At 51.6% G+C, this 105,022-nt stretch overlaps 10 protein-coding genes across 12 annotated transcripts; 6 read left to right on the forward strand and 4 right to left on the reverse strand.

The window, feature by feature from the left end:
• Positions 1-1,642: 1,642 nt before the first annotated feature.
• Positions 1,643-11,542, forward strand: CAMK1G (calcium/calmodulin dependent protein kinase IG; the record flags this gene model as incomplete). Its single annotated transcript, XM_082778591.1, has 12 exons — positions 1,643-1,734; positions 4,469-4,597; positions 5,101-5,175; positions 5,462-5,600; positions 5,728-5,851; positions 6,409-6,484; positions 7,049-7,161; positions 7,528-7,606; positions 8,016-8,103; positions 8,900-9,321; positions 9,854-9,984; positions 11,054-11,542. The coding sequence occupies 11 exons, from the start codon at positions 1,643-1,645 to the stop codon at positions 9,945-9,947; spliced, it is 1,431 nt and encodes a 476-aa protein (XP_082634717.1). The 3' UTR covers positions 9,948-9,984; positions 11,054-11,542.
• Positions 11,543-12,153: 611 nt separating this feature from the next.
• LAMB3 (laminin subunit beta 3) lies at positions 12,154-35,208 on the reverse strand. The gene is made up of 23 exons (XM_082778322.1): positions 35,117-35,208; positions 34,775-34,845; positions 33,904-34,058; positions 25,871-25,985; positions 25,642-25,715; positions 25,181-25,372; positions 24,700-24,763; positions 24,212-24,387; positions 23,466-23,589; positions 22,981-23,169; positions 22,732-22,887; positions 21,972-22,168; positions 20,918-21,032; positions 20,160-20,538; positions 19,713-19,873; positions 18,475-18,683; positions 17,317-17,520; positions 16,852-16,996; positions 15,216-15,423; positions 14,076-14,217; positions 13,588-13,764; positions 12,747-12,900; positions 12,154-12,557 (listed from the first exon to the last, which is right to left on the reverse strand). The coding sequence occupies exons 2-23, from the start codon at positions 34,821-34,823 to the stop codon at positions 12,421-12,423; spliced, it is 3,522 nt and encodes a 1,173-aa protein (XP_082634448.1). The 5' UTR covers positions 34,824-34,845; positions 35,117-35,208; the 3' UTR covers positions 12,154-12,420.
• Positions 35,209-42,848: 7,640 nt separating this feature from the next.
• G0S2 (G0/G1 switch 2) lies at positions 42,849-43,869 on the forward strand. The gene is made up of 2 exons (XM_082778567.1): positions 42,849-42,974; positions 43,233-43,869. The coding sequence occupies exon 2, from the start codon at positions 43,276-43,278 to the stop codon at positions 43,576-43,578; it is 303 nt and encodes a 100-aa protein (XP_082634693.1). The 5' UTR covers positions 42,849-42,974; positions 43,233-43,275; the 3' UTR covers positions 43,579-43,869.
• Positions 43,870-49,392: 5,523 nt separating this feature from the next.
• LOC309886942 (11-beta-hydroxysteroid dehydrogenase 1-like) lies at positions 49,393-54,092 on the forward strand. The gene is made up of 7 exons (XM_082778279.1): positions 49,393-49,580; positions 49,686-49,775; positions 50,396-50,526; positions 51,098-51,209; positions 51,936-52,121; positions 52,915-53,058; positions 53,652-54,092. Exons 2-7 carry the CDS (start codon positions 49,688-49,690, stop codon positions 53,870-53,872), a joined length of 882 nt encoding a protein of 293 aa, XP_082634405.1. The 5' UTR covers positions 49,393-49,580; positions 49,686-49,687; the 3' UTR covers positions 53,873-54,092.
• A 1,346-nt stretch (positions 54,093-55,438) lies between these two features.
• Positions 55,439-58,774, forward strand: LOC309886941 (11-beta-hydroxysteroid dehydrogenase 1-like). The gene is made up of 6 exons (XM_082778278.1): positions 55,439-55,602; positions 56,096-56,226; positions 56,463-56,574; positions 56,693-56,878; positions 57,160-57,303; positions 57,691-58,774. Exons 1-6 carry the CDS (start codon positions 55,515-55,517, stop codon positions 57,963-57,965), a joined length of 936 nt encoding a protein of 311 aa, XP_082634404.1. The 5' UTR covers positions 55,439-55,514; the 3' UTR covers positions 57,966-58,774.
• A 2,958-nt stretch (positions 58,775-61,732) lies between these two features.
• On the forward strand, positions 61,733-73,158 carry TRAF3IP3 (TRAF3 interacting protein 3; the record flags this gene model as incomplete). The annotated part of the gene is made up of 15 exons (XM_082778377.1): positions 61,733-61,999; positions 62,727-62,928; positions 63,336-63,387; positions 63,588-63,612; positions 63,867-63,896; positions 64,105-64,200; positions 67,797-67,868; positions 68,136-68,276; positions 68,874-69,011; positions 69,181-69,316; positions 69,919-70,002; positions 70,082-70,141; positions 70,670-70,818; positions 71,909-72,184; positions 72,376-73,158. 15 exons carry the CDS (start codon positions 61,733-61,735, stop codon positions 72,457-72,459), a joined length of 1,812 nt encoding a protein of 603 aa, XP_082634503.1. The 3' UTR covers positions 72,460-73,158.
• Positions 73,159-73,221: 63 nt separating this feature from the next.
• LOC309886943 (UPF0739 protein C1orf74 homolog) lies at positions 73,222-74,333 on the reverse strand. The gene has a single exon (XM_082778280.1). The coding sequence runs from the start codon at positions 74,300-74,302 to the stop codon at positions 73,484-73,486; it is 819 nt and encodes a 272-aa protein (XP_082634406.1). The 5' UTR covers positions 74,303-74,333; the 3' UTR covers positions 73,222-73,483.
• A 280-nt stretch (positions 74,334-74,613) lies between these two features.
• On the reverse strand, positions 74,614-81,827 carry IRF6 (interferon regulatory factor 6). Of its 3 annotated transcripts, XM_082778611.1 has the most exons (9): positions 81,705-81,827; positions 80,894-80,994; positions 78,385-78,561; positions 77,508-77,712; positions 76,934-77,056; positions 76,682-76,828; positions 75,984-76,376; positions 75,475-75,593; positions 74,614-75,194 (listed from the first exon to the last, which is right to left on the reverse strand). In XM_082778611.1, exons 2-9 carry the CDS (start codon positions 80,894-80,896, stop codon positions 74,973-74,975), a joined length of 1,389 nt encoding a protein of 462 aa, XP_082634737.1. In that variant the 5' UTR covers positions 80,897-80,994; positions 81,705-81,827; the 3' UTR covers positions 74,614-74,972. The 3 variants fall into 3 exon arrangements, with proteins under 3 accessions (XP_082634737.1, XP_082634739.1, XP_082634738.1); XM_082778613.1 differs by lacking the exon at positions 80,894-80,994 and having other exon boundaries at positions 81,705-81,819; XM_082778612.1 differs by lacking the exon at positions 81,705-81,827 and having other exon boundaries at positions 80,894-81,012.
• A 4,481-nt stretch (positions 81,828-86,308) lies between these two features.
• Positions 86,309-90,320, forward strand: GUCA1B (guanylate cyclase activator 1B; the record flags this gene model as incomplete). The annotated part of the gene is made up of 4 exons (XM_082778213.1): positions 86,309-86,512; positions 87,359-87,508; positions 88,835-88,949; positions 89,575-90,320. The coding sequence occupies 4 exons, from the start codon at positions 86,309-86,311 to the stop codon at positions 89,700-89,702; spliced, it is 597 nt and encodes a 198-aa protein (XP_082634339.1). The 3' UTR covers positions 89,703-90,320.
• Positions 90,321-95,315: 4,995 nt separating this feature from the next.
• On the reverse strand, positions 95,316-98,510 carry LOC309886952 (guanylyl cyclase-activating protein 1; the record flags this gene model as incomplete). Its single annotated transcript, XM_082778296.1, has 4 exons — positions 95,316-95,476; positions 95,785-95,875; positions 96,450-96,599; positions 98,313-98,510. The coding sequence occupies 4 exons, from the start codon at positions 98,508-98,510 to the stop codon at positions 95,316-95,318; spliced, it is 600 nt and encodes a 199-aa protein (XP_082634422.1).
• Positions 98,511-105,022: the final 6,512 nt, after the last annotated feature.

Consider the following 105,022-nt stretch of genomic DNA (forward strand, 5'->3'; position numbering starts at 1 on the left):
GCCAGTTTTGTTTTCCATACTGTTAAATTAACCTTTAAAAATTGTGTCAAGGATCTCAAAATCCTGAACATGCTAATTAAGGAGATAAACTAGGTTCAGGAGGAAATCAGTGCCTGAGCTGTCTGTCACAAAACAAGATCTTTCAGCTATTTCTCTGCTTTCATACTTCCCCCTTTTCCAACCAGTTGTACACGAGAGGTTTGGTTTGACTTTGGTTCAGCTGCGCCCTGCAGGGCAGCTGTTCTTGTTGCTGGGAAGGGAGATGCTCCACGTGCCAGAGCTGCTGCTGTTGGCACCCAGTCAGTTCCCTTTTGTCCAGGGATATTTTCAGTCCATTTCTTTTGTATCCCGATAGTGCGACAAGCCATGTTTGTTGACTTGTTTTCCTAATCTCAGGGCTTCTTTTTCACCTTGCAATGTACTCCCGGATCTGTAACGTTAGACCTGATCTTATTAGGAGCGTTTAGTTGTTTGTATAACATTTCACACCTCCCAGACCTTGTGTAAGCTGTAACTAATTCTCCCACCACGCCGGCGAGCTCCCGCACCGCGGAGTCTTACCTTGTGCATTACCACAGTGCTGCTCAGCCCCGGCTCTAAAGCGCTTACAGGTGGGAGGGGAGGTGGGAGGCGGGCTGGGACCCGGCCAAGGGCAAGCTGCCCGGAGATGCTGCCAGACACATCGCAGCCGGGTGCTGACCCACAGGCAGCATTACGTGCACCCTCATACTCCAACGCTGATGATGTGCTCGGCCACCACCCAGCAGAGCAGGGGTTTTACCGCACAAGGCTGCGTTTTCCTCTTTCTCTGCTCTGACCGTTGTGCCACTGTGAGCCAAGGATTAGTCAGCCTGGTAAAATCCCAGCTGTGTTTCCCTTTTGCCTTCATCCTTCCCTGAGCAGGGGGGGCTCAGAGAGGCAGCACCAGGCTCCCGGCCCCATGCAGGGACACAGGCACCCCCTGCCACACCAGCAGCGGGCACTGGGGTGTGGGAGCCCTGTGAGGAAAAGGCAACGGGAAGGTCATGACTGAGAACGAAGCGAGCAGTCATTAACAGCAATTAAGGAAGACAGCATTGCAAACTGTCCAAGGCAGATCAACAAAGTGTTTTATATCAATTCCCTTCCCTGCAGTCACGAGCTCTTTAAACTATTTATTATTCAAGCAATAAAGCAGCTCAACTATAATCCGTCTGCATTGCTAGTTGTACCTAACTTTTTAATCCAGTAAGTCATGGATGCTTTAGCTAAAATTAGCAACCATTCAGCAGGGCTTTTTAGCACTCAATATGAAGCACAATATAAACATTTGTAATTGCCACCATGCACTAAAGGAGTGTACTGACAGGACAGGATTGCCATATGGCCACAGGTTCCTACCCAGCTGATCTGGTGTTGCTCTGCACGGGCAGCTGGAGCTGGACGTAATGGCAGGGACACACTCAGCTCTAATGTCTAAGTAGCAAAAGTAGTACAAAAAGTACAAAACCTCACATCCTTTAAAGCTGTTGTAAAGTCTGAATGCAAGCAAGCACCATGCGTGGCAGCCTGGCTTCTCCTGTTCTCCCTTCGAGCCCCCTCCACCTCCCTCAGCTCTCTCCTCCTCTTCCTCACAGCATTCCCTGCTTCCACTCTGGAGGAGATGGGCCGCAAGGAAGAGGACGACAGCAGCTCCTGGAAGAAACAGACGAGCAATATCCGAAAAACTTTCATTTTCATGGAGGCCCTGGGATCGTAAGTACCGCAGCTGCTCCCGAGGCAGAGCCACACCAGAGATCTCCTCCCCAACAAGTCCCCCCTAGGGCAGTGACTCCCCCCATGGTGTAGGCCAGTGGCACAAGCACTCATCTCCTGGCGAGCCAGCAGTGCTCTCCTGCCGAGCCTGGGGTGCTGCAGCCCAGCACAGGTTTCCTGCTGGTGCTGATGCTCACCGAGTGGCACCAGAGCCGCCCTGCATCCCCCTCACACGGCACCCCATGAGCTCTGTGCTTCCCTCCTTGCCCTCCAAGCCTGCAATGCAGCGTGTTTGTGATTCTGTGTGATTCTGGGCTTATGTTTTTGCTCTTTCCCTTCTGAACGCACTGGTCTTCGCTGCTGCAAGGTCGAGTAAGGTCAAGGGATGGCTCTGAGAGCTATAATAACGTCGTGTATTTAGCTCATAAACCCTGAATCACTTGAGGGATGAAACAAGAACAAGGATGTTCAAGTTGTACGATATTTCTCTGTGAGTTAACAGCTTAATTTGCCTATTTGTGTGAATGAGACGAGAAAGCGTTTCCAAGGTGGCGGAGGAGGAATTGAATTACCTCCAATAGGAGATTCTGCCACGTCCAGATTTTCCCTGACTTTAGAACCCACAGCAAAGCTTCCAAAAAACAGCTACTCCAGAGCTCAGCTATGTTTTAAATTATCGTGTTCCTGGTCAGCCTCCGAAATTACTTAAATTACCCAGCAGTTTCCTGTAAAGGAATGAGGCTAGAAAAAAGGTTTTGCCTCTCCTAGCCAACTTGTTGATTCATCATTTTTTAATAAGGGGCATAATTATTATAAACTGTTTGGGACAGATATATAGAACAGATGCCCCAGCATCTGATTTGTAGGTTGTTCATTTCCTACTATTACATTAGTAGGAAAATTTAGTATAAGAAATTGGGATTTTTTCCACATGCACCACTTCAGCTAGCTGACAAAAATAAATGAAGATCGGGGACTTAAAAGTACCTGGAAATTTCCCATCATCTTCCCAGAACATCCATAACTGTTGGATTAGGGACCTTAGAAAGGACACCCCTGCCCATTCCTTGTTTTCAGGAACATGAAAGTATTTCCATGAACCAGCCTTCAGAGCTCAAATGGATAAACAGAGGAAATGTGTGAAACAAGGAAAAAGTCCCCATGCCAGCTGATTTTTGAGCCAGAGGACAGAAGGCCATTACAAATAATTCACTGAGTGAAACCAAGATTCAAATTCATCTGTTGGGGTGCTTTCCTGAAAGTAAACATTTTTTATTTTGTTGTTGCTTTTAAAGGAATTCCTTAACCTTGCTGGGAAGCTGTCCTGGCACAATCCTAATTCCTCAAGCCCCCATGGTGTTTCAGGTGTTTTCACAGCACCGAAGCAGGAGGGAAGCAGGGCCCAGCGAGGAGCTGCCCCAGGCTCCTGCTCTCCCTCTGCATCGTTGCTGGCTGCCAGTAGCTAACACAGACACGCGAGCAAAGCAAAGCGCCAGATGGGCACAGCTCCGTGCTCACCAAACCCATTTGCACAGTGCCCTGGGTCCTTTGTTAGTGGATTACAGGAGGTATGGGTTTCCTGCCCTTGTTTACTGGGTTTGCTGCAATAGCATCCCAGCTGACAGCACGATTCCACGCGCTCACCTTCCTCACTCTACCTGCTAGCACCCTGCAGGGCTTGCAGACTCAGTGGCTTGTCCCATTTAACTGCCATCAATTAATCTGTTGTTCATTTGATGAGGATTGTTGGGGAGTGACCTGGCAAAGTATGCACTGTCACTGTCCTGAGACACGTGTTCTGCTGCCTGAGAAAAACCTTTAACAGGATTGCAAGCTTAAGACATGTTATAAATACCCGCTTGTCAGTGCACTGAGCTGAACTCCCTCAGGAAAGTACTAGGCACTCACTTGTCACGTTGTGACTAAGGTTACGCAGGTATAAACAGAGAGAAAAACCCATTAAATGCTGAATGGAAATACTAAGAAACAAGCTATGGTTATCCAGTCATTTTCCTCTCTATATACACAAAACTTTGACTGATACACCCCAACTGCAACACAACTGGGCTCTCCTCACTGCAATTTGTCTGCCTCAGTCCTCAGGGCAATGCTGAGCAGGGAAAGTGAAGCACTGCTTCGGCTAAAACAAAGGCCCTTTGAGGAGACACAGTCTGTAGTAAGCAGGAATTTGGCCTGGCTGGAACAGAGGTCTCCGATCATTCCCCGGGGCCATTAGCTGCAGCGAGCACTCAAGCTGCAGGCAGCCCCATTAGAGGGGTGGTTGTCTCTGCAGGACTCACACCTAGCCTGGGAAAATCCCCCGTGGTCCCAATGGATTGGAGAAGCCTGCTGCTGGCCGCCTGCCTCTCCAGCAGCCTGCTCCAAGCCTGGACAGCTGAAGTTCATCAAAGCCTGGCACACGCAGACAGTCCTGAAAAAAAGTGACTTAATTCCATCACAGGGAGCAAATTCATCCACTCCCTCAACATAGCTTCATGAGAAACTATGCAAATTTAACCTTTTCTCTACAGAGAAATTTTTTATTATATATATACATATTGCAAAATCTTTTATTGCATATCCTAATTTTGGGGCTGCTGGAAATGTAGTCCCAGCTTTACCATCAGCATCCACTTAGAGTTTGGTTTTCCTGCTTTTTTCTCTTTCTCTCTGTAACTATCCTCCCAGTTCACAGGAGCAGCATCTATTGAAATACAACTTCTCCTCTTTGCAGAGGTGCCTTTTCAGAAGTTTTCCTAGTGAAACAAAGAAGCACTGGCAAGCTCTTTGCTCTGAAATGCATCAAGAAGTCTCCTCTCACAAGGGACAGCAGCTTGGAGAATGAAATAGCAGTGTTGAAAAAGTGAGTATGTATACATGGTGTAAAGTGAAGCGGAACAAATGTCCTTTCCCAGGATGTGGCTCCAGAGCGAGACTAATACAAAGAAATAAGTATGTCTTTTTAAAGCATATACAAATACTGGTGCCAACTAGTGGAGTAGGAGCATTCCTTCTCTCGTTCCCCTGCTGGGTTTGTAACCCCACCACAGCCACACTGTCCCAGCCTGGGAAATGCAACAGATTGGGCAGAAGAACAGGCAGGGAAGGGAGAGCCAGAGTTAATGCTTTTACAGTCCAAGTAATACCCCTGATGCCGAGAAGGCAGCTGCTCAAAAACTGAGGGTTTGCCGCTGGGACAGAAGGTGCTCTGAAGGAAGCTTGCTGGGGCATCAACGATCCTGTGCTGCATGGATCAGCCACAAAACAACTCAGTGAACTTGCATTCACGATAAAAACAAGACAACTGTTGGGTCTTCAAACTTTTTCCTTGTCAGCTTTGTTTCTGACCCGTGACTATCTTTGCAGAATAAAGCATGAGAACATCGTGACTTTGGAAGATATTTACGAGAGCACAACCCACTTCTACCTGGTCATGCAGCTGTAAGTACGAGCAGGGCTGTTTTGTGTAGGCCTCAGAGGAAGCAGGAGGCAGGAGCAGGGCAAGGCACCGCATCTCAGCACAGCCCTGTGTGAATTTGTGGGTTTTACCAGGGGTGCTTGCTGGTTGCTGGTGCTCCCAGGGGAGTCTGCTGGCTCTGAGCCCTGCAGGGTGCTGCTGCTCAAGGAACTGCTCTGCTAGGAGGAAGTCAGCTCGCCTCAGAGGTGAGAACACAACTGCCTTTGTTTAATTTTCTGGCTTTTTCTTTCTGAACTACCACTGTAACAGGGTGTCTGGTGGAGAGTTGTTTGACCGGATTTTGGAGCGAGGGGTTTACACCGAGAAAGATGCGAGCGTGGTGATCCACCAGGTGCTGACAGCAGTGAAGTACCTCCACGAAAACGGAATAGTTCACCGCGACTTAAAGGTGAAGCCTGTCCCTCAGCCACAGCACTGCCTCTGCAGCCACCTAGCTTTCCCTTCTCTGTCCCATGACTTTCTGCTGTTTCAGTTTTCTACCACAAATTTCAGCCCCTGACTCTCTGTATTCACAGCCTGAAAACCTTCTTTACCTTACTCCTGAAGAGAACTCCAAAATCATGATCACAGACTTCGGCTTGTCTAAAATGGAGCAGAATGGCATCATGTCCACTGCCTGCGGGACTCCGGGATACGTTGGTAAGCCAAGGACCAGGAACGGGGTTGTACAGGTGGACTGTCAGGGAAAAAGGCTGTGCATTTACAGCACACTGTCTAGCAGAAAGGAAAAAATACATAATCACATATTAACAACAACACATCAGTCACAGATGCACTGCAGAGACACATAAAGAAATGGATTGCAGATGAGTTTAGAGACTGCAGAATCCCAGAGTGTTTAAAAGCACAAGAAAAAGATAATTCTAAAAGCAATAGATTTCTCTGTTACTCATGTATTTATTGAAAATTTACAAAAATAATTTTAACACAATGGGATGTTGTTTAATGTCAAACTGCATCGGCTTGATCAGCAGCTTGCTGGTCAAACCCTCAGGGTGCAGGCAGAAATCCTCAGTGTTTCTTTCTGTTCAATGCTATAAAGTAGGTACAGAAAGCAGAGACTAACTGGTACAGAGGGCTGTTAATGGCTTCTGCACTGATACCTCAGAGCCAAGTGTACAAGAAACTCCTCCTTCTCCCAGTATTGAGTCATTTACTATTGCTTGTAATTTTCATTTCTTTCTGCTTTTCTGCAGCCCCTGAAGTCCTCGCCCAGAAACCATACAGCAAAGCCGTGGACTGCTGGTCCATTGGAGTCATCACCTACATCCTGTGAGTAGAAGCAAAGAGCATCCCATTTTTTTCATGAGTTTCTCAACTTGTGTACTGCTTCGTACACCTCTGCAGTGTGGAAGTGAGAGTGGAGGCGATGCCGAATCTCCTCCTTCCCTGCGGTAACAGCACATCATTCTTCCTTCGCACAGATTCACCACACCATAGAAACAAAAGGGATGTTGGGAATCAAGAAACAGAGCGGAGATGAAAGGAATCGCATTTTTCTCTATTATGTGCCTCATCCTATCCTTTGTTTTTTGTTTTTTTTTCAATTGCCTACAAGTATCATTCGATCTTCCTCTGTACATTTTGTTTCGTTTCCTCCCACACCATGCAGTTATGTTCCAGCTGTGGCTTTGTCCTTTTGCTGCTGCAGTTAAGTTTTTAACTCTTTTCTGCAGCTTTCCCAATGCACTCAGATGCAAGAAACAGATAGATTCCTAGAGCAGCCTCCTCTGTCACTCACTTTCTCGTGCTGCATGCGTGTGCCCAGCCCACCCGGGCTCAGGGGGATTGTGCTGACAGGCACTGAAGGCCGTCTGTCCGGCTGCTCTCTTCCAGGCTCTGTGGGTACCCTCCTTTCTACGAAGAGACCGAATCCAAACTGTTTGAAAAGATTAAGGAAGGCTACTACGAGTTTGAGTCTCCATTCTGGGACGACATCTCCGAGTCAGGTAGGGCTCAGACACCGGCAGCGCGTTGCTTCCCCTGCCCTGCACAGCCGCCGTGCTCCCGGCCCCTGCTCTGGAGCTGCTCCGTAGAAGCAACTTCTAAAGCTGCTCAGTTCAAAAATTCAGTCCAAATTCACCTAATCTAAGCATGAGGTTAGGTACATCTCCAGTACACAATTTTTCATCAGGAGCACCTCACTACAAACACCTCCCTTTACCAGCGTAACAGGGCGGTACGAACGCCTCCTTCTTGGGGCTGACCTTTGCAGTGTTTGTCTGCCAGCGTTTGCCATGTCCCATTAGGATCGCATCCTGGAACAGGGAGGAAATAACCTTTTCTCTCTCTGCTTCTCCTCTCCTCCCAAACAGCCAAAGATTTCATCAGGCACCTGCTGGAGAAGGACCCGAACAAGAGGTTTACCTGCGAAGAAGCCCTGCGGCACCCATGGTGAGCAGAGCGGGTGCTGGCAGCGACTGCTGCCCCTGGGGGTTTGTCAGTCGCTGTGCTGGGTGGTAGCTGAGAATGGAGGTGTCCCCCCAGCCCCTTGTTAACGTCACTGGCTGCCTCCGCATGGCCCTGGGTCTTTCTTTCTTCTGTGCGAAGAAAGAAAATGATGAATAATTAAAGATGCAATTTGTGTAATATTTGTCTCCATAAACAGAGGCAAGGAAGAAATCCCATTCTGAGCTTTTCCAAGCTTTGAAGTGTGTGTTTGTGTTACATTTTGTTGCTGTTTTTCCTTTGGGTTTAATTATTGCTGATTGAATGTACAAAGCAGTTAGTTGCCTCCAGAATGTGGAATGCCTTACAAATGCCATCTGCCTACGAGCCCATTTTCTTCTCTCCCCATCTGCAGGATTAATGGAAATACAGCCCTTCACCGTGACATATACCCATCTGTCAGCGCTCAGATTCAGAAAAACTTTGCAAAGAGCAAATGGAGGGTAAGTTGTTTGCTGTTGGGAGCCTAGAGCCATTTCAATAACAAATGCCAGTTGCTGCCATCTAGCAATGAGCAAGGCTTCGGCTGTGTGGGTAAGCACCCAAAAGCTGAGATCCTCCAAAGGCTGCCTGAAAATCATGTGCAGCTACTGCTTATAGTGTGTTTGGACCAATATTCATTGCTGCATTGCACACTGGTACATTTACCAAATACATTGTCCTGTAGTGCCCTTGCCAACAAAATAAAGGCTAGGGGAAAAGGACTCTTGTCTCTGTCCTAGGGAAATGAAATAGATGCTCCATCAGCAGGTTTGTGAGCTTAATCCAGCTTTTCCTTCTTTCAGCCTTGGACATAAATTGGTTCTTCATCTATATCAAGAGTTTTTGTAAGAATTTAGGTAGAGAGAGGAATGCCATAGGAACCACTTCTATGATAGTATTCTAAATACTTACATTCAAAATTCAGCTCAAGCCTCCGTTTCACACTGTGGGGTAATTTACAGCTGTTCCCCCTGATTTCCTTATCTAGAAATAGTTGTAATCTTCAAAAGCATCAGCAGTTTGCAGTCAGGGGAAACCGCAGTGTTTGTGCCAGGAACGAGCACGTCCCACTTTCTACAAGTTGTGCAAACACTCAGGCAGCGCTAACCAGTACAGCACCATCATCCCCCCGTGCTGCTGCTGCTGCAGGGAGACGTCCCTTCATCCCGCAGCAGGGAGACATCCCTTCATCCTGCTGCACCCACACAGCACCACACCGCTGGGCACTCACCATGGGCTTTTTATCTTCCTCCCCAGCAAGCCTTCAACGCTGCAGTCGTGGTGCACCACATGAAGAAGCTCCACATGAACGGCCACGCCGCGGCTGGAAGCACCCTCCCTGTTATACAAGTTTCAGAAACATCCAGACCCAGCACGCCCAGCACCACCCGGCCACCAACGCCGAACAATGACAAGGACACATCGCTCCCTCCGGTCCCTGCACGAGCCTGTCCCAACCCTCCTGCTCTGCTGGAGCAAGACACAGGAACGAGAGAGGGAAAGCTGCAAAACCCTCCGGTGAACGGATCGCTGCCTGCGGGCAGCAGCTCAGTCTCACCAGACAACCAGAGCCCACCAGCCAGAACTTGTGGCTGCAGCCCAGCCTGCATGGGGCACGAGAAAGCCAAGGCGTCCTTCTGCTCTGAGACGGTGCTCCTTAAAAGACCTGGAAAATCCCAGTAGGTATCCAAATCATTAGGTGTAACTTCTGACAAAGTGTATGGGACGAACCTTCCCTGGAAGTAGTTGCCTGGCACATAAGTTGCCAGCTCCAGGTGGAGTAGAAAGGAGGGAGAAAAAAGGCCAGAAGCAAACTTTGGACTGGATAGGTGGCAGTGCCCAGCCAAGCATCTTCTGTGCTCGTATGAGCATGAGGTGAGGCACGGTGCCCAGGCTGCACAGCAAAGCTTGCAGTGAGCTGAGCGGGCAGGGGTTTGGTTGCCACACTCCATTTACATCAGTGCATTTGCTTTCCAGAAATTGAAATTGCCTATGGTTAAAGCTGCTGATGCCAGTTATTCAGCTGCTTCTGAGTGAGCGCACCCTGCCTTTGCTGCAGTGTTGACTTGCACCCCTACTCTGCTTTCAGCAGATGATATTCTTTATATTAAAAATACAACTTTGGTTCACCTGCAGAATGATCAATGATATTGCTATTTATATATATATTCTTTTCAATTTTCCTCTTCCGATTCTTCCATTTTTATCCAGTCATTTCAAATCAGAAGTTCTTGTTCCAATGAAAAACAGTAAGCACTCCTCTCACTGTGGGACTGGGCAGACTGGAGTTTGTTTGATTATGTGATGAGGACGGCAGCCACCAGGCTCCCCCATCGCCAGCGGTAAGTGCACCACAACCCAACGACCAAGCTGCTTTCAATTAATCCCATTACAGCGTGAAAAAGGGAATGGCAAGAATAGCAAAGTGCTCGTGCATTAAATAAATTGTCTTTGCAGTTTTTCTGCAATAGAAAAACACCTTAACTAAATCATCTTTCAAGAAAGAAATCATCTTTCAGCTTCCATTTAGGCCAGTCCACTGACTCTAAAACCAATTGGTTTTAAAGGCAATTATTGCCAGCCTTTCATACCACAACAGGCTCGAACAAGAAGTGTGTGAAAGGAAGCAAAGCATGAACCTGGTATATCAAACACTTCAATTACTAACAGCTACTCTTTGAGAATCACACTGGAACCAAACAGCTTCACCAGCTGGGACCGAGGGCTTCAGCTGGGTGTCAGCGGTGGCCAAGAGCAAAGGGCTGACAACGAGCTGCTGGCTGGTGGCTGAGCACAGACGGGAGATATCCTGCAGCCTGAATAGCCCAGCCCTTGCCCAGATTCAGTCCAGGCAAGACAGTTCAGGTTGCTCTGTTACCAGAGAGCATTGCATGGAGATGTTCGTTTTGTAGGTGAGCAAGAAATAACAACGTACAGAACGGAAAGTTTCCTCTGGTCTGACTGTAGCTCAGATAACTTCTTAGCTAGTCCAGAATTAAATATTTGCCCCACGTTTTATACAAGCAGTAAGGCCTATTGCTATTAGATTCTGGGAGAAAAAAATGGTCCTCAAAAGGTGAGTGTATCCTAGCATAATTCTCCATGAAAACTACATCAAGAGAGCTATGTCCTATCATCTTTTATGACCCTCTCTACTGATGAGATTATACGGACAGAACTGTAATGTACAAAGGATCAATAGATGAGACAAATGCAAGTAAGATCCACTACAGACTCCAAACAGGTCAATTCCGATGATCAGTCATGGAATAGCCCTTTATAAATGCAGCATACAAAAGGATCTAAGCTGTTCCTAACCCCTGTGCTGCTGCTTATTAACAGAGCACATTGTGAAGGCAGCAGTCTAATGAAATAAAGTTCAATCCCCAATTGAAATTCTCTCTCTTGCAGAAACAGAAGGGCTGTTTTACTCTTTTCTGCACTTCAAAGCCAGACATCAGCAGTGCAAGCAAGAAGAAAGGAGGCTGCGTCCCGCCAGCAGCGGATGGGCAGCAGCATCTCGGAGAGCAACGACCAACGGGTGACGAGCAGCACATTAGTCCTGGGAATCCATCAGTGCAGCGACCTCAGCGTGTTTCTGGATCGTTAATGCTGGGACAAGGCACTTTAGCAAGGGAAAGTCTGAGGCTGCTGCTAGCATATTCAGTGTATATTATCCATACTACATTGCTCGATGCTGTAAAGCTTTTGTTTTCTGTATACTGTTTAGTTGTCCAATGCATAAGTGCACTGCACAGCACAGCATAAATCCTATAAACCAAAGCCATGCAGAGTTTTATTCAGTGGCAGCTCAGTTATTTTTACAACATGCACCCTACCCCTTTGTCGGATTTCAGTTCTTCCCAGGCTTCAGCTCTCTGCAGCTTGGTGACAAGCAGCTGCCCAGGCTGTGCAGTTCTCACTTCAGCTACAAAAGGAGACAACCTGCTAGCAACTTCCATATGTCTGATAATAATCACAGCGAGGTCTAAATTCCCTGCTTCCAAGTCCATAATTGCACAATAAATACTTGCTTAATAAAGCTGACTTTTGTTTTGTAAAGTGCCTGTTGGTTATTCATAGAAATTTGATGTGGTAACGGTCTATTAAGTCCCTTCTAAAGCGTTCCCCATGCAGCTGCAGACCTGCTCCCTCTGGTACTTTCTGGCAAAATGTTACACGGTAAATAAGCAGATTGTGGCAGAAAGTCAAACGAGATATTTGACTTCACATCTGAATATGAGATCGCGTTTCTCTTCATAGTAGAAATATAGGTATGTTGTACAGAAACAGTGGAGATAAAATTCTCCATTTCTGTGACCTGGTTCTTTGAAGAAAGAGCTAGGAGGGAAGTACTGAAGCCATGGCAAGTTGTGAAGATTAACTGCAGTGTGAAAAGCCCCAAACAAGGGTTTTAATTGGAACAGCGAAATCCAGCTACAAGAGCTTGAATTGGCTAAAACATGAAAAAGAATTGGGGGGGAGGGGGGGGAGGGGTTGGAGGAGGTGGTTATAAACCCTTCTGGAAATAACAATGTTGGAGACATGTTCATTATTTGCCGTTAATGATCAATGTCTCTGCCCCTTTCCTCTGAGCCCAAGCAGTTCAGCCAGTCAGTCCAACGTGAACCTCTCCATGGTTTCACTGCAGCTCCTCTCCAAAGGGACAGAAATTCCATTTGCTAAATACGCAGACGTTAGGAACATGAGAACTGCAGCCGGAAAATGGGAGTAAATACTCCAGTCAGTGTGTGCAGCGGAGGAAGGCACCGCCTCGCTCAGGAGCAGCTGTCGTAGTAGGCGACTCGCTTGCTGATGGCATCCCGAATCCTGCCCACCTGCTCCTGCAGGCCTGACAGCCTGGCTGACTTGGACAGCAAGGCTCTGTTGCTTTCCTGAATTTCTGTCTCTAAAGCTGAGGAGAGAGTGCAGGAAAGGGTAATGTGAAATCACAACTGGAGGAAGGTGTCATGTCCAGTTTTCCTCCCCACCCTGAGCCTCCCCCTCCCTCCTGCACCAAAAAAAAAAACAATGTGACTTTCCTCTGGCAATCAAAAGCCCTCCCCTGGTGCATGAGACCATTATACTGAGCTCACAGGCTTACCTGCCATCCTAAGCATCATTGCTGAAGTTTCCTCAAAGAGATCTTTTGCCTCCTGGCCTATGCTCTGTACCCGGCTGCCTTGCCCTCCCAGCGCTGGGCTCTGCTCCATCCTACTCTTCAGCTCAGCGTACATTTGTTTCACCTGTTGCAAAGACTGTGGAAAAGCAAATAAATAATAAATAATAATAATAATAAGCAAATAAATGGGATTTTCCAATATTGAATTGACTCTAAAAAGACAGAACCCATTTTAAATATTAAACAGATACTGTGCTCGAGCGCTGTGGTTACATTACTAAGCAGATGCATGACAGTTTGCAGTGCACTCGCATCGAAGCTGACCAGCAGCTGTATGAGCTCCTCTACCTCAGGTGGGGCAGAGAGCAGAATCAGGGAATGGCTCGGGCCCAGCCCTGGGTGCAGGACTCCAGGTGAAGCCTCCCAAGGGCGGCGCAGAGGGGCACAATCTCCTCCCTCCCTCTGTTGGTGCAGCCCAGGACTCAGTTGGCCTTCTGGGCTGTAAGCACACACAGCGGGCTCACATCAAGCTAATAAGTCTTCAGCAAAAGGCAGAAAATGTAAAAAGGTCCTGGAAAACTTGAGTAGTTGGATCCTGCACCAGGTGAACAAAGCCACAGGGTTGTGCCTGGATGGTGGCCTCCTCGCCCCATCCAGACCTGTACCAGGACACAGCTGGCTCGGCTGTGCCATGATGTAGAGCTTAGTGACATGGTTTAGTAGGTCAGAGGTTGGACTAAGCGATCTTGGAGGTCTCCTCCAACCTAGATGGTTCTCTGTGTGTGTGTGTGTGATGATGGGAGCATGGCCGTGGCTGTGGTACCTGCTGTGCCCTGCCGGCCTTCTCGCCCGCTGCCGCCGCTGCCTGCTGCGCATCGCTGGCCCGCAGGCGGTTCTGCCCCGCCGCCTGCTGCAGCTGCCGCAGCCCTTCCCTCAGCGCCACCAGCTCCTCCGCCACGGCCTGCGTGTTCCTCTCGGCTGGGCCAAGAACGGCCTCAATCTGAAAGCAGAGAGCCACACGTCAAGAAGGAAAGCGCAGCCAAGATCCATCTGCAACGTGTCTTGCACCACGCAGGGAGCAGCTATGCGGCCTGGTGGACACGTCCCAGACTTGTCCCTGGGATTTCCATCAGGGACCATGACTGGAACTCAGGGAAGCAGGCAAATGAGACAGGCAGGAGGACGGGGTTTTGCACAAAAAGCCCCCTTTCTCCAGTTTGCCAGTCCAGGCCTCTACCAAGCTTGGGATTTTCGGAGCAGCAGTGAGCAGGGCCCAGCGCCGTTCCTCAGAAGTCACCAGCCCCCATTCACCTCCTCAACGCGCTCTTGGATGAACCGGAGCAAGGAACTGGAGCCCCTGATAGCCCCCTGCGCCTCCAGCAGCACCGTGTTTGCTCGTCTCAGATACCCAACCACCTCTTCCACATCGCCCTCCACGGCATTTGCCCGGTTCCTGGGGAAACACAGAAAGCAGAGAGTGGGCATGGATAATTGCATGGACTGGTGGTCAAGGAGGCAGAGGCAAAATAAGCTGGAGAAGAAAAACAGGACTGTAACAGAGAAGGCTGCAGTCCACACACACCATACAAATCTGCCACAGAGCAGGTTTCTGTTCAAGAGAAGTGTGACTTCCATTTCACATCCCCCAGCAGAGAAAATGAACGGAGGAGAGAGAAAAGCCTTCTTTTAAATGATCTAGAAACACCTATTTTGCAAGTGGTGCAAGACAAAGTATTAGAAGGGAAGCAACAGCTACTGAACCAGTTTCAGTGAACACTTTTCTGCTTGCAGTTGGGGCTGTTCCGACCAGGTGACAGAGCTTCCCACAGAAAGGCAGACTGCCTTGTCTCATCGTTTCCAGCAGGCTAAGCAGGTGTCAGACGCTATCAAGGAGTTTACATACTTATCCCGCTAACCTTCTCGCTGGGATATTGCTGCAAGTCAACACGTGACAGAGCAGATGCTCCAAATTTGCAAGGGCACTCTGTAATTGCTTTTTAAGGGGCCATGGGATAATCCTTCCAACTTTCACCCAGAAAACAAATAGCCCATTTAATCCCCTCATGCTCTCTTGTGCAACTAGGATGTAGGTCACCAATATCAAGTAATAGCAGAGCAAGCCTGTCATCTCCTGTCCTAAGGGCTCAAGGAACAGAGAAAAGCCTCTGTTACTTTTGGTAAAGACCTGCTTGTTTTAGTATCCATAACAAGTTCTGTCGTTGGCAGCCAGACTCTTATTTGTATTGGGGTAGCAGAGAAGTGTATGTAGAGATTGCAAAGTCACTCTTAGCCACTCTACATACATAGAAGATTCTGGGCTAAAAGTAAGTCAGTCCAGCTCCAGCCAAGTTAGATTTCATCCTAAGAATCACCACATTCACTCCAGCTGAGTGACCAAAAAAAGCCCTTCAAAGCTGCCAAAGCTGCCAAAAGCCCTTCAACCAAACCAACCTGGCTTGTTCTGCCTCCTGCTGAAGCCGTTTGGCCTTCGCGATGTCCTCAGCTGTCTGGGCCAGGATGCTCTCTGGGCACTGCAGTTTAGTAGCCAAATTTTGGATCTCGGTCATTTTTCTCAGGACTGCAGCAGCATCCGTGGGGAGACGCAGTGAGAGAACAAACTCACTGATTTCCTGGATTGTAGCAGGGTCCGTGTCTTTGTCTGCAGAGCAGGCAAACAGACAGACAATGTCAGAAGCAGGAGAGGGGAGGGTAGGAGTGCAAACACAAGGCAGGGTGGAGGCAGATGCCCAGCTGTGGATGCTCTCACACACACTGCCTCTTCCTTTCAGACAGCTGTCACGGTCCACCCCAAATTCAGTCCCCCCCACTCAGCTTCCATCACAGGGCAAGCTGGTGAGCAGAGCAGCAGAAACAACCCTTTACCCAGCTCTGCCCTTTTTCATTCCTTTCCTCTATGTTTTGGTGCGTAAGGACGGGATTCATTCCTGCTGCCTATTCCAGTTTTGTGCCGTATCTTCAGGGGGTTTAAGCAGCCTGTTGATGCTCTGTGATTCTTTCTGTTATTCTGAATAACATTTCTGACATCTTTTCCCAGCCTGACTCCGTGTTACCCCTCAGCATGGCTTGCCCTCAACATGCTGGTCAGCATTCTCTGGCACTTTTGATGCTTCAGACTTCCTGAGGCTCTTATGTGTTGTTACCTAACCCTGGAGATTTGCTCAGGGTCTTAAACTTCAGACTGAACTAAATCTCCCATTGATTACTGTTACAGATTTCCAGGACTCTGTTGTATTTAAAGGACAAATAAAATAAACTCAAAAACAGTGAGACAAAAAATTGTCTCACTATTGAGAAGCTTCCCTACTGCACAGAATGAAATAAGAACTGTTTTATATTCTATGTGAACTTCTCATTCATACCAGCAAAACTTCCAGGAAAGTACCGAAACCCTGCCTTTAATTTGGCAAGGATTAAAATATGGCTAAGCCCAGAGCAGAGTCAGGTAGACCTCGCTGAGTACATGAGGTTGTGTTTCAACACAAGGCTGTTTTATTGCACAAATAAAAGTTAATAAATTTGAGGAATCAGAAGCAGGCAAAGCCCAAGGGACATTAGCCCAGTGATTAGCTCAGAAATATCTTCACTCATCATTAACACCAGGCAGCACCAAATGACCTGAATTTCTTATTCAGCTAATGCTCATGAGGCCTATTATGTTATTACAATCTGTCTGTGAACAATAAGTCATCCCACTGGTTTATAGGACAATGAGGAATTCTCGTGTGATTAACAGTCTGCTCCAGAGACCTGTCCATTTATCTCCCTGCGGTCAGTGAGGGTTGCTGGTAAACTTCTCTGCACCGTGGTCAGTGCTGACTACAAACCCTTGGAGAGCACCAGCCATGGGCACGGGTTTGTCCCCAGGCCCTGGGGATGGTGAGAGGCACAGTGGCAGAGCAAGGCACCAAAGCAATCTGGATAAATTGGACAGCTGAGAGCCTAACTGGGGTGAGCTGTTCAGACGACTCCCTCGTACCCTATTCTCATCCATAACATCACTGTAAGGATTAAATTTTCCATGTGCAAGCCAACCTGCACAGGCACAGGGTGAGCTTGGCAGCGCTACCTGACAAGAAGTTTCGCACTTGCTGGATGAACTGCTGGATGCGCCGCACATCTCCCTCAATCTGGGTTCTTGTTACGCTCATCTGCTCCACCAGCCGCCGGACATTGCTCTGAATCTGATTAGCAGATGTCTCCGTTGTTTTAATCTGCAAGCAACAAAATCCTGATGGAGTCGCTTCTACTTGACCTGGAATCCCAGCAGCTCTACCCAGGCCCTGAGTGAATTGGACAGGACACTTTGCAGTTCCACCGTTTCCCATTTTTAGCGTGCCACTGCTTTAAAGGATTGCAAATGTTAAAGACCGAGGGCTGGATTTGCAAAGGAAACCCTCAAAGAGGGGCAGTACTGCTTAGCTTCATAAAACACATTTGAAATGGATTTTGAATGACTATAAAAACTCATTTCATCTTTGCAAGCCCTCCAAGGCTGTAGAAAAAGTGTGCAACAGCACAAATAGGCACTCACCAGCTGCGCCGTGTCCCGCAGCCGCGCGCTCAGGCTGCCCAGCTCCCTGGAGGCCTTGGTGGCCATGCCGAGGGCCCCGGCGGACCGCGGGAAGGCGCCGCGGCAGGAGAGGCCGGCCCCGCAGGCTGTGCCGTTGTCTCGCGGGCAGAGCAGCCCCTGGCACTGGGCAGGAGTGCACTTCTCCACGCGGAAGCCGCCACAGATCTGGAGAGGGACGAGAGCAGCAGGGTGTTGAGGGCACCCAGCCAGCTGGGTGAGACCTCGCGGAGAGAAACTGGTGATCCATGGGGATGGTGTTTCCACAGACTCTCACTGAGCTGGGGAACGTGGCAGGCTTGTGCAGCCGGAGCTCACCCGGGGACACGGACAGAGCCAGCCCACCCGACAGCGCTGGCTGAAGCACATTGGCTGCCAGCACCAGCCCCGAGCACACCGCACAGCCCAAATGCACAAGGGGCACCAGGGCTAGGTGTGTGGATGGCTCTCGAAGTGTAAGAGCAAACATCTCAGGACAGCTACTCTTCCCCTCGTGGCATGGGAACCCCATCCAACTGCTGCAGTTTGCTTTTAGGGAGAGAATGGGATGAGAAGACCTGACACCAACAGCTTTCATTGCCTGGCATCTTGTAAATGTTTCACCCACTGGAGGGGGCACTGCAGCAGGGGCATGTGCAAGCCCAGAGCCAGCACAAGAACCAGAACCAAGGCTGATGGCTTGGGAATGTTTTGGTGCCCTGAAAAGCAGAGAGGGGAGGCTGGTGGTCTCCACAGCAACCGTGCATTAGGAGGCACTGAAATGGATCTCCATGGCAATAACAAAGCAGTGAAGGAGAAAGAAAAGAAACCTCATCCAGAAATTAAGTGGGTCTTTGAGATACGAGAACTGACACGTGAGAGTCTTTGGAGGAAAAAGGCGCGTGCCTGGGAGGGGGGCAGGGGAACACTGGGTATCTGTTCTCCTTTGGCAGGGGATGCTCAGACAATTCTCCCCTGACGTCCCAAAGCAGCAGTCTGCCAGGATGCCGCTGGGCTGCGTCCCTCTGAGCAAAGACGTCACTCTGCCACGCTGAGTGGGTTGACCACAGCATGAGGCTTCAGCCTCCCGAGCACAACAAGGCTCACTCAGTGACCAGCCAGAAACCCACGTTGTTCTTTCACCTTGTTTGCTGCAGGGGTGAGGTTGGGGGACGAGGCCACCTCGGCCCTGAGGGCCAGCAGCTTGGTGCTGTGCGCGCCGGCCGCCCCCTCCAGCGCCGCGGCGTTCCTGCGGTTCTCCCTGGAGCGGGCCAGCAGCGCGGCAGCGCCGGCGACGAGGCCACTGGCATTGGCAGATGTCTGGTAAGCAGACCTGATCGTCTGGAAGGCTCCTGCAGGAATGAGAGCACTACATGACACGGATGCCTCCGTGACTCATAAATGCAGCAGAGCTACCTAAAGGAAGGCGTTGACTACACCCCGCGAGTGGATGTGTGCACGAAGAGGAGGGGGACACTGAGTGATTAGTCACTAAGGCGCAAACAAAAAGCTCCCTTTATTTCCAAATGCCTTTCAGCCATTCCTTCACACTGAGCTGCAGAGCTGTCCTGAAGGACTGACCTCTGGTTCGGGGCTGAAGGACTGAAACAAAACTAAAGCCAAAGCCATGCCCACGCTGAGGCTGGGCTTTGCTCTGCGCGGCGCACAAGGGCTTGGTAGGGGCAGGACAGGGGGCCCCATGAACCCTTTCCACTGCCCCCGGGCAGCCCCCATCCCGTGGTGAGGGCGCAGACCTCTGTGCCTGCTCGGGCTGCAAACCCCCACGGACAGCAGCCACGCTCTGCAGCTTAGCACGGGGGAGGCAGCAGACAACAAGGCACTCGGAGAGAATTAGCTGCTGCAGGGATTTAATGGCCACCTACCACCAGCAGCATCACAGGGCTTAATTAGCTCTTCTAAGCGCCTGACAGCTCGCTGCCTGGCTCCCCTCCCCACCTCTCCATCCCTTCCATCTGTGCACAGCCCTCACTGCTGCAGCCACCCCCTGGCTCCGTGACACCCCCTCTGCTGTCCCCCACCGGGCCGTGGCAGTGGCAGTGCTGCGGCACATGGAGCTGAGCTGGCCGGGAGGGACATGGCCCCAGCAGGACATGGGGACACTGCATGCCCAGCTCCCAGCCCCAGCCACCACAGCAAATAACCCGAAATCATCGGTCAGTGGCGAGAGGCTGGGTTGAAAGCATCTCCCGTGTGGGAGGGAGGGATGGAGGGAGGGAGGATCTGTTTGCTGTGCCTGTGCTGACAGAGGGTTGAAAACTTCATCTCCTCCACCTGGCCGGTGGGAAACCACCAGGCATGCAGTCACAGTGAGGTAAATTAACAGCTGCTAATTAAGAGATTTTAGAGCCGCAGCGCTGTACCTGACAGATCTGTGCTGCGGCTGGTTTCAAACTGGGTCTTCTTGCTCTGGTACTGGTTGTTAATAATAACCAGGCTGCTGTTGAGGGCTTTGAGCTCGCTCGATAGAGAGGCAGTCACATCCAGCAATTGAAAGTTGGGGTTGATGCCTTGCATCTGCTCTCTGGGGAAGAAAAAGCAGAAAATGTGAACCTGAGTAGAGAGAAAACCACCCTCAGGCACAGACCAGGGCCCTCTCGTGCAGGGATGCTGCGAGCACACGGTGAGCAGCCACTTGCCAGCCCCAGCAGAGAGGGGCACAGGGCTACAGCTCCCCATGCTGGGTGCCTCACAGGGCCCGGGCACGCTGCCGCCAGCCGAAGCTGCCCAGCAGTTTGGTGCAAGGACAGAGAAGCCAGCACCTCCTCCCAGTGCAGGAGGGACCCCCCAGCACATCCCTCATCCCTCACCTGATGGCAGCAAGCGCGCTGCTTGCCTGGGCCAGGCCCTGCTCGGTGCCAGGGGAGCGGCCGAGGATGCCCTGCGCCTGCTGCGCTGTGCCCTCTGCCTGCGCGAGGCGGGGGCCCAGGCGGGAGCCCCCAGTGCCCCCGGGCAGCAGCACGCTGGAATTGCTCAGGGCAGACTGGTGCAGGCGCAGGCGCAGGCGCTGGATGTCACCGTCGTAGGCGTGGAAGCAGGGGTGGCAGGGCTCGCAGCTGGGGTAGGTGCTGCAGTGGTCGCGCTGGCACTGGTCGCAGCGGGGGCCGGTGACGCCCGGGCGGCAGAGGCAGCGGCCCGTGGATTTGTCACACCCCACGTCCTCCGTGCCCTGGAAGTCGCAGTTGCACTCTGGGGGATGGAAAGTGGAGAGGAAAGGGGGGTGAAGGCCATAGAAAGGGGAAAATGGAAATAAGTCAGGCCCTGCTAACTGGACACCAACGCGATGCAGTCCATCCCATCCCGCAGTGACTGGGATGGAGGTGGTGGGGCAGAGGTGACGGAGCAGCCCCTAACCCCGCTGCTCTCCCAGCCCCTGACTGAGGGTCCTGCCCCGGCTGCCAGGAGGGGACACGTGGAGGGCAACAGGGATGAGCTGGGGGGTCTGCTCTTGCAAAACAGTGTGGGAAATGCTGCTGTCAGGACATGGGCTGGGTGCTGCTCTTCCAGAACAGCCATGATTTCACAGCACTAAGAAGCACCAGGCAAAGATAAAACCGATGCTCCCTACCTGTGCACCCTACCCTGGCGTTTCCATAGTGCCTGTCAGGGCAGGCCTGCTCCTGCTGCGCAGCAGAGCACGTCCGCCCCGCGAAGCCTTCTCTGCACGAGCACTGTCCTGTGAACTGGGGAAGGAGAAAGCCGTCAGGGAGACCCAGCCCCGAGCACTTTCCTGGGAGAGAAAGTGCTCGGCTCCCTGGCCGCCTAGCCTGGAGTTTCCAGCCAGGGAGAGGTGCCCAGGGAGAGGGATGAAGCAGAGCAGAAGAAAAGCAGCACCTGAAGCAAAAGCAGCAGCTTGTTCCCCACGCAGCTTCTCTGTGGGGGCAAAGCAGTGAGCACTGCTCCCCGGTACAGAGGGGGCGAGATGGAAGGAAGTGTTTTTGTCACCTCCTGTCACTCCTCTCCTCAGCCCCTGCCCTCAGGTGTGGCTGCAGGCTCAGCAAAGAACAGAGCCGTGGGGCCAGATCTGCAGAAAGCCTCTGCTCACGGGCACTGCAAAGCCAAGCAATGGTTTTGTTCCCAAAACAAAGGAATCACCCATAAGCAAACAGTTCGTGGGCTCAGGTCTCCTCCCTGCACTGTTTGGGCCTATCTTTGTCTCTTAGGTTTTGTCAATGCTTTTTTACATTTAGCTTTAATTTTCTCAGCTGTCTATTAAGACTGAAGTGACACACATGCTTTGCATTGACAAATGAGGATAATTAACTTGCCTTTACTGTGTGAAGATCTCTTATTAGGATTTCCTTACTAAATAAATATCAGGCCTTTTAAAATGGCTTAATCTTGCTTTCATAATTACCACCTCCATTCACTTTCCTGAACACCCTATCATAGGCTTCTAGGAAATGGGAAGAGGAAAACAAGAGCAGAACGTGTTAGGAATCACACTGCCCCTCTGTGGAGGCTCCCAAAGGTGGGACGGGGCAGACGGAGCCACAGCACGGGCGCTTTTGATGCTCTGAGCGATCAATAATAAATAGTGCTGATTTTTTCGCCAAAGGAAAATCAGTGCAGAGACCACTGGTGACCACCCAAGGGTGCTCGGGGCACAGTGGCAGTGGTACCTGGTTGCAGTGGGTGCTGAGGGAGCCTCCAGGGTGGCAGTCGCAGGGCCGGCAGCCCCGGCCGCTCGCCATGTCCCAGTGCCCGGCCGCGCACTGGTCGCATTCGGCGCCCACCACGTTGGGCAGGCAGGAGCACTGCCCCGTCTCGTCGTCACAGGGCATGTCCTGCCGCGTTCCCAGCACGTTGCAGGAGCATCCTGAAACGAGGAGGGTTTCCTTGGATCAAAATCGAGTGCTGAGCAGCAGCCTGGCTTCCCACGAAGCTGGGAGGCTGCTGCCCAAGACGTGCTCTCCTTCCCCTCCCTTCGCAGCACAGCACAAAGAACACATCCCTGCTCCAGCACCGTGATGCCTGCCCGAGCCTCGCAGACAGACTCAGCAGCCTGAGCATCCTCCGTGTCCCCAGCGCAGCTCGGCGTGTTGGAGCTGAGCCGTGGCTGCCCTCTGCTGCGCACAGCCCAGCTCGCCCACACGGCATTGCCTGCAGCATCCCCGCAGCTTCCCACACCCAGGGAGGTGCTCGGAAAGGGGACACAGCCCCCCACGGGCCTTGAGCTCTGCTTTCCCTCTGCTTGTGGCCAAATGTGTACCTGAGACAGGCTGCAGCCCGAGCCAGGAGCTTTATAAGCTTTTGCAAATAGGGCTCGGTCTTGGAAACCCCAAACCAGAGCTGGCTGGGAAGCACGGCCCTTTCAGAGCCGCCAAGGATGCCAAGGGAGGAGGCGGGTGGGAAGCAGGGGCTGCCTCGGGGTGTACTCACTGCGGCAGCCCATGGGGTTGGCATGGGCCAGCTGGGCGAAGCCCGGCTTGCAGAGGTGGCAGCGCTCGCCCTGCACGTTCTCCTTGCAGACGCAGCGCCCCGAGAATGGGTCGCAGATGGAGCCCGGCACTGTGCCATCAGGGTCGCACTCGCAGGCTGGAAACACGAGAGAAGTGGCATGGCAGAGGAGCCTGGGGAGCAAGAGGGGGGCTCAGGGAGGGCATGACGAGGGGTCAGCCAGGCACTCACGCAGACAGGCTTCAGGATGGGCGAGATCTTGCCGCTGGTTGCGGAAATAGTTCGTTTGGCAGCGCTCGCAGTTGTTCCCCGCCGTGTTGTGCTGGCAGTTGTCACAGACGCCCCCGCTCACCCCACCACTGCTGCGGAAAACCTCCGGGTCGAAGTGGCACGAGGTTGAGTGGCCGTTGCAGTTGCACCCTGAAACAACCCCAAAACAGCTCATCTGGTGCTGAAAGTGTGCAAGACCCTCCAGCAGCCGGAGGGCACGCTGTCACTAGAGGGTGCCCGAGTCCCCTGCACGGTGCACTGGCACCCAGTAAGCACCCCAGTATGGAGCTGGAGCCCACTGGGCAGAGTGGGAGAGCACGACTGCACCCTTGGCATCACCTGGCCGCAGCCCCAGCAAAGCAAAGCCAATGCCAACACTCCAGGAAGGCGTTCTGCAGAGATGCTTTGTGCTCAGGGGGAGGAAAGGGGAAAGGCTGTCACCGTACGCTGGCACTCGTGGGGGTCGTTGTCCTCCGCGGGGGCCCACGGGCGGGCGTTGTAGAGGGCAGCGCAGCGCTCGCAGTGGGGGCCGGCGGTGTTGTGCTGGCACTCGCAGTGTCTGTGGACCTGCTGCAGAGACCAGGCTTTACCCCACCTCGCCGGCAGCATCTGCTCGGGTCTGAGCTTCGCTCCCTCACTGCCCTCCCAGCAGAGCCACCCCTGGCCTGATCCTGCCCAGCTCCCAGCTGGAGACGAGGCTCCAGCACCCAGGCAGCCTCACCACGGCACCAGGGATGAGCTGCTGCTCATCCTCTGAGACAGTGCAATTCCCATCCCACCACCTGCCCACGGACAAACGCCTTCCAGAAGAGGACAAGCAGAGGCTGGGGATGAGACAATCCCACAACAGCGAACAACCTGTGCTGGCAGGAGCCTGCTGAAGCCTTCTGCGTGCACCCTGCCAGGCCAGGAGACCCAATGTGGGTGCAGCAGTTACCCCCAGAGCATGAACTCCCACAGCCACTGAGCTCCTTAACTGAAACCCCTCTACCTCCATCCCATACAAGACGTGGGTTTGTGCTGGGGTAACAGAGGCTGCTGTGTCACAGCCACCACCCCATTTCTGCAGGCAAACTGGGCACCGTTACAAACAGCCTGCTGGGGAGCACCCATGGGGGGGGGGGTGACAGAGCCCGGTGTTCCCCCCAGGCTCAGGGAGGGTCTGACACCACGGCACCATCCCCAGGCTCACCATGGTGTGGGGGTCTCCCGACGGGGCGCAGCGGTCGGCGTGGCCGTTGCAGAAGCAGCTTCCCAGCACCTGCATTTCCGTCACGGCATAGAAGGTGCTGGGCGAGTGGTAGCCCTGGCGCAGGACGTGCGGGAGCTGGGTGAAGTTGATTCTGAGGTTGGTGAATTGCCCCAGCCCTGTTGGGGACAGAGACGCGATGTGAGGGGGCGGCAGGCACCGAGGTACCTCTACAGAAATGCCTCGCGATGCGCATGGAGGGCTTGGAGTGATGGAGATGCCAGCGTCGGCACAAAGAGCAGCAGCTGAATCATCAGCGAAGCCCCAAAGCTGCTCCTCAACACGTCAGAGGTGCCAGGGTAGCCTTGGGACATGCAGCAGCTCAGGGCCTGGCTGCTCCCCGGCGGGGCCGAACCCTCCATGGCACCTCAGAATAGCCAGGAGCTGCCTCCTCCCTCCCCTCCCAGACACAAAGGAGGCCGGTGGCTTACTGCTGACAGCCTGGCTGTACGAGGTAGTAATGGTCGATGCCAGATCTTGGACACTGAATTTCACCTGAGAAGGGGGAAAGAGAAAAAAAATAAAAAAATAAAAAAAAAGAGAGAGAAAAGTTAAAACCCAGGACAAGCAGGGTGCTGTTCCTTCCTGCCCTGGGCAGTGAGGCTGTGTGTGCTCCAGGCCCGCCTCCTCTGCAGAGCCATCACTTAAGGCAAGGAAAAGGCCCCGGAGGGTTTTGCGGGAACCAACAGAGCCCACAGAGCAGGGCTTTCCTCTCAGAGGAGCTCCCCCCCAGCGGTGCTGGATGCACACCAACTCCATCCCTCTCTAGGTGCAATACCTGCAGGTTTCTGGGCCACCACAAGCTTCCAGGACATCACGCTGGCCACCCTCCCCAGACCCAGGGTCACGCTGCAGGGCACAGGCACCTGCCGGGTCCCTTCCCCAGCCCCCCAAGCCCCTCCAAAATCTCACCTTGCCCCCGTGCGCAGGGTACCTGTGCTGGGCCTGCAGCGCCTGGCACCGAGCGTCCCCCCAGCTCTCGGGGGAGCCCCGGGGGACGTGGGGGAAGGCGGTGGCACAGTCGGAGGCCAGGTACTGGTACACCTCCCAGGTCTTGCCAAAATCGGTGGAGCGCTCGATGAGCATCGCGGTGGGCAGCGGCGACTGCAGCAGGGGGGAGAGAGGCACACGTGTAAGGCTGTGCCCCCAGCTGGCTTCCACGCAGGGCTGGAGGGCAGGAGTTTTCAGCAGGATGGGGACTCTGCTCCTCCCAAACACCAGGGGAATGGGGGAAAGGGGGAATGGGGCACTATCGTTGGCCTGCTTCCTATCAGGAGCCTGGGGGGAGCCATGCACTGAGACCCCCACGTGTCACTGAGAGCCAGCAGTGCCCATCCACCGCCACCCAGGACATCCCCACGCTGCATACAGACCCTGAAGTCAAGCACGATGCCGTTGAGCTGGTACTTCTCATCCAGATCCAGCTGCAAATAGACGTGCTCGATGCCTGCGGACACAGAAAGGCAGCTTCAGAGATGCAGGCTACAGACTTTGGAAAAACAAACTATTTTGCTGCCCGAGCCGAGCTGCCTTTTTTCTCTCTTTCCCCCATCCCACTGAACTCAACGCCTGCCCTGGCCGCTGCCAGGGGCCGGGACTCACCGCTCTGGGACTGCCACCAGCGCGAGCGCCCAGCGGAGGACAGCACGTTTGCGACGCGGTGCCCGTTGTGGGAGTGCGGCAGCCGGGAGTCGCACCTGCAGCATCTCATGTTCCACTGCAAGGAGAAAGGGTGGGTGGGAGCCTGGCCGGGCACGGACCCAACAAAGACCCCACAGGCACCAGGCAAGGGCCCAGTGCAGCAGGGACTGAACCGAGGAGCGCGCGGCATCGATGGAGCTGAGCTGTTGGAGGCCTGGGGAACGATGCTCAGGACCTGAGCGGTTGCCCTCACTCCCCATAAAATAAAATAAATAAATAAATGAAAAAGCGACTCATGAATTTAAGGATTAAAAACCAAAACCAAACTTGTTTTGACTAAAACATATTTTTGGCAAAACACCAAAAAAATGTCTTTTTCAACCCCCCCCCCCCCCTCTTTTCCGCAGTGACAGCTCTTGATAAAAATCTCTTTGCAGCTTTTCAGCACCAGCGTGCCTTTTGCACAGGGCTGAGCGGGCTGTTTGTTTGGGCTAACAGAAAGGCCTTTCTCTCGCATCCAAAACCCTGTGCGGGGCTCGGCCCCTCTGCACTCTCCCCTCCGAGCAAAGCGGCAGCAAACAGCTCGGCGGGTGAAAAGTCAGCGGGTGGAAGTCGAGTGGCTCAAAGTTCAGCCCTTCACTTGAGCAAGGCATTCAAGGAGCAAACAGATGTGGCCCAGGGAACACGGGGTCTGGAGAAAACAGGGTCCCCGGGGAGCAAACAAATCCCCAACCAAGCAACGCGCCGTGCCGGTGCTTCCGAACGGCTGCCGGGTGCCCGCAGCACATGAGCAGGCTCAGAAACACGCGGAAAGGGGCAGAAAGGAGATTGAGCAAGAGACGGGACAGAGCTGGAAAGGTCCAGAACCTGGCCAAGGGGAGAGCTGGGCACGGAGAAGGGAGATTTGCTGGGTGAGGGCACCACGACACGGGGGAACCCTGCAGGTGAAGCTGAGGTGGGGAGAGGAAGGTGCCGGGGGACGGTGCAGCCGTGGGTGATGACCGAGCCTGTGGCAGACCCACAGGGGATGGCCTCGGCTGCAGCACCCAGCACTGAGCTACGGTGGCCATCAGGCAGGGGAGAACAGAAGAAGGGCACTCAGCACCTCCAGCCGGGCACCACGAGGATGGAGAGCAGATGCTGCCTACTGGAAATGGTCCCAGGGCTGCACACCAAGGCGGGCGGTGAACGGCATAGGGCAGCGTTGTCCCAAAAACCAGAATGATGTGAATCATTTGGGCTGGAAGCTGAAGTCATCGGGCACCAGAGCTGTGAAGCAGCCTCCCAAATGAAGGGGTGGGGCACACGTTTCACCCTGATGCATCCCAAAGGCTGAGAAATTGGAGAAGATCAAGCGCTGCATTTGCTCACGGTGTCAGGATCAGCCGGGACACTGCGGAAAGGTCGTCCCGGAGGAACTGGGTTTGATGGGAAAGGAGGGGAGCCCCTGGCACCGGGCACAGCAGCTGTCACTGGGACGGCAACGCGACACCGCACTGCGAGGGCTGGTGGCCGTGAGATGGCACCGGAGGCGCGGGTGGATCTGGGACCCCAGTGATGGGATCGGCTTTCAGCAGCAGAGCCACGCAGCAGGCGGCAAGCAGTGCTTTGTACCCCTCTCCGTGCTAAAATCGCCCCATCTGCTACTTAAACAAAGGAGCAGGTTCCAGCTGATGATCCTACACACACTGGGTTTGGGAGAAATCTGTGCCTGGGAGAGGCAGCAGGAGGCAGTGGCCCAGAGGGTGCGGTGGGACGAAGGTTTCTGTTTTCCCTTTTAAACCACAGAAAGGTCAATTCATAGTTATAATTATTTCCTTACTCCTGAGTTAGGATCATCTAAGTCAGCCGAGTCTTATTTCTACAAAAAGGGACTCAAAACCATCAACACTCTTTTTTTCCTTTTTTTTTTAACTTAAAGACAAATCAACGGGACAACTGCCCAGGGGTCAGCTTCCAGCACCCCCCGAGTTGAGCTCCCTGCCCAGGCCCAGGAGCCTCTCGGCACTGCACTGGGCAGGGAGAAGATCCTCAGCGTAAACCGATCTGTTTCCATAATATTTTCCACTCTTTATGTTCTCTGTCTATAAATATCCCAGAACAGGAGTTGGCTAACTACAATATTTATAACAATATTGCAGAGTAAGCAAACAGAGAGGCTTCAGACTATATAATCATGCAATTTCCCTGGCTTTACCAACTCCTCCTGGCTCTGCCAATAAAATCAGAAACGTTATCTGATCCAGTCAGAAGAATTCACTGCAGATAATGACTGCTAGCAGCAGAGTGTCAGGAAAGCTACGGCAATTATCCCCAGAAATAATCTAGCCAACAATTGCCAATAATGATTAAACTTCACAATGGTTCTGACTGTGATTAGAGCAGGGGGGAGGAAGGCTTCCTGCAAGGGGAAAGGTCAATGTCAGCTAAATTATTCATTAGGAGTTACTCATGCATACTTATGAAGACCATTCATAGGGCCACAGACACAAACACGTCCTAGCCACCACGAAGCAGAGCTGGCAGCAAACCTTGGCCAATTTATGGTTTCCCTGCTTTATCTGTGGGGCCCTCCCAGCACATCCCAGACCCCTGCATGGGCTGTGCCTGCTGCCAGCCCCACAGCACCAGGGCCCAGGCTGGATTCAGCTCCATTCCCTGCCAAAGGGGGGGAAAAAATTATTAAAAAAAAAATTCCTCCCACAGCCGCAGACCTGAGTGTGAAAAGAGTGTTGTTGCCCCCCTCCCCCTGCCCCGATTTTTATTGAGGCTAAAATTAACACTGGAAACAAAACTCATTTCATGTACTCTGAGCATATTATGAAATTCCTCTATTGCACAACACAAGAATTCACTATTACTGCCTGTGACTATGTGTCTCAAAGTTCCTTGGGACAGAGGGAATTACCAAAAATGACATTCCAGCTCCGGGTTGAGGGGAGAGTTTCCAGGAGCCCATCTTTCCCCAGTTCTCCCCCTCATTTTCAGCAGCAGAGCAGCAGCCTCAGTAGATTGATCTGAGCCGGGCTTGCCAGGAATAGACCAGGGCCGTGGGAGGACGTGACGGGAAGGGAAATTCAGAGGGCACAGTCCAAGCTTGGCCACCAAGCCCCTGGCCCCGGCTCTCTGTCTCTCCTCCCCTCCCTGCCAAACAGCAGAGACCACAAACCGAGTGCTACCGGCACGAAGAAGGGGCGTGAGCTCCAGTAGCTGTCAGACCCAGGGCTGGAAAGGGATAAGGGATATAGGAAAGCAAAAGAAAATGTAGGTCTGCTTGGAAACTGCTAGCTGCCCTCCTATCAGGAGAAGGACATTTGAGAGAAAAGTGCTGAGAATAAACAGGTTTGTGTTTTAGAAAGAAATGGTGGAGGAAAAATAATTATGCAGAGGAACAGCCAGCTGGTGGGGATGTCTGTACATTACACGGAAAAGCAGCCCAAACTGCAAACCGGGATGCAAAGCATGTGCACGATGTGCTCCACGAGAGGAACGAGCCACGTCTCTGCAGGTGACCACCAGCTGTGAAGGCTCCCCCGTGGCTCTGCTTCAGGGTTTTGCTGCTCTCCTGCTCTGACCTTGTGAACCAGCCACCATCTCACCTCCCGCACCTCCCCTCCCCTTTTTTTGGGGCAGAAAACCTCAAACCATTCGAAGCTGATGGACTCTGCCCAAAGTATTTCACATAGCTGCAGCTGCCATTTCAATACGAGCAGAGAGCCCTTGAAACATAACCTGCTGGCAGAAGCGCGTAACCCAAAATAAATCCCATCAGCAAATATGGGAAGCTGCCTCTCTCCAGTGATGAAATGGAAACCTTTAATCGCTGTGGAGACCTTGGAGGCCCTGTTCTTGTCCCAGCCCGTGTCAGTCGGAGGCAGTGTGTCAGTCGGGCTCCTGGCACGCTGCCTCCCACAGGGGACCTCGTGGGGTCTTGCACACTTAGTACCGCCCGGGACGGTAATTACTGTGCCAGGTTTATTTGGGGACAGCATGGAAGGTGTTAGGAATTCATATGTATATGTGTGCATACAGAGAGGCAGAGCATTATTTGAAAATAGGGTTGGCAGCAAGACGTTATGTTAGGAACAAGGACACCTGTTAAAGCTGAGTTATGCAATTCCCTTTTCCAGCCCGTTTGACTTCCCTGATAGCACCAGCTGCACAACATTTCCGCACCGGGCCAGCGGAGCAGTAAGAGCTCCATATGCTTCCCACGGGAAGATGCTGTAGAGGTTACCCATGGACGTCATCGTGGTTAAACTTCTCAGCGAGCAATTTGGAGCTGCAAAGCTGGACCGTGCTTCAGCTCGAAGCACAGGTGGATGTGTTAGCCACAACATCCCACGCCACCTCCTTGCTTGGCTGGTCAGAAGTGAGACCGTGCGCTCTGAGGTCATGCTCAAAACATGAACAGAACTCTGTCTCCCCGTCTGGTTTTACTGGCACCCCCCAAATTCAGAGGTGATCGCAGGAGCAGGACAAGCATCCCATGCCTGAGGCTTAAGGAAACGAAGTTCATTCCTCTTGCTTAAAAGCAAGCATGTGGGTGCCTGTTTTCCTCACCCAGTCTGTTCTCGCATCATCTCCCCTCAGAAAAGCTTTATTTAAAACCTGCCAGGATGACAGTCTGCAAATCCATACTGCACGAGCTGGGCCCAGCTCTCCACACGCTGCTGGGGCCCGGCTGCCTCTGCAGCTTGTCTGCGAGGGGATGACGTGATGTCTCAGAGCATATGTGGCAATTTGCACTTGTGTAGCAAAAAAAAGATACAGAGAACGGAGGAGGAGGGGGAAAGAAGTGGGAAATTGCCTTTTTTTTTTTTCTTCTGTATTCACTGCAGGTAGAGACACATCCCTGCAGCCAAGAACGAGGTGTGTCTGGATGCCAGAGCAGGATGTGATAAGCACAGGGCAGCAACCCATGGCTGCTCTGCTACCTCTGATGGGTCAGGAATACAAATTATTCGGCGTGAACCTTGACATTATGAAGCAACAGCCTACACCAGGAGCCCTGCGCTGAGCAGGGGGATCCCCTGCGGTCCCATCAAACCACAGTCATTTCCCAGTTCTGAGGATGATTTTTTTCTCTGCAAAAGACTTGGGTTTGATTCACAACTGGGGTCTAAAAAGCAAACGAGCTTGGGGGGCACAGGGGTGCCTAAACACAATGGGGAGAGATGCTACCGACCAGCCCTGCCACCAGCACCAGGAGAAACCCTCTGCCACTGCCCAGTGGTCTTGCACTCCTGCACTGAGTTGTGCACGGATTAGGCTCCTGGGGTGCCTGTCACCTCGCATCCTCACCCAGCTAACCCCACATCACAGCATGAGGAGGGTGATTCTCACCCTTCATTGCTCACATCCTCCACACGCCCATGAAAAGCAGGTGAGAAAAGGCAGAAAACCTCAGTAATTGACCTTACACAAACAACATTTTCATATCACAAGTTTTCCAGGGTCAAGGTGTGAGGACCCACGTAACTGCCACATGGACACAAACTGCTTTGCTCTAGGAAGTGGAACAAACAGAAGGAAACCCATTTTTTCCTTATCTTGCCTCTTTGACAAAAGATTTCACAGTGATGTGGAGGGTGCTTCAGATACCTCCGAATTAAGAAAATATCCAGAATAGTCTGTAGCTATTTTCTAGTTCTGGACAAGTCCTCAAGCTGAAAACATTGCAGGAGCCCAGAGGACAGAAGCATCTCTTGATAAGTATTAATCTCATGCAGCAAGAACCAGCCAAGGCAGTAGTGTTGCAGAGCTGAATGCAGCACGAAGCCTTCACGCTGTCCACAGAAGGGGCAGCCGGGCCAGGAACCTGATAATCCGCGTGAAAACCACACCACACCTTCCCTCAGCTACAGCTGGCGGCGTCAGCTGCCCATATTGCTACCAAAGCACTATGCTTAGCATTTAAATACAGAGATAAGTTAACAGGGCCTTGAATCACACCTCGTTCGGGAGTCTTGCCACATCCACCAGTGCCTTTAGGACTCCAAATCTAGGGCCACCTATTTTTCCCTTTCATTTTCCATCTTCCCCTCACTTCCCCGCTGACTCCAACAGCCATTCCCTGAGCACTGAGTGGTTTCCATTGGTCTGCCTGGTTTCCACCCCCCATCACTTTTCTAATCATCGCCGCAGTCCCTGTGCTATAAATGGCCATTCCGAGGCTCTCCTGGCTTTCGCAGCCAAGGCATGGAGCAATCGGCGGTGCAAAGTATAAAGGTTAGAGGGATCTGGAGCCAGAATGCTGGAGCAGACAACGGAGCAGGGGCCGAGATCGGTGCCCGCAGCGAGCAGCCCAGCAGCATTGCAAAAGAGCCCCCGGAGGGCCGTGGGGCTGGCGGCAGGGCCAGACAGCTCGCAGCCGCCAGCTGGCACGGGGGCATCGGCAGCCAGAGCAACCCCTCATCCCATGCCCTCTGCTGAGATTGCAAAACTGACTCCAGATTTGTACCTATTTGGCACCAAATCACGAGCGAGACGTGTAACAAAAAAAAAAAAAAAAAAAGGCAGAAGAGTCGACAAATAAACTGTCCCACTTTTCCATGGGATGGGAAAAGGAAAAAGTGAGTTCAGGGGATTCATTTTTGCTTAAATTTGTAAATGTTTAATACATGAGGATTTCTCCTTCTGCTAAGATAGGAGCTGAAGTATCCATAACTTGCAGTAGGCATTACAGCTGCAAAGCAGAACAGAAGTGAGGGGCTCTGATTCCAGTAAAGGAACGGGTCACATATGTGAGGGCGCTGGGTGCCCAAAGGCCCTAAAGCTAGAAGTGGTGAATCCAAATTAACATACCACTGTTAATTGTTCCAAAATCCTTTTAACCCTGGTAGTTATTACACACACAATTCTGCTCCAAAATTAACATAAACCATGAAGAACAAATAAATTAACTCAGACCAGAAATAATTCCTTGCCTTTTTCCCCAGCTTTGAGAAGCAGCAGGGGTTCTGTGCTCTGCCCAGGAGGCGAGCAACCAGCCCTGCTCCTGGGAAGCCACTGGGAGCCTGAGCGGAGGCGATGCCTGGCTGCAGATCCCAGGCCTGACAAAGGCCAGCACTGCACCAGGAGAGGAGCCAGGGGACATGATGCTCACACCCGTCGGCCAGGGAGCTGCCCCAGCTTCACACCAAGCAGCAGCTCCCAGCCGCACACAGCGGGAGGTCTGCAGACCAGCGAGACCACCGCCAGCTCACTGCCACACCTGGGCCTTCAGGTTTAGGGGGAACGAAAGCAGAAGAAAGCTGACTCACTTGAGCTGGATTTCACTGTAGAGAGCCACGTGGAGGTCTGCCATTTCCTTTCCTCTTGAGCACCTCTTACAAGCACCGTCCCAAATCCCCTCTTGCCTGCCCTACGCTGAACCCGCTCCTTCCCGAGCTCCCCCCGCTGCAGCTGCATTTCCAGACCAGCACAGAAAGGCTTTAGGAAGTGTTCACGTCACAGACATCACCCTTGGCAGAGCACAGAGCTTAAAATGCTACAGAATTATCCATAATCTCTGAGTTTGACGGTGGCTTTGGAGCCTGGGAATCTGCAGCTGGCTGCAACGCTATCCCCTGAGCATGACTTCCTACCCCCACACAGCCGAGGAATTGGAAACAGCTGCTCAGCTCAGCAGCTTTTCCAGTGAAAGACCTGGAATGCTCCCACTTTGACAACTGAAATATGAGTTCAGTTTATAGCTGAAGAGGCTGGGGATCAGAAGGCTTGGGATTTTTTGGATGCAGAAGCTTCCATTTTGGCCCCTTCACAGCCCCTGCCCATGAGCCGTGCTCGGCTCCTCTGCTCTAACAAGGGGGCAGAGGAGGACGCCGGGGCTGGAGGGGACACGACAGACTGTGCAGTGACCCAACAAGACTGGGAGGGGAATAATACCTGAAGTAGATTAAAGACATCACTGTAAAGGGCAGGACGGATGGATAGAAGCATTAGCATCCCTGCAGGGGGCTCAAGAGCATGGAGGAGAGAGGAGCACGTACCTCTCCGTGGGGTGTGCAGTACGTCTCGGGCTTGGTGAGGCCGCAGGTGGAGGAGGCTCGGAGGTGCTGGACTCGTCCCAGCAGGAGGTCCCCCCTGGGGGGGTAGCAGGCACCTCGGGAGCAGTCGTGCTGCGCGCCCAGCAGCCGCAGGGAGGCTGGAACAGCAGGAGAGGACTTGGGGCTGCGGCAGGGTGGCACACGGTGATCAGCCAGCAACCCTGCCGCTTCCCACAGCAGGTCAGCTACCAGGTCGTGCGTGGGGCAAAGCCACAAATGCACATGCCAGAAAGGACAAGGGTATTTTACCCCAAATTGCCTTTGTTTTAAATAGTACAAAGCACTTAGAACACCTTCTGTTAGCTGTTACTTCTGAAGCTCTTCCTTGACGTGGCGCCTACCCAAAATCCCCAGTGTTTGGGTTTCAGGGATGCTCGGTTCCCTGCCCATTGTGCTGAACAGCCCAGGCTGGTTTTCCCCATTTACATCCAGACCCCTAGAGCAGGGTGCTTGGGTCAGACAGAAGCCTTTTGCCAAAGGACCAGCACTGTTACTGAACACCAATCTCCCAGTTGCTGCCACAATACTGCTACTAATACAACGCTTACTCTAGCAGCATTTATTAGCCTCATATACTTCCTATTATTCACTTCTCATCAATAAACTTAATTTTCCAATTCCCTTTGCAAGAAATTTAGCTGTATATAAACCCACCTCGCTTAAATCATGGCACACATGGAGGCTCTAGGCAATGTAACTCACTGCATTACTCATGTACAACCCCAATTAAAAGAGAAAGGTCATTTCCAATAGGCAGTAAGCATTTAGTCAGCTTTCCCTCATCTTTCTAGAAACACTGCATGGCAAGCCTTACCCAGCAGGACGAATAATGCCCATGGCCAAAGCTGGCAGCGAGACTCCATACTGGCAAGGACGAGGACACACCTAAGGAGGAATATGCAGCATAAGCAAAAATGAGTAGAAAATGTCAGCTTAAAGCTCTGCCTGGGTCCTTCACATTCCTTATTTTTCTATGGTGAGGTAATTTTAATTGGTCGACAACACAGCAGCATGGGTGATAATCAGGAATAACAGAGGATGATCAGCCCCTCAGACCGTGCAGCAAAACAAACCCACACAAAGGATCCCGGCTTCTCTTCGGACTCAGGAAGCACACCCAGGATCCTCCCCAGCTGTGCAAAGACAGCCCTCTCACCCAGACACTATCTTTGGATCTTCATGGTATTGCAGAGGTGAACCGCAGAGGCGAGCACAGCCCCTCACCCTCGGCAGAGCTGATTTCTGCCTGCCCGGCTCCCGGGGACCTCAAGGAGCCGCAGACCCAGCACAGCAACCGCAGCAGGCAGGGAGCGGTGCCAGCACCAGCAGGGACGATACAGAGATGAGCCCTGCCCCGTGCTTTGTCCTCCAGCCCCACCCTTGTGCTTCCAGATCAAAGTGCCCGATGGCCGGGAGCCTTGGTCTTGCAGAAACGCTGCAGTGAAGTGCGTGCCGCAGGGTTTCTGCAGAGAGCCCTGCAGGACAGCATGTGGGAGCAGCCACCAGCACGCTCCTGCATTGAGAAGTTTCCCCTGCCACCAGGAGCCCCGTTCCCAGTCCCCATGACATCCCCAGTCCCACTGGTGTCCCCACATACCTGGCTGCCAGCGAGGGCTCTCCCCCGCACTACCTGCGGCTGATCCGCAATCGCAGCAGCCTCTGAGCGCTGCCTCCGTCCTCCCTCGGTTTTTAACAGATGGCTGCCTCACCTGGGAGAGAGGTGCCTGTGGGTGTAGTAACGATAAAAGCGTGATTCAGGCGTCCGCAGGCATCCCCACCCAGTTCCCAGGGAGCTCCGGACAGCTCCCAGACAGGGCGCACCGCCGCAGACAGCTGTCACTTGGGACAGGGATGACGGCAGCGTGAACAAGCAGCTGCACAGGTAGCCAGCAGCGAGCACCTCGGGACACATCCCTGTAGCCACAGGACATGCCTGAGGTGTGCCTGGGGCTCGGGTGGGCACTGCCAGGACACCACCAAGCTGCCCAAAACCCGCTCACACCAGTGCCAGGGCTGCGAGGCGCCCACCCTCTCGGGCAGGTTTTGTGGGTTTGTGTAGTGGGCTCAGCCCCGCAGCGACAGGGCAGCGCCGCTATCAGTGCCTGAGTCCGGCAATGTAAAGCCCGATCGGGGATGTCTGTGTGAGTTACAACTGCATCGTGTATTCACATAGCAGGCTTCAGCCTGCAGCCGACCTTGAGCACAGAGACGGGGCTGTACAGGGCTCACAGACCCTCTCCTGCCTCCGGCAGCAGAGTTCCTCAAGGCACAAACCAATTCTCAAGCTCAGCTTACATTATCTACAGAATGTAATACCATAAACTAACCAGCTATGAAAAAAGTCAAAAAAGTCAAATTTTCTAAGAAACAATTTTCATCTGGGTACCTGGAAAAGTGCCAGGATTTCCACAGGCACTCTGTATTTATCAAACCAGGATGGTTTCAATATCACCTTGGGAGCCCGTGGAAAAGCCAGACCCATAGCTTCATGCCCAGCTGATGTCAGCAGCCGGTCTCCCTGCTTCAGACCTCACTCAGACCTCTCTTATGCTTTACACCTCAGTGGTCACTGCTGCTTTACATCAGAATTATTTGAAAAAGTCTCATAAGTTTATTTTTTTACTATGCCAGCAACAAGTATGAGGTAGCACAAGAGGCTTTTTCTTGCCCCGTTTTTTTCTTTTCTCTCTCTCTCTTTTTTTTTTTTTTTTTTTTTCTTTCCCCAGTTTCTATTCTAACATCTGTTTAAACTGGCAGCTGTTCCATGTGTGCACTGGGGAGCAGAGCCCGGCAGCTCGCTGAACCCCCAGTGCTCCCAGGCACCGCTCACACGCTGCGCTGCAGCTGGAGCCAGAGGTGGAGAGCTCCGCATTTACCTTGCCAAATCCCCCAAACCATGCAGACCCCCCCCAGACTCTCATTCTATCAAACTGTTTTTATGGTCTAAGCCAATACTCAGAAAAAAAAAAAAAAAAAAAAAAAAAAAAAAAAAAAAAACTCGCACTGAGTCTTTGCTATTTACTTTACTGACTCAACCCCAACATCACATCCTGCCCTGCTGCCGGGGGCTCAGCTGATCGCGCCGGACGACTCCGGGTCCGCGCGCCTGTTCCTGTGCCGTGGGTGCTACCTACCTCCCCGTCCTCACCGAGCAGCACGGGCACTGAGGCTCAGGAGCTCAGAGAAAGCTGGAAAAAAATCCTGTCCCTAAGGCTACAAAATGTGAAGCGTTGGTTCCGCATCCGCCTCTGCCTAGGTGTGCCCGCGGCCTTGGTGAGCAGGGAGCAGGGCTGGGCGTGCCGGCCCTGAGCCACCGCTCAGCAATGCGGTAACGCCGCATTCCTGCGCCTGCTGCGAAGATGCCCCCTCCTGTAAGATGCCTCCTCCTGTCTTGGCCGGCTGAGCAGGGGAAGCGGAAAGAAACACTGGAGTGATTTTCAGCGAAAGAGAGAGGAAATGCACAGCCAGCTCAGGTACCTCCCTGCGCACCGCATGGCGGGCAAGGCTGCGGGTGATGGACACAATCCTGTGAGCCTTGGTTGAATGAACGCCTGCAGCTGGGTGCCTCTTTGGTCTGGTGTAAAGTCAAACCCATGAGCACTAAGCCAAACGGGTCGTTTTGATGCTCATTCCTTCAGAAACTGCACTGCTGACGCTGGGGAGGACCAGCCGCCCTCCGACCCATCCGAGCTGTCCCATCTGCATGCAGGCTGTGGCTGAGCCATTCACTTCATCTTCTCATCAGTTCCCTCCAAACTTTCCTCCCCCAGGTAAATCAGGCTCAGCAGCAGCAGAACAGAGGCACCGCATGGTGACACCTCTTAGGAAGCCCACCAACGCCGCAGACCGACTGTGCAAGAGCCAGCAGTGCTGAGCTCCAGGCTGCTCCAAAATGTTGAAACTCCAGCCCAGGTTACTGCAAAGCACGGGCTGCTGCAATTCACCCATGCAAACAAAGGTAGGCCTGGAAAATGCTACCTTAAACACAAGTTTCTCAAATGAACTATCCAAACCATCTTCAGCCAGCCTTTGCTCCTCCAGGCTGTCCCAGAGGCTTGCCAAAACAAGGTGAGCATTCCAGGCTCTGCAAGTTCAAACAAGAACAAGAGTGGGAACAGCCTCCGTTACGGAATACCTACTACAAAGCAGTAAGTCACACACAAAAAAGAGGAGGAAAAAAAAAAAAAAGCCATTGCTGGAAGCATCTCCTCCAAATGAGATGCACCACACGGAGCCGCTGCCGCCTCAGTGCTCAGTGCTCAGTGACATTCCTGTGGACAGGATCATTTCAGCTCCTGCTCTGTGGTGGGTGTGTGTGATCAGCCTTGCAGCTTGTGTATCCTACCCCTGAGGTACTCATCAGAGGCAGAAAAGCCCCACTGGATGCGATCCTATACCCATGGCATGGGCTGGCATCAGCAGGTGCTAGTGCCAGCAATGGTCTGAAGGAGACACACGACAGAGGACCCTGTCCCTTCCACAACAGCAGCAACCAAGAGAGATGCTGCTGGGTTGGGTTTAAATTTCAGGTGGAAAGAGGCCACAACGTTTAGAACAGAAACACATCGCAGCCAGTGGTTTAAAAGCTCACCTTCCTGTTAGGGTGAGCAGAGCAGCCCGTGCACATTGCTCAGCGTCACAAGCTCTCACTGTAACAGCTAGCACACACCAAGCCCTTGCTTTTAAAATTAAGGTCCCCAGCTTGACAGGCAGCCAGTGCTCAGCACCACGTGCCCTCAGGTCACCGGGCTCTGAGCTGGGTGCCGAGGCGGGATGAGTGGGATGAGTAGGATGAGTGGGATGAGCCACGGCACGAGGGAGGCGCCCCAGGCAAATACTCCCCAGGTGCTGTGCCCGTGAACCCGGCAGCGAGTGCCCCTGGGCAGCCAGAGCTGAAAAGGATGTGAGTCGTGTGTGAGTAGCTTTGTTTTGTTTCCTCCCTCCTATGTTTGCTGTCTGTTGGAGTTACAGCACACAAGTACCTTAGTCTGTCAGGAGCTTTTTCCATCCGAATTCAGCAGCTTTCCATCCAGCTGTTGAGGCGTGACACCCGTTAGCAAGCACTGACCAGACCTGAATGGCTGTCTTCAGTCACTTTAAGTCTCTGCTGAGCTACGAGGAACACAAAAGTAACTGGAAATCAGGGGCAGAGCACTGCTTGCAAGGACACTTAATCTCTTGAAACATAAAACCTCCATTACAGGAAAAAGGACACTAACTGGGGATAACTCTGTAGCACTGGAGCTACACGAGAAGAGGAAATTTGGGGAAAGTCTGTTCAGGGGTAAGAAACACTGCCAGTGTCACAGCTTTTGGGCAGCTGTCTCCGATGACTTGAGTAACAAAATGATGTTTCCTCCACAGAATCTTTTCATTTCCCATTTTAATTAAACCTGGCCAGCAAACTACCTCCTCACTACGGCACATGCAGACGAGCTAAAACACTGCCTTTGCTAATTGTCATCTTCTAAAAGCAATTCAGGAACTTCTAACGCAATTCCAGCTCATCTCCTGAAACCCCACCGCCTGCTTTGAAAACAAATAAAACTTTGAACTGAAGGATCGTTGACCTAGTTTAGGTCTAAATTGGGTTACCCCAGGGGCTTGTTGCAGGGTGCAGTGCCCTCGGGCCCAGCCTGAGGCCTGCTGCCCCTCCACACTCCTGCTCTGCGGCCTGTGCAGCCTGCCTGCTTTCCACTGGCAGATTTGACACAATTATCATTGCAGGGGAACATCTTTTATTTCTGTCATGTCCCCATTGTCTAAAGGAGAAAACATCCTGTTAGGACAGGAGGCAGCTGCAGGCTGGATGATTTTTAGGCGGCTTTTTTGGGCCGTGGCAGGGGAGCAGGGAGGGGGTTTCTATGCTCCCATCCCTGCTGGCTGGCAGGGACCCTCGGCACAGCCCCGCACCCACGACAATCAACAGCAGGAGGGTTAAAATAATTTGATGGAGAGCCATCACGCACCCCAGCCTCCCTGCTGCTGGTATTTAGGTTAAACCTCGGGTGCTTATGCCGCTTTGTGAATTCAGGCAGAGCTCTTCTTCCAGATGACGTTAAACTCTTGTCATTTTCCCGGCTATAATGCCCGGCTTAATCAAAATTGCAATTAAGCCTGACAACCTCCTTGTGTGGACTCTCCTAAATAAGATTAGGAACAGCTAAAATTAGTCTAATTTAATGTTAATCATTAATCCTTTTATCCATTCTTAATCCAATTTAAATGTCCACACAACGAGCCTGCACAGACTGTTACTCCAGTTTAAAACAAAACTGAATTAGATATTATTTAGTTAAATCAACACAACTTGAGTGCTGCCATAGGAGGCGTTTGCCACCGAGGAGTATCAGCTGCTTGGGTAACCCTCAACATTATCCTGAGCACTGCGTGCTCCCTGCAGCTCCAGCTCTTAGTATGCTGTGCTTGCAGACATCTCCATCTATATTTTATGAATACAAAGTTCCTTTTCTAGCCCCCTGGTTGGAAAGGAGGCTTTCAAGTAAAAGGTTCAGGAGGCAAAGAAAATCTTGCTACATTTTTTATTTTATTTTTAGGGCAAAAATGTCCTGATTCAAGCACTTCACGCTGACCTTTGTTTCTGGGATTACACCCTGCACAGCTCGGCGTTTTCTGGTGTTTGTGCAGGGCCCAAGCAACTTGCAGCACTCACCGCTTGCCCAGGCTGGAAGGGGAGACCACATCTCACACTGTGGCAGCCAGCCCTGGCTGCAGAAACAGTGACCTTGAACTTTCCCTGTTTAATTGCTGTCTCCCCCAGCTATCTTTTCTGCAACATTCATTTTTCAAGGCACTGCAGAAGGGAAAAATGTGGCTTAAATATAAGAATTGGCCGCAACCTTTGCTGCCAAGTTGGCAGAAAAGATAAGGACTTTATTTTAAGAAACAAAAAAGACACTAAGGAGGAATAGACAAATCTTTAGCAACTTTTACAGCCAGTCTTGCAATACAATTTCCTAAGTGCATTCAAAACTTGCAAAAAGAAAAAAAACACCCCCAAGTTTTCCCTGCCAGAGGGTCCTTGGAGCCTTGCTTGCAGCACAAGCTCTCCCACCCCATGTGACTGTGGGGAAACTTTCAGCCTCCCCACTACGTGCGGGATGTGAGGAGCAGGAGGTGAGTCACTCGCTCTCATGTGCCCAGGGAAGAGCTCAGCAAGGAAGAAAAAAAAAAGCCAACACATTTAATGAACACTTTCCTTTGTGAGGATCTCAGGCATTTGCCTCCCACCACTGCTGATCCTCACATGGCCAGTGAGTCGTGCACCCAGGTGTGCCAGGAGAGAAGGGGAGGAAAACAACACAACTGCAAAGAGCAGCTTGGCACTGCTGTCCTGACACAAGCCAGACTTTAGGTTCATTTACGTGTGACCCAGTCCAGTGATTTTAGGGCATAATTTGGGCAATATCGCCTCTTAGAGCAGTTTTTCAGAAGGGAAGGTGTTTAGATCCTTGAAGGAAAGGAAAGAAGAGACATGGATAACCGACACGAGCTCAAGGAATTCCCAAATTCCTTCTTCTCTCTGTGCCTCTTCCCACCCAGAGAGATGAAGCCAATGCTGGCTCCCAGGCTGTGTCCCACCCACTTGGCGTACAGGGGCAGGGAGATGTCAGGCTGGCTATGCTAAAAGCCAGCTAAGGGGTGTCAAGCCCCCACTCCCTGCGCCACCATCCCTCCTTCCATGTGCTGTGGGGAGGCAGGCAGAAAGCCCCCCTCAGTTTCCCTTGCTGCTTGGAGGATGAGCCCTGCTTTGGTCCCTGTGGGGCTGAGCCTCACCAGGGCTCGTGGCCGCCTGGCCACCCCAAAGGAGATGAAGGGGAGCCAGCAGTCTCCTTCACAGCATTGTTCACCAAGGCTCCTTCTGGGCTTTACCTCTCTCCACAGACACCACCAGCCCCTGCGCATCAGCTTGCACCACATGTATTTACACAGGCTGCCCCAGCAGAGAAACCCCCAGCATCTCAGCCACACTGATCAGGTGGGCAGCCTGTCCAGACCCTGCTAATTCAGAAGCTGTCGGTCCCAGCTGCTCCTTGTGGCCTTAGCTAAGGTGAGCAGCAGCTGAGGGGTACGCAGCTCTCCTGGCCAGAGCAGCATACGTGCGCTGATGGAGCCGGCAGCAGAGGGGCAGCGGCGCAGATGATGCAACGCGCTGTGTGCTATTGATGCAACGCTCTTGGGCAGCGAGCCAGCGAAGAAGTGTGACAGCGCTGTTCTTTACTCCCCAAAAAGGAAATACGCTGTCCTTTTCGTGAATCATAAGGGAGTTAAGATTACAATGGGCTGGTACGGAGTTTCAGCATCAAACACGGGGAAGTGACAATATGATCTAACAGGCAGCCTGGAGCTTTCCCGGTGGGGGTCACTTCCAGTTACTCTGCTCCCCAGCAAACCAACGTGCTGTCCTACGCGGCATCCAGCAGCTTTCTGCCGCTTCCCTTTGCCACCAGCCGTGCAAGAAGCCTTTAACAAATCCCCTCACACCGCAACACCTCCCTTGTGCCTCACCATATTTCACCTCCCTCACCGTGCGAACGGGCAGCGTGAGGTTTTGCTCACCCCACCGGCTGAGAGAAACCCAGCCCCGAGCCCCCCACCCCAGCACCCCACTTGTGAGCTGCCCACACGCTCCCTGTCCCCTCGCACCCCCCCCGCAGCACGGCTCCCAGCGGCTGCCCGGAGCTCGGGCTCGGGCCAACCCCGCTGCCAAGCGGCCCCGGGGGGCTGCCTGGGGCTGGCCCCGGTCCTGCGGGCAGCCGGGGGGGCACCGGGGCACCCGTGCTAGCGGCGTGCTCGCAGCGTGCCCGGCCCCCCCCCGCTTCAGCCCCGCCTGCCCTAGCGGCGATATAAGGCGGGGGCAGCGGGCGGCCGGCAGCAGCTGCAGAGCCGAGCAGCGGCCGGACCAGCAGAGCCCAGACCAGCAGAGCTCAGCGGAGCCGAGCCAGCCCGCAGCGCTCACAGCCCCTGCCCCGACCCCGCAGCAGCCGCCTCTGGTAAGGGGGAAGCCCGGGGAAATGCGGGGGGGACGCTGCGGGAACCTCCCTCTCCCTCCCTTGCCGCAGCCGCGAGCATCTGCTGAGCCGCGGGGCTCCTCCGCCGGCTGCGTTCTCCTCTAGCTGAAATTAAAATTCCCTGTGTATGTGTGGCCGGGGGTGGCTGCGGGGAGCGGGGGCCGAGGGGAGCGCTCTGACGCTGCTGGAGAAAGCCGCTGGATTTAACTAACATGCCTCTCCCTCGCTCTTCCCCTGTAGAACTGACATCTTCCAAACCTGCTGCAAAAAAAATAAAATAAAAATGGAAACCATGCATGAGCTGATCCCCTTTGCCAAAGAACTGCTCAGCCAGAAGCCCAACAGGAAAATGGTCAAGCTGTACATGCTGGGCAGCGTGCTGGCCTTCTTCGGTGTGGTCATCGGTCTGGTGGAGGCAGTGTGCAGTCCTTTCACCTCTGAAGGGAGCCTAGAGGAGGAGGAGAAGAAACCTGCCCCGACACGAGGGCAAACACTTCCTCAGAAACAGGAGGATTTGATCTTGGAAAAGAGCAAGAAGCCGGTGGTGATGCAGCGGGCCCTGGTGACCAGGCAGCACGCCTCCTAAGAGCCCCACAGCCCAAGAAGTGTCTGCTGAGCAACCAAGCACAAGAGACTCTGCTGTCCTGTTGTACCTGGTGGTGGTTCCAGCAAGAAGAGCGAAGGTTTGGCTGAACGAGGAAGACCGCAAGTGCAAGACTTGAAAGAAACGAACGGTTATAATTTGCTGCTGTGCAGCAGTAGGAAAAAATACCTTTTGTTGGTATAAAAATGTGCAAGATGCACAGCATGGTTTCTTATTTTTATTACAGATGCATTTTACAACATTTTGCAAAATCAATAAATATTTTATATGGTACCAATGCTCTCTAGCTGCATTCATTTCAAACTCTCCTCTCATGGATTTGCAAACGGGTTTCACTTGCAACTCTTCAGAAGCCTCTTGCCCCCCTCGCTGAACAGCAGCGGGCAGTGACCAGACCCTCTCCATGGAGCTCCCTCCCTTGGTGTGGCTGCTCTGGGGTGGAGGGGTCAGGGTTTTGCAACTCCAGCTGCTGCTTCCTTCCAAAAATGGGTCAGCAGGGGTGGGGAGGAGGTGGCCTTGTGTGACAGGCACATTCCTGAAGTTAGAGGTGGGTGTTGCACCTTCCTGGGGTTATCTGAGTTTGATGGCACAGATTCCTGTCTCTGCCATGAGATCTCTCACTAGGCTCCTTCACAAACCTGCCACTGACACCTGATCGCAGAAAATAATATTAGCTGCCACTATGACAGGCATGTCATAGCTTGAAAAGCTGCAGCACTGGCAGACATAATGGCACAGTCAGCCTGAAGCAGGTGGAAACAGGGACCTGAGCCTTGGGGCTGTACCCAGAGCACTGCCAGGATCATTAGAGGACTTCCACCTATTTAAAATCTTTCCTGGGCTTAGTTCTGAACACAACAGATTCTCACTATGTCATGTAAATTCAACTCTCCAGACAGCTACAGCTGAAAGATCCTAACCATGCTACAAAACAGAGGGAAGAGAAACAATCCCTGGCAGTCAGAAGTGGGGGAGAAAATCCCTCTTTATTGGTTCAATGGCAAAGGCAGAGCTGGTGGAACAGGGACAGGGACACACCACACACCCTGCCCAGAATCTGGGAGACAAACCCACCAGTACCGAGCAAAAAGCAAAACAATTGTTACCAACAGCACGAGGTTATGGAAAATGAAGCAGCGCTGCCTGACACCAATGCCAAGTATAGAGCTCCTCCTAGAGCTGCACAAGTTAGGGTCAGAATCCAAAAACCTAAGAGCATAGCTGAAGTTCCCTTAATTTCATACATTTTTCATAATACATAACCATGGAAATCATTTTGCTGATAAATATTTCAGTCAAAACAATCAAACACAAACAATAGCAGCTCTTTGTGGAGGAGAAATCCCACTAAGCCCATGCAATAACTCTTTTTGGGCTTTGAACCAAGTGTAAGGTACCTTTCCCTCAAGGGGAAAAAAGAGCAGAGTAATTTAAAACGTCCTTTGATAATGATTTGATTTAGGCCTTAACCAAGCACTTTAGTCTCTGGCAAGGCCGTACAACCCAACACCTCATTGACACCGAGGGAAATGTCAAGGCAAACAGGAATGGAGAGCTGAGGCTGAGCGCCCCGGCTCGGAGCCAGGCTCAGCGGAGCTGAGGCCCTGCCCTGCGTGACAAACCAGGGACCTGAATAAATGCCTGCGGCTGTGTCAGGCATGGCAATGCTGCCAGGTCTCAGTTCTCACACATTTCTGTAACGCAGAAACGTCTTTGCTGTGGCAAGCAGAGCTAATAAAATGGATCAGACTGAGATGAGAATCGCTTCTTTGTCCCACTCAGCTGCAAGCTCTGACAATCACACACTGATCAGCACTTCCCAATGAGGTACAGGTCTCTCAGCCTGCCCTCAAGGAAAGGGAGAATTTAAGAAATGAGGTTACGGGGGCCCAGCTTGCAAGGCCAGTGGCATTGAGGACGCTCAGGGTGAGCCCACCCACTGGCCCCGGGCGGTGTGGTCACGCCATGTACACGGCCTGCTGCGTTGTGCCAGCATCCTGCTGCCCTCGCCTCCTCTCCGCCGTTATCCAGTCACAGGGTTTATGAGCTTAAAGCAAAGAGGTTTGTGGAACAATCAAAATAGCTCCTCCTAAGACAGCTAATGGGATTAGACTGCTAAACCGCCGCGCCATGCCGGCAGTTCTGGAGCCAACTTGGTAAAGCCATGCCTTGCTGAAGGCGATCTCCTGCCTCCTGACGTCCTGCGAGGGCCGAGGCCATTGCCCGGCACACGTTACCCGATGGATCAATCTGCAGGGTCAAGCCTGTGCGTTACCACTTCCACAACAGCTTGCCTCAGATTTCAGACAGGACTGCCTCTTGGCAGGGCAGCTGATTAGATGCAATGGCTGATTTTACCACAGTGACCACAAAAAGGCCCGTCTACACCACACAGTGACAAACTCCATGCACACAGGAGATTAGTAATCAATTTAACATCACTTTAACTATGATGAATGGCAGGCTTGCCAAATAGAGTTGATTAAAATGCTTCAGCAGACTTCCTGGTTTTTAAACTACAGCAAACCTCTCTAAACCAGCCTGCTGCCCAGCCCCATCTCCCAAGCCCCTGAACCCTCCCAACCCAATGCTGACAACAGACAAACAGCACAAAACCCTCCTGATAACACCTGCCAAAACCACGTGCAACTGGCAAAATCCATCCACGCATCCTGGCAGCGAAGTAGAGCAGACCTGCTCCAAAAGCTCAGCTATGAATTGCAGAGGGAAACTGCAATCATAAAAGCTGGGATAAACCAGGGAGCAACCAGGTGGGATATGTAAGCCGTACAGTCAGTGCTAGTGAGGACTTCTGAGGTGAGCCACAGCGTAGAAACATGTGGAGCATTTAAGACCGAGTTAAACCAAAGTACTGAGGGATAAGCTCTTGAGGAGAGCCACACGTTGCCTAAGGTGTGCAGCATGTTGCTGAAGACACCTGAGGTTGATTTCTGTTTTTCTGTTTCTTTTAGGAATTGTCTGAATGCAGTTTACTCCAACCTGTAAATGTGTAGATTTCCTGGTGCGCTAAATCCTAAGGAAAATTGCAGCTGGCATAAGAACTGATACATATTTGTCTCTGTCCTCCCTGCAGCACATCTTCAGAGATCTGGTGTCGGCTTTGAGTCATTGCCCAGGCCTTCAATAACTCAAGCACCAAAAACGCAGAGGCCCTCCCACCCAAGCCAATCGCTTCAAGGACACGAGCTGAATGCCTTCAGAGTCCTAGCTTGCTATTCGTAGGCAATGGATGTTTCAAAAGCTGCCAGGCTAAATTTAGGGGCCCAGATAAGCATATCAGCCTCTCCCACCCAACACCAAGGGCATTGGGAACATGGAGAGTGGCCAAGACCCGACGCAGCCACAGCCACGGTACCAACAATAACATATCAAGGCAGCAATTCCTGATTTGGTCACACAGGAAAAAATAAATGTAGTGCTTAGGAATGGCTTAAACATCACAGTATTCTCCCTAAACTGGTAGTGAGTGCAAATACCCTGTCAAACCCAGCTCTGTCCTACAATCATCGCACGCCTCCCTCGGGAGCCAAGAGCACATTTCTTGGGAGCGGCGCCGCGGCAGCGACAGCAGTTGCAGGACGGGGGCACTGCCCGCACGCCGTGCCCAGGAGGCTCCATGAGGCTGCCTGCACCGTGCCAAGACACACACCGACCTGCTGCAGCACGACAGCATCACGTCACCCTGCGCACAGCCCCAGTGTGAGCATAACCGAGGGTAACCCTCTGTAACGGCGATATCCCTGTTGTAAGGAAAGGCAGTAGACCTGCACTCATGATAACGTACTGGGAGAGCCAGGTGTGAGAAATAATGTTTTAATGTCTACATGATAAAGGGAAGCAAGGGGGGAAGAGAAGGAAAATTATCTGCAATTAACAAAGATTTGATAATGGGTTAAAACCAGTCAAATATCACTCAAAAGAGAAAAAAAAAATAATGTGGTATTCCAATCTCTGCCAAGTGTTTTTGAGTTCCTGAGCTGCATGCACGAGCCTGCCTAACCCCCAGCCCTGCCCCCGAAACTCTCCTTCCCCGCTGCGCCTCGCTGCCGTGCGTGGCAGGGACCCTCCAGCAGCTGCCCTTTGCTGCTCCGCCAGTTTTTGTCAGAACAAGCTTCTTCGTGCCTTCATTTCCTCCAAGTGAGCTCCAGGCAGCACTAAGTGGAGAACCTCCCGTGTGCAGAGCAGTTAGCACAGCGCTAAGCACTGCACTGTGGAAAACACGGCTGCAAACAGGTGAGCGATGCCAAAGCAACCTGCAGCAGGGAGAAAGTGTCCAGGATAATTCTGGTGAATTATTAATTATTATTAGAAGCAGGAGGCTGCTTCCCCCTCCACCAGTGCTCCATCTCACCGGGCACACTGCCGGCCTCTGCCTGTAAAACTTGGAAGCTTTGGCAGCAGTGAGGCCAGGACCAGCCTCGTGGGTTGAGTTCAGTCACTTGTATCAGAAAATATTTCTCTGCAGTTGCCTCTTCCTGCCCTCCTCTCCCTTTCTGCACTCCCCACCCTCAAGAAGAGGTTAAAAACAAGTTCTTAAGTTGCATAGAGCAAAACAAACCCAGAAAAAGCTTCGAGTGGGAGTGAGGAGCCGCAGTGCCTGGCCGGGTGACAGGCAGTGGGGAGGAAATCCAGGCAGGCAGCAGCAGCGAAGCACGGCCCTGGCTGGGGGCTCCGGGGCCACCACAGCCCCCCCAGTCCTCCCAAGCCACAACAGCATCCACGCACACCCCTCCACCCATGCAACAACCTAATGCCAGAAATAAAAAAGATCATCTTAAAAGAGCCTCTCTCCTTGCCCACAACACAGGGCTCAGCCGAGGAAGGGCTAACTGGCTCGTTGTTTTCAAGCCAAGGAATGAAATGGCTGCCCCATGATCATGGCTCAAGTTCAAAGCTGCAGGACTTGGGAAAAGGCAGAGTTACCGTACTGCTGTTATCTGACCACAGGTGGGATAAGTGCTTCTTACCAGGGGGTAAGAAGAGACTGAAGTAGAAAGGCATAAATAAGTCTTTAGAGACGTATTATAGCAGGATTAATACCTGAGAGCCCCTCTGCCCTGCTAAGTATGTTATTAAATTAAACCATCTTTATTTTAAAGCTCCAATAGATTAAAAAATATATATCTTTTAGTAATTCTTTCTGGTTCCTTATGGTGTAGGAGTCTGTGAGGAATAAAAACCACTTGCATACAGTGTGCCTGCGTGGATCAGACCCTGCTGCAGCTCTGGCACCGCCAACGAGGCTCTGGCCGTGGTTATCGCAGCTTCCCCGGGCCGGGGCAGCACGGGATGGAGCACAGCAGGCTTGGTCTCCATCCCCACCTAGCACCGCAGGTACCAGCACTCCACGAGGCAGATCCCAGCGCCAGACCCACGCTAGAGCATGATTTAATCCTATTACGCAAGATTGCTGACATCAAACCTGCTGCTGCCCGGACACAGCACGACAGCGGACGCTACGTGTTTTTTCCTTGGACTACATTCACTCACAAGTAAGGAGGAAGCTGTGAAGCTTCTGCAATACTCCAGGCGGGAGGGAGCTCAGCAGCAAACCCCGTCTCAGCAAAGCAAAGCCTTTTCTGAGCTGGTGGGTACGGGGACGCCCTGCAGGGTCACAGGGCAAGGGATGCCCCAGGCAGGGGGTCCCGGTGGCTGCCCCCCATGGTCAGACCCGCCCAGTCCGGCACCAGTGGGAATAAAAGAGGAGCTTCAGCCACCTGCACTGGGCTGCCTCTGATGTTCTGCGAGTGAAACTTGATGCTGTTCGGCAAAGACACACCTCTTCCAGGGTGTTGTGCGAAATTCTGCATTTTATCGTAGGGACAGGAAATATGAAAAGAGCCGGGCAGAGCTCGGAGCAGCACCGCCGGTTAGGCCGAGGCTCCCCAGCTCCAGTGGGGAGCAGATCAAAGGTTTTGCCTCGCTTAACAACCCCACTGTGATTTTCCAGTGCTTTGGAAGTTGTAATTCCTTCTCAACAGGTTTTGAAGGATTGCCACTGCTGCTTCCTTCGGGAGCAGCTCTGCAGAGGTTTTATTCCTCCTTTCTCTTTCATGCTCAATTTCCAGGGATGGGTCGGTTACAAAAGATTCTCATTCCTTTTTTGGGACTGGTTTTGGCCTTCTGCTTTTATTCTGCGAGGGAGAATTTCAAACCGGGTAAGTATTAAAAGTAAATCTGTCCTTAAGTAAAATATTAAAAGGCACATCCGAGTGCTTTGCATGGAAACTGTACAGAGCTTGGACCAAGCCAGGTTCAAGCATTTGTGGCAGGGCTGATAAAGGAGCATTGTTTTATCAGAGATTCAAATTCAAAGTGAGCATGTAACAGGCAGAAAGAGTTTCTGAGGGAGCAGGTGAGGCAGGGGCTTCTGAAACGGAGAGGACTTTGAACACTTCATGTTCAAGTCTGTAAAAATTTCATAAACATGGCTTTTAAATGTTGGATTTTAAGTTTTGAAGCATGTACGTAGTGGGTGTTTTTTATTGCAAAATAGCTGTGTTTGTTTATAAGTTGTTTTCTGATCCATGAAAAAGCTTCTGAAAGAGCCAAGAACCATCCCCGTGTTGCTGTGGTCAGTTGGAGCCGCAGCTGCTCCTCGGTGCAGCTCTTCCAGGAGAGGGAGGAGATGGCTCGGTGCGAGACGGAGCACGAGGCTCCGCGTTTGCAGGCAAGCTCGCTCAGCTTGCAATCAACTGCTGCTTGAGGGCATGAGGGGATGTTATTTGCTTTTTAAATAGGGTTTGGATAAATTAAACCCATGTGCCTTGGTCCCCAGAGATGCTGAAGGGGAAGCGTGTGATCGTCACTGGAGCAAGCACTGGAATCGGGGAGCAGATGGCGTACCACCTGGCGCGGATGGGAGCCCACGTCCTGGTCACCGCACGGACAGAGGCCAAGCTGCAGAAAGTAAATGGCAAGCTGAGCGCTCACACCTGCATGCTCATGGCAGTGCACACACAAACGTAGGCAGGCCAATCTCACATCACAGGTACGCACATAAATACATGTGCATGCAACTGCCCCGGCACAAACGACAGATGTGCACGGGTCTGTTCACGGGTATGCAAACTTACGGTCTCTGGGGCTCCTGCACGCTCAGAAATCACTTTCCTGCAGGCACGCGCTCTGCACGGCACGTACTGCACTATTTGAACTTGCTCGGTTATGTACACATCTCCCCATATGCACAGGCTCCATCGGCACACACGCCCTCATTCCACTGCAGTGAAATATCAGCTCCTGCTCGCCCTGCACACACGCGGCTCCAGCACAGACCGTGCCGATAAAGAACCGCCTTGGGTCACGCGTTCCCCAAAGGAATCATTTCTCAGGCTCCCTTTGAAGCTCAGAGGCTCCGAACACCCCCCACCCCAGAAGCCCTGCACTGCAGTTTTGGGGAAGGGGCACGTTTCGGGGAGCAAGGCAGCGCCCGGACCTTGGTGCGGGTGGTCTCTGATGCGCCGTGTTGCCGTCGCAGGTGGTGGAGCGGTGCCGGGAGCTGGGGGCCGGCTCGGCGCAGCTCGTCAGCGGCAGCATGGAGGACATGGTCTTTGCCAAGCGGGTGGTGGAGGCGGCCGAGGCCGAACTGGGTACGTCCGCAGCCTGCTCCCCGCCAGCCAGCGGCAGGTTAGAGATGCTGGAGCTCTCCAGCACGCTGCTTTTTGTCGTGTGCCCACTGAGAAAAAATGGGTACCTGCGAAGAAAAACGCAGGAGAAATGGGGGTGGGGAGAGGTTTGCCCTAATTCTGCCCCCTGCAGCCCAGTGCTGCCCCTCTGCCCAGCCTGCACCGCTCCAGCGCAGGCTGAACTGCGCTCTCAATTTCATCTCGGTGCCCTCGTAACATCCTGTCCCAGTCTCACAATCCTGGATTTCATCACTGCAGGCTATTGTGGGCTAAAACCACCCGTCAGGCCCGCAGCAGCCTTGCTACTCTGGTCATGGGTCATCACTGCGGAAATGCAATGTTTCAGCTTGGTGCAGAGCACTCCCTCTCCCAACAGGAGTCTACTGACAACTCGAGAGCAGACTCCCTTGTGCCATATTATTCGTGTTTCAACCAGGGGAAAAAAAAGCCACACCAGCTCTCTTGCTTAGGACAAGTCAGATAAGCCCAGCACATTTCTTCTGGCAGCCACCACCCAGACCGTCCCAGCTCTGGAGATGGCAAGCCACAGCTCTGACCCAAAAAAATGACCCCAAAAGACTCTGACCCCCAGGTTTTTTGCCTGCATTGATTCTGCTGCCAGGAAAGGCTCCATCCTGCCCACGGCGGCCCTCTCCCACCACACACTAATGCCTGCTCCTCTGCTTTCAGGGGGCCTTGACATGCTGATTCTGAATCACGTTGGCAAGTCGTACTTCAGTTACTTCGATGGGGATGTCAGGCACATCCAGAAGCTCCTGGACATCAACTTTCTCAGCTACGTGGCCATGACGGTCTCTGCCCTGCCCATGCTGAAGCAGAGCGGGGGCAGCATCGTAGTGGTCTCATCCATGGCAGGTGAGTGGGAGCAGGCTGGGGGACACGGGACTGCCATAAAACACTGCGGGCTGGTTTTCGTGAGTTGGAAGCACACAGAGATACCAGGTATCTCAGAGGAGCCAGGACTGCTTAACACACTCAAAGTAACCAAAAACAGCAGGTCTTTTTCACATTTTCTCAGTGGAATTTGTTCTCTGATGCAATCTGATTGCCCCCAGCTTGCTTTCGGACTGGCCCTGTAATTAAACCCCACACCCTGGTGCTGAGCTTATTAGCACAGCTGAGCTTGTATAGCTCCAGTTTTGTGAAGAAAAGTGGAAATGTAATCATTTCATGCTGCATTGGTCCTCTGACTATAGGTCAAGTGCTTGACCTACCAAATATTCTTCTCTGCAAATATTTGTAGAGTCAGTTATTGACTGACCTAATAAACTTCTAAGTCAGGGGACTAAATTAATAACAGCTGTCCCCACTCACAGCTGGCCTGTTGGTTGGTCTTCTGGTGATCAGCTTAGCTCAGTATCCAGAGACAAGAGATTAAACTTTGCTCCGTCTCTCCCCTCTGAGGGTTTCGTAGCTGCTGCCTGCTGCTCATAGCCTTAGCGGAGACGTGAGACAGGCTGTTGGACTTACAGCCATAAAAGAGCTGAACCCTGAGGGGAATGCTTTGTAGTCCTGCTGTTGGTGCCAGGATGATGTTTCCCTAACAGCAAACTCCCTTTGGGTAAAATACTTTGTCTGATGAAGTGCAAAACAGAGGCTTACGTGGCCCAGCTTTCCGTGCTTTAATGGAACTTCTCTCTGTGTCTAGGTAAAGTTGGGTTTCCCTTCACCGTCCCCTACTCTGCAACTAAGTTTGCCCTGGATGGATTTTTCAGCTCCTTGAGGCAGGAATTCAGCATCCAGAATGTAAACGTTTCCATCACGCTCTGCATCCTCAGCTTCATTGATACTGGTAAGATCCGCACTGCTTGGCCTGGCTGAGCAGGAACCAAGTGTCGCATTTTCAGCTCCTTACCCTCCCTGCACATCTGGTGCTGCTTTTCCTCTGGCCCTGCCATAGCCCAAGTGCATGCAAAATAACCTCTGGTTCCTGCAGGCTCCTACCTCTCTGCCACCAAAAAACCACTCTCAAAACTAATTTAATTCCCCGCACTATATAAAATCAGCCACTGCACAGAGGCTGGCACAGCCTAAAATTCAAATTTAAATGGATGTGCCAGCCACCTACCTCCCCTTAGTCTCATCTAGTGATGCAACAACCAGCTACAGCCATGTGAGCGCATGCTGAGAACGGCTGGAAAATCTCTGCATGTGTTGGACCACAGGGAGGAATGTTGTCTCATGAAGTTGCCTCTGTTTTCAAGTGCATACTGATATGCCCAGTTTTAGTAAATCCTTCACAAGTTCTGCTACCTCCATTCACATTAATTAAATGCAACAGCCTTCCTCAGCCCCTCGGTTTGCTCCTCACAAGGCAAACTTTGGGGAGAGGATGAGCAGAGGGCAGCCCAAGCCTGACCGAAGCTCCCCTTGTTCCCTGGCTAGAGAGCGCCGTGCGCGCTGCTGCCGACGTGCTCCAGATGTCCCCGGCCCCCAAAGAGGAGTGCGCCCTGGAAATCATCAAGGGGGGTGCTCTGCGCCAGCGGGAGGTGTACTACAAATACGCCTTGACCAAAATCCCCCTCCTGCTGCGGGACTGGGCCGCGGAGCTGCTGGACTACCTGGTCCGGCAACACTACCGGGTGGAGCGCCCACCAGCCGCCTGAGCGCCTGCACGGCCCCACGCCTGCTTGCTGGTGCCTCGCTCATCCCCGGTCAGAGATCTGAGCCTGGGCTTTAAAAGGTTCTTCAGTTATCTGTCAGGTAATCGCATCGCCCCAGAGGGCCCAGCTGGGACAACCCCGCGCTGTGGTACGGGCTGTGGCAGCGGGGAAGTGCCCGCGCCTGCAGCATCCCACCCGGTTAGACCCATTCCCTTCCCCTAGACTTGGGAAAAGTAGTAACAAACTAATTATTAAATAAAACTTAATAGCTTTACCGTGGTGTGTTCTGTGTTTGTTTTTTATCCCCTCTGTCTCTGTTACTAAATGCTGTTGTAAATAGGCATAATTCCATTGACTCGCCGTTCTCAGAAAATTGACCCTTTGCAGTAATCCATCATTGTTTCATTTCAGGAATCACAGTCTCTAGCCTATTTTTTGTTTAGCTTAACGACCCAATTAAATGCAAATCTGTTCACCGGGTTTATTCTTTGGGGTACAGTTCCTGACACAAACGTTGTACAGCAAAATGCCTTCCAAACACACAGAGCTGCCGTGAGCACGGTGCCAGGCACGAGCCTGCAGCCAGCCCGGCACAGCTTCCCTTACCCCGGAGCTTTCACACCTAACCTGGCTGCGGCCACCTGAGCAACACCCATGACACCCCCAACCAAAAACCAGTGCCTGCCTTCCAGCCGTCACCTGGTTCCAGATGAAGAAAGGAGAAACCTCCCTCGGGCCCTTCCCCAGCATCATTTTGCTCCTTTCCTTCTAACGGGAACTGGGAACCGGCATCTCTGTTCTCTTTACCCCGACACCTACTGCTCAAATCAGTGCACGCAGAGCAGGTTTTGCCCTTTGCTACTTTCTCTGCGAAAATTGTTTGCAAATCAGTTCGCCATATGCCCAGGCAGATGCTGAGCAGTGTGACACACAACGCTTGTGAAAGCTGAAGATCTTTATTATTCACCCGCTTGGCTCTTTTACTGCCTTTCACAATCTGCCTCACCGGATTCCTCAAGACTGAGTGCAGTTTTTTAGGTCTAAGAGCCACCACCCAGCAAACTATCAGCATTACACCGATAAGAATATTACACAGCATAAACCTGGAGCGCTGATAAGGATCTAGGAACACCAGCACCAGCTTTGCCAGCCCTGCTCTCTCTAGGTATTTGTGTGAACCCGCACCACAATGATCACCACCGATCGATAAATCCTTATGGCACCCAGAGAGGAAGGAAGGGAAGCTCAGACGCAGTTTCAGACACAAAGCAGCAGAGAGAGAAAGCTGACTGTCCCAGGAGGTCTGGGCTGGGGGGACACAAGTGTCCCAGCCCCAAAGGCAGTCACCAAACAAGGCACCCACTGCTCCACTGAGCTGGAAGCTCTCCAGGGCTGGTCTTCAGCACCCCCAGAAAACACTCCTGAAATTCCCAGCAGGAGAAGGGTGCAAAGGGACAGCCTAAAGTCCAAAGCAATGCTCTCTATTGGGTTAATGTTTGCTGAATTACAGGAAGCACAGAAGGGAAGTCCAATAGGCACCAGCAGCTTTGTGTAAGCAGCCCAATTCGCACCGCGCTGACACGGCCGCCGGCCTGTGCTGGGAGCCGTGCACTCCGTCCTGCTCCCACCCGGTGCTGCCAGAGGGATGGGTCTGCTCCTGAAGGTCATCATCCCCTTGATGGGGCTGGGGCTGGCCATGTATTTTTATTCGGCACCCGAGAATTTCAACGAGGGTAAGTGATTGAACGGGCACGCTGCAACCCCAGCCGACGAGGCTGCTGCCTGCGTGGCAGCGTGGAGCTGAGCAGCCCGGCCCGAGCTGTTCAAGGGCTTTCCAAAGCGCAGCTGGAAGAGCCCAGGTGTGGGGGTGCGGGCTGTGGGGGCAGCACATGGGTGCTGCAGGTGGTCGGAGCCCCCTGTACCATGCAGGAGAAGCTCACGGGATTGTGCATGGGTCTGCCAGGCTTGCCTTCTTAGATCTCAGCACATTAATTAGTTTAGGAAGCATGCAGTTATCAATTTTAAACATTTAATCCTTGCCATGAATGATTGTCAGCTCTTGGCATTTCCAAAAGTAGTTCCTGACCGGGCTGGACACAGCTCGAGCCTGTTCAAACCCAGCTGCAGCTCAGGCAGGGTCCGCACCAGCGGCCACACGGAGGAGCCGCCTGCAGGGGCCTGGGCAGCGCGGGCCGTGCACGGCTCTGAGCTCTGTGTCCTCTCCAGAGATGCTCCGGGGAAAGCGGGTGATCGTGACAGGAGCCAGCAGCGGCATTGGGGAGCAGATGGCATACCACCTGGCACGCATGGGGGCCCACGTCCTGATCACGGCGCGGACGGAGGCCAAGCTGCAGAAGGTGAGCGCAGGCAGCACGCGGCGGGTGCTTCCACTGTGCCACAGAATTGAACTTCAGTGGTCATATTCCTGCTTACAAACATTAAATATTTAGCTCAGGGGGGGCATTAACTCACTGCAGAAACTCCCCTCGAGCAATGTCTCTCCCCCGAAGGCAGGGGGATGCTGTGGGACAGGCAGAGGTGCTGCCTGCCTGCTCCAATCCCCTCGCCAGCACTGCTCTCGCTCTCGCCACAGGTCGTGGAGCGGTGCCGGGAGCTGGGCGCAGCGTCCGCCCGCTTCGTGAGCGGCTCCATGGAGGACACGGCGTTTGCCGAGGAGGTAGTGAAGGAGGCTGAGAACACCTGGGGTGAGTGGTGGGTGCTGCTCCTCCTCTCCCACGCCGCATTTCGGGGCCATCCCGGCCACCAGAAAGCAGCTTTGTTCTGAGATGCTGGCTGCCACTAGCAAAGGTGCTCTGCTTCCAGGAGGCCTCGATATGCTCATCCTGAATCACATCGGCCACTCTTACTTCAAATACTTTGATGGGGATGTGGACCACATACGAAAGCTCCTGGAGACCAACTTCCTCAGCTACGTGGCGATGACCGTGACTGCCCTACCCATGCTGAAGGAGAGCGAGGGCAACATTGTCGTCGTTTCATCTGTGGCAGGTGGGCACACGAGAGGCCAAGCTCTCTGTGACACGTCCCTTCCCTCTGCCTGCTGCGGGGACAAGGGCCATGAGGCTGAGCCACCCCAGTAGGAACCCAGTGTCAGCAGCTGGCTGACATCCTGGATGCACGATACAAGTGCTCTGGGCTTTTACAGCCCCTGCCCTCAGAGATCCTGTATCACAGAATCGTAGCTACTTGAAGGGCAAGAGGAGGGGAGAGCCGTGACACCTTGTACCTGCCCAGCACACGTGAACACTGAGCTTGTGCCTTTGCCCCAGGTAAAGCCGGTGGCCCGTTTGTTGCTCCCTATTCTGCAACAAAGTTCGCCTTGGATGGATTTTTCAGCTCCTTGCGACATGAGTTCATCATAGACAACGTCAATGTTTCCATCACGCTCTGCATCCTGGGCTACATTGACACCGGTAAGCTCGACGCCACCGGGGCTTGTGGCTTGTGGAGGGCACGTCAGGCGGAGCCGAGCCCAGCATCACCAGTGCGGGGCTTCACCAGCCCTCTGCCCTGTGCAATTTGGGAAATGGAGTCTCAGAACTAAAAAACAAACAAACAAACAACAACAACAAAACAAAACAACCTTTGTCTCTGCTACCTTTGCAGTAAACTCACGGGAGGTGGGGATTTATCATCAGGAAAGGGAAAGGAACGGGAAGGATACTGCTATCGCTTTGCAGCTATTCCACACCCTAGCAGACCCAATCCCCAGCATTTAGGGGTTTGTTAGGGGAAGCTACAGGCACCCTGGTGCCCGCAGCAGCCCCGCTGTGACCCAGCTCTTTGCTCTGCCCCCCCAGACAGTGCCATGCAGGCAGTCTCGCATGCCATCAAGGTGGCCCCGTCGCCCAAGGAGGAGTGCGCGCTGGAGATCATCCGCAGCGGGGCCCTGCGCCAGCGCGAGCTGCACTACCCACCCGGCATCGTGAAAGGGATGCTGCTCCTGCGTGGCCTGGCCCCCGGTTTTCTCGACAACCTCATCAGGAGCAACGTCATCGCGGAAAACGTCCAGAGAGCGCCACCACCCCACGGCACCAGGGTGCCCCCGGCCGGCTCCCCGGGGTCGGGGCATTAGCGCGGCTCCAAGTGCCCGGGGTGGCCCCACACCGACGCGCCCCACGCACAGCGGTGTCTGCAGAAAAACCCACCCCAAAACGGCACGTGGGGACGCTTTGTGAAGACAGCACAGCTGGGAACACGGGGCCCCTCCGGAGCTGCCCACACAAGACGGGACAGCAGAAAACAACAACATGGCACAAAAACATCTATTTTAGTTAGGACGCTTGTAGCTGGCCTCTGCTGATCAAGAGGAGCTTGCAGCAGGGCTCCCCCTCGCCAGCCATTCTCTTCCCCTGGCTCCACAAAAGCCAAAAAATCCAGAAATCCACAAGGCTGGAAACAGAGAGGGGTTTGGGAAGCATGCTCAGGCCGTGTGCTTCGCTGCACGTGTTCTCTGCATTTCATTGCATCCCTCTCAAAGGGGGGATTAAGTAAAAGGTAATTAACATAAAGGGCAACTGGGCCCACAGAACACAGCCTCCTGCTTCTGAGGGAAAGATGATGGGATTCAGAGTGGCTCGACTGAAACACAAAAATCTTCAGTGACCTACTTAAAATTAGATATTTTTTGGGAAAAAAAAAAAAAAAAAGCAAGAGTTATTTAGACTTGGGGAAGAGGATTATAAATCAGAACTGCATGGGTTGAGGGCAAAGGGGACCAGGCTCCTGAACAGGGATTTAGGCCAACCCATGCAAAATGCCCAGAGAAAGCCACAGGAGAGGGTCTTTGAAATGGAATATTTTTTTCCTGTATCCTCTCTAGGATGGTCTGTGGAAAAAATAAACCTTACATTCCTTTATAGCATCTCTAGTCTGAATTTTGTTCCTTCTCCACTTGAGTATGCGCAGAGCCCTTATCAGCATGCAGCTGGTTAAACCAACCTTGCTGCATGATTTGCATTAACACAGCTTTCACTTCTCTAAAGACCTTAATGAATTTCTGCCATTTGTGACCTCCATTCGGCTGCTGAAATATACTTTTTTTTTTTTTTCTTCTCCTTCCAATCTGCAAGAGGCCTTCAAATAATAGCATTACTGCACTTGGCTAAGTCTGGATTTCTTTACCCCAAAGCAGCCTGGAGAGATTCGGTCAGCCGGTGCCACAGGCAGCTCCTGGGACCAGTGCTCAGCCTCCAAGTGTCAGAGAGCGATAAAGGGAGATGGCCCAAGAGATAGCCGCTGGCTCTGCGCGGAGGGAAGCCGCAGCCTTTGGCACCCCAAGATAACCCGGTCTCCCCGTGCCGGGCGCGCGCACCCCCGGCCTCCCCGCCCGCCAGCAGGACAGGAACCGGGGCTGCGGCTTCAACGTTTCCTGTTTGACAGAAAGAAAAAGGGCGAGGGAGCAGCACCCTGAAGTTGCTAGTACCACGATGACAGCGGCAGTGCATTTGCACCCCACAGCCCCGCACTCGCCCCGCTGCTCCGCGGTGGCTGAGTAGGAGCCGGGTAAGTGCCCGCGGCACCGGGGCTGCCCTGCTCAGCGCCAAGCACCTTTTTTCCACTTTTTTTCACCCCGCTCTCAGCCTACATGATTGACACGGGGAGGCTGTAACATGAACCGGCAAGAAACAATTTTTTTGTTTGTTTCCCTTGAAGCAAGAAACGTTAACAACTTGGAAAGCAGAGATAGAGGACACGTTTGTTAATTAGAGAGGGTTATTTGGGGTAACAGAAGAAGGAAATAAAGTATTAGCTTGTCAAGAAGGCCTCAACAGCTTGCTCAGCTTGGGGTGAGTAATGGACCGCGCATTTCTTTAAGCTTTACCTTGCTTTAAAGCCCATTTTGGGTTAACCCATCGGTGGGATGGCCGGGCGGGCTGGACGCGGGGCTGTGCTGCTTCCCACCGGAGGAGCCGGATGGCCAAGGCCTGGGTGCACCGTGCAATTAGGCCACTTCTAAAATTATGAAAACCGAATCAAAAAAAAACAAAAAACACTTTTATCATGTCCTGAAGATGTTGGAGCAGGTTTGTCTGCAGATACGTGTTTTGTCCCAAGCCGTGGAGCTTGCTGGGTGTTCAGGCAGCGTGCTGTGGGGTGCAGGTGGGTGCCCAGGGTGGCTCGGTGGGGTGAAGCTGCTTGCCTGGCCCCGCCGTGCCCACCAGGCGAGGGGACACGGGAGTGTGAGCATGGAGGTGAAAGGCCCAGCTGGGCACAGTGGGGTCATTATGGTATGGACACGAAGTCTGCACGAAGATAAGCTGCTTAGTCTCTCGTGGCCCCCGACCCCTTCATCTTAAAGTGCCTGGCAGTAAGAAACACCCAAACAGCGCAACACTGGTGGGACCCTTTGGTAAGCTTAAGGTAAAATTAGAGACGCTTCAGAAGCCATTTGAAGCTTCAAAGAGCGGAATATGCAAACAAATATGAATGCAGGGCTCAGCAAGCGCCGCCTCCTCTTTCAGGAGCGCTCGGCTGCAGGGCACCACGGCCCCACGCCCCGGCGGGCCGCGCGCTCGCGGCAGCGTGCTGCCGGCTGCTGCAGCTTCCTGAGCCCTGAGCAGGATCAGCCCCGGCAGCGCTGAGCACAGGCCCCGCAGCAAGCAGCAGGCACTAGCGACGTGCCTGCATGGCAGCACATCCCGACAGCAAAAAGAGCGAAGGAGCAAATCTTACCGCAGACTAAAAAGCATGGAAGTGTTACATACGTAAATGGATTTTTACTTGCTCACATTTTCCCCTCCCATTAGATGTAATGACTTCCTAATTGCTTGAGACAGAGTGACACCAATGAATTTTCTTGTTTTTTTTTTTCCTCCTTCCTACATTAACATGGCTTACTAAACATGAGAACAAAACCCCACACACAACATGGCCCCAGGCTGAGTAGGAACAAGGCGCAGAGCCCAGGACCCTCCCAGCCACGCTCCCAGAATGGTACAGGGACAACGAGCCCCTTCCCTGCTGATCAGCGAGGGGCAGGAGGGGATGAGATGCTCGCTTGAGGGAGGAAGGACAGGATGATGCAGGTGGTTATCCCTCAGCTTTCTCTTTGACTGATGCAGAGGCAAAGGTCCAAACACAACCAAAGCCTTGTAAAAAGGAAAGCACGGGTGTCTGGCAGCCATACAAAGCTGGAGGACAGCAGCACCCGGCAGCTGGGCTCTTTGGGGAGTGGGGGCACCCTGACCTGCAGGGCACTGCCAGGTTCTGCACCCCAAAACACCCCTGCCCCACAGCCACAGGCTGCACACAGGAAGGCAGCCACCACTCAGAAGCACCACACTACTGCTCGAGGCGTGAATTACTCAATGGCAAGGCTATTTTTGGAGCTATTGAAAAAGTAGGACAAAAGATAGGCACACTTTATAACTTTACTACAGAAACAGCAGCAGCTATTGTACTTCCTGTGGCTCCATCATTTTCTTTCGGTTGGCTAAAAAAAATGTAACTGCACGCACACAAAAATTTGTCTAAAAAACAGAGGAGTTTTATTTTATAGGGAAAAGAGCTCTCCCAGAGGAAGCTGTGGAAGCACTACTACTTGGTAGTGAAGGCAACTTCATGAGGTTGAGCTCAGTGTTTGCAATTCTGCTCCAAGCATCCCCTGGGTCAGCAGCCACCCCACTGAGGAGCAAAACCAGAGCGGGATGTTTTATGTTGCCAGAATGTACAAGCTCATTTTCCACGAACACCACTCACATCCACTGGATAAGAACTCCAGAATTAGTCCGCCTACAAATACCTCACATTTACTTAGTCTTAGAAACGCTTGTTTTTCATTCAAATCCTGTCTCGTCCCTTGGTTTTGGCAGGACGGAGGCCTGTGGTGGTGGCCCCAGCATGATCAGCCCTCCCGAGCGGGCCCGGCCACGGCGCACGGGCGAGAGCTACGAGGAGAAGTGCGAGCGGCGGCACGAGACGCGCGAGGCCTTGCGGCGGCGGAGCCACCCGCCGAGCTGCCGTAGGCCCGGGCGGACGGCGGAGGAGCTGCCGCAGAGCCCGCGGCAACGCGAGTTCCTCCGGAGAAGGAATCTGTCCAGCACCATGCTGGGGGTTCCCGGGGGCCTCCGTGCGCAAGGGGACCCCAGCCCGCCCGGCCTGCTGCAGGTAACGCCAGCCCCGCGGGCAGCTCTGTTCCTCTGGTGCAGAACCGAGCCAAAGTGCAAAGTGAGAATGCACCCGCAAAAACCCCGCGTTTCCTTACACACTGCGGAGTCAGGCACGGGTAAACAGCGATGCCTCCCTCCCAGCACGTTCCTTTCCTGTTTTCCAAGCTCAACTTGAACCAGATGGAGTGTTACTGCCATTGCTCTAAATACAGCCCCGCGTCCTAGCTGCCAGACTAGTTTTGCACTCACATAAATTACTTTTCCCTCATGAAAACAGCGCTCTGAACACCTGGCTTCCCCCAGCACCTTCTTTATCAGGAAGGAGGATGCTCTGTGGCCCCTCTGCCTGCCCAGTGCTGACCAGCTAACGGCAACCCCGAGAGTCAGGAGATTTACAGAAAGGCGCAATGCAAAACACCCCAGAGTCAAACAGATTTCCTTCTAAATTTGTATCCCATGCAAAATGAATAATTCCCCTGGCATAGAGCAAGTTCATCCTAGGGGCTTTGTGAACTTACGCTAGCAGAGGCAGTGGAAGGTGAGGTGCAGGTGGGACACCAGCACACCCTCGAGCTCTCCTTGCAGCACATGGGCACGGAGAGCTGTTCCCACCCGGCAGGCTTTCACCTGCTGGTAAAAGAGTTTTGGTGCTGCTGCAGCCAAACTAGCAGGTCCACATGGAAGCAGCCCTGGTTTCTCAGCATCTCTTTGATGCTCTTCCCTAGCCACTGGAGGTACAAATCCTGACCCAGCCGTATCTCCTTGCCCTCTGTTTCGGAGAGATCCTGACACAAGCCACCCTTTTGTTTCAGCGCCCGTGGAGCCACCCCGCGTACCCCCCTGTGCTCTCCCCGCTCAGCCTCGGCAGCCCCCTCAACATTTCGGCAGAAGCCACCCCTGGGCCACGCGTCTCCACGAACACCCGAGGTAGGTGAGGGATGCTCAGCAGTCACAGGACAGGAGCTGAGCACCTTCCTGGTTTTGCCATCCCGGGCTGAGCATCCCCACCAGGCTGCAGGCGTTAGGAATATCTCCTCGTCAGCCAGCCCGCAGCTCAGTGAGCAGAGTCCCCCAGAAGGTGCTCGGGGCTCCCTGCAGATGCCCCAGATTATCCTGGACACGCAGGCTAACTGCAGGCTGCAGAATTACACTTCTCTTTCCCCCTGAGCCCAGCAGCTCTCTGCTTCTTGTCCCTGCTGGGCGGGGTGCTGGTTACCCTCTCACCCCCCAAGACACAGTGCCCTTTTGGAGAGCTCAGCACACACTCACACAAAGAGCTCCAGGGCTCCTCCATGGCAGGGCGTCGGGCACATCCTCTTGCTTTATTTTCACAGGAACTCAGACGCTCACAAGTGCAGGGGTGAAAGACTCGAGCCAGCAGACAGAGTAAGCCGCGTCCCCCCTCCTGCCCTGTGCTCTCAGGCCCCACAAGGCCTCCTTGCAGGGCCCAGCCCATGCCCGTTCCCTGCATGAGCTCCATGAGCATCCACGTGCTGCTCCGGCTGGGGGGAGAGGCTGGTGCCCGGGCTGCTCCAGAAGCCTGCATAACCTTCACCTCACTTACATGCTTTCTTCTTCCATTTCAGCTGTGGAACAGCGGTTTTAAATAAGGTAAGCAAAACACATGGACAATAACTAGACTTGAACTCCTGCAAAAGAGCACAGTTACTAAAATTTCTGACCTGAACACCAACTGGTGCTAAATTTCTGTGGTTTCCTGAATAATGACACGGCTACTCCAGACACTGCATGGCAAAGATGCCATCATAAGGAACTGCAGAAAGAATTTCCACTTCCCTGGAAATGTAGATGTTTGTGAATTGAAACAATCCCGTGGACTGAAATATTTCCCCTTTCCCTTCCAGGAAATCATACAGCTGTCCAGCTACCTGAAGGTAGGCACCACACGCTGTAAGCGCTTCCCTGGAGAGCAGCCCTTGAGGAAGTACAGCCATGGGATTATTTGTTATTAAACAACGGGGTGCCACGTGCCCAGTGTTAACACTGCCAAGAAAGCACATGGACAAGCTGCCAGACCCGGGGACACCCCGAGCCCCAAGGGGCCCCCATGGGGCCACCTGACCCTGCTTCGCTTCCCTGCAGGAGGCCCTGCACCGCGAGCTGCTGCTGAAGCAGAAGATGGTGATCCTGCAGGAGCTGCTCTCCACGCTGCTGAAAGCCTCTGAAAAATCCTGGCAGGTACCAGGCGGCTGCTGGGGCTGGGGAAGGCTTTGCCACGGCAGGGATCAGCTTGCCTGCACCAGCAAAAACCCCGCGTGCCTCCTTTTCCAAGTTGTAGCTCGGCCTGGCCGCAGTGCTTTACAGGTTGGAGATGCTGCGGGTCTGAAATGCAGCAACATTGCCACCTGGAAGACAAGGCACCGTGTCGGACTGGAAGCAGCTGCTTACTTTTCCCCCTTCCTTGCTCTCCCCTTCCTTTTCAGGGCAGGTTGAACACAAACTCAGAAAGAAGTTAGGGGGTTATGTTGCTTGATTTTTTCCCTATCATCCCCTACAAAAAAATGCAACAGCATTTACCTTGCTTTCAGATTAACGGAGGGTGTAAAACCCTTCTCTTCTGTAAAGTTCCAAGTTGTGTTTTGTTTTGTTTTTTTTTTTAAAGCACTTGTTTTTTCCACCTTTGCTCAAGTAAAAAGACAGTAGGAGTAGTTAAGTAGGGGAAAAAAGAAAAGAAAAAGAAAAAAAGAAAAGAGAAAGAAAAAGAGTGAATCCAAGCAACCACCTTCCACCTTGTTTTTCTCCCAGTCAAGTCTTAAACATTTTGAACCAAATTTTCCTGGCCAAAATAAAAATTTTAGCTGCTCCAAACTGGAGAACCTGCCCAGCCTGGGGTATGCTGCTGAGCTGTGGCCATGCATCGAGCCCTTTCCCCGTAGCTCAGACAAAATCCTCCAGGCAGCACTGAGCGAGGGCTTCCCCTCCTCCTCATTGTATCAGGAGGTAAGAGGAAGGTGATGAATTTTAGGACTCATTTTATGGTGACCCGTGAAATGCTTTAAATTGGGTTATTAAATCAACTATTAATATACCATTTGGTGTGCCATCAAAAAAAAAAAAAAAAAAAAAAAGTGGTTTGAAGGTTCTGTTGGGGCAGAAAAGCAAGTGATAGGATGAGATGCTGTAAAAAAAATGTGTTAGATGTACTGTGGTTAGAAACTTCCGCCTTCGCTTGCTTCTTCAAATATAATGCGAGCAGGAAAAAACACTGACACACACTGCAGGAAGTAGCCATGAAACCTCAGATTAGAAACAGGTGGGTGCACTTTGCTTCTTGCTATCTCTGCCACAGAAGGGAGGCTTTGCTGCTGATCTTGCCTTCAACCTTTCATCAAGGACTAAGAATTAGCTCACTGTTGGCTCTGCACCGCCTGGGGAAGAAGGCAGGGGCTGTGCTGGGAGGGGGCCGGAGGGGCAGGGGCTGCTCGAGAGGTGCGGATGGGTCCAGCAGAGTGAGCAGTGTCCGGGTGGGCTGCCCCGTGTGTGCTGCAGCAGCTTTTAAATCCTTCCCAACCAGCCAGCAGTAAGTCTTGAAATGGCCACATGGGTGTTTTTTGAGTTGTTGCTCATGTTCCTGGGTGTTTCTCATTTGATGGAGCAAGTGAATGCTGTGCAGGAGGATGGGAGCATCGTTACCCCGCAGGGATGGGTGCCCTGTTCCTCCTCCCTGTGGTTTTACCTCCAGACTGGAGCCTTTCCCACCGCAGGTCCGGCACTCAGACCCCATCAGTTGTACAACTTGCTTCGTTGGTTCAAAAACAGTGCCAGGTGCAGGAAGCTAAGTCAGTCATGGTTGTTAAGAGCAGTTACTTCTGGGCTGTGCTCTTCTTAAAGAGAATTATTCCTTCAAATCATTTGCATCCCTTTCTGAGCTCTACAGTTGAGTCTGGCTATTGGAAATGCCTTGGAGCCCTGCCGATTTTAAGCTCTTTGTCATATCCAGTGCATTCCTGTGACTTTCTGGACCTATTTTTCTAGCACAGGCATCATGTTTGGGCAAACTGGAAGTCCTCCAGAAACAGCACTTAAAAATTGCTGCTTTAAACCAGCTATTTAAAATGGCTAGCAGAAAGGAGAATCAGGGGAAATTCACCGGTCACAGGACAACCAGACCACTGCGGCTGCTGGCCCAGAACAGTTTTAAAGATGTGTATGGCACTTGGGTGACAGCCACAGAGAAATGCAGAATGGTTTTAAAGCAAAGGTTTTTGGAGCTGCTCAGGCTGGTAACTTCAGACTTGAGGGCTTTGGTAAATTCAAATCCTGCATTTGCAAGAGTGCATTTTGAACACCAGCCCCAGTCCTCTCCTCTGACCGCGTTTTTGTTTTTGGGCTCTCATGCAAGGATCCCCAGGTGGTGTTCAAAAACAGCACCACGTGAGACACTGCAGAAGACAGGAAAAAAAACAACCGCCATCTGACAGCGGTAGCAATAAGGTTTTGTTACTGTGGGGTGGTTTGGGGTGGTTTTTTGTTCCTGGGGGTAGTGGTGGTGCTTTAAACCAGCTCCTTTCATGTCCATAATCATCAGCACAAGGGCTCGCCCAAGATTAGCTCACACAACTTTCCTGGTCAGAGGCACGACTGCTCACGCCCTCCCCCGCATGTGCACAAGCCCACTCGCCCCTCGCCGACATGCTGTTCTGGCAACAGGCAGTTTGTTCCATTTAGGGAAATCTCCATACCGTATGTTCTTTCACCAATTTGTAAGCTGTATCCTCATTAAAGGAGTTTGCCAGCACATTTCTGCTCCCAAGCGTAGGAAGGGCCTGGTGCTCCATTGCCTGGTACTTTGCAGAGTCATTTACATCTGTGCACAAGGGCTGTGAACCACCACCACCACCCTCCCCTGCAAACCTCTGCAGAGAGCAGAATGAAACGCACTGCAGAGCAAAGTTAGGCATTAAAGTCTACATTTAAAATTGCTCTTAAAAATTCCACCTACTTTCTAAGGGGATATAGCCTTCAGGTTTTGTTGTATTAACTGAACTGGGAAGCTTTATTCTTTGGGACTGTAAACTGACTTCTGTGCAAATCTGAGCAGTGCTAAGACACCAGAGAGTCTGGTTTTGCTTGGGTCTGACAGCTCTTCCCGTAACATCAAGGAGCTGCTTATTCAGAGGCCTGACTTCAAACAGCAGCAAGCAGAGATGATACTGATGTTCTCAGTATCAGCGGTGGAAAAACAGCCTACGTGAACCCTTTGCTAGAAATTTTTATCTGAATTTGCATGCAGTCTGGTTTCACAAAACCTAAGTAAAAAGTCTGACTAACACCGAGAGAAGATGATAATAGGGAAAATGAATCACCACTACTGCCGTCCGTCCCCCTGCCCAGCTGCTCGATGTCGCAAGGCAGACCCGGGCCATTTCCCAACGCCAGCAGCAGGAGCAGAGCCGGCACCGCCGGGCTGCAGGCACCAAGCAGCACAGGCAGGAGCAGGCAGCACGGCCTGCAGGACAGACAGCGGCCGTGTGTCCGACAGTCCCATCCCACCTGGTGTGAAATCACTTCATCATCTTTCCTTCTCCTACTGCAGGCACCCACACTCTGCCTCCGCAGGGTTTTCCAATGCGTAAAGGTTTTCCTTCCCCCATAACCCACCTATTCTGGGATTGTGAAGGATTATTTGAGCTCTAAGCACTGAAAAGATTTTGACCAAATTTAGCCACAATATAGAAGAAAAGGGAGATAGAGTACAAACAAGCTAACAAAACATCAGAGGTGTATTGTATAATTTTTGATTTACAAACGCTGGGCCAATTGTTTTTCCCCAGGGTCAGCTGAATGAAGACAAACTGAAGTGCAAACTAAGGGCCCTTGAAAATCAGCTGCAGGCCTGCACCCAGGTAATGCCTGATTCTCTGAGAAATAAACACGGGTGAAGAAAGGCATGAAAATGAAATACTGAATCATGTAATTAGGTCGGGTCTCAGTTTCCAGAGCAATCTGATTAGATATGGATCTGAAAAGTATTTCTTCCCTTTGCTGAAGCAATGTTTCACAGTAAATTAACAGTAGCGCTTACACGCTGTGGATTTGCTAACATTCAGGCTTAGCAAGATTAGGAATATGCCAGATAAGACCCTTCGAGCACTTCTGTTCCTCCATTAAAGAGTTACTCAAAGGAGTGCGTGAAGAAGATCCTGATAGAGATGGAGGACCAGAAGCAGACCTACGAGCAGAAGGCAAAGGAGGCTCTTCAGAAGATGCTCGAGGACAAACTCCAAGCAGAGCAGCAGCTGCAAAACTCTCAGGTAAGAAACGTGTTTTATACCTGATTGTTTTTTAAGTTACTGAGCAAGGTCAGTTTAGTGCCAACCTGTGTTCACGTAAGCCCCACATCAGGTTATTAAGAACAGCACATCTGGAGACACACACCGCTGCTCGGCAGTTTGGAGTGTGTTCCCTTTGCTGCCCCACTCCTCACCCCATCCCCTCCCCATGCCCACCAAGCCACAAGCTGCACACAGCATCCAGCACATGAAGTCTCTGGAGATGCTTTCTCTGGTGTGATTTCACATCCAAACAGCTTTTTTCCCAGGAGGCATCCTGCGGATCAAAGCAAACTGCTGGCAGGCATTTTCAGGACACTAACCAAATCATGTCCCAAGTCCTACCAGCCTTCCCCGTCCCCACGGAGGCTCAGAGCCGCAGGTGCTGCCCAGCAGTGAGCCTGCAGCAGCCTCCCCCACAGCAAACCCCTCTGCCCACCCGACAGCATCGGATCCATGCCAGGTTATGACAGGTTGGAGCAGCGTGAGGCTGGGGCAGTGTGAGGCTGGCCTCCCCCTGGCCTCCCGCAGCACAGTCCCACGGGCAGCAGGTCCACCCGCTGTCCCCGCTTCCCCCAGAGATGCCTGGAGGTGACGAGGGAGGACCTGGCCCTCTGGAAGGTGCACTACACCACGCTCAAAGCCGAGTGGACCCAGATGACCAAGACGCAGAGCGAGCTGGAGAGCAACCTCCACGTTCTGCAAAGCAAACTGCAAGTACGTCAGCTCCCCTGCGGGAACGGCACCATCACCCACCGAGCCCGCTTTTCCCAACTAATTAAAAAAAAAAAAAAAGCCACTTTGGTGAAGCACAATTACTCCGTCCTCCTCGATTCGGGTGCCCCCCTCACGTGCCCCTGCTGACACCAGGCTCCTCTTGCCCCAGCACACAGCGGTGCAGAACGAGCAGCTCCAGCAGGCCCTGGACCGTCTGCAGCAGGAACACGCCGAGCTCCAGCAGCGCGCCAGTGCCCTGCAGGAGGACAACCAGCTCCAAGCCGAGCACATCAGCACCATCGAAGGTACCGCGCAGGGGGACGGGGCCGCTCCTCCCAGTAGAGGGCAGATATAAAGCAGATACTCGTAAAGGCCTGATCCTGACAGCCAAGCACACCCAGAACTATCTTCGTCTGAATGCATTGCACATCTCAGCTTGCAGAGAGCCTCTGGTTTCCAAAAGGGCTCCTAGCGTAGCTTCCAACCAGATTAGAGGTGTTTCAGGAAAGCCAAGTGACTTCCCAAGAAGACAGAGTGGAATGGGAAACCTAGAATGTCAGAGATCAGTAATTGTTTCTCATGGCTATTTTAAAACAAAATTAAGGAACACCAGTTGGGTGGCAGTTCAGCTTTCACAATAGTCTCACTCAAATGGGTTTAAAGCACATTCAATTAATTTATTCATCATTTAAGATACACTAGAAGAAGCTACCAAAACTGCAAGTGTAATTAATAGCTAAAAAGTACATTCCTTCAGAGATTAAATTTCAGTGGACCCAACAATATCTGCTCCACTTTACACGTTTGGAGAACAGGAAATCTGCCATACTTGCATAAAAACACATGGAGATTTGTATCAACCCTGATTTTCTTATTATTTCAGGTTTTCTTACTATTATTATTTCAGGTAAACTGCAAAAAGAACAAAATCAGAAGCTAACATTACAAAGCCAGAAGCTATCCTTGGAGGCGACAATCAGCCACCTACACAGTAAGTAACACAAAGAAGCACAGCACGAAAGACCTGCGTTGGTGCCGTGGCCACTGACGGTGACTTTTTATGTCCTCAGACTTGCTGCAGAACCAGACCAACGAGCGGAAAATGCAGGAAGCGATGGTGCAAAGGAAAGGTCAGCAAACTTTCTAACTCCCATCTAGCATTCCTCTAGCTGGACATGGGAATGTTAAAAGTGACTCTAGGAACAGTTTTTATTTGTTTAGAATAAATGATTATTTTAAAACTGTGTGAAATTGGTTATATTTTGTTAGTTAACTTTAAATTTCAAGTGTATTTATGATGGCAAGTACTTAAAAAAATAAAGGGATTTCATTGCAAATTCTACTTCAGTGGCTATACTTTTTTAAAAATATATAGATTTATAGATAGATTCCAGTTTGTAACTGCAATTACAGCTGTACTTGAAGTAATAAAAGGCATTTTAACTCTCCTTCCCTTCCATTTCTGGCAACTACTTGGAAATACTCCTCTAAAGATGATTAACTTGCATCTGCAGGAGAGGCAAGGCTATGATAACTAACTCAGCTCCTCTCTGTGCATAGCAAGCAAATATTATCTTTAAACTGTGCTGAGTATACAAGATACAAAGCAAACTGGAAGCCAGGACCTGTTTCTCATCAGAAGCCTGACTGTTTTCTAGATCAGGTTTTCACCACGCAGAGCCCACCTCTCACTCCTGCCAAGGAAACACAAAATGCTCTGTTAAAGCACCCTGAGGAGGAGGCAGAAGAAAGCCTGAAGGCTGAGATGCAGGAAAGGACATCCCAGCTTACAGCAAAGGAGAACGAGGTGAGGAAGCACTGAGTCACGGCTGGGATGGAGTCACCCCGCTAGGGACTGAGCTCCCAGGAGCGAGCAGGAAAACAACGCATTAAAGCTCCTGAAGGCAGCCAGGGCTCCAGACTGCTCCTGGAACCTGCTCCAAGGATTACCTTTGCTGATTTTTTCTTTTGATACCAGCCTCAGCTAAAGCCCACAGCACGTGTGCACAAGGCTGGGGCACCGAGCAGCTTTGTGACCAGGGGCACTGCTTCAGCAGCTCTGGCTGAGCCTCTGCAGGTGAACCCAGTTCAGGGAGAGAAATAGGGAAAAGCCAAAGCCACGCTTTAAGAGCTGAAGTCCTGAGCACGAATGAACCAGAGGAAAAGAAAAGGTTCACAAATAACACGGAGGATCTGCTAACACTAAAAATAAATAAATAAATAAATAAAAAATCAAGAATGTAAAACTTGAGTTTCCTGACCTCTTGCATGGTCTCTCCCGTATCAGAGACTGCTTCAGGACTCAAAACCACAGCACAAATTGCGCCCTCTACCCGCCACCAACAGTCCTCTATTTCTTACAGCGCAATTTAGGTAATGGGGATTTACAAAAATAAGATTTGCAACATTCCATAGCAGTCCTGGGAACGGCACAGGAGGAGGAGTTGTCCTACAGCCCAACCCCTGTGAGGACACCAGCGGTATCAGGCATCACCCTGCCCCAGCTGGGGACAAAGTTTGTAAAAGTGCAACCCCAGCAATAGGGACCAGCTGCAGGGACCAGCTGCAGGTGCTGGGGATGCAGGGCAGCCGGCACCCAGGAGGTGGCAGGGTCTTGCACTGTGCGGCTGGTTGGGACTGAGGGTGCTCTTTGGGATTTGGGGACGTGCAGCGTGACCGAGGCACCCGCCCTATGCGTCCCACTGCTCTCACAGAGCAAAATGAACCCCCTCCCATGATTTTATACCCCGTTCTTCCTCTTGACCTACACACAAAAAAGCTATTGCTGTTTTCTCCCATGAAAGATGGCAGCGAAAGCAAACAGGTCACAGGACGGGAATAACCATGGCATGGCCTGCGTCACCATGTAACACTGAAATCTGCTCTGTCCCGTGCAGGTATATTCGGGCACACAGGTGGCAGAAGTGAAACTCCCCCATCACCAGGCTGCCCGTGCACAGGCGAAGAGCCACGGCTGCTGCGGGAGCCCTGCCGGTCTCGGTGTGCCCGGCGCCGTGGGGCTCGCTCCCGCTAACGCCCCCGCTAACGTCCCCTTGCAGTGCCAGGAGCTGCGCGCCGAGCTGGAGGCCCTGAGCGAGGAGTACCGCTCCTGCCTGACCAGGCTGCGCCAGTGCCGGGACGAGCTCAACCACGTCCAGAGCAAGCCAGCGAAGGTGGGAGATGTTCCTCACCCCTGCCCCGCAGCACGTGGTCCCAGAGCTTCCCTGTTGTTTTTTTCTACATGGGTCTGGGACAGTTCTCCCGTTTATCCGGGCAGTGTTTAAAGATGAATGATGTCTGTTAGGAACAATGAGAAGTTTCTTCTGCCCACCAACTTCCTGATAATGCTTGCTTCTCTTTGCAGAGACAGCGTGGTAACTGGCTCCCTCTTCTGCTGGCAGTGATAGCAATGGCCATGGCTGCCTTCTTCGCAAACTACCGACCGTGAGGCACCTTCTCAGCGACTTCTGTTCGGAACTGACTTCTGCTTCACCAGCAGCAACGAGCGATGCACCTTCTGCTGCTCTTGTACTTACCCTGGTTCGTACCCTGGGCTGGGCTCACTCCAGGCAAACTGACACGGCTCCAATAAACGCAGGAGGATTGCCCCTTCCCTTCACTGCTCTGGTTATTCTTCTTCAGCTCAAGATTGCACTGCTCAGTTCCTGCCCTGAGGGACAAAACCACCCAAACTGACACTCAAACAGCTCATGGGGAATGGGAGAGACAGGGCAGCAGGGACCCATAGTCCCGTGTGTTTGGGAACACTGTGTATATGTTTAGAGGAGTACTCAATTCCCTTCATTTATTGTCTCTGTGCATGGGAAACACAGAACCCTAGACCATTTCTTAATGCTGACAAAGAACCAGTTCTCAGAGGGGCTTTCTGTATCACCCCCATGAACCTCATCCCAAGCAGCTTCCCCACCACCCGCCCGCCCGGCCCGAGTTCAGCCACCATTCCTCCAGCCTACCAGTGGCCTGTCTCATGGCAGCATCCCCACAGCTGTGTCCACTTCCTTCATGGTCAGTGCCACATTAATTCAACAGACAGTGTTTTTTATCCCCTTTTGGAGCTGTACAGCCAGTTTTATGGCAGCACCCAACCCTTGTTCAAGTGCAGGCTCAGCTATGAGGTGTGTGACCACATTGTATGAGTACTAAATACAGCATGGAGCCTACAATAAAGTTTTGTGTATTTTTTAAACGTGGTGTTATCATTTTTTATTAATCTCCAGTTGTTTGCAAAAAAATAAATATACCCGACAGAGCACAGTCAGGATCCAGGCTGTGGATCCCACAGATTTGGGATGTGCACGGACTTGCAGCAACTGGCCTGAGCATTTGGGGCCCAAGCTGCCACAGCGCAGCCCCCAGTGCTCGGGGGCCTCTCGGGAGCCTCTCGGTGAGGTTTCTCACCTCGCTCCCTGAGGCAGGAGAGGCATACGGTGGAAAGTCAGCGTGTGTTCGTGTTATAAGGCAACTGCTGGCAGCGACACCACCTCGCTCGAAATGCAGAGGTCCACAAAGTCACTCTGTGCGCGGAAACTGTCCCTCAGGTCATCGCACCAGGCGTCCAGCACCTCCCGCAGCTCCTCACGGAGGCTCTCGGGGATGCTGAAGGAGTAGATCTGCACCCCGAGCCCGTCCTGGATGCGGGGACAACGCGCCCGCGCTGTGAACACCCTGAGCGGCCTCAGCGCCAGGCAGTTCTCACCACCCTCCTCCACGGGGAAGTGGTAGGCGGCCGGGTAGCCCAGCAGCACCCCAAACACAGTGCAGAGGTTCCAGCCGGTGGCGACGACCTCGCTGCAGGAGACGGGGCCGGAGGAGGCTTCCTCGGCGGCCACCAAGTGGGCCAGCAAGGCGGCGAGGTGGCCCCTGATGGCCTCGGCCTGTGCCGGCCCGCACAGCTCGGGGCTGCCCCTCGCCGCCGCCACGTCCACGAAGGGCCCTGGCCGGGCTCGCAGCGCTGCCTCCAGCCGCCTCCGGGCACCACCGGGGTGCAGCAGCAGCGCCGAGCCGCCGGCTCCCAGCAGGTGCAGGCGGTGCGGGGCCAGCCCGGCCTCCCGCAGCCGCTCCAGGTAGCGCCGGAGCTCGGCGGGGCCCTCGGCGCCGCAGTCGTACAGCAGCGCCGGCTTCAGCCCCGCCGCCACCGCCAGCACCTCCCCGGCCAGATGCAGGGCTCGGGAAGCCGCCAGCCGCCGCCGCCTCCGCCCGCTGCCGGCCCCCAGCGCCTCCCGAGCCGCCGCCACCAGCTGCGGGGCCGGGAGGGGCTCCGGGGGCTCCATCCCCCGGAACGGGTCCGCCACCCGCAGCCGCCGCCCGGCACCAGGCTTCCGGGCCGGCCCCCAGCGCCACGCCAGGCCGGGGCGGAGCGGAGCGGCCTTAGCGGGGAGGAGCGGCCCAGACCTAAGGGCCCGGCCCCATGAACACGGAAGAGGGCGCTGAGGGGGCGCTGGCTGCAGGAGAACTTAAAACCCAGCTTTTACTCCAAAAACATCTATAAAATACACATATATAGAATATAAAGCACGGTGGAAGAAGTGCTTGGCTGCTCTTCAGTTGCAGCCACAGAGAAATAAGATGACGACAAGATGACGTTCTTAATAAACCTTTTAATAAAGCAGTTTTAATAAAGCACAGATTACTTCTCTCCCCCCCTCTAGTGATCGAGTGTTTATATACAGCGTGTCAATAGTGGATTTTTAAAAAATATTACAGAATTAAAAATCTGATTTACACGTAGCAAATAGCTAAAAACAGCAGTGAAGCTAGAGGTATTCCTTATGCCCTTTATTTAAAACGCTCCCAAAACAGAAATACCAGAGACTGTTGAAAGTGAATCAGAAGACCAGATTTACAAATTTCATTCAGGTTAAGGCAAGGCACTCACTAACATTTCCCCATATGTACAACGTAGGAAACCCTGGGGCACCCTGCAGCAGGACAGAGTGCCTGTCACTGTGCTGGCAGCGGTTGTGCCATGTGCATGGCAGGGGCCTGCATTGGCCACCCCTCCTGGTGGGTCTGCAGCAGGCGGTACAGCTGCTTCAAGTGAGCCACGATGTTGTCCTTGATGTCAGGCGTAGAGATCTGGAGTCGCACACTGCCACTGTCAAAGGAACGCGTGAAGTCACCAGAGAACATTTCGTATATCATCCGGGCCACGACTGGAATGACCTGTTGAAGAAATAGTGAGCCTTTTTAGCCTAGCAGTCACACAGTACATCCCCGTTCCTTGGCAGGAATCCCCTGCAGGACGGTGTCCACAATCACCTAAAACACACTCACAGATTGATGTAATTCAGGGCACAAAATCCACCAGCCCTGCTGGGGTTTCTCAGTGCCAATAACCATGACAGATAAGAACAGTTCTCTGGTTTCTGTGGATATCAATCCAGAGCCAATGCTGTGGCCCCAGCAAGTCTGCCACATGTCACTTCAGGACCTTAGCTCCTACCTGAACCACAATCAGCTTTCTCTCCCTAGGTTTTCCATCAGGCCACTCTTCTCCAAAACAGAAGTAGATCTCATATGGTGGCTGTTTTTCAATTTGTCCTTTCTGGTGGGCAATCAGCTCTAGGAAGAAAAGCAGAATGCTGCAGTGTTGTCCATCTTTTGGTTAGAAACTCTATGTCCCACCTCGCTGTATTGTCCCAAGTCTTAGCTACACCTCTCACACATCAACAATTACAATCTATTTCTTTAACCCAGAAAAGTTTCCTTTAAAAGTAAGGCCCCCCAATATTTTTCAGAGTGTTAAATAAGTGCACATGCACTTGATTCTGATGCACACATGCCCCACAGTCCACTGAGGTCAGGGGAAGCAGCAGCCACTACCCATGCTCCACGCATGTGCAAACTAATTAACGCATCCAGACTGATCCCCGTGGCAGACCACCCTTTCCAACAGTGTCACCAAGTACTCAGACCAGGCTCCGTTATCTTCCAGACACAGAAGCTACCTACCGCTTAGGAACGTTTCCAGGCAGAATAGTTTGACTTTCTTTTGCCTCTCAATCAAATTTGGTGTGGCAGCAGAAGGCGCACAGGGACCAGACCAGTACACCTTGCACTGGCAGAGCCGGACAGCATAGATGGCATGGCCACTGACCTCCAGGATCAGTCCCCTGTCCATAACATCCAGTAGCCGACTTGTGAAGATCTTTTGCCTTTCATTGGTGATTTGCTCTGTTCCTGGAAACTTCACTTGCTCCAAACTGATAGGCCCAAAAAGCTCTTCCTGGTCTGGCATAGGACCCAGCTCTCCATAGAAAAGTCTGCATCCCTGGGGGTTGCTTACAGTTGTCGTTGGTCCCGTCTCCTTTCCTCGATATTCAAACTTGATTTCTAGGTCTGTCACTGAGAGAGAAACTGTCAGTAGGATTTTCCCTGGACCTCTATGCATACTTTGTCAGCAGAAGACAAACACCACACAGTCCAACCTAGACTCACAGGGATGTTCCAGCTATACACAGATCGTGGAATATCTGAGTTGGAAGGGGCCTCAAGAATCATCAAGTCCAACCCATGGGTCCCCAAAGAACCACACACCCATACACAAAAAAAGTCAGATATTCTTGCTAACAAGCAAACAACCAAAGAGTTTTTAAGAAGTTGTAACTTCTAAGTACAGTGACAGAAGTACTATAAATCCATAAACATACTTGGAAGAGAGCTGATCCAGAGCTCAGGGCTGCTGAAGAAGTCATGCTGCAGAGCTGTTGGGGGCATGTCCATATCTAGAGGTTCATTCTTAGGCCACACAGCTTCAGGGCTGCAGTTTTCTGCGCTGGCGGGAGCCATTGGAGAATCTATGGAAAGGAATCGATTATTTGCTAAACCAAGACTCGACTGCAAGCATGCACCAATATACAAGCAAGTAGCTTCACTGCTACATTACAGCCTATGCCACCAACCATTGATATTAAGAAATGGAAATGTCTCTTGAATAGGGACATGCTGAGATTGGTTCAGTTCTTCCTCTTCTTCCTCATCAAGATCATTATCCTTCTCGTCCCATGGAGCTGAGCCAGTGGAACCTGCAAACAAGCACAGAGTGACAGGTAGACAATTTGGTGTAAAACACTGAAATGCATTCTTGAAAAAGAACGTTATCTTCACATTGGTTTTGCACAATAGCAGAATTTTGTCTGTTTTCTAAGGAAGAAGACAAAATTTTATCTGTACAATATTATTTTCAGGTTAATACCTGGTTTCAGAAAGCTGAGGATACAGAAACTATTGACAACATTGGATTTTTATTATTATTTTTTAGCAAAAAACATGCAACTGTGTGCAGCTCTGTTAATTTTACTGTAGGCATACTATGGTTCAAAGTCCTCGAGACTTAAGTGTAACTGGGCTTACACATGGCAAGTGCCTTTTTATAGCACACAAAGGCAGCTCAAGAGTTAATGCCACAGAGAGAAAGGCACACGCGTTGGACAAACGCCTGCTCAGTAACCAGCACTGTGTCAGCAAGGCCCTCACCTGGATTAATGATTGATCCCTGGGACTGCGGGATATCGCACACTTCATAAATTTTAACAGGATTCATGGGCACCTCCTTGGTGCCATCATACATCAAATTAAATTCCCGGCTTTTGTTAAGAGCACATCGGAGCTGGGCTTTCCACTTCGCAGGGTCTGGCTCATCAACTCCTTCCTGGTACTTTCCTGTTTCCACAGCCCATGCCTGGGGACAAAGTACACCAAGCTCAGTCCAGCCCTCGCAATAGAGTGGCGTTTACCAGAAATGAAGCTTACAAACAAATTTATTGTAAAATCCTTCTCCCACAGAAGACTTAACTACAGCTCTTCTGATAATGACAGCAGGCATTCCCTCTGTAATGGCTTTTCAAACAATTACAGAACAGTTTGGGCTGCAATGGACCTTAAAGGCAGAGGAAGTCAAATCCCTCAGAGTAAAGGAGTTAATATTCTTCTCCCAAGGGGTTCATTTTAAGAACAGCAGTAACAATAACTGAAACTTTGTGCTGGAGTGATGTTTTTCCTTTCCCTGTTAAGATTTACATAAAAATAAATAACGGGTTTGATGCGAAGAACAGGGCAGCTGCCACATGCTAAACCAAGTCGATGAAGCAAGCAGCAGTAATCTCCCACAGTTCGTTCAACCAGACATTGTCAGGCCTTTGGCAGCCCGAAAGAGTTAAAGAACTAAACACCGTCCCAGCACAGTGCCAAGCTTGGCATTGAAGTGCTCAAAGTGGCATTTCAGAGGTCAAAGAAACAGGACAAAATGCGCCTGGAAGCAGCTACTGAAACGCCTATCCAGCTCTCGGCCAACAATTCAGCCCTTTGTCTCTGTGTAAGAGCCGTGGTACAGCCGAGCTTCTCCCTCCCTCACCTTGAAGATGGTGTTCTCCTCCTCGTGCTGCGGGCTGTGCCGAGTTGCGTGCTTCCAGGGGATTTGAAACCGCTTTGCTTCTCGATTTAGCCAGATAAGGCCCGGATACATGCCGCTATCTACCTGGGCCACAAGCCAGGGCTTCAAGCGGACTCTTCGCGGGTGTAACGCCATGGTCTACAAGAGACAGAGGTAATAGCAGACCAACTGCAAAAGGTTACTTGAGAGTCATATCCTTTAAAGATACAAAAAGTTAACTTCATGAAGTGCTCTACATGGTGCTACTGTTATCGTTGGTTATATTACACATTGAAACCACTAACTCAGATTTAGCTAACTACCATTCTACCAGAAGGAGTTACAAATGCATCACTAAGTGATGTTCCTACACTGCTAACGTCTCTAGAATAACAACCTGCATTATTCGTGTTAACTGAGCACATGGGAGGGTGAGCCCCAATCAAACTTGAGCTGTAAGTGCTGCGCAGGAGATAAAGCCACAAACAAGCCACAGCAAGAACAGACATTAGAATTTCAAAAGCCTCCACGTACCCCTTAGCAAACAGGAATCTCTCATCTAGTTTTTCTTCAATCCTGCCAGGCTTGCATTGAGGAAAAGAAAACTACATGCCAAATCTGAAGCTTTCGCCCCAGATGAAGTATAGGTGGAACCATCTGGTTGAAGTGGAGGGGACTGGTTTAACAGAGATGGACTTTCCTCCTGAAGTCATTTCATGACTTTTTCTTGATTTTTTTGAATGCAATATAATCACTTGCAAGCACCAGTGTAAGGTGCTGACCAATAACCAGGATGTTTATCCAGGAGGAGATGAACTTCAAGTCTGCACTGACACTAAAATTCAAGTCATATTGACTTTGTTGAATTTCTTTAAAAAAAAAAAAAAAAAAAAAAAAAAGCCACGGAATTAATGGATAAAATTTACTGTTTTTAAGTAGTACAATGCTGATACTATATTTGCAACCAACAACATTCTTCCTCTTCAGAACAAAGTCACAGATATGAAATTAATGACTGTCCCCTGCAAAAGAAGGTAGCATTTGGTATCTTGAGACTGGGAGGGAGACACACATTTACGCTACGTGTGCTTAGGAGGCGTAACTTGCATATTCATTTTGTAAATCTTGAAACCAATGAGAAAAATGGCAAACTTCCCATTAATAAGGCAGTTACAGGATAAGTAAATCCTTTGCCATAAGCCCTGAATACTGCCACGGGAGTTTCAAAATGCGTCTAGCAGCAGAGATGGAGGAGATTAAAAAAAAACTATCCAAGAACTAGTCTAGGAACAGGTTTTATTTGTTGAAATACCAACAGATCCAATTTAAATGCAAGTATTCACACAAAATTAATCTGAACACAACTTATTTTATCTGTTAAGCAAAGAAAATGCTCAGAATCAATTGCAAATCACGTTTAAGTAATAGTTTGAAAATGTGCTTAGTCAAGGACCTGGGCATGTTAGCAGACTGCTTCACAGGTGCTGCAAACATCAGAAAGGAATCCTCTTTTTCATGCTTCTGGAACTGCCACATTAGTTATTCATGTTAAAAACCCTATCAGAATTGCACACTCAGTAACATGTTTGCAAAGACACAAAGTCCAGGTTAACCCTGGACTTAGAATTGAGACCAAAAACAGCACAACAGGTATTGATTTCACTTGCTAAGGGAAAAACAGCAACTTCTCCTTGCAACAAAGAGATCCTAACTAAAGCTTGTTCCACAATCTCCTTTATACTTTACTTTAAGCAGCTTCCTCTGTTTCTAATAAGGTACACTGTGTACACGCACATTTGCAAGGCCAAGATTAAATACAAGCCCATACACCAGTGAGAAAACCTAATGCCTGCCTCTCAAACAAAATAAACGCAGTCACATGGACGGTGTGCTGGCGCTGCCGTATTGGGTTTGAATTGTCCCTTGGATCACAGACAGCCTCTGTCAATACCAGACGTTACAATGCTTTACGGCCTTTTATCACCAATGGCTTGTTGACACAATAACAGAGAGCAAACCAACTTGAATCCCATTGCTGGGCACAGACAGTGAGTCAGCCCCTCGCAGCCTTCAACTTCCATCCCACAAGGGTCCACCATTGCCAGAAGCCGCTCCCGCTCTCAGAAAGCTGCAAGGGCCAGACAGCTCCAGCAAATTCAGGGGTGAGCAGACATCCGGCAGCCACCCTGATGGCCACAGACAAGTGACAAAGGTCAGGGCCAGCTGAGGTTAATCGCGGTGACTCTGAGTGCAGGTGCTGGTAAGAGCAAAAGCAAACCAGGAAAAGACTACCCAAGTCTGCCTCGACCTGGCTAGAAAGGGGCTGAAATCCTGTAAAGCCCTGGGAACGAGAGGTTCTTTGCTCCCGATGCTGGGGCACAGGAGAAGCACAGCTCCCCTGCTCCAGCACAGCTCTGCCCACAGTGGTACCCAGAGCGGGGCGTGAAGGATGCGCGCGTCCCCTCCTGGCTCCCTCCTCCGCACCTCTTACCATGCTGCTGTGGCCCACGGGTTTTCCAAGCTCAAACTCTTTCAGCCTCTGCCAGCACGACCACGAATACTCAGCGCCTTCCCAACCCGTTCACAACGCCCCTGAGGAAGGAAGGGGTGCTCTCTGGCTTCATCTCTGCAGTGCCACAGGCTGGCACCTCAATTCTCGCTTGTTAATTTCATTTGATTACCTTATCCTATACATACATAATTTTTTATTTTTTTTTTTAACCCCAAAGGCTCAACCTTCAGCATTAGCGCTCCCCCGGAGAAGCACGCTGACCTCCCACCCACCTTTCTGGCACTTCACCACCTCCCTGCGCGGGGACCCGGCGGCTCCCACCTCTCGGTGCTTTTCCCACCACCAATTCCCCAAACCCCGCAGCCCCCGGGGCTCCCCCTCCCTGGTGCCCGGCCGCCCTCCGGCTGAATTCCGCCCGGTGCCGGCCCGGGACTGCCCCGACGGGGACACGAAGGATTTGGGCTGCCGGGGGGGGAGCCGCGGTGTGGGATCTGCAGGCAGGGCAGGGCTGGGACCGGCCCCGGGACCACCCCCGGCCCGAAAGCCGTAGCCCAGGGCTAAACCGGGGAGGGCGAGCGGCCGGCGGGGCCCCGCGGCGTGCCCGGCTCCGGCTCCCGGAGCGCCCCCTCCAGCCCGGGACGAGCACCCAGGGGGGCACCACACCGAGCCCCGGGACCCCCCCGGGACTCCCCCGGGTCCCCACCGCGTTCCGCTTCCCGTAACCCCCCCCCCCCCGACGGCTGCACGGCCCCGGGAGAACCGGAGCGCACCGGGACCCCCCGGCACTTACCGGCAGCGCCCGCTCCGCACCCCCGGGGGCTCTCCTCGTCGGGATGGGGGGGATGAAGGGGGGCGAAGGGACCTCGGCGGGGGGGCGGCGGGCAGCGGGCGGGGGGCAGCGGGCACGGCGCGCCCTGCTCCCTCCCGCGGCCCCGCCCTCACCTGCCCAGGTGCGCCCGGCGCAGCCGCACCGCCCCGGCCCGCCCCCGGCCGCGGGGGGGGCCCCGCGCCGCTCCCCGCCCTCCCTTCCCCCCGGTTTTGGTACAAAAAAAGGGCTTCTTCATATTTCTGGGGTTGCAAAAAATATATATGTTTTTTATTATTATTATTTTTTAACGAAAAAAAAAAGTTTCTTAATTTTTTTTTTTCCGCAGCGCAAAACCTACCTGGCCCAGCAGATCCATCCATCAGGTTTTAGGGCAAAATGTAAAGCCGGGTGTGATTACCGCACAACCATGGGCACGCCGCACAAATGTTCCTCCTCTCGCCTCGTCCCTGCCCGCACAGCCCCCGCGGACACCCCGCGTCTTGCCTTTCAGGGCTCGTCCCCGTAGGTGGGGAGCCGTGACTCAGTGGTGAATCTTGGTTTCAAGGGATCAAATAATTCACTATTCGGTTTCAACGAAGTGGAAAAAACAGTGGGAATTTCCCTTCTACTCATGGACACCCTGGATAGTGCTGAGTCCTGGTTTGGGAAAGGCTGACCTACAGCCAGAGCTTAATCCTACACCGGGGGGTTGGAATTATGAATGCAAAACGCTGAAAATCTTCACACAAGCGGAAAATGGAACTGCATTTTTTTCTTGGAAAGTGTGCCTTGCGAGGTGCCAAGTGCCAGGTAAACATTTCAGCCTTCATTCATTGCTGAAGTGTAGCCACTTGGAGGTAACATTGAGCAGGAGTTTGTCAGCATGTAACAAAATCTGTCTGGCAATAAACACAAACAGCAGGTGAGACTCTAAAGCTGGCGTTTCCTTCATGGGAAAGAAGAAAATTTGGTGCTGCTTTGGTGAATTTTAGATGTGTTGGGCTAGTTTTACCTGACCATTTTTGATCTGGAAGGCGAGGGACGGCTGCTCCTGTAATAATAACACCTTTGCCACGTCGCAATTCCTGCTGCAGAAAAATGTGTGAAGGAATGGCAGCTCGGCGAGCACCTGAGAGGCGATGCGCGGAGGCATCGGGCTGAAATCCCAGCCAAAGTCTGAGGGATCTTTGATCTATCCCCAAGTGGCCAGCACAGAAGCTGCTGTACATCCGCCCTGCATTCCTGCTGTCCGCACGTCTGTCCTGCTGGCGACAGGAGAATGTAGGGGTGTTGCAGGTTTGCTTTCCCCTGTGGCCAGATGCTCAGGGAGCCTTGGAAGTGGCACTGGGCAGAGCTCAGCTCCTTCTAGGCCTGCCCCGAGGACACTTCAGCTTGCCCAGCCCACTGAGAGCGGTCTCGGGGCAGATAAGGGCTGGTGAGTTTAACAGAAGGGAACAAGGCGGCTTGGCTACACGAGGGCTGCTGCAGCGGGGGCAAAGGAACTCAATTTGCCTCCTGTCTCATTAAAGCCGGTCCCTTGGGAGCGGGCAGCTGTGCCCGCCTGCACCCTGCCTCCTTCCTCCAGCCTCTGCTGAATGGCAATGCAGATGCCAAGCCAATGAGTCTTCCCAGCCCTCTGCAGGGCTTTTTTTTTTTTTTTTTATTGAGTTTCTACCAGCCGTTGCCGAAGCATGTGGCAGCATGTTGTGTCGGTGAGCTGACGGGAAATAAGCCGTCTCTTTTTCCATCCTCTTGGCTGGGAAACTGCAGCTTTTAAACTGTATAGGTGATAATGTAGGGATAGCTTGCTAGGCAGGACACGTAACCAGATATTACCTGTTTGCAACTAATCATCCAGTGCTCTTTGGGTGTAATATTCTGTTAGCATGTATCGCCTTATAAAGCATTGATCCTAAACCTCCAAGGAGCCAAATAGCACCAACCTCTTTATTCTTTTTATTTTTATTATTGTTAATTATCTCTGCTTATATTTACCTCTACCTGCATCTATTTTTAAAGTCATATAAAGAACTCATTTAGTTGATAAACTGTACATCATAAAGTGATGTTCTGCTGGCTAGGAGACAGCAGCTCTATCAGCAGTCTGCAGACTACGCACTTAGGACAATGAGAGTGTATGCAGAGGAATTTTCTTACCAGGAGCTATGGGATTTAATTTCAGTGCCAAAAACCATCAGCACTTTTATTAACGTGATTGTATGTCATGATACCAGCAATAGCACCAGTTAGACTCTGTAACTCAAGTCTCTTTCAGTCCTTTGTTCCTAGCTGAAAAAGATTGTAGTCATCAAAACAAAGAGGAACCATTTTCTCTCCTGGGAACAGATCACTGAGTTCCCATAAGGCAAAACAAAATTATGCAATGAGGCAACATAATGTCCCAGGCATGCAGAGTCTTGTTCCGTGCTCCCAGCGCTCACATTCCAGCCTGCAGCCGCGGCGCAGGAGCACAGCACAAAATGGTGGAAGGCTCCGCACCGGCGTGCAAAACGTGCAAAGCCCTCCCTGCCTGCACCCCAGCAGAAGCTCCTCCGCTTCTTGAAAGCTGTTTGTCACCCGGGTAGGGAAGCCGTGACCACACCAGTGTCAGGCAAAGTGAAAAAAATATCAAGGGGAAAAGCCCTTCGTACGGTAAAGGCAACTGAGCACGGGGAAATGGAAAATGCAACAAAACAAATATGACGGTAACAGTAGTTGGCAAAGACTTCCTTCTAGGAGGCCTGGCTGAAAGGCAAACACTGGTGGGTAGACGCAGTGTGACTTCTTAATGAGCCTCATGTCACACTGCTCTGCGGCATACAGGTTATCTTAGATTCAGGGGTTGAAGTTTGTCTGCAGCAGTTGTAAAAGGAAGGATTAAGCCTGTTGATCCTGTTGCATTCTTCTAGGTCCAGAGAGGGAAAAAATGCAAATCCTCCAACTTATCAGGTCCACAAAAAATAATCTGTTTTCATTAAAAGAGAAGAGTTTAACCTTCTTGATAATTCTCTTGGTCTTCTCTGCCTATTGTTATTTCTGCTGTATAGCTTTCATCCTCTTCTTGCTTAAGACTCTTAAGTGAATCCATCCATTGCCAAGGCACACTTAGATATAAAGAAGAGAAGCATAAAGTTGGGCTATGTTCCAGCAAATCTGTGTGCATATTTTTTATATCTATATTTACACAATTATTGATAGGGTGCTTAGAAGCATAAGCAGATCCAGAGAAAGCCTTATTCCAGACATGAAATACTTCTGCAGTAGCATTTTTGAGATGACTCTTAACCTGTGATTTTCCAAATTAGAAACTCTTCTTTCCAAAACAATCTATTTCTAGAAAAGAACAGCTTAAATCCTGGTGGTCTTTAGCATTATTACAATGGGGAGACCATTGTTTCCCATTAACATTACTCCAATCCTCTTAAAAGGAGAATCCTATCTGCACATCAGCCTGGCTCAGGCACATTTATAGCTACAGGTCATTTCTTTCCAGCTGACACAGATAAATGGTTGGATTCGGAACACCTGGTATGATGTGGGTAAAAGCTGGTGGCTCCAGCAGGAAGGGAGAACAGGAGGTTTTGTGTAGGGATTGGGATCTTTGGTAGTGGATGGTTCTGTAGAGCCCCATACCAGGCTTCTTTGGTAAGCAAGTAACCAATTGAAAGAGGCTCTTGTTAGAGCTGTGTTTTTGCCTAAAATCAACAGGCAGAAGTACTTTAACAGAAAAAGGCACAAAAGTAAAGAAACCTCAACTTTGGGTGTGAGTACATAGAAATAAAAGCTACCTATAACTACCAACTGAGAATTTCAGTAATGAAATGTGGAAAGCAGACAAATAACCACCTCTGCCTCCACGTGCACTTAATTATTTTCTCTATTATTTTGTACAAAATAAAGTCTGGGGAACTTGCTCAATTTACCTTATATGCTGGTAGTCCTATTAGCAGTTTTTCCTTATGTAAGTGGAGTTGTATGTGCTTATTTTTATCAGGATTTCCTCTTAGTAAGTGTTATTTGTTAATATGCCCTATTTCACTCAAACATTGGTGCGTCCCCTACAAACAGGTGGCATATACCTTTATCAGAGAAACTGTTAGGAAACTTGCTTGCTGTACCTTTTTTCTTCTTCAAGAAAAACAATGATGAAGTAAGCAGGGTTATAGGTGATGTGTTAAGGGAAGCTCAGCTACCAAATGAAGGTATTAATGTGCAGAAGTGCCCTGAGCCTCTGGAGTCTGCTTCTAAATAGGGCACAGCCCAGAACATCTGAAGGTCTCTGTGACCCATGGGTGGGAATCTCCTAATGGTCTTAGTTATTTTTATATGTCTGCTACCACGTGTTATTCTTCCCTAATGAAGAGAAGCAACTCTACCATCACCAAGTGAGCACACAGAGCTGTGGAGGTGAATGCAGCCTGTAGAAGGAGGAAGAATAAATTAAAAGACAAAATATCAAATAAAGGCACAAAACAGCAAGAAGCAAAAAAGAGGGAAAGCAACTAAGTGTTAAAAGGACAATACAAGCAAAGGACTTCGGATTTTCTTTTTGTTCCTTTTCTCTCCCTTCTGATTTACGGAGCACAATGGGACAGCAGTTCACCAATGCTGAAGGGGAGCAAGCAGAGATTGATGTTGCTGAATTGCAGGAATGGTATAAGAAATTTGTGGTTGAATGTCCCAGTGGGACTCTCTTCATGCATGAATTCAAGAGGTTCTTTGGGGTCCAGGATAACCGAGAAGCAGCAGAGTACATTGAAAACATGTTCAGAGCTTTTGATAAGAATGGGGTAAGTAGCAAGGAGTTTTTATGTGGATTTGTCACTGCCTTTTCCTTCTGTAAGCTGGAGGTCTTTCAGTGCAGTTTCCACCCTCCTTATTGTGCTTCGTGAGCAAGGTAAGGGTGATGGGGCTGCTGGAGAAGGAGCACGCTCCAGTGCTCTGTATGGACTGGGGTGGGCTTATCTCATAAATCTATATGCTAAATAAGGACAAAATACTCTTATTCAACTGTTGTGGATGGATTAAAAGGTTTAAGGTTAGGCGGTTATATTTAAGATCATTAAATAGCCAAGGCTGCTAACTGAAAAAAAAAAAAAAAAAAAACATATATATATATATATATTATGATGGGAGGGGTTACAGTGGAGGAAAGTCCAACTCAGGCTTGATATGCAATGGAGGAAGCATGCATGCATATATGCAGTCAGAATAGGTGGCACATAACAAAATATTGATTTTAGATACTCGAAAGTAAAGGCATGTTTGCCAATTTGGACATTCTGGTTTCGACTTGCCAATGCCTCCGGCACCAATCCTCCTCTGCCTCCCCATCCTCCTGTGATCTGTGTTGTCTGTCGTCTCAGGGTGTTTAAACTTAAACTCCTCTCTGGAGTCCTGGCGGGTGCCCCCAAGCACTGCACGGCAGGAGAGTTGTTTTGCTCTCCACTGTCATGCCTGGGGACACCTGGCTGCAGAGAGGCACGGCTGTGCTCACTGCTGCTCTGCTCCTCTAAATGGCACAGAAATTACTGTCCCCAGGAGTGTCTTTTGGCAGTTTCTAATCCAGGTTTTGTTAAGAGATTTCTGTCAACTGTACACAGTTGTGTAATTCAGATCCTCTTCTGTTTCTTCAGGACAACACCATTGATTTTCTGGAGTATGTGGCTGCCTTGAATCTTGTTTTACGAGGAAAACTGGAACACAAGCTGAGGTGGACGTTCAAAGTGTATGACAAGGATGGGAATGGCTGCATAGACAAACCTGAGCTGCTAGAAATTGTTGAGGTAAGTAGGCATTACCTAATCAGTTATTTAAGCAATCATTCTTTGGCAACATCATGATGCATACAGTTTTTATGATAACTGGGTTTCAAAGCAGCTAAAGGGTAGTGATGAAGGGAAAATGCCTGACCTTGGTGAAAGGGTCAGTGGTTTGGTGGAGCCCGATGGGGTGAGGGGTCAACTCCCCCAGCAATGAGCAGCTGTTGTGGGGTTCCTGTGTCTCTGCTCTGACTTTACTTCCAGACTTTTTACACCAAAATTCTCTGCCCTAGGTAGTGGAAGGTTTCACCCCCTGCTCCTTACAGGAGCAAGTTTTCTGCCTGAGCAGTGGACAAGAGCACAGTGGGAGGTATAAATTAGCAGAGTAATTCCATTTGTAATTATTCCTTTCTGGGTTTATGTTTAGTTTTAATTAGTGACTGTGAAGGTGTGAGAGGAGGCACGTGGTTTGACAGATGGACACCAGGGTTTTTACTGCTATGTAACTTCAGGTAAATACTTTAGTGACTGTACTGGTCACCCCTGCGATGTGGGTGCTGTTACCCTTTCACAGCAGGGTTTGTGAATCAATGGTTATCAACTTTAGGATTTGGGGGGAAATGCAGAATCAAGAGACATCATCAGAAAAGTTGAGTCTATGGAAAGCAAGTTCTTTAGAAAGTCAGCAGCTGGGAAAAAGCAACTAGGTTGTTACCTGCCTCACCAGGGGCAGGTGGGAGAGCATTTGGGGAGCCAGACTGGGGCAGGTTCAATTATAGTTTTGAGGTCAGACAGGAATTGGCCAGAGCTGTGTTAGGCCCTTGCTAATCCCCTCTCTGGGAAGACATCAGACAAAACCCTTCAGCCTAATGAGCAGAGATAATAATGAACAGGTGGTTGTCATGTTTGGATGAGATGGGAGGAACAGATAAAAACCTGCCATTTTCCAGTGGCAAGGTGGAGCGGAAACTGAGGGGTCAAAATGTGTGCTAATACAGGTTTGATCTTGCAGCTTGGGCATGAGCTCCCTGGGAGAGAGGGCTGGGTAAACCCAGGTGTGCCTGGCCTCAGGTCTGCTCAGGCCTTAGAAAAAATTGCACTGAAAAGTTAGATTTTTTTTCTAGTGAAAACTCTTGCCTTGTGAGGTCTGATCCGTTTGTATAAGGGAAACAGATGGGAGGTAGCAGCTTCAAGGCACAGTGCATGTGAGCGTAAGATTGGAGGGGGATTTTTTAAGAAAAAGATTAAAACTGCAGCCTTTATGAGACCTCTACACTGCTGGTAAAATAACAAATTTAATCACTGCTCTTTTTCCAAACCTTTTTTTCTAACCTATGATCTTCTTTTCAGTCTATCTACAAGCTGAAGAAAGTGTGTCGGTCAGAGGTGGAGGAGAGGACTCCGCTGCTCACACCAGAGGAGGTTGTGGACAGGATATTTCAGTTAGTGGATGAGAACGGGGACGGTAAGGAATTGATGTCTCAGATTGCGTTCATGCATAATGAAAAGTTATCTGTGCTGGGCAGGCTAGTTTTAATTATGTTTATCAAGAAATCACTTAGGATTGTCTTGTTAGTCATATTAGACGTGTTGGGTTTGATTTTGGTCTGTTCGTGGTCAGAATCAAGAGCAACTTGGTACAACAGGAGGAAATAATATTATTTTAACGTAAAATACCCAGGGTTCGCTATTCTTTCTGGATTTTGAGGCTGCATGGATATTGTTCTCTGGAAGTCCCTGGTAGCCAGAGAGCAGGTCCCAGCCTGAGTATAGCCAATGCTCCAGCCAAATCAGAGCCTGCAGGACCAGACTTGCAGTGGAGCTCCTCCTGGAGCTGCATGTGTGAGCCAATGCAACACTTCGTGCTAGCCAAAGGGACAGGGCAGGTGTGAATGGATTGGGTTATGGTGTGGTTATTTGTTTTTTTTAGCTAGCTGGCCTATATAGTTTATATGGGGAGATTTAAATATAGCTTTTGTCTTATTAGAATATTGTCTCCTGAACTATAGGAGGTGGTTTTGGCTTCCTGTTGTCCTCTTATCTGTCCTGTTCTGTTTCCCCATCTTGCGTCCTCCTCATCTCATACACAGGGCAGCTGTCCCTTGATGAGTTCATTGACGGGGCCAGGAAAGACAAGTGGGTGATGAAGATGTTGCAGATGGATGTAAACCCCGGGGGATGGATCTCGGAGCAGAGGCGGAAGAGTGCTTTGTTTTAAGAGCACCCAGTTTGGACATGACAGAAAGCGTGATGCAGACTACAGCTGTGGCTCTCTTACTCCAGGGCGGTAGTAGCTTTCCTTGTTAATGCAATCTCGGCATCCAAACGAAAACTTCAGTGGTTTAAGAAGCCGTATCTCAATCTAAAACCCGTGCGCTGCAAGGACACCTGGTACCCAGAGACTATTTTTGGCCCATGAATAAGTCTTCCTGTGTACACAACACCATGTTTGCCAGCTCTGGCTTTTGGTTACACCCCAAGGAACAAACTTCTCGTGGCTAACTGCAGTGGATCCTGCGCAGTATCCAACACTGACGACAGAATCAGGAAGTGAGAAATCCTGATGCTGTGGTACCATCTCCAGCACAGAGTAGTGCCTGTGTCGTTAACATCCGCAGGTACAAACGTCAAACCAAAAGGGACAAGAATTGAGGTGCTCCGATGGCAGACTTCATGCAGTCAGGAAGTCTGTTCTGTAATATGTACGCGTTTAGTAGATTACACTACTAATAATGTATAATTCTTGAACACTGTTGTATCACTATCAAAGGAGAAATACATTATGAGGTTTGCATTAGATATAAGTTAAGATTGCACACAGTAGAGGGAAATAAAATCTATGAGCTGGGCAGGTGGACCAGTAACTCCTTGTGTCTCCTGCTGTGGACCAGAGTCTGCTCCTTACGCCCACACAAACAGGTTTCTGTGGGGCTGGAAAAATGGTATTTCCCTGCCAAGCAGCAGTAGGAACTGTACCTCTGAACAGCTACATCTAGAGGACAGATTTGCATGAATGTGATCTGCTTTTTGAGGCCCTATTTTTTTTACTGAATCATTGTTTTAAGATAGTTTTCTCTGCTTTGTGAAAATGGAACAAGCCAGGAGTACCTCCAGGAGTTTCCCTGCAGTGGGAGAAGTGCCCTGTGGAATGAGGATGCAGGAAGAGCTGGGTTTTGCTCAGCAGTCTCACCACGATGGCAGGGCTGGAGCTGCTTTGTCAGCAGGACCGTAGGATGAAACCAGTGACAGAAAAATCCAAGTGAGTTACTGAAGTAGTACAGTGGTTTTACACTGGACTTAAACTAGCTATGCTACAGATATAAAATTTGTGCAGCTTGTAGGTTGAGCTTTACTGTTTATACAGCTACCCCATGTATCTATATAAATATGTTTATATGGGAAGAATTTGAGCTGACTAATACTTTCATTCACTTTCATCGGATTTATTGGATTTTTTACAAAAAAATATTCACCTGCAAAATAACATGAGCTTTTCTGTTTTACTTATTTTCCCATGGGATCACTGGGCCAAGTCATGTCCATGAAGAGATTTGCAATCCTTTTTTTTTTGTGGCCTTTAATCACAACAGTTATCCTTCGTTAGGTGATCATTTTGCTGGTTTTGTCAATTTAACCAATGTTTAAATTCCAGACTGGGAGGAAGTATTCAGGGTAGGGCACAATCAGTGCTAGAGTTCAAATGCATATACATTTCCACTTCTAAATAGCTTTTCTGAGAGTTCTCTGTAAATACACTCGCTTGTGGCCTGTCTACTTATCAGACTAGATTAGACTTCTAGATTTTTTTCTGCTGTTCAAAGCTCATTCAAGTCAATAGTTTATCAGTCAAAGACCTGAAAGAAAAACCTCGCTTCCGGCTAACATCAGGGCCTGGAAGAAAAGATTCACTTTGCTGATTTTTCAACTCATGGGCCAATGCTTTCACAATAGGTACAAATCTCTAATTCCCCAAGTTTCAGCATCTCAAGCAATGTAATGCACTTCTCTTCTGCTTCTCACAACTTTTAGTTATGGAGTTGAATACCGTAGTTTTATGTAAATGTTTTGAATTTCCATTCTCTTCACCAGGCTCTGGAGGAGCTGTCGGGCACCTCCCACACCCGCAGTCCTGTGCCGGGGTGGTAGAGGGCATCCTAACACTGAGCACTCGTGTGGCTGGTGGTAGAAATTTTGTAAGAATTTAATAAAGGATTATTAATTTGTTTTGTAGTGTTTTTGACTCAGAATGAAGCTGAAGGCCTGAGTGGCTACAGTTATGGTTTTAAAAACAAAGTGGATTTAAGGGAAGCGATAGGAGTTGAGTGCAGCAGCTAACCCGGGTAAGAAACATAAGGCAGAGATGGTGATGGTATTGCATGTAGAGTAGGAAAGGAATCTTTTCTGTTCTGTAATGGCGATGAGAAGCATGCATACGATAAATATAAATTTTCTGAAAGGAATTTCAAATAGTTGCTTGGTGGTGCTGCCGAGAGAGGGCGCCTGTTTTGCCCCTGCCAGGACTGAAACAGGAACTGCAAAGTTTCGGGCTCAAAGTGAAGCGCTGGGCTCAGACACAAGGCAGCAGCAGTGCCCATGGGGATAACCCTTGTGTTAGAGCTGGCAGAACCCAGTGGAAAATCTCTTACCAATCTTGTGATCTTTTGTCGAGAAAGCACAAGGTGCTTTAGTCTTAGTCCTCTGTTTAAATCCACAGGTATAAACACTTTGATCTCCTCCCAAACCCAACTCGACACTCACATCAAGGTACTGAAGCCAGACCTTCTGCATAATCCATTTTCCAGACTCTCAGCCCAGTGGGAATTGGATTTGACTGATCGGATTTCTTGTTGGTCTAAATGTGGAAACGGGATGGCTCGGAAAGGGCAAATGCCATCTGATTTTCTGAGCTTCTTACCACCTGCACTGATGCTTGATGTACCCAAGGCTGGGGAGGATTGGAGGTGGAATAATCGGGTTAGGAAGCTGAAGGTGAGGCTGCTGCTGAAGGGGGCTGGCTGCGAGGGTCTGGGAGCCGAGGAGGCAGCACGTCCTGGGGTGCTTGGGAAGGGACATTCCCAGGGAAGGTGCTGAGCACAGTCCTGGGCAGCAGCAGTAATGAGGCCAAGGAGAAAGGAGGATAATTACCTCGCTGTGCTTAGCCATACTCTTTATTTGTCTGACCTTGGTGTCCTGCAAGGGGAGGTTCACCTGTGGGTAGCAGGGTTTGATGGCTGCCCAGAGGGAGGTTTTGTGTCCAGGTCATCCCCAAAGCACCTGTGTGCAGCTTCCCTTTACAGTGCTGTGTTAAAAACCAGAGCAGCTGTGCCAGGACATCCATAGCCCGGTGCTGTTCGCCCTGGTGGCTTCTTGTGGCCGGCTTCTTGCACCTGGTCATTTTCTCACCACACCGGTGCTGAGCTCTGGCTGTATGGGAGAATTACTCACTTCTCTGCTTCCTTTTCAAACCAAAGCGCACCTCAGAAGTTTGGAGTTTCAAACGCATTACCCTTAAAGGCTTCATACCTAAGGTAATCTAATGGTATTCTGGGATGCGATGTGTGCCATGGGAATGTTGGGGCTGTGCTGTAGGGCACACAGGAGGTACTGGATCAATGGGGGCACTGCAGGGATGGTGTGGTGCCAGCACGGGGGCTCAGCGGCCTACCCACCGCCAGGGCTCCACAGGGCTGAGCCTTCTGCAGCCCTTGCCAAATAGACATCTAAACCCCATGGAGATAACTGCGTGGTGCCACCAAAAATCGCTCGCTGAGTATCTCTGGTGTAGCAGTGATTCCTAACAGCCGAGCTCCCAGTGCAGTCCCTGCAAACCGGGGGCAGAGCTGGGCCTTGGCCTCAGACCTGTGCAGCCTCCCGGGCATCGCCCATTGCCCCTCAACACCCGCTCCCCAAAATCGCCACTCCTGCGCTCACCAGTGGCAGTCACTGAGTGAGCAATACTCCTGTGGCAGCTGTTCAGCTGCCAGCCACCATTTTGAAATAAATTCATTAGGCATGATTAGGGCAGAGAGAGTCACAATATTACTTTTTAATTATTTTTAATTTGCTTTCTTTGAGGCTGAAAAAAAACATCCTTTTGAGAGAGACGCTGAGGTCTGCAAGGTGTCTGGCCAGTCGGCTATTCTGAGGCAGCCCTTTTAGAATAATTTTGTCTCTAGGAGTTTCCCATTAAATAGAAATTGGGCTTGTTGGGGCCTCTTACAGCTTCTTGGGAATGCAGAGGAGAGGGAGGCTGAAGGAGGAGCTGCTGGTGGGGCTCTCTTTCCCTCTGGGCAGAGGACAAGGGCAGGACGGAGCTGTCTTGCAAAAGAACTGTGTAAATGAAGCCAAAACAAAGGTCTCTGCCCTTGCATCAGAGAGTTAATCTGTTCTGCTGGAAGCAGAATGGTTGATTGACAGAAAGAAAAAGCACAACCTGAAATAAACTTGTAAAATATCTTTATTAGGTCACTATAAGATCGGAAGTACAAAAGCTTTCAGGTAAACTGCTGTCAAATGAAAAAGACGCACAGGAAAAATGGTCAGAAGGTTGCTTACAAACTGCAAGCATCCATTGATAAGTCACACGTCATTCAGCTGGGCAAGAGCTCCTTCCTGGTGCCCCGTGTTGCCTCACCACACCTGAAACCAGCTCCCACCAGATGAGGAAACTCCTCTCCAGCAGCCTGGCCCTGGGCGCAGCCCCAAAGGTGGCACGGGGCAATCTCGACCAGCACCATCTGAACTGCTCGGAGACGACTAGGTAAAAACACAGAATGCTTGAGGGCGCCACAAAGCATAACCTGCACGGGAGTTGGTTTATCGTACAAGTAATAAAATGCAGGAATATTCCTACAAACGCATGTGAAACCAGTCCCTCTCAGGTCACTGCCACTGCAGCCCTTCCAGGTATTTCAGGGAATAGCAAACCCTTAAAGTTGTTTAAAAAAAAAAAAAAAAAAAAAGGCACCATTCTCTGTTTTTAATGCTTTAAAACAAAGGAAAGCTGCTGCATTCACTACTCTTCTTTTTCTAGCGATAGATGTTTTTATCTTATAATATCACTAATAATTACTAATATGATAACAAATCACAGAATGAGTGACCAAACCCACTGGTCTCACTTGCTCTGGGGGAAAGCATTGAGGATGCTCTGGAAATGTGTATGGAAAGGGAAGGTTCAGATCTGCTTTCTAGGCCTCGTACATTCAAATGCTGCCCTGCTCTTAGAGGGGACGCTCACCTCTGCAGAGCTCAGGGCTCTGCAGGCAGATGCGCCCTGTTGCACCGCACCACATCTGCACCCTGGAGAGGTCCCCATGCAGGAGCAGACCCCTCATACCAGCTGAGCTCTGCGTGTCCAGACGCACACGTTATGTGGATGCTGGTGTTGGCCACTAGCTCGGTGTAAGTTTTGTCTTGTTAGTTTAATGCACTGCATGCTCTGGCTCTCCCTACCCAGGGAGGGGAGGCTCTGCACGACTACGCAGCAGCAACATTCAGAGGCACCCGAACAGCGGCGGGTGCTGGTGGCCCCACAGTGGCTGTGTGTTTCCAGCACTGCAGCTCCCCCTCCTCACCCAGCCCGTCCTGCTGCAGGGTGAGCACGGCTGTGCTCAGGAAGGGATGGCCCAGTCGGTGCCCGGCGTGCCCTGTGTCCTGCCCAGCCCTCTGCCACAGGAGCGATGCCTTCGAGGGGACGCCAGTCCTGTGCTAGCGGGATGCTCTAACGCCTCGTCACGCTGGTGCTGGGCCGCTCCCCACAGTCACAACCTGTTTTGTTTCAATAATGTGAGAAGGGGGGAGAAAAGATGGAGGGAAGGTGTCCTGGAGCCTACTGGGCATCCTCCTCTGCCTCCTCCGAGGCGTGTGGGTTCTTCCCATCGTTCTGGATCAACTTGACGATGTGCGTCAGGTCCAGGCTGCGGGTGAGGATGTCTAGCAGCACTTCGTCCTTCTGTACACCCTCCATGAACTCCTCCAGTGAGAGCTCACCTGCAAAAACACAGTCAGAAAAGGCTCATCAGGCCCTGCAGCCTTCAGCCTCCACCTGCAGCCTCTAAGCCAGCCCAGAGGAGCTACGGGCACAGGACGAAAAATGAGGCCCTACCTGGGTACCATACGGCCCAAACCCCCCGCAGCTAAACCCTGCCCAGCACAGATAGTGATGTGGAAGGGGAGTGGGAGCTAAACCTTGGCAGAGAGCCCGATGTCCTGCTATTTGGGGACATCCAGCTTCCAGAACTCGCGGGGAAGGAGGAATGTGAGGGCAGTATTTGGCGTTGCATAAGGAAGTTCCTCACCATCTCCGTTTATATCGATTTTATCGAACACCATGTTTGTGAATTCCTCAGCTGTCATCGTATCGTTGCAGCGGTTGATAGCTCGGATGGCCTGCAGGGAGAGGAGGACACACGGAACAAGTAATGAACATTATGCATATTTATATATCTACCAGTAAAAGTGGCTAAGTGGTCTGACAGGAGAGGCTAAACTTTTTTCAGTCTTTTATGTTCTGAAAGGAATAAATGAGTCCTTTCTAAAAAAGCTGGAGATTAAAATCACTTTAAATTGCAATCAATGCATTAAAAGATTAAGTGGGCACACTGGGATAAGCTAGGAGCTGTTCACCTCTGAAAAGCCTTAGATTAAATTCAGATGCTTATCTCAGCCTGGGTTTCAGTGGATGTGGTGGAACAACAACCTGCCACCAGAAGGCAAGGGCTCGCTGCATGCTGGGGCGTGCAGGTGCCGCGGGGAGGTGCGGGGCAGTGAGGCCAAGACAGGTCCAGCGAGGGCGGCCGGTCTGCTGGGGAACCGGCAGAGGACAAGCAGGGGTTTGGCCAGTGCCTACTAATTTACCAGGGAGGTGTCTTTTGGGTTAGAATATTCCTTTTACAGCCCTTCTGTCTACCAGTGTCTAATAACCATCGTCTGGGGAAGAAAGGGAAAAGCTGAGCCCACTCACTTTGATGATGTTCAGCAATTCTCCTCGGTCAATGCAGCCGTTCCCATCTACATCGTAGAGCTTGAAATACCATCGCAGCTTCTGATCCACCTTCCCTTTCAGGACCAAGCTCAGGGCTGCCACATACTCCATAAAGTCTATGTAGCCGTCCTGAAAGCAGAAGGTGAGAAGCTGGGTGAGATTCAGAGCTGGGCAGGGATGTTGCCGGTCACTTCTGGCAGACCCCACGGATAATGCCACTTCCCCATATTGGGAGGGCTCTGTTTTAACCCACAAAGAGCCATTTGTTGTGTGCTAATAATAAACAAACACAACAAACTCCACTCGATGTGTGCTCCTGGCTTGGGGACTAACAACCTGGAAAGCCACCCTGTGCTAAAGGAATCTCCTTGTGCAAAGCAGCGGTAATTCAAAGGTCAAAGAAGAACATGCCTATGCAGATGAGCCCTGATGGATTACCTAACATTTCACACTTCAGTTCTTTTCTGCTGTAAAGGGGCTTGCAAACCTCCATGAGAAAAGTGAACCCAGGAAGCACCCAACACCCTGCTGACGTCTTGGCACAGGAAGGCCCCGCTCCTTCCCTGGGCCATTTGTGCATCTGGTTCACTCTTGATCATGTCAAAAGCACCAAGTTTTATCTCTGACTTTCTCTGAGGAGAGTTTGCCCACCACCGGTTCACTCTGTGGTGATGGGAACGTCCAGGAGGGTCTCTAGCCCAGGTTGCAGTACCAGTGCAGGGCTGGCCTGGGGAGAGCTCCTGTGCCACCAGCCTTCTTCTATGTGCTGCCCGGTGACATTCACCACTTCTAGGAAGTTTGCTGAAATGCCTGGTGCCAGCACTGCAGAGCGATTCGGTAGCACGTACTGTTGATTTTGGTACCACACACTTTGCACTGAAAGCACTTCAGTGGAAAACGATACCTGCCACAAAACCATGGGAGGACTTCTGGAGAGGATAAGGCAGCGTCTTGTCAATGAACAAAGCCACGGACTGCCCCCTGGGGCCAATTCCAGAGGAAATCTGCTCTGCTCCACTGCTGCAAGATCGGGATTAGGAGCAAATCACTGCTGAGCCCCTTCCCAGCCAGGATTTCCTGAGCATCAATTCCTTTTCCAGGCACACATTCAAACACCAGGCAGTGAGCAAGCCAAAGCCCTAGGCACAAGTAAAATCACCTGAAGGATTTACAGCCTAAATTGTATTATTTTCAGTGGGATTAAGTTCATGAAGCCATCAGACATACTCCTCATCTCACAGGAGATCCCGCACCGCTTGGGCACTCTGGCAGCCCTGCATGCAAATCTCTGCTGGGAATGGCAGCACACATAAAGTCAACGAAACTGCAATCCATTTGTAATTTAAAACAATAGGAAAACAAATCCAGTCTGTTCTGCACACCATAGCCGTGCTGGGTAGCTCAGGAGCTGGTTGTTTCTGCAGGAGGACAGCCCATGTTCTCATATGCCGCTCACTTTTGGGTTCCTCTCTGCCACAACATTAGGTATTTAGGGATTTATTTATTTATATATTTAAGGGCACTTCATTTTAAAGGGATCACAGCCTGCCAGGTAAAACCCCACAATTCTGATCATTTAAAATTAAAAGGGAAATAATCTGTGGAGAGCCTCTTCTTCCAGAACACTCAGCAGGTGAGGAATTTCTGTTGATGGGTATCTTATACCCATTTTTTCACATTACTGAGCTTATTTTACAATTTATGAGGCAGCAGAGAATCAGACCACACACTTTTAGAGGCACATTTATACCTGCTAACACCCAAATACTACACATGCGATCTCACACACAGAGCAGAGCACAGCCAATCTGCAGCAGGTCGAGTGGGAAGGACAATATTTACCTTATTAAAGTCAAACGTCTCAAACATTTGCTCAACGTATTTGTTCGCTGATGGACTCAGGTTTTTCAAGCCAAAAAACTGTTTGAACTCATAGAGGGTGAGCTGGCCCGAAGGACACTCCGTCATGAACTTCTTGTACCACTGGTGGCACTCGGTAGCACTCAGCTCCTCCACGGCTTTCCCGTCCATGTTCCCCATCTCCGCACCAAGCGCCAGTCACTTTGCAGCCCAAATGGAAAATCTGTGGATGTTTGATGAAGTTCTGGGGGCTTTCCTTTAAATTTTGCTTCTTGCCTTTAAAGTCCAAGTGTCCCCAGCGTTGCAGGGATCACAGTGTCGGAAAAAATAATTGCTTTGTGCACTGACTGCTGCGATTCAGTGCTGGCGGTGACGCACGCAGGGGTCCTCTCTCTGCCCAAGCAAATTTAAAAGCACAAAAAGAGCACAGAAAAGCAGACCAGGGGGTGACATTTAAGTACCCAGCAAATCCTTCCTTGGCCAATGGGGAGCAGGGTGGGGATGGGCACCTACTGGGAGCATTAGGCGTTCGAGGTTAAAATAGAAAGGAGGTAAAATGGGAAAGTCTTGCAGATTACAGGCCCAGCAGAAGATTAGGAGGGCGGAATTTGCTCCTTGAGAGTGTAATCTCCTAATCTACTTCATTTACAATTTTGTGTGAGCTCACGTGAGCAGCAACTTTTGCACCAAAATCAATGTAAAAAGAAACTCAGAGGTCCCTGTGCTGTTACTGTCTTCTTGGTCTCCCTTAGTCCTACTCTGCTGGAGGATTTCCAGGTGAGAAATCAATGTGAAATTCAGGGAGGGGAGAAGTGTCACTTCACTAAAGCACATCAGTCAGGGGAGGACTGGGAGATAAAAAAGCATATCCTAACAAAGTAACAGGGACCAGACCCTCCACGAGTACAGAAATCAGTGTAACTAATGAATTTCTACCTGCAGAGAGCCCATCCTGTAGCACTTTTGTTTTAGACCTGACATGCTTCAGACAAAAGCCCAACTTGTATGTGTTGCAGAGCGTGGTATCGCTTCTGCTCCGAAGTAAATTAGGAATAACTCTGCTAAAGTAGGTGGCATTACATAAGCATAAAAGAGTTATGAAAAAGGAATTAGATGAGGAGCGCTAATTGGATGTACTAATCCTGCAGTCGACAGTGGCGGCCGGCTCAACTCCCTGCTGCAAACGGAGGCTGTGAGCAGCGGGAGGCCCCGGCAGCGCCCCGGGCCCATCCGGAAACACGGGGAGCTCCTAATGTTTGGGTGCTCGTTAATAGCAGAAAGAGGGCGTGTGAAGGGTGGATATGAGCTCGCCAAGTGTTCCCAGTGCACCCAGTTCTTCCATGTGGAAGCGGGGACGCCTCACGCTGCCTCCTGCAGAGAGCTGCAGCGGTGCCCAGCTGGATTTCAGCTCCTGGGGCATCTCCTGTCTGAGCAGCACAAATGAAGTGTGCCTTCCCCATCACTAAGAGCAATGCTTTGCCTGTGTCCAGGAAGCCTCACAACGAAAGCATCCTGTCAGAGGAGGAGCAGAATTGAGGCTCAACCAGAGAAGTGGTGAAACCTCCCCAGGTTTTGCAGCCTGTGCTAAGGCCAGGACGGAGGCAGATGAGCCTGGCTGGGTGGTGACTCCTGCAGAGCCATGCACTGTTGACACCCCGTGCCTCTGTTTAAATAGTTGGCAATAAATGACAAGACAAGTTGGACCGGGTGTTAGGACAAAATCTGTGCTGTGTGGGGAGCAAAGCCGTGACCTCGCCGCCTGGCCCCTGACTCAGTGGTCACTGCGGGGCGGGCTCAGGTGGGAAGCTGGAGCCACACCGATTGCTGCTTTCATTGCGTGGCTTTATTGCTTTGGACTATGGCTTTGTGTTGAGGACAGGTCTCCATTTCACGATGTTGGCGCTCGAGACGTCTGTCACCTTCTTGGTGTGATCGGTGTCGTGGCGATAGTGGTACCCGCAGGTCGGCCGCTGCGCGGTGTAGAAGGGGCTGTACGAGTTGGAGCAGTTTGGTGTGTAGAAGAGAAACTTGAAGGAGTCAGGCTCACGGCCCCCAAAATGGGCAACAAAGGGAACAAAGCGAGAGGCCAGCGGCTGGTCCTTGTGGTGACCTGCTGGGGACAGCTGCCTCTTTGGGGTGGGAGGGGTACCACGGGCATCCTGCGCCGCTTTGGTCGTCTCCATCTCCTCTGGTCTCTTGTGGTCTTTGCCAGGGGCTGCTTGTTTTTCAGTCATCTGTGGAGAAGAAATGTCAGACAAACACACTGCCTGCCCCTCCACTGCCTTCCTCCTGCAGTGCTTAGCACCCCAACACGAGAGCTGTGCCCCAGTGGCCAAAAGTCTTACTGAAAATAAACCAAAGCCTGCTGAGCGGCTTGGGCTCATCCTCCCAGTGCTTTGGGGGGATGCTGTTTTTTCCTTCAATGTTTGGCACAGCAGAGCTCTGGTCCCAGATCGGGGTCTCATTTATAAATAATGGTAATACTTGCTTCTTCCATAGCCACGTACAGTGTTCCCCGAACAGCAGCCATGGCAAACCAGCCATGAAATGGTTTCACCAGCCTGCAGCAGGAGATGCACTGGGGCGTGCGAGCGATGGCAGCCGGCAGCGCCATCCTTTGTGGGGCAGCCCCTTAATGCCTCCCTGCCTCCTGCTTCTGTGCTGACTGCTCTGGGCATACCTCTAAGTGTCGTTTTTCACCACAAAAGTGAAGGGAAAAATATGATTTTTGAAGCTAGTGAGGCAAGCTTGTCCTTGCAGTCAGCTGGGCCACATTTCTGAAGCCCTGGAGCAAGATGAGCATCAACATGGGTGTGCACAGTGTGGGGGGGCAAGAGCTGCAGAAACAGCCTGGTTTGGTTTTGTGCTTGTAAGAACCCTTTGCTAGAGGACGTGGTGTGGTCATGTGCCCAAAAACATGCAGCCCTGCCTTGTGCCCCTTGGCTACTCCCAGGCTGTGCTCAGCTGCAGGAGTATTTTTGCTCTGGTTATTTAGCCGTGACTCAGTTATCTTGTTTCCATTGATGACACCTCTGTGCCAATGGAAACTGGCTCTTCCCCCAGCAATTATCCTATTTACTCCTGGGTGTCCTAAATAAACCCTTTGCTGACTGGCTTTATTTTTAACCGTGTAAAGAGGTTTCCTATTTTCCGTGATGCCATGGCTTACCTGGTGCTCTATTTTGGTTCTGGGTAGCTGGCTCTGAACAGCAGCTGCTAAACCTATTACGAGGGGGACACCAGTGAATCATTTATAGAAATCTCCTTAACAGCCTCGGAGGGAAATGATGAGATCCCCCAGGTTTATCACCTCTTTTTGTCTCTCATTTCCCAGAGGCAGCCACCTGCACAGTGCTGCAAGGAAAGGCCGGGGCTCCCAGCACTGCCCACGGAGGGCAAAACGCTGGGGGCCGAGTCCCGAGGGCAGACCTCGCACCACTACCTCCATGTCAGCATGGTTTGTGAATCCCTGCTCTCAGCACACGTTGGTTTGCTTCAGAGCCGATTCTACCTGCATGATTACAGGCTATTGCTTCGCCCGCTTTGACAGATAAGAGGCAAGTACGCACACGACCGTGCTGCTGCAACTGCATCCGCCCAGCAGGGAGGCATTCACGTTATTAAGGTAGTGCATCTGGGGTGTGTAGGTGAGGCCCTGCTTGCTTTGCAAACCTAACTGCTAAGTCACGTAGATGCCTTCGGACGTGTGAGCCTTGCCCGTGCTCTGCGGTGAGGGGCAGAGGCAGGAGGAGCCAAGTGCTGGGTGGGATGAGCTTTGGGCTTTGCTCTTGCCCCAGGGTTCTCCTGCCTGGGGCTTCCCACTCACCCCGTGGGGCACCGAAGTTGGCAGGATCCCTGCGTGAGGGCACCTGCTTACGTGGTCCTTGTTGAGGGGAAACACCAGCTCGACATCCACGTCCCTATTTATGGCACTGGGAGCTGGGATTAAGAGTCCCGTGTAATCCTATTGCATTCAGCCATGCCTTTAGGTCTCTAATCCCTCCCAAATTGCCCGCCGTCTCCCAGAGAAGATCCGCACAGGTGGGGTCACAGGGGCCAGGCTGACTTCAGTCGCCATCGGAGCGGGGAGGGCTCAGACCCAGTTGAGCCAGGGTTCCCCTGGGGGCTGCCCCATTGCTCCCCCTCCCTGCTCTCCCCAGCCTTTAGCCCCGTCTCCAGCAGCTCAGCACCATCCCACACGGGGACTGCAGCGAGCTCGTTGCTGGTGCCTCCCTGCGAGCCCTCAGTGCCTGCAGGATGAAACCGTCCAAGCACGATGCAGCACCCAGGCACCACCAGCTCCTGCCAGCAAAACCCTCCCAGGGCTGTGCTCTGGGGTGACGCCGTGCCTTCTGCCCAGGCCATGCTCCCACTGGCACCGCTTCCTCCTCGACACGCAGGGACAAATCCCACCCCACCAGGGCAGTCTCCTGTCACCCCAGCCCCTGGGCATTGCCACAATGGGGCCACCAGCCCAGCCATCCCCCCTCAGCACCCCTTTTGCCCCAGCCACCCTCAGGACGAGGGCTTCCCACCCCCGTGTCCCACAGGAAGGGGACACCGTGCATCCCTCCTGCAAACCACGAGCTGGGGCTGCCACCTGCGAGGACGTCTTCCCGGCAGGGACCCCGGTGTGTGGGGACATCTGGGACAGAGGCTGGAGGTGGTGGAGCTGCTGAGGACTGTGCCGGCCACAAGGGCCTCCGGGGCCACCGGGGCCATTGTGACCACTGTGGTGTCACCGGGGTGGTGGCTCCCGGGCGAGGGATGCCCAGGCTGAGCAGGGTGCGGAGGAGCAGAGGATTGCGGGGGCTCAGCCATGGGATTTGGGATGGTGCCTGCTGCAGCTGCTCTCATCCAGCCACAGGCTGCTCTGCTGGCCCTTAAACGTGCTCTGCTGCCACCGAAACGTGGCCCTGGTGGCACGGACCTGCTCTCCCTAGAGACACGAGCTGTTTCTCCGCGTGTGCTTCTCCTCCCACCTCCTCCCTCCCTCCTTCAGGGCCCGGCGGGGGAGCCTGGCTGCACCAGCACCTCGCGCCCCTGCGAAGGCGGCACGGGGAGATCTGCATCTGCAGGGCGCAGCTCCGCGCGCTGATGCCAAGGCAGATTGTTCCGGGCCGTTTGCCTGTGCGAGGATCAAAGACAGCCCCACGCTGCGGGGTGTTACGTCACAGCAGCGCTCACAAGGCTGTTTCTGTGCCACAAAATCAGCTGGAAAGGGCAAACGCCGTGGAAGTGGCTGAGCAGGAGCGCAGCTGTGTGCAGGGAGCGTGGAGTGAACGCTGAGGCGTTCTGCAGGAGGGCGAAGCACACAAAGGGGGCGGTCTGTGTTTATTAACGGCAGGCCGAGGATAAAGAGCAAAATTTTCCACCTGGAACAAGTACAAGGGAGTGTGCATGAGCGCTCGCAGACTTGTTCAGCTGCTTGTGTTCACTGGGATAATAAATGCACCTCAAAGCGCACATCCCTTCATGTTGCAAGGAACATGTTTTGTGATGGTCCCCACCCAGGTGAGGCACACGCAGGGTCACTGCCCCGAGCTCACAGGTGCTGCTCTGGAGCCCCCTCCTCTGCTCTGCTCTGCAGCAGTGAAGAAGTACCAGAGACCAGTGCTGGGCACTTTCTCAGCTCAAATTTTGCCATTTGACTTCCCCAGCACTTGCACCTTTTGCTCTCCCACTTTAGTATTCACGTGGCCCCCATCTCTAGGGTGCAGAAACGCCCTGGTAGGGAGCTGAACCATCCTTTCCCACTGCCGCACAGCCCCTTTGAGGTCTCTGCAGTGCAGCGACGTTTTGTGGAACAGCTTTGTGCAGAGGCCCAGGCTTTCTCATTCCACACAACTTTATTGGCTTCTCTTCTCAGAACAGTTCCTCTTCCCCTTCCCCTTTTCCTTGACTTTCTTTGTCTCTCTGTATACCCTGCACAGTTTGTTCAGTCAAGCATTGTAAATATCAGCCAGCACGTGTGCCCTGCATATCTTGCAGAGATATTGTGTCCTTTGCTCATAACATACAAGCCTTTCTTTTTGCCCATCAGCAGGTGGACTGAAACTGCTCTTTCCGGTACTGCGTGGCTCCTTCATCCCATCTGGTTTCTGCTTTCAAGAGGTGCCAGGGAATCTGCTTTAAATGTCTGGGGCTCATGTGACGGGGCTCCTGCGGAGAGCTGGCCGGGCTCTCTCCAGCACCGCGCTCCCAGGAGGAAAGTTTTGCAGTCTCCATCCCTCTACCGCCTGTACCTGCGGGCAGGGCTGTGCTTTTTGCTGGAATCCTGGCTAAAACACGACTGCAGGGCCCCCGGCCTCTCTGTGGTGCTCAGGGCGTGCAGGAGCTGCGCTCACATGGATGTTTGCAGGTTGTTTCCGTTCCCTGCCCCAGCCTAAGCAGCAGTTAGGCTAACTGTCAGTGAGGGCGCGAGCCCCACTAATTACAGGCGAGTCCCGGCCCGGAGCCGTCCCGACAGCAGCACCAGCAGGGAGGGCGCGGGCTGCCCCCAGCTCCCAGCACTGCCGGTCTGGCTGGGTCCCGGCAAGACCTTTGGGGAGGCATCACCCCGAGCTGCAGCCAAAGGGCCCACGAGGTTCCAGCTCCCCTTCCCTTCCCTGTTTGCCCATCAGGTTAATTCGCTTCACTCGGGTGCTGCCTGTCTGTGACGCGGTCGGGGTTGGTTCCCTTTTACAGCAGTA

Source organism: Aythya marila (genome assembly GCF_965140915.1).
Source record: "Aythya marila genome assembly, chromosome: 24".
Lineage (NCBI taxonomy): Eukaryota > Metazoa > Chordata > Aves > Anseriformes > Anatidae > Aythya > Aythya marila.

What these genes read in the sequence shown, in the direction of transcription:
- LAMB3 (XM_082778322.1), bottom strand. Translation starts at nt 34,823, where the DNA reads ATGGAGTCTCGCTGCCAGCTTTGGCCATGGGCATTATTCGTCCTGCTG. An exon ending in GTACAGCCAGGCTGTCAGCA is followed by an intron (nt 24,388 to 24,699) that starts GTAAGCCACCGG and finishes TGTCCCCAACAG; the next exon opens with GGCTGGGGCAATTCACCAAC. An exon ending in CCGCAGCACAGATCTGTCAG is followed by an intron (nt 18,684 to 19,712) that starts GTACAGCGCTGC and finishes TCATTCCTGCAG; the next exon opens with GAGCCTTCCAGACGATCAGG.
- G0S2 (XM_082778567.1), top strand. Translation starts at nt 43,276, where the DNA reads ATGGAAACCATGCATGAGCTGATCCCCTTTGCCAAAGAACTGCTCAGC.
- LOC309886942 (XM_082778279.1), top strand. Translation starts at nt 49,688, where the DNA reads ATGGGTCGGTTACAAAAGATTCTCATTCCTTTTTTGGGACTGGTTTTG. An exon ending in CAGAGGCCAAGCTGCAGAAA is followed by an intron (nt 50,527 to 51,097) that starts GTAAATGGCAAG and finishes TTGCCGTCGCAG; the next exon opens with GTGGTGGAGCGGTGCCGGGA. An exon ending in AGTGGTCTCATCCATGGCAG is followed by an intron (nt 52,122 to 52,914) that starts GTGAGTGGGAGC and finishes CTCTGTGTCTAG; the next exon opens with GTAAAGTTGGGTTTCCCTTC.
- LOC309886941 (XM_082778278.1), top strand. Translation starts at nt 55,515, where the DNA reads ATGGGTCTGCTCCTGAAGGTCATCATCCCCTTGATGGGGCTGGGGCTG. An exon ending in CGGAGGCCAAGCTGCAGAAG is followed by an intron (nt 56,227 to 56,462) that starts GTGAGCGCAGGC and finishes CTCTCGCCACAG; the next exon opens with GTCGTGGAGCGGTGCCGGGA. An exon ending in GGAGGCTGAGAACACCTGGG is followed by an intron (nt 56,575 to 56,692) that starts GTGAGTGGTGGG and finishes CTCTGCTTCCAG; the next exon opens with GAGGCCTCGATATGCTCATC.
- LOC309886943 (XM_082778280.1), bottom strand. Translation starts at nt 74,302, where the DNA reads ATGGAGCCCCCGGAGCCCCTCCCGGCCCCGCAGCTGGTGGCGGCGGCT.
- IRF6 (XM_082778611.1), bottom strand. An exon ending in AGGAGAACACCATCTTCAAG is followed by an intron (nt 77,713 to 78,384) that starts GTGAGGGAGGGA and finishes CTTTGTCCCCAG; the next exon opens with GCATGGGCTGTGGAAACAGG. An exon ending in GGGATCAATCATTAATCCAG is followed by an intron (nt 77,057 to 77,507) that starts GTGAGGGCCTTG and finishes GCTTGTTTGCAG; the next exon opens with GTTCCACTGGCTCAGCTCCA.